At 41.1% G+C, this 124,956-nt stretch overlaps 6 protein-coding genes across 14 annotated transcripts; 1 reads left to right on the forward strand and 5 right to left on the reverse strand.

The window, feature by feature from the left end:
• Nucleotides 1-4,583: 4,583 nt before the first annotated feature.
• radil (Ras association and DIL domains) lies at nt 4,584-50,479 on the reverse strand. 4 transcript variants are annotated; one of them, XM_035407394.1, is made up of 17 exons: nt 49,855-50,479; nt 48,474-48,590; nt 46,781-47,361; nt 37,180-37,296; nt 36,357-36,649; nt 34,279-34,986; nt 32,092-32,129; nt 31,522-31,679; nt 27,630-27,742; nt 24,400-24,640; nt 20,584-20,756; nt 11,718-11,868; nt 9,879-10,069; nt 8,249-8,603; nt 7,034-7,086; nt 6,205-6,344; nt 4,584-5,929 (listed from the first exon to the last, which is right to left on the reverse strand). In XM_035407394.1, exons 2-17 carry the CDS (start codon nt 48,500-48,502, stop codon nt 5,830-5,832), a joined length of 3,441 nt encoding a protein of 1,146 aa, XP_035263285.1. In that variant the 5' UTR covers nt 48,503-48,590; nt 49,855-50,479; the 3' UTR covers nt 4,584-5,829. The 4 variants fall into 4 exon arrangements, with proteins under 4 accessions (XP_035263285.1, XP_035263283.1, XP_035263286.1 ...); XM_035407392.1 differs by having other exon boundaries at nt 7,034-7,170; nt 49,855-50,478; XM_035407395.1 differs by lacking the exon at nt 37,180-37,296 and having other exon boundaries at nt 7,034-7,170; nt 49,855-50,477.
• Nucleotides 50,480-50,868: 389 nt separating this feature from the next.
• On the reverse strand, nt 50,869-73,115 carry LOC118221247 (monocyte to macrophage differentiation factor 2-like). 6 transcript variants are annotated; one of them, XM_035406127.1, is made up of 8 exons: nt 61,856-63,386; nt 61,566-61,629; nt 61,414-61,495; nt 60,224-60,384; nt 58,263-58,337; nt 57,078-57,179; nt 56,393-56,462; nt 55,469-55,672 (listed from the first exon to the last, which is right to left on the reverse strand). In XM_035406127.1, exons 1-8 carry the CDS (start codon nt 61,872-61,874, stop codon nt 55,469-55,471), a joined length of 777 nt encoding a protein of 258 aa, XP_035262018.1. In that variant the 5' UTR covers nt 61,875-63,386. The 6 variants fall into 6 exon arrangements, with proteins under 6 accessions (XP_035262017.1, XP_035262018.1, XP_035262021.1 ...); XM_035406126.1 differs by lacking the exon at nt 61,856-63,386 and having other exon boundaries at nt 50,869-55,672; nt 61,566-61,615; XM_035406130.1 differs by lacking the exons at nt 61,566-61,629; nt 61,856-63,386 and adding an exon at nt 72,769-73,115.
• Nucleotides 73,116-75,385: 2,270 nt separating this feature from the next.
• LOC118221243 (WD repeat domain phosphoinositide-interacting protein 2-like) lies at nt 75,386-86,691 on the forward strand. Its single transcript, XM_035406123.1, has 12 exons — nt 75,386-75,632; nt 76,989-77,071; nt 77,477-77,646; nt 79,101-79,197; nt 79,573-79,670; nt 79,782-79,874; nt 79,966-80,036; nt 80,307-80,414; nt 80,977-81,141; nt 82,494-82,601; nt 83,336-83,436; nt 84,870-86,691. The coding sequence occupies exons 1-12, from the start codon at nt 75,559-75,561 to the stop codon at nt 84,980-84,982; spliced, it is 1,281 nt and encodes a 426-aa protein (XP_035262014.1). The 5' UTR covers nt 75,386-75,558; the 3' UTR covers nt 84,983-86,691.
• Nucleotides 86,692-87,259: 568 nt separating this feature from the next.
• LOC118221246 (actin-related protein 2/3 complex subunit 1B-B) lies at nt 87,260-94,338 on the reverse strand. The gene is made up of 10 exons (XM_035406125.1): nt 94,046-94,338; nt 92,868-92,942; nt 90,805-90,909; nt 90,236-90,458; nt 89,679-89,786; nt 89,190-89,396; nt 88,591-88,666; nt 88,299-88,495; nt 87,615-87,705; nt 87,260-87,422 (listed from the first exon to the last, which is right to left on the reverse strand). The coding sequence occupies exons 2-10, from the start codon at nt 92,929-92,931 to the stop codon at nt 87,384-87,386; spliced, it is 1,110 nt and encodes a 369-aa protein (XP_035262016.1). The 5' UTR covers nt 92,932-92,942; nt 94,046-94,338; the 3' UTR covers nt 87,260-87,383.
• Nucleotides 94,339-96,444: 2,106 nt separating this feature from the next.
• On the reverse strand, nt 96,445-102,328 carry LOC118221245 (actin-related protein 2/3 complex subunit 1A). The gene is made up of 10 exons (XM_035406124.1): nt 102,159-102,328; nt 101,164-101,255; nt 100,969-101,073; nt 100,317-100,539; nt 100,026-100,133; nt 99,469-99,681; nt 99,050-99,125; nt 97,868-98,061; nt 97,171-97,261; nt 96,445-96,906 (listed from the first exon to the last, which is right to left on the reverse strand). The coding sequence occupies exons 2-10, from the start codon at nt 101,225-101,227 to the stop codon at nt 96,868-96,870; spliced, it is 1,113 nt and encodes a 370-aa protein (XP_035262015.1). The 5' UTR covers nt 101,228-101,255; nt 102,159-102,328; the 3' UTR covers nt 96,445-96,867.
• A 1,425-nt stretch (nt 102,329-103,753) lies between these two features.
• On the reverse strand, nt 103,754-120,667 carry LOC118220600 (myosin-16-like). Its single transcript, XM_035404549.1, has 43 exons — nt 120,593-120,667; nt 120,102-120,367; nt 119,312-119,455; nt 118,759-118,915; nt 118,297-118,324; nt 118,092-118,191; nt 117,883-117,975; nt 117,647-117,710; nt 116,977-117,075; nt 116,501-116,604; nt 116,216-116,354; nt 115,187-115,455; nt 114,459-114,629; nt 113,986-114,162; nt 113,714-113,899; nt 113,495-113,582; nt 113,271-113,388; nt 112,695-112,815; nt 112,435-112,571; nt 112,237-112,318; nt 111,970-112,143; nt 111,629-111,856; nt 110,754-110,858; nt 110,497-110,583; nt 110,247-110,392; nt 109,975-110,065; nt 109,825-109,881; nt 109,641-109,727; nt 109,306-109,551; nt 108,949-109,066; nt 108,534-108,661; nt 108,189-108,385; nt 107,930-108,062; nt 107,587-107,803; nt 107,290-107,426; nt 106,925-107,028; nt 106,505-106,697; nt 106,021-106,224; nt 105,518-105,643; nt 105,244-105,414; nt 104,927-105,127; nt 104,453-104,673; nt 103,754-103,995 (listed from the first exon to the last, which is right to left on the reverse strand). The coding sequence occupies exons 2-42, from the start codon at nt 120,309-120,311 to the stop codon at nt 104,470-104,472; spliced, it is 5,841 nt and encodes a 1,946-aa protein (XP_035260440.1). The 5' UTR covers nt 120,312-120,367; nt 120,593-120,667; the 3' UTR covers nt 103,754-103,995; nt 104,453-104,469.
• Between the last annotated feature and the right edge of the window lie 4,289 nt (nt 120,668-124,956).

Raw genomic sequence — 124,956 nt, forward strand, 5'->3', positions numbered from 1 at the left:
ATTGCTGCAGTCCTCCTAAGTGACTACAAAGATAATAAGCGTAATGACAAGGCCATTCCGCCTACATAGGAGAACCACAGAGGCAGCTGGAGTCCGGTGTGTGGTCCAGGTCAGCGGCCTGTCTCTCCAGGAGGTTTCTGTTTGGTATGTGTGAGAGCTGCCTGGGTGTTTTCTCTGACCCCTGTGACAGAGACCTCTTCCTGCACAGTGCACACGGATTTGTGGCAGGAAAGGAGGGGGTGGCAAGCAGCATTGACCCGAAAGCCCCTTTTTGTGGAGGGATTTTTTAAAAATTTGACAATTCGATGGACACGGCCGAATGCGATTCTTCTTCAGTATAGTGACTCATTTTTCATTGTGTATTTTTCAAAAGTGTATAGAATGTGGGCTGCCAAAGAGAGACCAGGCGTATGTGGAATGCTCATGCTTTAGCAAGAGAAAAGACTGGTCCGAGCTATGACTGCAAGCCCTGTTTACACTGAGCTAGGAGCCAACATTGCACCCCGTCTTCTGAGGCGTTGCATAACATACTACAAGCGCACAAAACTTGTTACATCACATAACACTCCCGTAACTCTTCGCAACGTTGCCCAGGCAACCACCCTTTCAGTGAATATAACTCATGTACACATTGACATCAAATCAAAATAAGTCAACAAAAAGTAATGGCTGTAAGAAACTGAGAAACTACAGTATATAACAACCATATTGCTACAGTCATGATAGTAGAAAAAATAACTTGTGGATGGTGTCTTAGCTACTCAGTCCCACAGGCATTCTGTCACACACCAGGTAGCTTATCTGCAATCATAGAATGTATTCTGTATCCAATGTCAAAGAATCAATAACTCATCTCAATAATAATTAATTTTGGTGCAACAGGATATTGCACTATTGCAATATTCCGAATGATTTATTGATTTGCCTTTATTGCCATTTTACAAAGTTTGCAAACCTATCCTGATGAAAACAAATTCTCCAATATTGACCACAGTGACCGAGGTTGACACAATGTCAGTCAGGCAGACATCCACACCATGGACAGGGATTTATTGACGAAACACAGCAGATTCAGAAAAGGATTTGGCACGAGCCCCACCTTTGGAGGTTGGGCAGCCCACAGGAGGGCACTGCAGGCAGCTGGGACAGCTTTGTAAGCAGTTATGAACAACATTTCAAGCAGGTGTGAACAGTACTGTGAGCAGCCTTGGGTGGCACTGAGAGCAGCGCTGGGTTGAACTGAGAGCAGCCTTGGGTGGCACAGTGAGCAGCACTGGGTGGCACAGTGAGCAGCACAGGGTGGCACTGAGTAGGGCTGGGTGGCACTGAGAGCAGCGCTGGGTGGCACTGAGAGCAGCACAGGATGGCACTGAGTAGGGCTGGGTGGCACTGAGAGCAGCGCTGGGTGGCACTGAGAGCAGCACAGGATGGCACTGAGTAGGGCTGGGTGGCACTGAGAGCAGCACAGGATGGCACTGAGTAGGGCTGGGTGGCACTGAGAGCAGCGCTGGGTGGCACTGAGAGCAGCATTTTGTGGCGCTGAGAGCAGCACTGGGTTGAACTGAGAGCAGTGTCGCAGATAGGCCTTAGGTTTTGTGGGACTTTTGAGGGCGCATTGTTTGAGGCCATCATGCAAAGGTGTCAAAATGCAAAACATTTTGAACTCAGGATAGCACCGTCACCAAAAGAAAATGCTTTACATGAGACCAGAATGCTGCCAGCGAGCTGGGACAACAAAACCTAATATTACATTTACAAAATTGGCACTAACTTTAGAACACCTGTTTTCCAATGGGAACCAATGGTCCTTTGGGGAAAAATGTGGAATTACACCCTGACTCCAGAAAGGTGGTCCAGAAGGTCTTGATAAATTGGCATTCACACACACACACACACACACGCACACAGGTGCAGTCAAACAAACGCCAGCCAGCAATTCAGAGCCAAAAAAGCTGTGGCAGGGATCCAATCACAAGTGTATGAGATCAAAACTGCCATAATGCTTTATTCCAGGGGAGAATAACCGAAGCCAAATAGTGATGGAATATCTTCTATCATGCTGTGTATGTTTGAAAGGCATAAGGCAGTTTGAAGGTAATCTGATTACGCATTATGAGTCAGGAATAAGGATGCATTGTAAACAGTGGGTGTTATTTTTGGGAATACTGGTTTAAAATAGACATGGAATCAGTAGTATTCAGGACTACTGGGGGATATTTTATTCAGAGCCCACGCAGCTGAAATCTGATACTGTAAACTGAGGAGCCTTTTTGGTTAATATGATTAGTTGGGCTCCACAGTACAAAAATAATGTCTGTTTAAAAAAGGAGACTTTGGGTTCAGGGAGTCATCAGTCCTGTACTGTGGTTTTCTCAGTTGTATTTGTAAATTAAAGCTTCAGTGTTACTGAATGTGATAAACAAAAAAGCAAGCAATCTTAGAATTCCAACAAAATTAAAGATATTCTTATTTTACCATTCTCTGAATTTTGAGCTCTGGATTTTACCAGAGTAGGTTACCTTAAATAGTGGAGGGAAGCACTTGTGACACCTTTCCTCTCAAAGAAAGCTGCATGGTATTTTGGAGGATTGCTTATTTGGAAAAGCCGTGCCTGAACTTTTAAACCAAGCGCTAGCATGACGCATGAGCTGGAGTGCAAGGCCCCCCAGAAGCAGACAAAGACTGCAAGTCCGGCAGGGAAAGCCCAGGAAAGGGAGCCACACGCACAAAGAGCCAGAACCAGCCAGCCGTGCACAGTAGGCCGGTCAGATGAACAGGAAACAGTGAATCAAAACACCTGAATGCAGCCAGGACAATGCAGTGGGGCACAGCTGAGAGAGAGGGACACCAACACCACTAGGAGCGGAATAGCCTAGTATTGGCTGTGGGCAGATTATGCTGGCCGCATAAGTCTTCCCGGCAGAAGTTTTGCTAAAGCCGTTGTAAACATCAATAGGGTAAGACAGATAAGCAGGCTTCAGGCTGATTTAAAGAGACCTACCAGACAGTTCACCTCACGCAGGTTCACTGTCCATTGGCAAGAAGATGTTTAGGGAGTACCTTGCCATTTTATTTACTTGCCACAAATGATGTCCGTTGTCAAAAAATGTGCAACAATTCCATTTCATTGAGCTTTCTGAGATGTGTATTGGCACAAAGCTGCAACCCATTCATTCACAGTCAATTTAACTTAGAATACACACAACCCAGTCTATGACTGCTCTGAGAAACCCAATAACATCAATCCATCTATCCATTATCTATACTCGCTTATTCCTGGTCAGAGTCGCAGAGGGTGCTGGAGCTGATCCCAGCATGCATCGGGCAAGAAGCAGGAATACACCCTGGACAGGTCGCCAGTACATCACAGGGCAAAACCAATAACAATACATTCTCATACGGACACCAGCCCTGTTTTGCTTAATTGGCAGAACAATAATGTACCTTTGAGTAGTCTGGACTGTTGTATTAGTACACTAGTCTTAGAACACTTAGACAGGGAGTATGGTGAAACTAATATGTGGCTCCAGGCCACATTTTAAAAGACGCAAAGGCAGATGGCAAATGTTGTGGCAAGCACTGGTGCCCAGTCACACCTATTTGCTCAACAGTCTGTTCGATCTCTCCAGTAAAGATGACAGTTGGAGCATGCTTAATTTTACAATTTGAAAGGTCATATCTTAGAAAATCTGAAAGAGCAATACATTGTACATAGAAATGAGTTGCCAAATTAGAGGCTGTATTGTTCGGTCATCAATTGGAAAGGAAGACACTTCTATCCATGATGAATGTTCATGCTGTAAAGAGAGAAAATTAAATGGACAAAACCCCCAACAATACTGAGAATGCAGTGTGCAGTTTGACTTCAGTGTTTCACATGTCTAAATTTGCAATGTGAGTCGTGTTACTTCCCTCTAGTGGTCACAATGGTGACGTTCTGTAATCTGCTTTGACGGATACCCTAATTTTGCACAATGGTATTCAACGCTATGGTAAATCAAACAAAACCAACATCATTTGGCATGAAATTCTGCTTTTACAAAAATGATTATCTTTTCATTTAAGTTTTCGTAAATGTTTCAAAATAGAAGAGGGGGTAATGCCCTAAGCTGGCCCAGTCACAAGGGGACTTACTGCTTCCCCCCCCCCCCTCCCCCCCCCCCCCCCCCTCCCCCCCCCCCCCCCCCCCCCCCCCCCCCACAGTGCTGTGTGCCCCACAGACGCCTCACCTGCAGGCCATTTTATTCAGGCTTCAGAGATAAGGGACGGCGATAGTATTTATAGAAGTGAGCATTTATCCAACAGTGCTTCATTCGGTAGTGCTCAGGGGACACAGAAAGATCTCAAGGGCTTTAGAATAAGCTCTTTGCGAGGATCACAAGTCAGCTGCACACGTTAGCTTGTCGCCTGTTTGGTTGCGTCTGGAAAAGGCTTCCTTCCTCAGCTACTTACTCAGATAAAAATGAATGACATTTCTGCTCCATATTCATTTTAATTGTACAGACAACTGATATTTAAATGGCAAAAAATGTTCTCTGAACACAACAGAGGAGAAAAAAAACTTTTATTTTACAAACTGTTACATGCACAAAAAAAAAACAAAAAAAAAAAACATTTTATATGCAGGTTATATAACAATTGTTGCTTTATTATAAAGCTGAATCTCAACTTTAAATGATATTCTTCAATAGAAGAATTAAAAAAAGATCTACCTATCAGACTTTAGTTTCCTCAAATAAGCTTGTTTGGACTTAAGTCCATAACCCAACATATGCATTGATTATACATACACATATATTAGACGTCTATACATAATCAATGGTGAATAAATGTACAAACATCTCTTTTGTTCCTTTTTCGTCAAATCTCTGAATGGTTAATAAGGAATACATTCATTAAACCAAATGTAAACACACTAATAAGATGACTGTAAGAGTACTGAAGGAACAAGAACAGCTGCATCTGAAGATATAGAGGAGGACTGGGACTGATGTTCGGCCCTTTCAAAGAGACTGATGCACTTCAGTTCCCATGCAGCATATCTTATACCCGGAAGGTAGTATACAGTGTTACGCTGGTAAATCTACATCTCCATGTAACATCAGAAATGTGCTTGACACCATTAGGGGGGCGGGAGGTGTTACCTTTAATAAATTATTAAGTGTGTACTGCAGCATTTTCAACCACAACCACGTTTTCAGTTGTAACGGTGCATACGTATCTGCCAGCACACAGACACGTTGTGTACAGTGCGATCTGTAAGAGCCTGTAAGATTTCGTTTAGCTGGCTGTAGGCTAACCCGTCTGACTGAGATGACCACCGCATTTTCCCCAGCTTCAAGGTAAATCATGTTACATTCCTGAGTTGTTAATTGCTTGAATATTATGGGGCAAATATCAGAACACAAAATGTTTGATTTTTAAATAGTTTTACACAAATCTCATGCATCCAGGGTTTGACCGAGTTTGAAGCATGATATTAATATTTCTTTTTTTTTTAAATGCCTGGTGCTAATGTTATGGGATATTAACAGATAAAGTCGATAACGTGTGAGTTTTGTGCAGCACCTGTTTTAGTATAAATGTTGTTTAACCTTGGTGACCGGTCTAATGTGGAGGTTAGAGGAAAAGCCCAAGTGTGACCTTGAGGCGCGTTTCGTAGAGGTCACGTGCGCTCCACTCAAATGTGTGCGAGCGGGCGCTCCGTTTAAGGTAGTGAGGCGTGACTGCCTGTGCTGTGAAGGGGGGCGGGGTCCTCGCTGCCGCTCTCTCTCTCTCTCAGCTCCCCGGGCGAGCGGGGCGCCCCCGGAGACGCTCCCCCGCCGTCGCTCAGCACGACGAGGCGCTGATCTTCTCCGAGATTTCCAGGTCCGACTTGGCCACCAGGAAACGCAGCCGCCCGCCTCCGAGCCGGATGAGGTCCACCGCGCTGGGGAGAGAGGCCGCCGTCAGAGGAGTCTAATTTCTGCCCTATCAGCACGGACCCTATTGACTGGGGGAGGGATGAGGACGGGGGGCTGGGGAACACCCCCCCAGTGCTTTTACAACACAGGAAAAAGCCATCGATTCCACTGCTTCTCAGTAACCCAGTTTACTGATCTGTGACCGGTGTGTGAAACGGTCATATCCCGTTTCCTGGCGCTGATTGCTCAGAGCTGTCTGAGTGGGTGGGGCGTTCTGATTGGCCGATGACATTGCACTGACCTCTGGTAGTCGGCTCCGATGAGGCTGGTCCCGTTCACGGCCAGGATCCTGTCCCCGATGCGGAGCCGCCCGTCGGACGCTGCCGGCCCGTCGGGGATCAGGGTCCGGATGTAGATCCCGGGGGTGTTGAGCGGGGTGTGCTGGAGACGGGACGGAGGCGCGCTTAACTACCAAACACCTCAGCGCCAGGTGTCATGCACTCTACTGTACTGCCATTCCCAAACTCCCCACACTATCCTATCAGCCTGCAGGTATAGCATTAACAAGTGCACAGGCCTCATCATTTCATACACTGTATAGATTAACAAGAATATTCATGCAGTGCCACTTTATTGCTGTCTAGTAAAGGGGAATTTAAGCACTGCATTGTACCTGGTGTTCTCAGCTGTTAGACGTGGCAGAAATGAACATCCTGCTGGCTTTAGAAACTGAACAGCAGGTCTGAGTCTTCAGAGACAAAGTCAGCTGCTGTGACGTGCATACGTGTAATTTCACTTGTAAATGCGCATGTGACCTTTCCTGGATCCTGAGATTATGTAGCCTTGGATTTGTTTGATTTAGCTCCCATTCATTTTCTTTTTGTCTTACAGGGTTTTAGGGGTCAACCATCATTTTCTCAGTTAATTAAGCTGAATTTCTGACGACTGTCTTCCTTCAAAGAACGTATGGGCCCACGTATGTGGTCTCACACTAAAAAGGAGAGGGGCCACCCTCAATAAGAAGATGAGGCCTCAGGATGTGAGGCAGAATTCTCTCAGGAGTAACCTGGCCTACTAAATCCAGCTCTACAGGACCCCAGTATAGCCCCCCCCCCTTCTGTATGACTCACCAGTCCATCAATGAGGCCCATTCCCAGTCCGAAGGGCCCCTTGTCCAGCTCCACTACAAACACGGAACAGAAATGGTCAGCGGCTGAGCCGTTAGTGGAGGGGACTGGGAAGGGGAAGCCTGACCCACCCATGCTGCCTGCAGGGGGACACAGACACACAGAGGGCTGCGTTTGCCTCCCGCCCTACCGACCCGCCCCAACGTGTGCCCGCATGTTACCCTCAGGCAGGGGCTCTGCCGCGGGGTGAAGCACCCTTCTCTAATGCTCTTGGGATGCCCTTTTTGAAGCCCCCTTTTCAGCCAATGCTGTGGTCAGCTTGCATGCATTTTGCAGGAGCATTTCCTTAGTAAATCTCAGGGTAGGATGGGGACCGATGAAGGACAGAGGGGAGTGCATCAGAGTGGGCGGCAGACAGAAGCTAAGCTGCATGCATTCTGAAGGGAAGGTCAAGGGACCAGATGGAAAGCGACACATCGTCAAGGTCAGAGTGACATCACTAGTTTCTAATTCATCATTGTTCTACAGAAAAGCAGGCCATGCACAGAATGAAGGGACGCTGTCATTCGCTCAAAGGTAAGACATTAATTAATTTGGGAGCAGACGAGGGGTTTTAAGTAAGCTTGCGGGGCGGAGGGGGAGCAGGCATCCCCGGAGGTGAGCAGATTGAGAGAGCAGGCGAGGTTTCACCTCCGCGCTCCATTTCCGTCCAGCCTGCTGCTCCCAGAACAGCTCGTGTGAAATGGAGGGAGGAGGGAAAGGTCGGCCTGTCCGTCAAGCCTGCTTTCCTCGTCAGTCCCTCACGGCTCCGTCCTCGCAGCAGAAACGGGAAATATTTTCGGGAGAGGAACGTGCGGGGAATGAGCGCTGATAGTACGAGTCTGTGAAATTGCTGGCTCGTTGAAAAATAAAAAGCAAGCCGGTGTGATGTTGACAGATGGTTCTGCGATGCGCTCGAAAGAAGCAGCAGTTACTATTGGTAACCTAGCAGTTGAACTTGAGGATGATTGAACAGATGGCCCACAGCAGTGCGGTTTGTGTCAAGGCAAACATTTTCTGCACATTTCCTGCAGGAATAGATCTCAAATAACCAACAATGGGAGAGTACCAACTGCAGACTAGTATCGGCGTCACCATCAGCACTAATGCTTATGAACGACACTATGGGACCTCTTCATGAATATCAGTGATTTAATGTGCAGCTCTGAGCACACACACCTTCCATTCCGTTGGAAATGAAGCCGTTGATCTTCTTAAGGTCGGGCGGGGTCCTGCCGCAGCCGTTGAGCTGGTGGTGCTCCGCCGGGCCGGCGTCGGGGTAGAGCGGGGTGTTGGGCGGGGTGAGCAGGCAGGAGGAGTCCGGCGGCTGGGCTCCGGGGCGCAGGGAGCCGTTTCGGCGCAGGCTGTTGTGGGCGTGCGCCTGCTGCAGCTTCTCCCTCAGCCGCTCCTCGGCCCCGTGCGCGTCCCGGGACCCCGCGCTCAGGCTGGACACCACCGACACCCTGCCGTCCGCCTCGCCCTCCCACTGAGGGACCGCCGCCCTGGGGCTGCTGTGGGACGGGGGCTGCTCCCTCTGTAACGAGTGCACGCACACATACAAGCACACGCGCAAGCACGCACACACACACATCACACACATGCACAAACACACACGCACGCACAGGCACTGAGACATCTCATTCATGCCTGTACCCATAACTGGGGGGGTGGGGACTCATTAGGCTGGAGGGGGTGTTCAAGGACGGAAGTAATGCACTATATTAGATTAATGCACATATGGATGACCTTCTACGGAGGGGACACTGCGGTCACTACAGATAACATTTGTGGTCTGGGCCCATGTCAGTTGATTGGATCTTAATATGATAACTGACATGTTTTTGTTTATGTAGTCGGGGGATCCGGAGGGGGAAGGGAGGGTTGCTAAGGCAGCATAAATGGCCATTCCACAGAATCCCTTGTGGGCTCACTGCAAGCCTGCTAGTAGACAATGGGAGCCATGCTGAGGTGCATGTCTTTCTCAGCTTAATGACACAACACAGAGCTTAACACATCAGTGTCACGCCTGCCTTTGTTGAATGGCAACAGATGCTCAGTATTATCTATTCAAGATAAATAATTGCTTGTGCAAAATGTCTCTGAAAATATATCATAATCCAGACAGGCCAAATTGTCTAATTAGGCTACTTAAACCCTTAATACGATTAGGAATGATTTTCATGTCTAGCAATTTGCTTGGTCCGAGAGCTAAAGGTTTCTTTTATCTCCTGGATTATAAATACTGTTAAACCGCTACATCTGCTTGTAGCACATGGCCAGGATTACTGCTGATGAGCTGCGTTAAAATGACTGGCAATGCGGGGACTTGTGTGTCTATGTAACAAAAAGGCTTCCCAAGAAAGACTGCTAATAATTTATGAGCATTTAACTGATCGGTGGAAAGATTCTCATTTGTTCTCCACTTGGTCCATTATGACACTGTGTGCGGGCATTGATTCAGCTCTGGCCTTTGTCCTATTATCTCACACACACAATGTCAGCACGCACTACTCCTGTACAGCAGTGTCACAAGACACCCTGATCAGATATGAGTCTTACTTTAGTGTTTAAATGTCAAATGTAAAAGTGTCAGATTAAACACTGAGCTATGATGTTTCTGGAGGAGAATACCTATGACTTATGTGAACATATTAAATACATTCAATGGAGCAGTACTGCAGATTACAGGAAATGTCAGGGGTTTGTGAGACTCCATCCCACTTAGAGATTTAAACCCCTCCAGAGCAGTCCTGAGAAATGTAGGTTTAGTCCCATTACACAGCCCGGACAGACAGGAGGCTTGCGCTACCTGCAGCTCCTGCCAGTCTGCGCTGCCATTGGTGGCGGGCAACCTGGTTCTCAGGCCCCACAGGAAATGGCGCACGTAGAGCAGCTGCCTGTAGATGTTGTCGTCCACTGTGTCCGACTCCAAGTCCACCTTGAAGCCGTTGCTGGGCAGCACGATGGGCGGGTGGTTCTCGAAACTCTCCAGCAGGTCCACTAAAGAACAACAGAAGTGATGAACAGAGCAGAAACCGCAAAATCGCTCTCAACCTGAGCAAGTGGAATTTTATGTCATATCCCCCCAGCTCAACAGTCATTCCTCTTCAACTCTGTCCACCCATACAATATTAGCAGCACAAAGCCTTAGGCTGTGAATCTATAAAATCTAATTCATTTCCAGAAATGAAACTGGTTGCATGCCATACTTCTACACTGAAGAAAGAAGATACGCTTAACTACAGTATCACCAAGATGGCCAGGGTGAAAATGATTATGCATTCAAAAGAAAAATTTGGACCATTTCCAAAACAGCCGCATTGATGTATCCTACCTACCTTTCCAAAGATTAAATGATATAAATTATAGAATACCTTTCCTATAGATCATTGAGTGTGAGTGGTTGGTGAAAAGGGAAAAGAGAGAGAGAGAGAGAAGAGAGGGAGAGAGCCTGACCTGGTGAAAAGGGAAAAGAGAAGAGAGGGAGAGAGCCTGACCTGGTGAAAAGGGAAAAGAGAGGGTTTGGGTTAGGGTTAGGGCCTGACATGGTGAAAAGGCAAGAGAGAGAGAGGAGAGAGAGGGAGCGAGCCTGACCTGGTGAAAAGGCAGGAGAGAGAGAGAGCCTGACCTGTTGAAAAGGGAAAAGAGAGAGAGAGAGGAGAGGGAGAGAGCCTGACCTGGTGAAAAGGCTGGAGAGAGAGAGAGAGCCTGACCTGTTGAAAAGGGAAAATAGGGAGAGAGCAGAGGGAGAAAGCCCGACCTGGTGAAAAGGGAAAAGAGAGGGAGAGAGCCTGACCTGGTGAAAAGGGAAAAGAGAGAGAGAGAGGAGAGGGAGAGAGCCTGACCTGGTGAAAAGGGAAAAGAGAAAAAGAGAGGAGAGGGAGAGAGCCTGACCTGGTGAAAAGGGAAAAGAGAGAGAGAGAGGAGAGGGAGAGAGCCTGACCTGGTGAAAAGGGAAAAGAGGGAGAGAGGAGAGGGAGAAAGCCTGACCTGGTGAAAAGGGAAAAGAGAGGGAGAGAGCCTGACCTGGTGAAAAGGGAAAAGAGAAAGAGAGAGGAGAGGGAGAGAGCCTGACCTGGTGAAAAGGGAAAAGAGAGAGAGAGAGGAGAGGGAGAGAGCCTGACCTGGTGAAAAGGGAAAAGAGAAAGAGAGAGGAGAGGGAGAGAGCCTGACCTGGTGAAAAGGGAAAAGAGAGAGAGAGAGGAGAGGGAGAGAGCCTGACCTGGTGAAAAGGGAAAAGAGAAAAAGAGAGGAGAGGGAGAGAGCCTGACCTGGTGAAAAGGGAAAAGAGAGAGAGAGAGGAGAGGGAGAGAGCCTGACCTGGTGAAAAGGGAAAAGAGTGAGAGAGGAGAGGGAGAAAGCCTGACCTGGTGAAAAGGGAAAAGAGAGGGAGAGAGCCTGACCTGGTGAAAAGGGAAAAGAGAAAGAGAGAGGAGAGGGAGAGAGCCTGACCTGGTGAAAAGGGAAAAGAGAGAGAGAGAGGAGAGGGAGAGAGCCTGACCTGGTGAAAAGGGAAAAGAGAAAGAGAGAGGAGAGGGAGAGAGCCTGACCTGGTGAAAAGGGAAAAGAGAGAGAGAGAGGAGAGGGAGAGAGCCTGACCTGGTGAAAAGAGAAAAGAGAGAGAGAGAGGAGAGGGAGAGAGCCTGACCTGTCCTGTAGATCAGGGCCTCCTCCTCAGAGCTGGGCTGCCACAGGGCGACAGGGCCCAGCTCTGCAGCCAGCTGGTACTGTGTCAGAATTCGATGGAGCTGCACAGGTCTGAGGGTGGAGTGCTCAACAGACAGCGCCCTCCAGCTTATCTGCAAACACAGGGAGACAGGGAATATATACCCCGGCATGTACAGTGATTTATATACAATTTTGTTTTCACAGAGAGCTGTCTTGCTTGGCCTGCTTGCAGACAGATGTCCTGATTGGTACTTAAGATTCAGGCGTGATTAAATTTTGAGTGGCTGATTTCAGAGCCTGGGGCAATCAGAGAGACCAGATTGTTTTCTTAGAGCTTATAATTTATTGATATCTGTTGGAATGTAAAGGAAATTTAATCAAATATGAATACATGTTCTTAAAAAACCTACATACTGCAAAAACAGGATGGCCAGGTTACAGTTTGCTAAGAAGTACCTAAAAGAGCCTGCAGAGTTCTGGAAAAAGGTCTTGTGGACAGATGAGACCAAGATTAACTTGATCAAAGTGTTGGCAAAAGCAAAGTGTGGAGGCCATTAGGAACTGCCAAAGACCCACAGCACGCTATTTGCTATGCTTTGGGCATGTGTGGCTGCCACAGATACTGGCTCATTTCTGTTCATTAATGATGTAACTGCTATTAGCAGCGGCAGAATGAATTCAGAAGTGTACAGAAGCATCTTATCTGCTGAAGTTCAAGCAAATGTCTCCAAACTCATTGTACGGCTCTTCATCCTACAGTAAGACAATGATTCCAAACATGCTGCTAAAGCAGCAAAGATGTTTTTCAAAGCCAAAAACTGGAACATTCTTGACTGGCCGATTGAGTCACCTGATCTGAATCTAATAGAAAATGAGAATCATATGCTAAAGAGAAAACCAACCCAAAAAAAGTAGGATCTGAAGATGACTGCAGTACTGGCCTGGCAGAGCATCACATGAGAAGATACTCAACACCTAGTGATGTCTACGAGTCACAGACTTCAAGCAGTCATTGCATTCAATGTATATGCGACAAAATGCTAAACATGACTATGTTCATTTACATAACATTCACAAGTCCCTAATATTAACAAATAAATTTGAGAGGAGGGAGACCAGGGTGTATGTTCAAAGTACAGAAATACCTCTTTCTGAAATATCATGCTACAAATTACATCAAAATTTTTCTAAGCTCATAAAATATAAATGAGAAAATACTATAAAGTATTTGCAATACTACCCATCCTTGTATGTAAATGCATATATGCACACATATATTTTTATATGCTTGGTATTACAGTAGGTGGAAATCCAAATAAAAATCACAACAGCCTTTTTCCACCAGAATGTGTTTTAGGACCTCTGGCTTGTATGCAAAAATAGAAATTATGTAGTCTGGCTTGGGGTGACTTTGTGCATGTCTGCATGTCTCCTGCAGGAATATTCTATTATACTATAACAGCGAAGTTGAAACCCTAATCCTAACACTAACCCAAACCCTAGCTGTAACTCTAACCCTAACCCTACCTGTAACCCTAACCCTAACCCTAGCTGTTAGGGTTAGGGTTACAGCTAGGGTTAAAGATAGGGTTACAGCTAGGGTTAGTGTTAGCGTTGCAGCTAGGGTTAGAGTTAGGGGTAGGGTTAGGGTTACAGCTAGCGTTAGGGTTAGGGTTAGGGTTAGGGTTAGAGCTATGGTTAGGGTTAGGGTTAGGGTTAGGGTTAGGGTTAGGGTTAGGGTTAGGGTTAGGGTTAGGGTTAGGGATAGGGTTAGGGTTAGGGTTAGGGTTAGGGTTAGGGTTAGGGATAGGGATAGGGATAGGGATAGGGTTAGGGATAGGGTTAGGGTTAGGGTTAGGGTTAGGGTTAGGGTTAGGGTTAGGGTTAGGGTTAGGGTTAGGGTTAGGGTTAGGGTTAGGGTTAGGGTTAGGGTTAGGGTTAGGGTTAGGGTTAGGGTTAGGGTTAGGGTTAGGGTTAGGGTTAGGGTTAGGGTTAGGGTTAGGGTTAGGGTTAGGGTTAGGGTTAGGGTTAGGGTTAGGGTTAGGGTTAGGGTTAGGGTTAGGGTTAGGGTTAGGGTTAGGGTTAGGGTTAGGGTTAGGGTTAGGGTTAGGGTTAGGGGTTTCAGCTTGGGTTAGGTTTAGTGTTGAAGATAGGGATAGAGATAGGGGTAGGGATATAGGGATATAGGGATAGGGTTAGGGTTAGGGTTATTGCCAGGTATAGGGTTAGGATTAGGGTTAAGGCAAGGCTTAGGGTTAGGGTTATTGCTAGGTATAGGGTTAGGGTTAGGGTTAAGGCAAGGGTTAGGGTTAGGGTTAGGGTTAGGGTTAGGGTTAGGGTTAGGGTTAGGGTTTTAGGGTGTTAGGGTGTTAGGGTGTTAGGGTGTTAGGGGGTTAGGGTTAGGGTGTTAGGGTGTTAGGGGGTTAGGGTTAGGGTGTTAGGGTTAGGGTTAGGGTTAGGGTTTCAGCTTGGGTTAGGTTTAGTGTTGAAGATAGGGATAGAGATAGGGGTAGGGATATAGGGATAGGGATAGGGATATAGGGATATAGGGATAGGGTTAGGGTTAGGGTTAGGGTTATTGCCAGGTATAGGGTTAGGATTAGGGTTAAGGCAAGGCTTAGGGTTAGGGTTATTGCTAGGTATAGGGTTAGGGTTAGGGTTAAGGCAAGGGTTAGGGTTAGGGTTAGGGTTACAACTAGGGTTAGGGTTAGGGTTGGAGCTAAAGTTTGGAATAGGGTTAGGGTTACAGCTTGGGATAGGGTTAGGGTTAGGGTTAGGGTTAGGGTTAGGGATAGGGATGATAGGGATAGGGATAGGGATAGGGATAGGGATAGGGTTAGGGATAGGGTTAGGGTTAGGGATAGGGTTAGGGTTAGGGTTAGGGTTAGGGTTAGGGTTAGGGTTAGGGTTAGGGTTTCAGCTTGGGTTAGGTTTAGTGTTGAAGATAGGGATAGAGATAGGGGTAGGGATATAGGGATAGGGATAGGGATATAGGGATATAGGGATAGGGATAGGGATAGGGTTAGGGTTAGGGTTAGGGTTAGGGTTAGGGTTATTGCCAGGTATAGGGTTAGGATTAGGGTTAAGGCAAGGCTTAGGGTTAGGGTTATTGCTAGGTATAGGGTTAGGGTTAGGGTTAAGGCAAGGGTTAGGGTTAGGGTTAGGGTTACAACTAGGGTTAGGGTTAGGGTTAGGGTTGGAGCTAAGGTTTGGAATAGGGTTACAGCTTTGGTTAGGTTACGGTTAGGGTTACAGCTAGGGTTACGGCTAGAGTTACATCTAGGGTTCGAGCTAGGGTTAGGGTTACAGGTAGGGTTAGGGTTAGGGTTAGAGCTAGGGTTAGGGCTAGGGCTAGGGTTAGGGTTAGGGTTAGAGCTAGGGTTAGGGCTAGGGTTAGGGTTAGGGTTTCAGCTTGGGTTAGGTTTAGTGTTGAAGATAGGGATAGAGATAGGGGTAGGGATATAGGGATACGGATAGGGATAGGGATAGGGATAGGGATAGTTAGGATTAGGGTTAGGGTTAGAATTGCTAGGTATAGGGTTAGGGTTAGGGTTAAGGCAAAAGTTAGGGTTAGGGCTAGGGTTAGAGCTAGGGTTAGGGTTAGGGTTAGAGCTAGGGTTAGGGATAGGGTTAGGGTTAGGGTTAGGGTTTCAGCTTGGGTTAGGTTTAGTGTTGAAGATAGGGATAGAGATAGGGGTAGGGATATAGGGATAGTGATAGGGATATAGGGATATAGGGATATAGGGAGATAGGGATAGGGATAGGGATAGGGATAGGGATAGGGATAGGGTTAGGGTTAGGGTTAGGGTTGGAGCTAGGGTTAGGAATAGGGCTACAGCTTTGGTTAGGTTACGGTTAGGGTTACAGCTAGGGTTACGGCTAGGGTTACATCTAGGGTTAGAGCTAGGGTTAGGGTTAGGGCTACAAGTAGGGTTAGGGTTAGGGTTAAGGTTAGGGCTAGGGTTAGGGTAAGGGTTAGTGCTAGGGTTATATCTTGAGTTAGGCTTAGGGTTAGGGCTACTGCTACGGTTAGGGTTAGGCTTACAACTAGGATTATGGTTAGGGTTACAGCTAGGGTTAGTGTTAGGGTTTCAGCTTGGGTTAGGTTTAGTGTTAGGGATAGGGATAGGGATGATAGGGATGATAGAGATGATAGGGATAGGGATAGGGTTAGGGTTAGGGTTAGGGTTAGGGTTGGAGCTAGGGTTAGGAATAGGGCTACAGCTTTGGTTAGGTTACGGTTAGGGTTACAGCTAGGGTTACGGTTAGGGTTACATCTAGGGTTAGAGCTAGGGTTAGGGTTAGGGTTACAGGTAGGGTTAGGGTTAGGGTTAGAGCTATGGTTAGGGTTAGGGTTAGGGTTAGGGTTAGGGTTAGGGTTAGGGTTAGTTCAGCTTGGGTTAGGTTTAGTGTTGAAGATAGGGTTAGGGTTAGGGTTAGGGTTAGGGTTAGGGTTTCAGCTTGGGTTAGGTTTAGTGTTGAAGATAGGGATAGGGTTAGGGTTAGGGTTAGGGTTAGGGTTAGGGTTAGGGTTAGGGTTAGGGTTTCAGCTTGGGTTAGGTTTAGTGTTGAAGATAGGGATAGAGATAGGGGTAGGGATATAGGGATAGGGATAGGGATAGGGATGATAGGGATGATAGAGATGATAGGGATAGGGATAGGGTTAGGGTTAGGGTTAGGGTTAGGGTTGGAGCTAGGGTTAGGAATAGGGCTACAGCTTTGGTTAGGTTACGGTTAGGGTTACAGCTAGGGTTACGGTTAGGGTTACATCTAGGGTTAGAGCTAGGGTTAGTTTTACAGGTAGGGTTAGGGTTAGGGTTAGAGCTAGGGTTAGGGTTAGGGCTAGGGCTAGGGTTAGGGTTAGGGTTAGGGCAAGGGTTAGGGTTAGGGTTAGGGTTAGGGTTAGGGTTAGGGCTAGGGCTAGGGTTAGAGCTAGAGCTAGAGCTAGGGTTAGGGCTAGGGCTAGGGCTAGGGTTAGGGTTAGGGTTAAAGCTAGGGTTAGGATTAGGGTTAAAGCTAGGGTTAGGGTTAGGGTAATTGCTAGGTATAGGGTTAGAGCTAGGGTTAGGGTTAGGTTTACAGCTTGGCTTAGGGTTAGGGTTATATCTTGGGTTAGGGTTAGGGTTACAACTAGGGTTAGGGTTAGAGCTAGGGTTAGGGTTAGGGTTACAACTAGGGTTAGGGTTAGAGCTAGGGTTAGGGTTACAGCTTGGGTTAGGGTTAGGGTTAGGATTACAGCTAAGTTTAGGGTTAGGGTTACAACTATGGTTAGGGTTAGGGTAACAGGTAGGGTTAGGGTTAGGGTTAGGATTACAGCTAAGTTTAGCGTTAGGGTTAGGGTTAGGGTTACAGATAGGGTAAGGGTTAGGGTAAAAGCCAGGGATAGGTTTAGGGTTACAACTATGGTTAGGGTTAGTGTTACAACTAGGGTTAGGGTTAGGCTGACAGCTAGGGTTAGGGTTAGGGTAACAGCTAGGGTTAGGGTTAGGGTTACAGCTTGGGTTAGGGTTAGGGTTAGGGTTAGAACTAGGGTTAGGGTTAGGGTGACAGGTAGGGTTAGGGTTAGGGTTACAGCTTGGGTTAGGGTTAGGGTTACAGCTTGGGGTAGGGTTAGGGTTACAACTAGGGTTAGGGTTAGGGTTAGGGATAGGGTTAGGGTTACAACTAGGGTTAGGGTTAGGGTTAGGGTTGGAGCTAGGGTTAGGAATAGGGCTACAGCTTTGGTTAGGTTAGGGTTACAGCTAGGGTTACAGTTAGGGTTACATCTAGGGTTAGAGCTAGGGTTAGGATTAGGGTTACAGGTAGGGTTAGGGTTAGAGTTAGAGCTAGGGCTAGGGCTAGGGCTAGGGCTAGGGCTAGGGCTAGGGCTAGGGTTAGGGTTAGAGCTAGGGGAAGGGTTAGGGTTGGGGCTAGGGTTAGGGTTAGGGTTAGTGCTAGGATTAGGGTTAGGGTTAGGATTAGGTTAGGGTTAGGTTAGGGTTAGGGTTAGGGTTAGGGTTAGGGCAAGGGCTAGGGCTAGGGCTAGGGCTAGGGCTAGGGCTAGGGCTAGGGCTAGGGCTAGGGCTAGGGCTAGGGTTAGGGTTAGGGTTAGGGTTAGGGTTAGGGTTAGGGTTAGGGTTAGGGTTAGGGTTAGAGCTAGGGTTAGGGTTAGGTTTACAGCTTGGCTTAGGGTTAGGGTTATATCTTGGGTTAGGGTTAGGGCTAGGGTTAGGGTTAGGGTTACAACTAGGGTTAGGGTTAGGGTTAGAGCTAGGGTTAGGGTTACAGCTTGGGTTAGGGTTAGGGTTAGGATTACAGCTAAGGTTAGGGTTAGGGTTACAACTAGGGTTAGGGTTAGGGTAACAGGTAGGGTTAGGGTTAGGGTTACAGCTTGGGTTAGCATTAGGGTTACCGCTTGGGGTAGGGTTAAGGTTACAACTAGGGTTAGGGTTAGGGTTACAGCTAGCGTGAGGGTTAGGATTACAGCTTGGGATAGAGTTAGGACTAACATTACAGCCAGGGATAGGGTTAAGGATAGAGCTAGGGTTACGGTTAGGGTTACAACTAGGGTTAGGGTTAGGGTAGCAGCTAGGGTTAGGATTAGGGTTACAACTTGTGTTAGGGTTAGGGTTAGGGTTAAAGCTAGGGTTAGGATTAAGGTTAGAGCTAGGGTTAGGGTTAGGGTTAGGGTTAGGGCTAGGGTTAGGGTTAGGGTTAAAGCTAGGGTTAGGATTAGAGTTAGAGCGAGGGTTAGGGTTAGGGTTAGGGTCAGGGCCTGGGCCAGGGTTAGGGTTAAGGCAAGGGTTAGGTTTAGGGCTAGGGCTAGGGTTACGGTTAGGGTTAGAGCTAGGGTTAGGGTTAGGGTTAGAGCTAGGGTTAGGGTGATATCTTGTGTTAGGGTTAGGGTTCGGGCTACTGCTAGGGTTAGGGTTAGGCTTACAACTAGGGTTAGGGTTAGGGTTACAGCTAGGGTTAGGGTTACAGCTAGGGTTAGTGTTAGGGTTACAGCTTGGGTTAGGGTTAGTGTTAAAGCTTGGGATAGGGTTAGGGTTAGGGTTATAGCCAGGAATAGGTTTAGGGTTACAACTAGGGTTAGGGTTAGTGTTAGGGTTACAGCTTGGGTTAGGGTTAGGGAAACAACTAGGGTTACGGTTAGGGTAACAGCTAGGGTTAGGGTTAGCGTTACAGCTTGGGTTAGAGTGAGGGTTACAACTAGGTTTAGGGTTAGGATTAGAATTAGGGTTAGAGTTTCAGCTAGGGCTAGGGTTAGGGTTAAACCTAGGGTTAGGGTTAGGGTTACAGCTAGGGTTAGGGTTAGGGTAACTGCTAGGTATAGGGTTAGGGTTAGAGCTAGGGTTAGGGTTAGGGTTACAGTCAGGGATAGGGTTAGGGTTACAACTTGGGTTAGGGTTAGGGTTAGGGTTAAATGGTAAATGGTAAATGGACTGCATTTATATGGTGCTTTTATCCAAAGCGCTTTACAACTGATGCCTCTCATTCACCAGATCAGTTGGGGGTTAGGTGTCTTGCTCAAGGACACTTCGACACTCCCAGGTCGGGGTTTGAACCGGCAACCCTCCGACTGCCAGACAATCGGTCTTACCTCCTGAGCTATGTCGCCCCCAGGTGACATAGGGTTACAGCTTGGGTTAGGGTTAGGGTTAGGGTTACAACTAGGGTTAGGGTTAGGGTAACAGGTAGGGTTAGGGTTAGGGTAACAGCTAGGGTTAGGGTTACAGGTAGGGTTAGGGTTAGGTTGACAACTAGGGTTAGGGTTAGGGTTAGAGCTAGGGTTAGGGATAGGGCTACAGCTTTGGTTAGGTTAGGGTTAGGGTTACAGCTAGGGTTACGGTTAGGGTTACATCTAGGGTTAGGGTTAGGGTTACAGGTAGGGTTAGGGTTAGGGTTAGAGCTAGCCATAGCTGTTATCCAAGTTGTAATCCTATCCTTAACCCTAGCTGCAACCCTATCCTTAACCCTTAACCTTTACAACTTTGCTTGAATATAGTCTACATGGTTGGCATACTTTGATAGAAGAAGTATTGAAATAGTAGAAGTAGTAACTGTGGAGAAATTAAGCTTTGTGGATGTCCGTGAGTGAAATTTTCGTAGCCACACAAAGATGGAATCGCAAGGTCTATTTTATTAGGTCGAGCTGTAGCAAATATATAGAAAACTCATCACATTTCGGCGACACTCTCTGGATGGACAGACACTACTCCAGGTATTTGGAAACATACCTTAATTTTTTTTTTTTTTGAACTTCCCCTTTAAGGTTGGCTTTTGGAAATCATGACAGCCTGCATTTGATCTTAAAATCTTAAATTATATATTCTATCAACAGAATAATACATCTGTGCTTAATTTCAGTGCCAGGGTTAAAATGAGGTTTCCCCACTGCGTGATAAATGAGCAAAATGTCAGTGATGTAAAAGTCTGCTTCCAGCGGTCCCATGATGCCCTGCCCCGGTCAAACGACACCTTTCCCTGGTAAAGTTAGACCAGATGACTTCAAGGGCATAACTTCAATTAATCATAAAAATTGAAATTCTAGTACCCACAATGGACCAATACAAAATTTAACTGATAACACTTGCCTATGACAGGAGCAAAGCCTCAGGTAAGAAAATTAAGCATTTGTACGACTACGAGATAGCCGTGTTTTCAGTAAGAGGGGCAGAGTTAAATCTGCAACATAAAACCGATGGTGAAACAAAGGGATTACTTATTCCCTAGAGAAATCTGCTGCATCTGGATGTGGACTGCTGACTATTTGGTAGAATCCTCTTATAATATGGACCTGATTCAGTGTGGCAGTGTCCAGCCATTCAGTGCCCTTATTCTAAGAGAAGACAAGGGACTCATACCTGCATCAGCTGCTGGGTGGGTGTGGCCAGGATGCGAATGGTGCTGCAGAGTTTGGCGAAGAACTTGTCAGCCAGATGAGCCAGGCCCATCTTCCCCGCCCAGTCCAGCACCATCCTTAAGCACGTCTGTATCTGCACCACCCGAGAGCGCTGGAACCAGCCTCTAGCAGGGCCTGATGACACACACGCAAACACACACACATACACACCAAAATGTCACAAGTATGTCACATTATTTATTATATAGCCTAATTTGAGGTGTAGATTACATATTGCAGAGCCATTCAGACAGCAATCTGAATTAATATACTAAGCTCCCAAATATCAATTTAAACCAGGTACAATTTCTATGAACTCTGTAAAAACAAATTGCAACGTCAAGTTTTACTTTGTTTTAAGTCAATATGTTGGGCCCTGCATAGAGTATTAGTCCAGTATTATGAGTTATAATATCATTGTTTGGATTACTATTCCAAACGTCTTGCAGAAGGATTGACCTGGACTTCAAATAAAAGTTCAGGAATAAAGATGATTTCCTGAACATGCAACAAAGATTGCTTTTCTCATAAATTCCAGAGTATCAGGAAAGTTATGCTTTTTCTAGTCTTTCAGGGAATTATGGGATCAGAGGCAGGAGTACAAAATATTCAAGTCTCTCCCACTCTCCTGGGAAAAATTACACATTCTGAACATACAGTCAGAGAGAGCACAGCATCACTGTAAACACACTGCAGCACAGAGCAGTCAGAGAGCACAGCATCACTATAAACACACTGCAGCACAGCGCAGTCAGAGAACACAGCATCACTGTAAACACACTCCAGCACAAAGCACTCAGAGAGCACAGCATCACTGTAAACACACTGCAGCACAGAGCAGTCAGAGAGAGCACAGCATCACTGTAAACACACTCCAGCACAAAGCACTCAGAGAGCACAGCATCACTGTAAACACACTGAAGCACAGCGCAGTCAGAGAGAGCACAGCATCACTGTAAACACACTGAAGCACAGCGCAGTCAGAGAGAGCACAGCATCACTGTAAACACACTGAAACACAGAGCAGTCAGAGAGATCACAGCATCACTGTAAACACACTGCAGCACAGAGCAGTCAGAGAGAGCACAGCATCACTGTAAACACACTCCAGCACAGAGCAGTCAGAGAGCACAGCATCAATATAAACACACTGCAGCACAGAGCAGTCAGAGAGCACAGCATCACTGTAAACACACTGAAGCACAGCGCAGTCAGAGAGAGCACAGCATCACTGTAAACACACTCCAGCACAAAGCAGTCAGAGAACACAGCATCACTGTAAACACACTCCAGCACAAAGCAGTCAGAGAACACAGCATCACTGTAAACACACTGCAGCACAGAGCAGTCAGAGAGAGCACAGTATCACTATAAGCACTCTGCAGCACAGAGCAGAAACCATCCGTTTAAAAAATGTCCATATTAACCATGGCCAGGGTTTTCAGCATATTCAGATGGGCATATGTTTACATCAAGTGCTTACATAGATATGCATTTTATGAAGCTACAGCATGTAAGGCATCATAAAATATAGGACAGGAAAACAAAATCATAAGAAAAATATTATACATTTTGACAGATGATTAAAAAAAACAACAAAAAACAGCATCCATTCCTTGTATAGCATGTTTTGTGAATACACTAATGCGCTTTGTCTTGTTTTCGTGCCACTGCATGCCAGATCTGAGACATTAATAGGATTATCCCATGTCTGGAATAATAATCTCTACACCTGTTTTCTGTTATAAAAGGAAATTGATTTCTGCACTTAGAATATAACAGCAAATCTGACACAAACCACAAACAAAAACCCTCTGAGGCAATCGGCTAAAAATGATACTGATGATATTCTCCGTCAGGTATTCTATTATGTAACAATTCCCTCAGTTTGTTTCCCATGATTCTTTCTAATTAGCTGCAATGCACTATGGGAACTGTGGGTGTTTCCCCAGTGGCATGGGAAACCGGAATTCTGGAGTTGTGACAAACAAGTTGAAATGCCCCAGTGAAAAGAAAAAAACCCTGCAGTACATAACAGCCAATGAGAGGTAAGTATACCCAAGTGTGAAGAAGCCCTATGAGGGGAAAGATTCTGCTAACATCTACAGTTGTGTATGTCTGCAGGTGCTGAGGCTGATACAGGTGGTGGTGTCTGATGGTGGAAGGCAGGTCGGGGGCAAAAAAGAGGGATTCTATTTTCCATTTTATCTGCTGTAATGTATCATTAGCTGCCTTCCCTCCTGCTTTCATCCTGGCCTGGTTGCCATGGCTGCTGAAGTACAGTATGGCAGGAGGCTGACTTACTTTAATAATGAACAGCCTGCATAGTTCAAAACCCCAAATAACCCAGTAATACATCACTACACAGTCAAACCACACCGAGGGCTGCATCCCAAGTGACTATTCTTATGTGGAACAGAAAGGAGATTTTCCTAGTTTTAGGCTTGTGTCCCTATCAGACGGGTCCCAGCAGCACTGGAGCACACATCTGACTTTGATTTCTATGAAGTCAAAGGTAATACAGCAGAAACCTTACAATTATTTCACTATAATTAAAGTACATCATCATTGTTCCATCATTGATCTACTGTTTTAGCCTCTGCAGGTGCATTCGACGGCGTGCAAGGGCAGTATGGTGCTTATGAGGACAGGAGCAGGCCCGTGTGCAGAGTGGGAAGCAGAGGGGCCACGTCTGGCAGCTCATTAAGACAGAGAGCTATGGCCTCGCTGTGAGACCAGGGCAGCCCGCAACCCCGTCTGCGCAGGAGATTATTCCTGTCCCCGTAATGAAGACGCACGACAGCAGACACGGGCCGCTGTGGGGCAGCGCTAACCGCGCAGGACTGATCCGCCGGATATGTGCAGCGCTAAAGCTAGCCTTTTATACCTGCAGCCCACGCTAATCATTTAGCTTCAACGTGCAAAATCGCTCTGCATGAATATGACGAGGCTGTCATTTATCACCCAACAGCTGTTTACATCACCCTTTGGCGCCTGTACTGAATTGCAACGAATTTGAATTGCAATTAAGAGAGCTTGGTGCTCGTTGATTAAAAATAGCAATAAAAATGTTTACACAACCTCTTAATAATTAAAAAAGTTACAGACACACAATCTGATAGATTCTTTTCTTTTTTTTTACTTTTCGGTTCAGGGCCTTCTGTATTCTTTATAATCAATTAACACCAGAAATTTAACACCACTGTTTGATAATACAACTGTACTACAATTACTAATACCCATTCTAGGATGATTTAACTGACAACCAGAGCATTTTTATGGCTCTCTTGGGGATACTGAAAAGATGTTAAATCTGACATGTGGGAAGAACTCAATAGAACTTAACACTACCATTAAATCATTCAAACTTACTCTAACTATGTAGGCAGATATAGATTACATTGCTGCCTATTGATAGACTGTCTGAGAGGGCAGCAGCCCTTAAATAAAATGATTATGTTTAAGGTGACTGAGGGCTTAGACTGGGGTGACTGAGCTTAAAACTTGGGGATGCAAAGGCTAAACATACTGTAGGACAAGAGCCACAAAGACAATCTCCCAACCGCATGTGACCACACACCAACAGGCCTAGGAGTGTCACATAAACAGTCTGTTTCAGATGAAGGACAATCTTGCAAACCTCTACAGTAGAATCCATTGCTTAGAATTTGTATCCACATCTGTAAATATTATCAAATAAAGATATTAAAAGCGATATGAAAATTCATATCTTCCTTGAGAATTATAGATAGCTGCTGTGGAGTTTGTCAGCACGCACCTTTGTCCAGCAGCTGGTTGAAGAGCGAGACGTTGGAGAAGAAGAAGAGGTAAGCAAACATCTGGGACTGAATCTCCTGATGGACCTCGTACTGCTGCAGCAGATCCTGCGTGGTCTGGAACACTTGCAGAACCTTCCGAACTGGCTCTGGAAGCGGTCCCGTCCCCCTCCAGCAGGGGTCACTGTTCTCCCCCTGGAAAGGGTTGCAGTCCAGCAGCCCGGGGAGGACCACATACAGAGACTGGAGGACAGAGATGTCGCTGTGTTATATAAACTGTGGAATGATTTCACCGGCCCTGTTTACAACTGTCGTTAACATGTCTCCAGATTCAATGCAGTATTTTAGGTTGGACTAAACCACTTAAAAATACAGGTGTAAATGTACTCAACACAGATCTCGCATACCCCCTCAGGATGCGGTCAGAGACACGTTTGGTCACACTGATAATTATAAATGCAATCGCATTTCCAATCCACATACTTCCATCACATAGGTGGAAATGAAAATTCATCTACAAAAGGTTGACAATAGGTCCTCATTGCTGAATGTGCCAAGCACCATTTTCTCCCACCAATCTTGACGCATGCAAATAGTTCCCTGGACAGTGGCAGCACAGCGAACAGCTGCAGTGACAGCCGCTGCCGGAGCCAGCCTTCTCCTCTGCTGCCTTTCATGGCATGCCTGTTGCCTAAGACGGCTTCTCTCTCAGTTTTCAGTAGCAAAAAAAGTGCATACAAAACAAAACAACATAATTTCTTGGTAGTTTGCCATCTTTAGAAAGCTAGCTGTCAGAATTATGGGGAAGTGACATGCCCAACTATCTGGATTCTGTGAGGGAAAAATAAATCTGCAGATACATGAGATGCATGTTAATGCCTGGTGTAAACAGAACGCGGTTAAATCACAAACGGCCAAAATCTGAATATGAGACACAGGCAAACAGGGCCACAGTGTTGTGCACTGTATGGATGCACGTTGCTCTAAGACAATGCACTTCAAATATCTATTGCCTTTTTCCAGTCTGTAGAAGGTTCTCAAAATTCCAGAAGTCTTAAGAATGAATTATTTGTGTACGACTGCATTACTCATTTTCAATAAATACTCTAACTTATCATTTAGCAATATAAAAGCTATTCAGTTTATGAGGTGCATCAGTAAAAAAAAAAAAGCAGAGCTACTTAAAAGCTGGCATGTTATGTACTGTTTGCTGCAGCCCAAACGCTCTATGGTTGACCAGATGGCATGTGTCAAAGGTCAGACCCTGGCGGAGATGATGCTAGGATACCGGATAATTATCCACACACACCAAGCTGGACACTGCTGGCAAAACAAAATCCTTCCACATAAGATTGACGGGATATTGTTGTCTCGCCAGTGTCCTGCTTCGGGTGTGCGTGTAAATATTCAGTAGCCTTGCAGATAAAAAACAGCTCCATTTTACAGCCCTGCTACTCTAACCTAGTTTCTACTGGACCTGGACTTAAATGTCGGCAGATAGCACTACAGTCACTCCCCAGGGCAGCAGGAAACTATTATTTTATTACAGGTTAAATATGTAGCCTTAGCAACTGTATTTTACCCAGAGGGACAGTAACAGAGATGTCCTAGCTGAAAATGCACAGAGGACAACAGGAAGGAAAAGAAAGCAAAGCAAGCTTCTTTTCCAGTAAGCCACAGAAAGAGCCCCAGAGACCAGCGCACACGTGACTCAGGTAATTATCTTGACTTAATTGACGATAGTGCGGCTTAGCCCAGACAGGGAGAGCACACCACTAATGAAATTACAATGGCACCTCTCCACACCTGCAGGGGCCTCATTGATTGCGAGCCCTTGTCAAAGGCAGAATGAGTGTGCTGGCAGCCAGGCCTCCTGCTGCATTCTGCCCTCTGCAGGGGAGTGTCACCTTGGCTTCGGTCACTCCTCTGTCCCCGCAGCAGATGGGTGTCTTCCCCAAGGCTGCCCGTGTGCTGGTCAGGCCAAATTAGGGCAGGTGGCACAGGACCCGGGGGTTTTCTCTCAAACGCCCTTGTGTCCATGCACTAAAACCATGGACAGGCAGACAGGCAGGCCGGGCTCACTGGGACTCTGTCTGTCTGCACACGGTCAGACCTGAGATATAAACTCCTCTCCCAGCAGGTGGTCCTCTACACATAAGAGGGCTGATTAGGGAGGGCATTTGGTGTCAGAGTGAGCTGGAGTGCGACTCTGTGGACCGACAAGCCAACAGCCATCTGCTTTGCATTGGAACACTGGCTGCTACTGCTACTGCTACTGCTAAGTAGATTTTATTCTCTGAGGGGATTACATCATTTACAATGAGCACAGCCATCCCCACGCTCACAAGCATCTTTTTTTCCCCCCACCATTTTAACGAGTTTGTTTTAAGCTTATGTGAAAACCGCAATTACATGGGCAGAATGCTTCCTTTCAAGTTTACACTCAAATCTGAGTCATCACAAAAGAACAGAACAATGTTCACTGTACTGCCTCAGCAGGTCCCCGCAATGCCAGTGCCTGTCCCCAGAATATCCTGCCTTGACTGAATGCCACAGCCGTGATGTATTAAAGGACCATTGTCAATGCACTCTTTTCAAGGTAAGAGGTTAAACAAAAATCATTTTTGCCAGAGGGACAAAGGCCTGAGTGAGTCTACAGCAGCCTCTCCGCTGCTCCCACTCCTGTTAATAGAGCCGCTGTGCCGTGCTCCTTCTCCTGTCCCCCACGTGCTCTTAACAGCTCTGGCACATTCACAAAGCATGCTTTTATTAATAGAGCTGCGCTGATGCAGGCTTGGATGCTTCCCAGTGCTCTGACGGCTGCCACGCCTTACAGCACCGGCCTGGCCCAGGGATGTACAGTATGGTACAGTGCATAGTACACCACTGCTCGTTCCAAACAGCCCACCTCCATCGCTGCTCCAGGTCTTCAATCAACGTGCAGCAGTAAAAGCTGACCAATAATAACTCACCACTAGGCACATTAATTGCATCCCTACACCGTGACCCAGGATTGCCACAGTATACAGCAAATATAATTAGCTAAGGCAGGTAAATGGCTTAACGGAGCCACAGAACAGGAATGCAGAACAGTCAACAATGTTGTGCCATACAGACCATTCACCCCCCGCCACATTAATATTCTGATTAGAAGCTGATACATCAACATAAACATTGGCGGCTACCAGTTAACCAGATCACCAAAAAGAGTGTGAGCGGATACTTTCCTTACCTTCGTTATGTAGTAGACACACTGCTGAAATGTGTACATGATCACTTCCTCCAGGACCGTCATAGCTTCTTCATTGGCTGATATCGTAGCTGAGAGCAAGGACTCCTTTGAGCCTGAAAGAATATTCAGGCAATGAACTTATTAGTTTTATCTATTATCTAAACATGTAATCCAGCAAAATTAAACAAACTCAAAAAGAAATTACTACCACTAATATTACTACAAATATTAGCACCATCATATATTTTTTTCTGTCAATATGCCATGTATAAACATACTTCTATACATGGTATACATGCTTCCATCCTTCTAATGGAAAATATAACAGTATATTCACCTCTAGGGGTAAAAGGACATATTCATTATGTTCCTAGATGAGTTACTCTTTACCTATATATGCCACTCCATCACTCTCTCGTGTGGCAGTAACAAGCTGTCTTGGTATGTGGTATCATCACGTTTCTTATTTATTTATTTTGAAATCTGCCTGCTCCTATCTGGAATCCTCACTCTGTAACCACACACATTTATGATATGGTGAAGTCAGTCAACTGCATCTCTGACACTCAGCAAGCTGCCAGCTATGCTTTTGTGCAGCTACAATGTTCCTCTGATATCCCTTTGACTTTGATATAACTTCCATGTTTCAAGGCTCACATATTCATCCCTGTCTGATCGTTGGGGAAGATGAAAAAAGCACTACAACAAAACCACTACATTTTTACACATTCTTATGAATCATTCTTAACCTTAACCATCATATTCCAAAAATAAGAATTTAGGTTAATTCTTTAGGCTTAGCAATAGTCGCAAACACTTTTTTGAGCATTAATTTCATAAACAGTCATACAGAGACCCTATCTATGGAAACAGATCCTGTTGGTATTGCCTATGGTGGTTCAGTAAAGAAGCAGGCAGTGGGATTCTTTCCAGAGCAATAATCTCCGAGACCTCTGCATACTGTCCTCTGGCAAGCTCCAGCTGTGAGTTAGCATTCACACAGGGGATAAACTGGAGAGGGTTCCTTCAGCGGGCACTGCTCCCAGCCAAACACAGGCTTTTACCATAATGGCATTCTCACTCTAAAGGTTACTATTGCTGCAGACTGTTTTCTAGTGAGCGGAAAATATGCTGACAATAAGAAATTTCACATCATGCATATCAAAACGTTAAGAGGGAGTATACAGTACAGAGTGAAGCCAATTCAGGCAGGAAGATCACTGACTTGCATCCATTAGAGGACAGCATCTACTACCAAAATCAAGAATTGTGATCTTCAAATTGTTATATACTGAGGTCCCATTAATGGTGCTTTGTCTATATTTCCTTGATCCATCCTGGTAGTATCCCTGACAACTACTCTGTCTTCTGGCTACTACATTCAGATATTAATACCAATTTGTGTATCTTTTTTTATTACCTCAGATGAAATATCCAAACAGGATTTCTGGAATTTCCATAGTGATTAGTAAAATCTGAAGTTTTGTTGGTGACCACTTCTGAGAAAAATGTAGTGACATTACTGTACCATCATTTTCCAAGTATTCACATGCTGAAATTGTACAGTGCATATCTCTACTGTGTCTGAAACTAGACTTTCATTTCACTAGATGTTGAATATTCTTACAAGATTAACCAAAATATTCAAGAATAACCTAAATGTACTCAGATTCAACAATGGGTGTCAGAAACCAAAAAGAAAACCAATTCCCAGATCACCTAAATCTGGCAATGGCTGTGGTTCAGGGTTAATTCTGCTTTAAGAAAAATGGAGCATTACTTGACTTCCAGACTTGCATTAATCTAGGTCAGACAGAATTTTTCCACAGATCTATTTTTTATCAAAAATAAAAGCTGAATATATTATGAAGCTGCCTAGTATAGCATACAATTTATACATCATTTTTAAAGCACACCTCTCTTTTAGAACTTTAAATTATAAAGACCCTAACAGCATTTCTGACACTAATACCTACAAAGACATTTGCAGTGTTGTTGACCCCAGGGTAACAATGTCAGCGACCCATACATTAACATACAACAAAGATCCTATGCTGACAGTGTTGTTGGACACACAAAAACAAAGACTTTATGGTAAAAGTGTTGTTTGACATCCTCACTAACAAACACCCTACAGTAAGAGTGTTGGAAAAATCTTCCATGCTCACTTACAAACGCGCTATGACAAGAATGTTTTTGACATGCTCAATTGCCCTAGTGGTTTTGTAGACACGCATAAAGGCCTCCATGTTTTACCTTTGAGTGTTTCCAAAGTATCAAGACACTATCCTGTAAAAGGAACATTTGGTGTGTGTAAAACAAATGTAAGCAACAAGGCTTCCTATATCAAATATCTTAGAGCTGGCATAGAACATTCACCAGTGGTGTGCTGACAAACTCAAGGCCTCCTTTCATCTAAGGTGTTATGGAAGAACATTACAAGCCTCATTTCCCAGCAGCCAGTAATAACAGAAGAAAACAATAATAAAAACAACATTGAAACATCAAAGGGCACTATGGTACAAGGACACTGCCCATACACACCGCAGCTTAAAGTCACCTGAGAGTGCATGGTGATCACAAGAACTCCATTACTTGGAAAATGAAATGTAATGATTTAAATTTCAACACAATGGTTGCCAACATAGACTCATATACTTTTTTCTGAGTAATTTGACCAAATAAATGTAAAAGCAAAGTGATGTTTTAGGTCCTTATAGGGCAGCCTAATTTTAGCCCTGATATTTTTTTTTTTTCAAATTTGTGATGACTAGCTCTGTCTTATCATTGCCATCCTTTGTTAATGTTGGAGAGCCCAGTCAGGCATGTGCCCTCCTCCACAGAGTAGTGACGCCACCTGTAAGCCTTCTCACTCCTCAGCCTCAGGTGAGCTGCACAGCCACTGATCTGAAGGAGTACATATCATCCACAGCTGGAGCAGGCAGCCTGCAGGCACGCAATCAACTAGAAGAGCTGCTAGAGTGCACAGAGGCTAGGACAATCCTGCCCACTGAAACCCACGCAAAAAGTGAACTTTTAACAACTAGCAGGTTTTGTTGCTTCTTGGTGGAATTCACAGCTAGGAGTAGCTTCCTCGTCTATCAGCAAAGCCTCTACTTTTTAACAGTATAAGATTATACATAATTTAAGTGTGCTTCTGTATAACATCTAGCTGCAGCACACATGCCATTGAATAACAATGAAGAGAGTAATGTATATGCTACCCTTAGCCAAAATGAAGAGTGACCTGTACTGTCTTGGGCTGACTTTGTCTGGAACAGAGACCTAATGCAAGGACACAAGGAGGATGAAGCCCAGGTAATCTTGTGGGAGATAATAGCATTTCCCAGGCTGGGGGCTGTCACAGTTAATTACCTCCCAACCATCATGTGGCAGCAAAAGCACTAACAGGTCAGTGCTGCACCACTCGCCTGGTAAAGAGCATAAAGCTGATCTGGGGCTCTTCTGCTCAGACTACACACCTCCACTGTACAGCTATCTACTGTGCCTCTTAAAACTCATGCTGTCAAATGTAAGCTACGGTGGCATATAGTATTGTGGTGTCTCCCATGAACACCAAGCACAATGGATGAAGCTCTCAGAGAGACCTCTTAATATATAGCTCCAGATTTACAATGATATGCATAACAAATGGCTCCTGAGCCCAGTTCTCCCACAACTCTTAATTAGTGCTTTTTATATTACCAGCCCACATTCATCTTGAGAGGTTTCAAAGTGAAACGTATTCACTGAAGATTCACACACTGTATTTAAGTTAAGGCTTACTTTTGTCAAGTGGAGAATTCTCAGTGATTTCTATGAGAGAACTGGTCAATTATTTTCCTGCGGTGGGTATACTTGAGAGAGTGTAAGTGTAACAGACAGGACACACCTTTAGAATCCAGCTTTTCAATGCTCTGCATGTAGGTTGGGGACTTCTGCTGGATGAAGTAGAGAATCTCGATGGCGTTGGACATCCAGAAAAAGATGAGCTGCAGGTCAGGGACCAGGTCTGAGATACTGAGCAGAGAGAGGGACGCAGGGTCCTGGCTGGAGAGAGAAGGAACAGCGGAAGTTATGGCTCCTTCCCATTCTCAAAGAATTTTAACTGAACATTCATTGAGCCGAAATGAATTACAATGCTAACCTGCATTGGTTTTCAGCTAAAATGCCGTACATGTAATATGTTTTCAAACCATTTGCAATACAGTACTGTAAACACAGCCTTTAAGACAAGGGTTTGCTCTGCATGATTCACTGTAACTGGCTTTACTACTCTATATATCATTGAAGGCACATTCCGCTTCTAAATACTGCATATGAGATAACAGAACAATTATTGAGTATCGACTGAATCCAAATTTCAGGAGGACTTCAACTATGAGAGGCATGAGGATTCTGGTGAACAGAGCTGTTTGGGAGATGGAGAACACACTCCTGCAAGGCGGAACATGATACTCACTGCTGAGCTTGCTTCAGAGCCAATTCCTTTGTCTTCTCCTATGAAAGACATGTGGCACAATTAGGGATTCATTCATCTTTAAACACAGTGGGAAGATCTAACCTTTTGATTCCTTCCTATGAAATAAATTAGTCATTAAAGAAAGTACCTGGGAGATGCAGACCCCTTTGTTTATGGACTACCAATAGAAGAAATTTAGAACTAACCTATCATAATTGGGTCTGAATAATTTATTACAGTTAACAGTCTGAAACTGACCTCAATGTGCAATTAAAGCGTATGGCATCCTTGGGCTGGACAACCTTTGTGAAAATATTCAGATAGGGTTTCTCTGGCGGTAACATATCACTTGACCTGTGGAAACATCACTTGAAACTATTGTACTGGTTTCCATTTTCTCACATATCAATTCATCACCTCCTGCGTGTTTTTTGTTCATAGTGTCACCCACAATTAGCAAACTGAAGAGCAGAGGCACTCTGTGGTCAAACATTAATGCTGTGATCCAAGCTGACCTCTATGACAGAGACTAGCAATTAATCAAACTTTCTTTCATTCAAATACTGCACATTGTTTTTTGCACTGTAATGTTGGATGTGCTGATGCTCCCTTTATTGATTTACAGCAGTAAAACAATGGTGTATTTCTCAGGAGGTTAAATGTCTTTATGTACCTGTAACTGCCAAATTAAAGGAGGCATCAATCATTAAATAAATGAGTGATGCAAAGTATATTGATAGCAGGTGCCTCCACAAATGTGTGGTTAATTAAGAAATTCATTTTCCAGGATGTGTATAAATGCTAGGCAGGCCCAGTTGTCCATGATTCCAGCTACCGTAGCTAGGAGAAGTGATCTTAGTGACCTTAAAAGAGGGGTGGTTATTAAGGCACATTTGGCAGGAGCGTCAATGTCGAAGTCCGCCAAACTTGCTGATGTTTCACGAGGAACAGTTGCTAAGGTGATGTTGGCATGGAAGTCTAAGGGAAAGACATCATCAGCTGGGGCAGCTGTGTTTGAGAGTGCATGCGCTTTGATCGTGTTGTCCAAGCACCGGTTCAAGATACAGGGCAAAACAGACAAGCAACTCTGAACAGCTGTCCACATTCTGTATATCAATCTAGGGCATGAGCTGGCAGCTTCATCAAGAACAGCCCTTCAAAAACGTAACACAGAGCTACCATATACAATGCCTGGTGCTTCCTTTATTTTGGCAGTTAGCTGTGCATTATGACCCGTACATTAGCCACCATGTTTGATAGATGGATTTTATGGAAACTGGAACAAGTATTTTGTTTCAAAATGTTTACAGACCCTGAGCACAACATACTTCACAAATTACATAACACACCTCCCAAAGAACAGGTACCTTATTTAGATATCTGCATTACTTGTAATTACAACAGCACAAATGATCCATTATTGATGCTGCACCAATAGGAATACAGTAACTTTTGCTTTCAGTAAAGCAGATATCTCTTGGCCCAGACACAGATAACGATAAAGGAAAGTTGCCAGGTGCTTTGAGTAGAATTTTAGAAAAAGAGCTGCATCACATAGTGTTGAGCTGGTAAATAAAATGTAACACCTCAGCTCAAAATGTCCCTGGGACTTTTGGTCTTAGTCTGTCCTTTCAAAGAGTTCAAGAGTAAAAAATGACCACACTTATATTAACTTGCAAACCTCAGTGAGAGATCAATAAGCCCTGAGCAATTACCTTTAGATCTGACTGCATATAGGCGTATGGCCTGACTTTCATGCATGTACAATTTTGCCTCATAGACATTGTTTGATTTGAAATATAAATTTGATTAGTATATATATATATATATATATATATTCCCTCATAGTATCCATTTGATAAGTGATAAGGAGAAACTCATTAATTCATCAGAACGCCTTTGTAATTACAGTCATCATTCCCCACCCACTGCACTGTGCTGGCAATTAAATGTCAGATCACAAGAAAACTGCCACAGCTTGAGGAATGTAATTATAAATGTAGGGGAAGGGAGCTGTCTGTGCATAAACTGCAGCACCGGGGACTGCAGCTGCTTTCATGTCTGCACAGAAGCTGTATGAGAGGAAGGCATAGAAGAAGGAAGGAAGGAAGAAGCACCACAAAACACAACAGAAAGTTTCAGAGACAACGGCCCACTGCTTTTTTTTTAGGGAAAAGCAACACTAACCCAAGCTATAGACTGTATCCTTTTCACAATCTTTAGGAGAAGCTTCCCAAAGCTCCCTGGCTCAAAAGCTGAGGCTGAGTGCTTGATGCACAGGCAGAGGAGGAAGGCCGGGGTCAGCTTGTGGTCATCCCCACCTGGCTCGATGAGGGACATAATTCTGCTGATCAGCTCGTCCTCGTGGCCTTTCTCGAAGTCCAACTGCAGCTTCCTCTTCTGCAGGCTGCGGGTTTTCGCCAGGTGGGACTTGGCGCTCCGGACGTCCCGGCGTCCCGGGAGCTTGTCCCTGATCAGAGAGCCACACAGGCGGCAGGCGTGCCCCGCCGCCCCGCCGGCCGCCTCGCCCTCCGCCTCGCACAGCTGGTTGAGGGTCCGCAGGCGGGCCAGGGTCTGGGCGGGCAGGGGCTTGGAGCTGACGGGGTCCTTGTAGAGGAAGATGTAGTGCGCGCCGAAAGAGAGCAGGTCCCCATGGCGCAGGTGCGTGGTGCGCTCGGCGCGCGAGAAGTTGACCAGGACGCTGGCCTGCGGCACCGGCTCCACCGCCAGCCGCTCCTCCACCGCCGCGCTGAAGCGCCGCATCACCTGCACCTTCTTGATCTTGCAGTGCAGCGGCAGGATGTCCGGGGACGACAGGCAGATGTTGGGGCGCGCGGAGGCCGTCTCCTGCCCCACCGTGTGCTGATCCCGGTTCAGCAGGTACACCAAGCAGTCCTGCCCAAAAAATAAAGCCATACGGTCACAACCGGCCCTCTCCCAGGATTCTGTATGAAATAAAGAACAATTCCCAGACAAAGTAGTAAAGAAAATGCATCATGGTGAAACAACGGTGTGCCGCAGATGGATAAGTAGACAGGATTTTTATAGATGGGAATCTGAAACTGCTTTTGCATGACAAACACATTGACTCTGTATTACTGAACAGAAGTTTGGTGCAAGGTGAGACAAGGTGAGACTAAATACTACGGCTGACCCAGAGATGTTCCATACATCAGTTCAGTCTGAATGTTCAGGAGAAAAGCCTCCACAGTACAGTACGCACACACTTAAAGAACACATCTACTTCCTTTCTTTCATGGGTTTAGACACAATATACTGCAGACAATGGTCCCTGAGGGCCAATGTGGTCTCAGTCACGGTTATGCATTGATCTGAAAGTTTTGCTTGTGTAGAAACACTCTTAAGGACAGAGATATTCTTTCAGAACGACTCACTGGGGCGCTTCGTGATCAATTTCTACCTAATTGGTTGTGCTGGGAGAAAAGCAGCATCATGCTGTACAGAGAATGCAGTCGATTAGAATGCTTCGAGCCAAAAGAACAATGGGCCATCTGTACACAGAAGAGGCTTATAGCTTATGGGGCTGCAGCATGTGCTCTAGGGTGCACACAGAGATGGGAGTCTCAAGCTAGACAACCAGGAATTCAAAAGCAATTGACTGAGAGCTCGTAGTAATCCCTTCCTCTGACTTTGCAATATTCTGACTCTCAAAATTATCTGTAGAAGTACTGTAGAAGTGGTATTCCTGCTCAGAGAGCAAAATATTGGAGCTGAACAAATATGGTTCCTTCACTTGCAAAATTAGCAACAAAAGACAAGATCCATTTTGATGACCTTCAGGAATACAGCCTACTTCTTGAGGCACAGTGTTAGCCAGTGCTCAGTGGAGCAGGCAGCCTTGCAGGTTGACTGCAGTCTTACTCTGGGCTAAGCACATTATTCCTGAGCCCACAGATTTCTCACTCTCTCTGAGCAGCCCCTCTTTTTCACAGATAAGGAAGGGTGCTATCCCTGCTCCACATGGAACAATTAACAAACAGCAATTCGGTATAACACAATGCCACATCTGAGTGCTCTGTTTAAACTCAATAAAAACCGACAAACTGATAGCCGATTACTATTTATTTCAACCACATGAACATGAATTAAAGGTGAAATCTGGATTGTTCAATGACATAAATATAATTTGCTATGTTAAATGAGATGAATATTGACTGAATTGTGAAAAATAATTGTTTACGATTGACTGAACATTTTAGAAGACATAATAAAACGGTTCCACATTGGAGATTGTGTTGTGTTACCTGTCGATTGTATCCTTGCAGCAGCAGGAGGTGTGGGGACTGGTAGAGTGAGTGGCGCACTCCACCGCTCTCTCTCTCCTCCTTCCTGTGTCCCCCCTGCAGCCCATCCCTGCTGCTCCGCCCCCTCAGGGGCCCAGGCAGGGTAGAGTAGTACCTCTTGGGCTCGTCCCCGGGGCCGCCCACCAGGTTGAGGCTGGTCTCGCTCAGGCTGCGGCAGAAGCTGGACCCGTGGGTCAGGGTCATGGTCCCCTTCGCCCGGTTCCGCTGCAGCTTCCTGGCCTGGGCATTGATATCTGCGGAGAACAGCCATGATCAGCACGTGACCACCCTGTGCTAGTGTGGCATGACAGTAACGCCACAGAGCATGGGGCACACATAGGTACATAAACCACCATGAAAGATGTCTTATGGGGGAGTGTTGATGCTATTGTGAGATACAGAGGACTTTGGTGATAGATGTACAGTATGCACATGCAATGAGATCCTTATATACTGACAATTACTGAATATGTCTGGTCATCAAGGATTCAGACCCAAGTCTATATACTGCTACCATCCTTCTGGCATTGTCTTAGGCCTCTAGGTCTTTAGGAACATCACACCAAAGAAGCCAATATCCAGTAAATTGTTTTGACAGTTAAGGTAACATCTACATATAGATTACAAAGATAAATTGGGTAAAGTTCGGTAAATTGAAAATACCTGGCCCACAGAAACTGTTAATTTCAGTGACCACTGTGGTCTGAACCCTGAGGATACAGGAGGAGGTGATGGCATGGCAAATGCGTATGGATGATACACCATACCTGAGGACAGTCCCCACCTTTAACACTAGCAGTAGAGGGCTTTACCGAGCGCGGGCCGTGGGGCGAACTCCGCGCTTTAATATACCCAGCTCTACCCATAGGAGGCGCTAGGATGTGGGAGTTTTTGTGGACTCCTACAACAAGGAAGGGCACACTCAACCACTGCCAACAAAGATATTGATGGCATTGTAAATACATAAACAAACAGTAAATTGTACTTGCAAATATACTGTAATGGCACATCAGTGTATGAGTCATTACAGCTGAGGTATGATTTATTTTACAGCCAATATAAAACCAGAGTTTTACTTACTCTAAGTGAAGAGTAAGTTATTACTGAAGGCATTCTCTATTAAGGGGAGAAATTATTGCAAATTATTTGATTCTCCTCCCATTAAGAATTCAAGAATACAGAGAGAGCGGGGTTGTCAGTTACATGCAAATCTCCTGTCAGTATAGCAGGCCTGAAAGAGAACACTGTAAAGGTCAATGCAAATCTTTAAAAGGAGGAAACACACAATTGTTTCACTTGTCACAGTGCATTACCTAACGGCATGTTCCTGTGAAGTAGCAGCATTTGATTTCATTACAAGACTTACTGAAATCATCCATTAAATGCTCTCTTCCTCCATCTTAACTCTCTCTACACTGTATGTGTTATGCACTGTATTCTGCCACTAGGATAAAATGCACTGCATTCTGCCACTAGGATAAAATGCACTACATTCTCCTTCTAGGATAAAATGCACTGCATTCTCCTTCTAGGATAAAATGCACTGCATTCTCCTTCTAGGATAAAATGCACTGCATTCTGCCACTAAGTTAAAATGCACTGCATTCTCCTTCTAGGATAAAATGCACTGCATTCTCCTTCTAGGATAAAATGCACTGCATTCTGCCACTAGGATAAAATGCACTGCATTCTCCTTCTAGGATAAAATGCACTGCATTCTCCTTCTAGGATAAAATGCACTGCATTCTCCTTCTAGGATAAAATGCACTGCATTCTGCTACTAAGTTAAAATGCACTGCATTCTGCTACTAAATGACTGTCAAAGCTGCAGATGTTGGTAGCTCTGCCGTTAGGCAGCACCCATGTATCTACTTATTATCAATCCTAATCATGGCATGGCGCTTTGCATGTATATTTAATCACTCAGCTGTGGCTTTGCCCTTTCAGGTCTCTCCATAACATTGTAAACATCAATGTAATCATAATTAAAACAAGGACAGAAACATTGCTGCATTGCAGAGTCCCAGAGCAGACCACTGTACTACACAGCGGACAATGAAACATCTACTGCTAATTCACAGGTATACATCTTCAAAAGGAACTTGGATTCAGTGCCCTACAGTCAAAACCAATGGTGGATTTGTAGATTGTACATTATTGATGGTTTTACTGGTGTGCTGATTTTGTAGGGGCAAGCAAATGTGCACACACTATATGGATTCTGCATCCAAAGAACATATTCTCAATCCACTATAGTATTGGCTGGGTTTGAGGAAGGATACAAATTGCACAAGCAAGAGAGAATACTTTTTCAGAGGTAGCAGACACTGTGCAAAAGATGTAGTTCATTGGGAAAATAGGTAGCTTTCACAAAAGGTGATTAAGGAAACAATATATAGACTGCAGGCATTTTGAAAATCTGGCTGCTTATACAGAGAAGTGACTGCTATTTATCATTCTGATAATGCATAGGATCAGGTCCCTGTACATGTTTGTTGATGGCTAGCCAGGTGCAGCCATTAATTATGAATTTCATCCCTTTGGGCAGACTTATGGGGGTTTAATTAACCTTCGCTAATTCAAATGCTTCAATAACCCCACAGAGCAGCTGCCACTTAAATAGATTTGGTGGGAGATGCAGAACACCCTTTTTCATAATGCCAAACACATATTCTACTCATAAAGTATCAATGAATTCAAATGACGCCATTTCTCCTTTGACTTTACCCCAGAGAACAAAATACAAACCGGGGACTAAAGTGAAAGGGAATAAACTCTCATGGACTCTGTGACCTGGTCTCCCTCCCTCATTTTCAACAAATGGCCGCATGAATGGCGCATGCAATAGCCTACAGGAGCTGAAGTGGAAGAGTAATACCAGCATTCAGCAATCTCCCCTAACAGAGAGGTGCAGCTCACTTTCAGGTCTCCCATCTAGGGTGTCACTTGGAAACTGCTGCTCCTTCATGGAAATCGCTGAGCTCATTTCGCTAAAACATGGTATCCACATTCATGTCCACATTCAGCCTTGATTATCTAATAACACACCTTTTTTATAGCAATAATAATATAGCTAGGCCTTCCAAATTCACGGATAACAGAGGGCTCTGAGATGGCTGACTGATAAACCTGACTGTGTGGTGCATGAACAGGATGGTGCGCCCCTTTCAGTGGCTAAACCTGGTAAATAATAAAAGAATCCACGGTACTGGGTTTCGCTTTTAGGGCGTCTCAGATCAGTGCCGTCGAGCTCCTTGCCCCTCAGAACTGCTCAGCCCGGGTCTGACTCCGTGACATTTTGAAAGCAGACATTTCAGAGAACAAGCCAGAGCTTCAAATGTCAGCACTGACACCAAAGACACATGAGGAGAGATGACACGTTTCAGTGAAAGGTATTACCTCTCTTTGAGATTACTATGCACTTGAATAGGAATAGGGGCAGAGGACCTGAATAACCAGGGGTTGATGTAAGTGGTACGCAAGTGTGCGTGCACTGCAAAAAGATTAAAATGGCCAAAATTGAATCGTATCTATTTTTACGCGTGCGCTTTTTCTTGTGACATAAGATTGCACACTTTAGTCTTTTCGCCCTGTATGCCTGCCTGCGTACCACTTACGTCAACCACTGTGAATAACAAACCAGGGGGCCTCCCTCACATCCCACCAAACATGCACGTGGCCACACCCTTTGGAACTGAATCATTTTGTATACATGTGCAAAAGAATGCTGATAGTGACATTATGCCACTGGGAAAATTATACAAGAAAAAAAACCTGTCAGTTTAAATTTCATGGGTCTTAAACACAGGTTTGGCCCACCATTCTACCTCAGAACAATGTGGATTGGGACTAATTATTTGCCTCTAAAGGCACTGAGCCAATTACGATTACAAAGTACACATACAGTATATCTATCAAAATGATGTCCGTACATACAGTATGTGCATACGCAGTGCATCATCGGATAATTATATCTTGCAGCTATACATTTACAGTTAAATGCAAAAGTATTGGCACAGTTGTGTCAAATTGGTTGTTTTTCCTCTGTACAAATCTTTTCCTTTTTATTTCAAATCAAACGATGGCTATGAGGAACAATTCACAATGTTTTCAATTCATTTCATGTGTTTCTTTTCAACAGACATTGAACTATATTACACCAATCCCAGTCAACCACTCAAGTCTCCCTATTCCATGTCAGCATAAGTATTAGGACAAATGATCGTCAGTCATTTCACAGGTTTTCCATATTACTCTATTCATAAATGGAAAGCTGTGAGTGTCAGTGTATGGATTAGATCCTCTGGAAACATTTGTAGAGTCTACTTCATAAGATGAGACACAACACAAGAAAACTGCAGATGAGGGCCAGAGAACTGAATTCTCAAGAAAGCTATTGTGAGGATGAAAAAAAGAAAAAAGCTACTGCAGAATATCTGTGCATTCCAAAGTCAGCAGTATGGAAAGTCCTGAAGAAGAAACTAACAACTGGAGGATTTATGAACCACCAGCGATCAAGCCATCCGCAGAAGTCATCAGAAAGTGATGGCGGGATGATTAAAAGAACCGTGAAAAATATCTTAAATTGTCAGCTCGAGTAATTGCAAATGACCTCCGTACATTAGGGTTAAAAGCATGGCTTGACACTGAGCGCAGAAGACTGAGGAAGGCTAATTACAGAGGCTACACTTCCAGATGTAAACCTATCATCAGCTCCACAGAAATGCAAGATGGGAATTTGCAAAAAAATAGATTAGCCTGACGAATTTAGGAAATAAGTCTTATGGACAGATGTGGTGGAAAGGTGAAAATGTGGAGAAAGAGAAGTATTGCTCTGGACCCACAGAAGACTACTTCATCTGTCCAGCTAGATCCAATTCAATGGTTTTGTTGATGAAGTAACAAGTGAGGGCAGCATCAAAATGTCTGTTGAAGAGTACAGAAACATGTTGTCCACCAATATTCAGAGAAATTCCACCAAATATTTTGGACAGAAGTTTATCATGTAGCAAGACAACAACCGAAAACTTAACCAAGGAGCTTATCAGGAAGAAAAGGTGGAAGTGTTTGATGTGGCTCAGTCAGTCACCAGATTTAAAACCCACTGAACATGCTTTGCACTTCGCTCAAAAGGAAACTGAAAACCGAAGCCCCAGCAAAGACAGCTTGCCAGAGAATCTCAAAAGATCACATCATGAACCCAGTGATGTGCTCGATTTGCAGAATCAATGCCGTCATCCAATGTAAATAAAATATTGACCTTGCAAGTCATTCAATTTGTCAAAACATACTTTGTTCCAATACTTATACTGACTGGAAATAGGTAAACTTGATGAATAGAATGATATAATAGTTCAATATACACTACATGCCCAAAAATATGTGGACACCTGACATCCAAAATGTCATCTGAATTTATGGGTATTAATATGGAGTTGGGCCACCCTTTGTTGCTATAACAACCTCCACTCTTCTGGGAAGGCTTTATACTAGATGTTAGAGCATCGCTGCAGGGATTTGCTTCCATTCAGCCAGAAGAGCATTAGAGAGGTCATGCACTGATTGGGCAATTAGGCCTGGCTCACATTTGGCTTTCCAATTGATCCCAAACATGTTGGATGGGGTTGAAGTCAGGGCTCTGTGCAGGCCAGGCAAGTTCTTCCACAATGTTCTCAACAAAACCATTTCTATATGGACCTTGCTGTGTGCCTGGGGGCATTGTCATGCTGAAACAGGAAAGGGCCTTCCCCAAATTGTTGGTGAAGCACAGAATTGTCTAGCATGTATGCTGTGATTAAGATTTGCCTGTACTGGAACTAAAGGGCCTAGCCCAAACCATGAAAAACAGCCCCAGAGCAAGGGGAGTCCAGATACTTTTGGTCATATAGTGTATGCAAAACAAAAGTCAAAAACACATAGACATTCTGAATTTTGACTTGTCAAAGTCATTGTCTGATTTGAAATACAAATATAATTAGTATAGAAACCAATTTGCCACGGCTATCCAAATACTTTCGCATTTAACTGTACATGTGACTATATCAGTTCAGGAATATGTACAGTAATTGTTTATGTATACTACATTGTTGAACATTATTTTTGTGTAAATGCCTGAGCTTCAGAAACTACTGTTAAACATCAGAAAAAATGTGACCCACCTACAAAGACAAGACTGCACATACATGAATAGCATATAAATTCCATCATTCTTTCCACTGGAATATGTGGACTGGATGTTGCTCTAGATTGAGTATTGTGGTCACACACAAAGGCAGGAAGTTTTTATGATGGGCAGAGGGCTGTAATGATGCTTGGATAAGAGACCTATCAGTCTGTCACAGTAACAGATTGAGAGGGAATTGGTGTGTTACCTGTCTAATCCATCAACACTCTCTCTGCACTTATATGACAATGTGTGCCAGAGCTGCTAAGCAACGAAGGACTACCATTGATGGTGATTCTAAACATAGTCACAGTTCTTCTCGTGTTTATCCCTATGTAGCCTACATATGTATGTATGCATACAGTCAGAAATAGTTTAGAATACTAAAAATTACTAAATTACTAATATTTATAAATACTAAAAATTACATTTGTAAAATGCAATGACATACTAAAAAATAAAACAAATAGGCATACAAAGCATAATGAACATTATAAAACAAGCCAGGTTTTCCAAGAAAATGGCTACCAACCATTCAATCCTTTTCATAAAAACAACTCTAATTGACAAGTGATACCTTTCCTTAAAGGACACATTTATGAAAGTAAAAGTATTTTTCAAATACTAACACATTACAGTTAAAATTTGGCCACTACAAATCTGTCACGGCAGATGGGTTGATAGTAACAAGATTGAACAGCAAAATACAGTGAAAGAAAAACACTGCATTCATGGGGTTCACTTGGTTACTCTGAATTCTGAAATTATTTATTATGGATCATGTAGAAACAGAAAAAGAAAATTGTACATCGCAGATTTAAAAAAACTCTTGCAGTTAAATTTATTTAGCATATTTTATCTAGGATTGTCTTAGGAGAGCACTGAATTTAAGAGATAAGGAGTTTAAGAAACAATAAGGGTGATCTTTGATTAAGATCTTTGTTACTGAGACCAATTCTGTCCTATGTCATTTTTAAATACTCAGACCATGGCCAACTTTCAACTGCAGAGAAAGCGGCAGCATGGACCGTGCCAGAGAGAAACACTGATGCACAAGAAACCAAAATGTGTGACAGGTCAAAAAAATAATAGTAATAATACGCTACTGCATTATTACTATTATTGTATAGTAGTAGTAATACTCTACTGAATAATTTACTGAATAAAACTGCAATTCATAGTTCCAGACTGACATACTGTACAAAGAAATTGAGGAAAACAGATCTTAGTTAACTGTTAGGGAAAATTGGTGTTTATAAAGCAACTGACGTGGTTTATATGTGGATACCACAAAGTAATAGTGTGCTATGCAAAATGGTTGTGCTTTTGATGTCATGGCTTTAATGCCATAGGCAGATGTACTTCGGTGTGCTTTTTTATAAACTTTCAGACACTTATCTCACTGATTTAAGTTAGAAGAAATTTGAAGCAGAGTTGCATACAGAGTTGAATTTGATTGCACATAGATTCATTATTGCGCACCGATTCATTATTGTAACACAGATGAGAGGGACATCTAGAAAGAGAGGAAGAGATCCTGCAATTACTGAGGCCACTTCAAAATGCAAATATCATTGTGATTAGATACTAAAACCATGGATCAGGTAGAGAATAAATGATTCAATAAAGTTGTTAGCTGTATTGATTATTTTCCTCCGGGGCGTTCTGGCTCAGGCTACAGCCTTGTTGGAACAGTAATTTAGCACTAGAGGAAGACACACTTTTGTGGACTACACAAAAATGCTCACAAATCCATCATCCAGCTCTCATCTTCTGTCCCACATAAAAAATGATAAAGACCCTGGTTTGAATCCTGTTATTAGGTCATACAGCCAGAAATGTCGACCCTGCATCCTGATCTGACTTAATAAGATTTTCACTGTGTCTAGAAATATTGCGCAAACATACGGTAATCCATAACAATATCAATAAATACATTTTGCACCATGTGCAATATCATTTTAGACTATGATAAAACAAAACGGTTGCCTATTGCTACAGGGACAGAGCCAAAAGACTGAATTATTTCTGTGACATGAAAAGATTCCACTGCAGATAAGAATAGATGTTTTAAATGAATCAAAATTTCTCAATACATATAAGACATATATGTTACATGTAATATAGGCCTACATATTATAGGCAGGGCTGCCAAAAAAAAAAAAAAAAATACACCATACCAATATTACAGCCAATCCAGTGACAGAGCCCCTGAAAGCGCCCCCACCCCCCAACAATATTCTGAAAACCTGCCCAGAAGACATGCTATAGCGTGTGATATTCTTTGACTTGCATTGTCTCCATAGAAACTAATGACCGATGGCTTTGTGCTGAGGCATGGCATTTGCCAAAGGGGGCTGTGGGGGAGACTGGGGGAGACAGAATGCATCATAAAGCACACTGATTATGATGGGGAAAATGCACATTGTTTCCATTCCTGGGATAAACCGGCTCCCACAGAGTACTGTTTTTACTGCCCCACTTCAAGCCCTGGATCAAGTCCGACAATACAAATTCCAGTGAGAACCCTTTCAGGTCTCCTCTAAAAAACGAAAAAATCAACAGAATCTGGACATAACTCAACTGCATTGTCAAACAAAACTTCATTATCAAGACTGGACTACTCTGATCTGCATCAGGGTCACACGGAGATGATATAGATGTATGATGTCGCTGATATTACAAACATAGTCTTTTAAATGTGTGACATTCCATATGATTAAGATCATATAAAGTGAAACTCAAGTTCCACATTTAGCTAAATCAAAAGCAACACCAGATACCATTTGTCTTCGTATGGCGTCCTTTCAAAAAATATGAAAGCAAAGTGAACTATCCCTCACAGTCAGCACTCACACAGTACCCATTGGCTAGCGAACCAGTTAACATTTTTAATTCAGTAGTGAAGTTAACATTCTATAACCTCCCGATAAATGCATCAATAGTTGATGATTTATATAAATGAAAAACTCTTGCCATTTGATTCTTCAAAAGTCAAATGCATAATATGTGGAACAATAATCATGATAATTACACAAATCTCTACTTTTATTACTGAGAGTGCAACACCAATCCTAACGCTGAATAACAAAGTTAATAAAGCGTTCCACATCACGTGCTGACTAACATTATTTATTAGTTCACAGATCAGTAAGCCATTTGGCAGCCATGTCAGTCCATCCGTAATGTCTTTGGGATGGGAGGAAAATCCATTTACAGACTTAGGCAAAACGGAGGAGTAGGCGTCTGCTTAAAGACTGACTTACCCACCCAGCTGATGCTGCTGAATGCTCTGCCGCCATTGATTGGGTAAAGCTTCCCAAGAGGGTCAAGTTCCGTCATTCTAGTGGACACTTCCGATGGCGACTGAGACATTTAACGGCACATCTGAAATCTTATATTACCTGTCTTAATATGACAGTTGCTTAAATGATCTAAAGGTTACACTTCAGAGATGGTGGCAGAGGGTTGTGCTGACAACGCTGTCACTGTGGGCACAATAGCTGGACAATGACAATTAAGGCCAAAGTGGTTCTCAAGCATTTTGGATAGAGAAGGATTTTTGTCCAAAATATTTAACCCTCTGAAATTTGCATGTGAGTTCACATGCCCTATCTAGCCCTTGTACTGCACTGTGTCTGGACCCGTTTTAATATGCACCTCACACCCAAGGCTGATATAGGGGTAGCTGAGGTAGCAGTTCTTGCAGAAAAGTGGCACTAACACTTCTGGTATAATGATAATGCAAAATTTATGTGTGAGCCTTCAAAAACCTTGGAGGCAGCATGGCAAAGTAAAGTGTGAACTGTTCAGGAGGCACCTGAACCCAACTCACACATTTACTTTGTCATGAAGGTTTGCCCTTCTCAAGAAGTCCTGATTGACAGAGCATCAATCCATGCCCTAATTTAAGAAGCACCCTCATGTACTGTTATACAGCCATGAAAGCATAACATGCTGTAGTTACAGATTGTGTCTGAATTTAAATTTTAAATTTGTCTAAATTTCTTAAAATTGACTGTCTTTCCTTGAGCTGGACAAAGGTTGCTGACAGAAGTAACACTGAACAAGAACGGAAACATGCCTTTGTGTACAGTACACCACAAAATGGAGTGAAGAGTATACTGAGAACAGGGCGTTATCTTGAGCCCAGAGCTGGTTAAACTCCTCAGACAGAATGAGAGCCGGGGAGAGTAATAGTGGCAGCGTGGCAGGTGCTTACCCGCAGTGACCGTGTCCTTCTCCTTGGCAGCCAGCTCCTCCACTTCCACCCGTCTCCGTAGCTCAAAGCGCCGGGCAAAGCCCTCCTTGGGCTTCCACAGGTCCTGCAGCAGCAGAGGCTTCTCGTTGTCCCCCAGGGCCCTCAGGCATTCTGTCCGCCAGTGCTTCTCCGGCCCCTCGAACTTACCGATGACGTCACAGAGCACGTAGCAGCTGGCGGCCGTCTTGTTCAGGGAGTAGCGCTCCAGGGCCTCCTTGATGAGCTCCTGCGCGCTGGAGCGCGGCGTGGCCAGCACGCTCTTGTAGTTGGCCCCCGCGCAGATCTCATCCCCGAAGATCTTCAGCACCCCGGGGGCGGAGGTCTGGGTGGAGAGCTCGGCCGGGTCGTCCGTCACCTGCTCCGGGAGGTTGGTGACAGAGCGGCGGTCCCGGTAGCTCAGGGTGCGATACAACACTTGGGTGAAGGTGCGGCTTTGCCTCTTCAGCTTGCTCTTGGAGGGCAGAGACATGCTGCTGGCGGAGGATCCATAAAACATCGCGCTCGGGCTAGGGCTCGCACTCGCGCCACAGCGCAACCTAGAACTGCAGGAGACAGAGGCCACACTCAGGGGAGAAGTTCACACCAAAAAAGCAATAAAGCTCACTAAAAGCAGTCCAGTCCAGCAGTATCACTGAAGTGTACAACTAAGAAGGCAAACTCGGTAAGGTAACTACATTAGACATGCTTCATTAACATAAATGGTATGGAATATGATCATATGTAACATTCAAAATAAACTGCTAATTTTTCTCTTCCAGCTACTCTTTGTAACAAACCATCATCGTCATCGGATGGCTGTCATTGACAGCTGTGAAAAAAGCCTGTCCCGTTTCCTGTTAGCATCACACAGACCCTACTGTGGGCAGGATGGGCCTGGACCACTTATCTCAGTAAAGCAAACACAGGCGTGCCCAAATATAACATTGTGGACATTAAAAAAAAGTTATGGAAAAACAGCATCAGCCCTGAAGAGAAGAGATAAGGATAGAAAATGTGAAATAATTTCTGACATATTCCCAGCAAGTTATGGATGTTCTGGCACCTGACTGAGACCACTATCCAGAGCTACAGAGGGGGAAATGGGTGCCTTTAACTCCAATACAATCCAATACAACATTCTGAAGGTTGACGCAATATGCCTGTACTGCAGTTGGTAAGTTAAAGAGACACAATTCATCTGGAATGATAAAAAAACACCCTAAAAGGGATTCTTTATCCTGAGCACATAATCAGGGTAGAGTGACTGGGGGGGCTGCTTGAGGATCTCGGTGACATTAAACTGAATAGTGAAAAGTGTTCTAATGAGACAGAAATCCCACTGCAGTCTGCACCGCATGAATTCATTTGGCATGGACTATGACGACTGAATTGCAATGACTAAATCAAAGGAACAAATCTGTCTGCAGAGAGTACAATCTGCTCGTCTTATCCCTCCTTGGAAAAGAATCACAACCAGCTCTAGGATGATCCACACCTGTGCTATTCACAAAGAGTGTGTGAGGTGGGGGGAGGAGAGGGAGTGGTGGTGGGGGGGGGGTAGATTTGTCTGCTTTCTGCAGCCATTGTATAACTGGCTCAGTGGTGGGTGCTGTCGTAGTGCAGGGGTACCTTTCAGCTGCAGACAGAGACTGTGGCTCAGTGTGTGCTTAGCTACCTTACTGCAGAGTGCCTTCTCCCCTGCATCCAGCCAGCGTGGGGTGTGCAGTGTACGACGGAGGTAACGCACTGTATCTCTGCAGCCCCACTTCATCCGACAAGCCCACCACCCTGGCTGCAAAAGGACAAAGGGGATAACCGCGTCAGCCGAACACACAGTAATGCATGCAAATTCTGAGAAGTGAATAGTGTGCATGCTCTAAGAATAATAATGTTAATGATCCACACCCATTTTTAGTGAAACATTTTGCTCTTTGTTGAAGCTTCAATGGTGGGGTGCAGGGGGAAGGGGCTAAGTGAGCACAGACACCAGCGGCCCTGGCTCTCTGAAGGGCTGCAATCTTCATCAGCCACAAGCCATCCTTTCAAGATAACCTCTTTTTTTAGGTACCCCAGGGTTAAATAATGTTTTAGGTAGAAATGCTTTTCATACCTGTGAATTATCTATCAATTCACAGAGCATCTGCCTGCAGAAAATACTTATAGACAAAGAGGAAGATGTCCAATAGGCAGTGTCCTCAAATGACTAAGCCAGGTGAACCAGCAGGAAACAATTAACCTTTAAAAGCTCTTAAAACGAATAACATACTGGTTATATAGCTGCTTAGACACATTCAGTAAGCACAATGCCAAATTACTCCTTTAATTCCAGCATTCAAAATAATCAAAAAATCACTTTGCATTGCTGTAGAATCTTATAATACCTTAGAATTTATTTATCACTTCAGCTAAAATGAGGTGAATGAAATTACAAATATTGACACAAATATTGATAATATTACCAACCTTCGTATTGAAAACACATAGTACAATTTGAACTAAAATCCGCGTGCTTTTATTGTAGGCTACTAAATATATTCGCTAAGCTGAATTATAAAGTCGACTTAAGTCGGTAGTTTCAATAAAATTAGTTTTTGGACAATGAATTAAATCTGCTCGCCGAAGTATACCAACAGCCAACATTGAATTAATGCAGTGTGCAGCCCTATGTGTAGTTCAGACAGTTAGGTCTCCAGTAGCAACCAACCGCCAACAGAGAGGCACCTGCCAAACATTTAATTAATCAAAACTACGCCTGTTGCAGGTAACTCGCTGATACAGTAAGTCTTAGGCTTATCGATAATTTCCTTTACCTCAAGTATTTTCGAAATCACATTTCGATCGCAATAGTTTTTTGATAATAGGCTATTAATAGTCTATTGACAGAGAATAAGAGACCACCATTCGCTGTAATAATGCAGATTATGTTACTGCTGTATCAATTGTTTGTTTCTTTAATTTTAGACTGCGCTAGTCTAAATAACCTGCATCGGTATTTGAGTTATTGTTAAAAATGATATTTAAACCATCTAGCGACAAAGACATCAGGTGCTACTCACGTTGTCTGCAGCGGCAGTACCCATACTGCTGCCATTCTCATGTTCTTCATATTTCCTCACGCTGAATTTGGAATGAATTGCAGTAAAATTGTCTCCGTCCAATATGCAGCGCTGCCGCTATATTATCTTTCCTCAAAACTTGCTCAGTCTCCGGTGTTCACGTTTTTCGTTATTGGTGCGTCTCTCAGGGCTACCCTTCCAGACCGCAGGCGTATCTTATCTGCATTCCCAGGGTCCGACTCCTGCCGGAGATATGCGAACTCCGTGAGCTTTCGGCTGGTGTTTGGACAGCATCTAGCCTATCTTTGAATGAGCACCTATCCACAGGTTTATTGTCTCCATCTACTGGGCATTATTGGAACTCTTTTCTTACTGTAATAGAACCAATCGGTTCTATTACATGACCATAGGCTTTCCAGATAGCTTTTTAGTAACCGATCAAAAATAACTGTTGTGTTATCACATAAACTAATAAAGTACCACACGAATGGAATGTGTAAATACTTCAGGCCATATAATTTAAATTTACATTCAACACTGACATGAACTTATCTCCAGTTTCCCAACAACAAAACTGAAGCCTATTTCAGGAATAAAATTCTGTGCAAACCACTTTCATTCTAGCATTCTCTGGAGGCTCTACTCTCTAATGTTATGCAATTTTTTCATGAATATATATATTTTTCTGCACCTTAATTGTCACTGCAGCCAAATTGTGACAGGCTTGCCAACATATGTCACAAGAGTATCTGGTATTAGCGGCATCTTGAAATTATTAGAATCCAATCTCAAAGACAAAACAATGAATGCACCAAGAGCCAGCTGCAACCCTTTACTGTAAGAGTGCCTCAACTCCTGCACTATGCCTGTCGGTTTAGAGACCACACTTATAACCACCACATAAATATCTGAATAGCAGCACATTTATCAGCTGATCAGTATTGATATGGAAGTTAAGTATATGCACTGTGTCCATGTTCAAATTTAAAAAAAAAAACACACAACACACAAAAATGTAGTAAATGTATGTTATTAAACACATTTAAAAATACAACCATCACCACAGATATTACAGGTCTTAATTTTGAAAATGACACTCAAGAGAACATTCGCAAGCCTCACAGTAAAGCCACCATTACAGATTTAAAACCATGGCCAGCTTCACAGAATAATACATAATTGTCACAGTATTAAAACTACACTGATATACAAAGTCACCACCCATATATGTACATTAGAAAACATCATTCTGAAAGTTATAGGCAGTGTGGCTATGATAGTAAACCTGCAGAGGGGATCATTGGGAGTGCAGCAGCTGTTGAAAGGGGTTTTCAGTGCAAGTGACATGCCATCCATTCTGACATCACATCCCAAACCCTTCAGATAGGTGTCCATTAGTGATTCTAATTTGGAAAAACAGAAGTTACCACCATTATGATGTTCACTGGTACTTTTGTGTGCGTCATCGTGAACAAACAAAAACTAATTTGGGAAGCACCATACACAGCATGCACTCTGTTGATATACACGACTACAGTCTTTCTCATCTAATTTGGCCATGTTTTTTGTTTATTTCAACTACAACAAATGAAGGCAATCTTGTGGTGTTTTTCAGCTATTCATTATATGTGATGTTTATTTGCTTGTTTATAAACAAACAATAAATTATGGAACAATAAATTGGAACAATAAATTATGAGTCCATAAACTAAAATAGGTGATAACATTAAATGAATGCATCAAAAGTGAGTCCAAACTGTCAGTATGATAATAGCTATCTTGTTATAAAGGTTTCTATAAGATCTGTGAGCAACACCAGGGGGGTAATGTTAATTTCTACTTCTACCTCTGGTAGAAGTCATCTGTTCTATTCCCCAGTAATTAAGGGCTATGGCAGCAAAGGCCTCAGTATTAATACACCCACTCTATAGTACATTCTCATTTCAGGTCTGTGTCTTTTTAAAACACTGGGAGAATATATTTGACTTTACTGTTATAACATCAGCGAACTACTGATCACCAGAAAGGACAGGACAAATCTATTTTCCACTTAAAAAAAAAAAAAAAAAAAAAAAAAGCCATAATGAAATAAGGTCAGATCCTAGAATGTTTGAAATATCTGTCCCAAGGATTGCACTGTAAAAATGCCATTGCAATATTACATTGCATGAATATTTGCTGAAATAATGGTTTTGCATGACTGCTCACCCCTTTTGCCTACAAATGTGGAACACCTTGAAAATGGCTTATATGCCATGTGCTGCTCTTGAGTATACAATATAAAACTTGTATTAAACAAAGAGGAAAGAAAATAAAAGATGGCTGCTTTCACCTGCACTCTAAATAATTTGTTGGGCTGTAGGACATGACAGACATAAGGTAGCCCAATATTATTGAACAAAATTTTAAATGTGAAAATATAATCAAGTATTATTACCTCAAAGTGTTTCATTTTCCAAAAAGGACACCCAGAACAACTTAAAATAATTACATATGAAAACATAAGGTAGAAAAGTAAGGGAATTGTCACTGCTTATTCATTGATGACATCAGTAGATCACCTATTGTAATAGTCTTTCATTGATATTTCATTACAAACAGTTACAGCAGTCGATGACATTGAACATAGTCACAAGGTGCCAGTCACAAGGCGACAACATCTACCTGTGACAACTTATTTGAATCACATTCTGTGTAAAACTGGTTTGTGTTCTCATACGAGGAGGCAGTTACTGCTTTCAGTGCAATCTTATTCAAACACAAACTTGAGGGTGCTTCAGTTCTGTGGTGTGAAGCATTCAAAAACACCTCACTTTAAGATTTGTTGAGAAAACTTTAGAAGATAAAAATAGCATCCTAAAACAAAGAACAATTATAGTTGTGTTTCTCAAATGCCCCAAAACCTCAAGAGTATATTTAGAAAAACAGTGCTCCCTCTTGTGGCTTTAAATATACACAGGAATTTTAAATGCAAGATCTGACAATATGTTACACATCCAATAAAGGAGGGAACTAATACAATGACTGTACAATAAATGATATCCTATATTAAGAAACAGTAGAAATACCTTGTAGAATATGTTCGATGTTCTTAATGAGGCAGTAACACTGTTATTTAATCATGTGAGGAAATAATGGAATGCAGACTAAATGTTGTGCTGTGAAACCTTTCATGTAAGATTACCAGGTCCAAAAGGAAAATATTTGAGAGGTCTTGCAGCATAACATTTTCTCTGTGAAATTTCTTTATCACATGAAGTGTATTGTGCAATGCCATTACTGTGGCTAAGGAGGTAAGGGACATTTTAACTGGAATGCTTGTTCATTAGTCTTTACAAAGCTGAATGAAAAACTGAAATTTTACATTCGTGCATGTACACAATACCATTTGTTTTGATTTTTGTGAATGTCCAATAGGCTCTGCCTCAAAGCTTGACAGTATAACTCATATGAGTCAGAAGATCTCATTTGTTCATGTACACTAGTGTTCTTTTGTGATACTTAAAAACAAGCTCACCGAAGACAGAAATGCATTAACACAATGGCAAAAAAGGTGATTCAGTGACTATGACACAGCAGTTGAATAAGAAAATGTCAAAAGTGAAAACACCATTTGAGAGAATTTAGAGAGAGCATAAGATATGGCACTTCAATTGACATATTGTATGGAACATAGCATGAACTCACAACAATCAAAGAGTCCCATTGTTTAGGCTACATAAATTGGAGTTGCATGTTGTTCTGGCAAACATGCAGGTATGTCTTGAGTTGAGACAGAGCACTTAGACCCACAGGAATGTATACAGTACTATTAGCGGCTGACAGGAGCTCCAGTGCCAGCAGGCTAAAGAGGGCCTTGGAATGGTTTCAAGTTTTCAAAGGATTTCTCATCATTGTCACAATCATCTTCCCTACAGCATATTGATATGGGGCTCTTGGTCAGTTTTTACCCAAAACCATTCAGCTCACTGTTCTCATTGATGAAAAACACACACATACACAAACAGCAGGTTGATTAATTTACCTCAGTGTGCTCCCGTCTCTTGGTTAGCCACTGAGAGTGTAGCATTATTTGTTACTCTTTGATCAAAAAGGTAAATGTCTCAATCTTTTTCTTTTGATGTGCTGATATGATTAACAAAATACTATCCTTGGCTGTCATCTCTAGCCTATTACACTGTTGAAGAGATACTGCAGTGGCTAGCTAAGCAATTTTTTGTTAAAATTCATCAGCTTCCCTTTTACTTCTCAAAAGAAAAAATTACAGGTTCTCTCATTCATGTATTCAATCTGTCATTTTTCATAGGAACAAAAGTGACAATGCAGAGCATGTTCTGGTGAAAAAAAAGCCACTAAACTGAATATTGCTATATTATTGACCTTTGACCTTTAACGCTGCAATATCATCTCTGACAAAGGAAAACAAGGTAAGAGATTAATGGCCTGATTTACAAAGACTTTCAGCATGTTCAAAACCTTTTATCACACGCAAAACCAATAACATAACTAATGATTGGTCATGTTATTTGTTTTGCATCAATCATTGGTTGTGTTATTAGTTTTAATGTGTGCTAAAGGACCTCATAAAAACAGGCCCTAGGACTTGACAAAAAACATATCCAATCCAAACAATCCAAGTAAACGGTAAAAAAGAGGTTCAGAATTTTAGAAGCAGATGTTTAGGATATTCAGTGCTTTAAATTTTGGAAAGGCCTTAGGCCATACTGCCAATCTGCACTGAACATAAATATCCTTCAGGGGGGACTGAGAGAGACAACTCCATAAGATTATGTGAGCTGCTACCACTAAAATGGGAAATTCTAGAGAACAACTATACTGCATTAAGATCCGCCCACACTTAATTGGCCTATAGTACATTTTTATGTTGATCTTTTGAGAATTTTAGACCCTACAACCAGTGAGGCAAGACAGTCAGCCAGACTACCATTTGTTATTCATTTTTCAGTTAAATTATGCAAGAAATATAGAAAAATTGCTTCAAGCGGAATATCATTGTAAAAATCAATGTAAATATAACGGATTTCGCATGTGGTTCCCTACATGACACTCAGAATGGAGCCTTGAATAATTCAATAAATTAATTGGGATTACTGAAGGCATCCATTTATATGGCAAGTCAAAGTCTGTCTAGCAACACTTTTTTTCTAACATTGTCAGCTATGGAGAGACATTCACAGGTAATGGCAAACACCATCATTGGTCTTAGAACAGCTTTAGTGATATCAAACCATGATTTTCAATGCGCCCTAGCAAACACTTTTCCCACCAAGGAAGGCTACAACCCTGGGCACCTGTTCACCTAAATAAATAGACTGTAACATAAATATCCAAGACAGTATATTTCTTTTCCTTTTTGAAATACTGGATAAATATGATGGGGCATAATTTTCATTGAATCTATTAATTCGAACACTGTTTTCAAAGTGATATTGAGCAAGAAGTCATGTAATCACTGTGAGAAGAAGAATAAAAAGAGTGAATAAACTAGCGCACTAAACCAGTTAGAATCACTACTCAGGAGGCTCTTGCTCCCCCGCAGCCTGGTGGTGGTGGGGCCCAGGGAGGTTTAGCACGGGCAAACAGCCCTTGTGTGTCATCTGGACGTCTTCATTTCACTAGTCCCCGGTGTGTACAGATACCTCCAGATAGCGTAGTAATGAATGCCAGCTCCGATGGCCACAAAGAGGTGCCAGATGGCATGGGCAAATGGGATGAGCCCATCACTCTTGAAGAAGACCATGCCCAGGCAGTAGAACATGCCGCCCACGATTAACTCGAAAAGGCCATCCCTGTCAGCCTATAAAAAAGAACAACCATCAACACTCATACTACATAACATCCACAGAACAACACCTGACATCAACGCCCACACCAACACTACAGCCACAGAACAACACTTGATGTCAACATTCACACCAACACCACAAAACAACTCCTGAAATCAACACCCACACCAACACTACTGCCACAGAACAACACCTGACATCAACACTCATACTACATAACATCCACAGAACAACACCTGACATCAACACCCACACCAACACTACAGCCACAGAACAACACCTGAAATCAACACCCACACTAACACAAATTCCTTATTTCCTGCAGTACAAGTACAAGAGAAAAACATTTAAGCACATATGTTCAACAATTCAATGATCGCTTATAAACTAAGGTGGAAATACTGTGGATGCAGACTTCATAATCCCCTACTTAGCCTTCCTTTTCAATTTAATCCCACATGACTACCACTTATACACTTATTTCTACACATTGGATCCTTTTCCAGATTTTAGATTCACAATTTATTGCTACAGTCCAGCACCTGCAGTGCCCCCTCCATTATCACTTCATCATCAACTGTAAAGGTGCCGCCGTTAACTAGATGTCTGCCTTTGATTTGCAGCAGTGATGACGACCATCTTGCTAAGCTTGCCGGCGGGAGCTTCAGTGGGCAGCAGCGGGCAGGGTTCTCCCACATAGCACTTACATACACTTACTGTCTGGTCCTTACCATTGAAAGGATCACTAACGCCGGAAAGACTCCCATGATTGTGTAGCATATTAGCTCCACAATCTTATACCTGGGGAAAAGCAAATAAATTATGTTTAGATACCTATTATGTTATGTGAAGAAGTTATGCTTAGACATCTACCAATACCAATACCAATCTAATAGATTGGTTATCTAGAAGTCTTAATAATTAAGTAATTGGTGACCATACAGATTTCACATGTACATGCTCTGCTAAATGAGGAACGCCTCATTTTCCTCTTTATCTCTCTCATCTCTCTCTCTCTCACAGCAGTGTTCCAAAAGTAAAGGGTGCTGGCAGTGCTGTAACGGTGTGGGGTGCATGTTCCTGCCACAATTTAGGTACACAGATTTTTTCAGGTTAATATCAATCCTTACTTAACACTACACATACATCCCATATTAAAATATTTATTCCCTGTAGAGGGGGCTCTTTCACCTTTGGGTGACTGTCAAATGCGCACTACACCGGCATCACCAAAATTTCAAGGCCTCCTTAGTCACATGATCTGACCCCTTTGACTATTTATGAGATATTCTAGAATAACCCCTGAGACAGTGTTTTCCAGCATGTCCCAGGTTGAAATGGGTCTAGACTCCCAGATGACCCCTTTCTACATGGCGACGGGTCTAAGCAGAGCCCACCATCCAGCACATACTGTACCTCTCATGGAAGAAGAAGACGTACGCAGTCCCCACAGAAGCCATGATCCAGATGAGCCAGCGCATGTGGGAGGCCCATGGCCCCAGCTCTCTCAGGTTCAGCCTGGGGGTGATGACAGATCACCAGGCATTTTAAGCACAATTTGAAAACACAGGATAAGACTGGAAAATGGGTAAAGGAATACCATGGAGAAAAGTGCATATTTACTGTTTTGTAACAAGTGTAGTCACATAACAGTATATTTCTCAAATTATATGCTGGTTGAAATAAAGATAAAACCAAAACTAACAAAAATTGTAGCTGGATGTAGTCAAAAAAAAGTTTTTATTTTGATTAAGACATGGATGTCTATCATGTTCGTGAATCATGAGCAAAACTTCCTAGCAGAGCAGTTTATTTCAGTTTCAGTCTCCTTTAGGGTAGCAACATTGAATAAATAATATGACTTCCTTTGTTAAATTGGAGAGTATGTTTGAATTTTAATTGTTGGAATGAGTGCAGTTGTTTAACACATCTACAAATGTTGACTGATATTATGTCTAAGTTTACATTAAAAAAATTAATTTAACCTTTATTTTATCAGCATAGTCCCATTGAGATTTCTTACAAGACAGACTTGGCTAAGAAGGGTAACACGTATGGTTTTAGACAATACAACATAAAAGCACGCAAAAAGAACAACGCAATCTTTCTGGTGTAACTGCACATAAATGCACTTTATACTAGAAATATTATATTCAGTGAATTATCCCCTAATCTTCTTCCCAATTTTTTGGGTTACATGCTCCATTTTGTTTTCATTGACTTAAAAATCATCTGAATTACAATATGCACAGAAATAATAGATAGCTCTCTAACCCCCTAACTCACTATGGTTTCCTCAAGCACACGCTTTGTAAAAACCTGAAAAAGCTCTTGTTTTGGTAACTGGCTATATGAATTCCCAGACTTTACAATGCCACATATGCTGTTAAGCTTTAATACAAAATGTAACGTCAAAATGTAACAATCATGTGCTCAGGACGCAGTTTTGCCAACTCTCCTCAGAGTGAGACGGAAGGAATTATCATGTAAAGAGAATTGAGCTCACGCTGTGAGGCCACACAGGCAAAAACAGGCTGTATTAGAAAACTGCTTGGATATTGCGTGAGTGAAAAATCGGGCGTGCGTATAGTCTACACTCACCAGGGGGCGTAGGAGGCTGCAATGAAAAAATAGATCACCATCCTGTCGCACATGTGGAAACAGTGTTCAACCATCCTGTCACGAGAGAGAGAGAGAAAAAAAAGCTGTAGCCAAGACTCACTCCACAGGAACACGGCTACCAGCTGTTCTATTTCTATACTGTCCTTGTTTAATCCCCCCCACTGAAATCCAACAACTAGGCTGGTCCTTCCATAGATCATAACCCTGCTCGAGCATGCTGCTCTTACTCCGTTACAGATTGCAACCTCCTACAACCGAAAGGAAAATCAGTCAAGCCACTGGCTTCATTTTCTGGCCAATTTTTGTGAAATTCATTCCGTTTCAGTGTCTGACAGCTTCAATAATTGTTCATTATAAGGACCTATTTGCTTCTCAGATGGCCCTAACCTTCAACCGTTAACATGCATTTCCTGAAATTATACAACCAGTCATTTGCTAACACAATCTCATTAAGCACAGTTCCTCAACAACAGCTGCTAATGCCTGTGACTACACTCCCACTTAGACCATTTACCATAAACATTACAGAGCATGGCAGTGCATTGTCTGGCCAAAATGGTTTGTGGAAACAACAACAAAGTAAGCAAAGCAATTTATGCTGACATGAAATATAACACTGCATTACCATGAATACTAAGGGACGCTCACTGATAGGATAAATAAGACAAATTATAAGGACACAGAGAACTAATCATTTACTGTTCCTGCAATTATGGTTAGAGAGAAACTGCTGGAAAATTATACCACAGCACTCATTCCACTTAGATGCCTGTGAAAGACAGTGGCCAGGATTCAATCAATATTTTCACTAACCGTTGACTTACAATTAAGTTTGTGTTAGATCATTGTTAGGTTAATTCTTCATAAAGTTTGGCGAGTTGCATTTAGTGATCACTGACCGATCGATCAAAAAAAAAAAAAAAAAAAAAAAAAGAATACTAGAACTTAAACATGAGTCAAAGTTAAGGACAATTATCCCTACATCCAGGTTATTTCTTCATCTGCTATGCTCACAAATGGGTTCCACTGTTTTAACAGAAAAAATGTTTCATTAATGTTTCAAAAAATAATCACAATTGCCACAGTTACATAAGCTTAATTAGTTATTCAATGTTAAAATAATATAAAAACTAAATGTGCAATTACCTTGGATCAAGTATGACACACTAAGCTCACCATTAGTTCTGAGATTTAAAAAAAAAAAAAAACTAATAAACAGACACAGTATTGTATAAATGCCTTTAATTTGATTAGGGTAGTTCTTGCAGTGCCTTAAAGGACAACTGCGATGTCACAAAGGACATGTCTTGAAAGGGGAGCAGCAGCCTATATCAGTTGCATAGAAGGCTACGGACTACCTTAGAGGTCTTCAAACACTTATGTCCAGTGCAGTCCACTCCAGTGCACGTTTTTTGTACACCAGAAATTGGCGTTAGTTTTGTTTCATCATGCTGCTCCCTCGGAATCTTACTCCTGTAAATTTAATCAGCCTCGGAGGCCACAATCTCCTCTCAACTGAGGTCGGTCACAGACCAGCTGATCTTGGTGTGGTTCTTCCGCAATTCTTTAGCATTGCTGTGTGTGTACAACAACAGCAGGCAAGCGGCTGCATAGGCCTATTCCAGTACCACGATTAGCTGTTCATTTTGTGTTTGATCTCTGCATTCAAGCTACGTAATGCTGTTGGAGGAAAACACACATAAAATAAGGAATAAGTCCAACATTTCTTATTAATATTGTGAAATTTATTGTGTTAATTACTGAGATCATTTTATCACCCAGCCCAAGGTTCAGGGTATGATAAGGTGTCAAGGGCATAGCTATATTTCAACTGGAAGCACTTACAATACACAGCAGCTAAACCCAGTAATCCTATAACACTGGCCTGTAAAAGGTGGGATATGAGCACTAAAACCAGTTGCCATCACTTCTATTCCTACCGGAGGTGACTCTTCTTCCAAGAGATGGTGTGAAAAACTGTGGACACGATGAAAAGTCCAGACAAGCCAAAGCCATAGATCCAGGCGGAGATGGTCTCCCATTGGTCATCAGACAGGAAGTGCAGGAGGGAGCTGCCAATGATGCTCGGAATTATCCAGAGCTGAGTAATAGCAGAAAAAGAAACTTCAAGTCATACTCAGAAGAACTTTCATTGAAAGTGGTACATATTAGCAGGAATGTTTTGCATTCAACCAGAAAAGCTTTGCTTCTTGGAAAACTGCTCTCAGTTTTTGACTGATATTGATGGACTCTCCATTATTACTGCAGTGGGAAAAGACCGACTTTGATCTGCAAATGTAAATCATCCCATCTGTCACTTCTGGGGTCCAATAAATTATTCATTAGTCAACAACACATCTTCTCACAGCTGTGCTCATTTTGGTTCTTCTCCAACTGTCAGCAGCCAAAACTCAAGACTGATCAAACCCTACCGAAACCAAATGTGGTATAAAATGTATTTCATATCTAGAAATTCAGTGCCTCTATAGCCACTGGTAGAATTCCCCTAAGATTAAAAGATGAGCCATAAGCACACTAACCCCATTTGTGCGACACAATAGAATGTCTTTTCAAACCATGTTTCTTCTTCCTTCCTTACATATTACATGATAGACATCTAAGATACATAGAAGATTAATCTTGACTACAGGATGCTGATCATGGTCCACTCTTTCCTGCAGTAAAAGAGCAGACCAGATGTGTTTTAGTAACATATAAGATTAGTCCATTCAGGATAACACCTGACCAACTGCCACACAGCAAAACAGCCACAGTCAGGGGTGCCAGTGAGACACACCAAAAACATACTAAGAATAAAACATAACTAAAAATAATGCTTTCAGGAGAAAAATAATTATAGAATGAAGTATGAAGTGCACAACAAAGAGAAGTCTAAGAGGAAGAACTATTCTTTCTGCAGAGTTGGAAGCAGCTCCTTTCATCTAAAGGAAGTTTCCTGCACGTCCCTTACCCAAAGACTATCCTAACCCCCGTTCTCCACTATTTCCTGCCGTTCTTTTGTGTCTGTGCTAAACCCACATCTTGTTTCCTCTTTTTTCAGTGCTTTTTTGGTCTACAGAGTCTGTGAGGGTGCAATCTAACAGAAAAACAGACAAGGGCACTCACTCACCGCATGTGTGGCGCAGTTGGCTGCATGTTCATACTCAGTTGGCTGATATCTTTTGTTGGATGGTGCTCTGTTATTCATGAATCTGAAAGAAATGAAATAAATGAGTAGATTCTTCTCGGTGTCTCAAATCACAATACTTTGTCTCAAGTTACCTTTGCTTTGTTCTCCCCTTGAGAAAATGTGGCATCATGAACTGCAGCAGCAAGCTTTTACACTCTGAATGAGTAGTCAGGCCAGAGACAATAGTCTGTTTCAAGCAGAGTATTTCTATTCATTTTTGTCATATGCAATTGAATGAAAATGCATTATGCTGTTCAAAATGAAAACATTTTATGGAAGTAATTACGGGCCACATTGCATGTTATGATGCCCCTAGTAATAGACTCAGTCTCAGATATGTCTCAGATATTGACAGAAACTGATGAATTTCTGTACATATTACCTTGACGTTTGGCACACATTTTTCTCCTCTTACATACAACATAGCTGTCACCTGTCTCTCACACATGCATTGCACAATTATATTTACATCGGTTTCAGCATCCTTGTTTCCTTCATGTTATCTGACTATTATTATTTGGAAAAACAAGATCTTCAATGGCACTCCCACAACAAGAACATAGCCTGCCTGCCAAAATAACTGTTATGCAAGACATCAATACAAACTGTAAACTACTCAACCTGCTTTAAAGCAGTTAAACACAATGCTAAATATTTTATGTAACATAAATACAGGACATTTTTCACGAATCAGAACAAATTAGCTGCCAAACTAAATCCTTTCAGCCGCTGTATTTCTAACCGATGGAAGACAGAGAGAGACATTCCCCAGCTGACCAGACATGTACACTACAGAAAGACTCCAGACTGGAACTGGAACCTGCTCCAAGTGGCCAAACTGACAAATTACATATACATAGAATTAACACCTCCCACCAAAAACGGAGCCTCAGCATAGCAACATAACTATGAATACAAATTTTCAAATGCACTCTAAATTTCTCCAGTGAAAGCAATGTGATCTCATTCTTCCAAAGCAGGTTTCTGCCTGGTGAACACTTGGCTTTGTCCTGCACCTCGAGAAAGTCATTCTAATCCATATCACGTTATTGGATGTAGCTGTACTTTATGGTTGCCTGGCAACAGCTGGTAACTATGGTTCAATCCAGCCTGGAATCTGAGGTTCTTTACACTGCATATATCCAGCAGCTGAAGCATGAGAGCTGGAGTAATGATGTCACCGTAGCCATGGCAACCTGAGGCTGGGGGATTGTTTTTTCCACTAAAATTCCTTTTTTCTGTGTGACAAGATTAACATTATGTCAGGAAGATGCTGATTATTGTACAATGAAAAAAACACATTAAAAAATGTACAGGGTAAAATTTTAAATGAATGTTGATTCTCTCTAACTGGCGATTTTTTACTATAAGGAACTTCAAAAAAAGAAAATCTGCTTTCATCCTATTATACAAATCTGAGGGCCATATGAAAAGGGACTATCTAGGGCTCTTACGAAATTATGTTTTATAAGACACCTCCCTCGTTCACATGGCAGCATTAATATTGCTGCCATTATGTGTCGGTGTCGAGCATTTTTCCTGACGGCAACAGGAAGAGAACTGAACTGCCAGAACAGTAATTAGAAAAATTTATATGAATATAAAACACCAGAAATGTCCTAATTTTCAATGTGTAACAAGAACAGGCTCTGCAAGTCTGAGAAGGATTTACGTTTTGCAAATGAAAAAAGAACGGGGTGGGGCCCCAGCAACAGAGCTCACCAGTGAATGATTGTGAAAACCTTTTACCCTTATACTGAAGACACGGAGAATAAATAAAGCCAAGCTTCTCTTATTAGGAAAATAGGGTACTGGAGGAAACAGTGCTTTTTAAATAGAATTCCTTGCCCTTGGCTTACAGATGGCAGGGACATACATTTTTTTACACAATTTATTGCTTTAAAGGCAGTGTCAAAAAGGACACATGAGAACATGGTCCACATTATGAGGCATTCAGTATTAAATTATAATAATTATATATATGTAAGTTGTAGCAAATGAAAAACAGATTAGGAAGGAACAACATGTTTTAATCATATAATTATCATTAAAAACAGAACTTTCAAAGAAAAAAGACAGAAACACAAGCAAAGTAAGTGGATCAAGGTATCTCACAGCAAGGACAAACTTGTGTGCCATCTTAAAACAAAGATAAACAAAGGTCAATCAGGAGGATCAAGCAAAATAGAAGCACTGGCAATGTAGCATGCATTTTTTCAATTGTTTCATGTGAACATACAAATCCTGATGTAATATTATTAACATTATTGTTTACTTTTACAACTATCATTAGTACTAACATCAGGAGTAGTAGCAGCTGCAAAAACAAAATCACCAATTATTATGCTGAACACAACATAAATCAAAAAATGTTCAGCATAACAGAATTTGAGTGTAAAATAGAGAGTTCAAACCTATGGTACAGACTGTACAGTCCTGAACCCTACAAAGGGAACATATTTGATTTGTGTGGCCTTTTTATTGCTCTATGAGGACTGAAGTTCAACATGAACTTACAACATGATAATTACACAGTTTTGCCTATCCTCTGTAGTTCTCTACTTCATTATAAACTAATTAAAAATAAATGGCTGAGCTCATTAGGATTGTTCAGGAAACTCCCCCATGATCAGAATCCCCCCGGACAATAGCAGTATTTCAAATGAAGAGGAAACATTCTGACCCACTTAAATCTCATGCCATATACTGACAGATATACAGCATAGCGAAGAGCTCAGAATGTTATCACTGTAGGTCAGTTACATACCACACAACTGATAAAGAAAGCGCTTGTTGGAGGTATACTCTAAGAGGTTCCTGTCAATGTGGCACTACTTTTAAAGTAGGCCTACTTTTCACCAATATATCATCAAATATTTTTATTATTCCATCAAGGCTCATGTTGGAACACTTGTTATCCCTCTGGGCTGTATAATGTGTACATATTTTAACTCAAAAAATAAAATCAATCAAATCAATCAATCTCCACCTGTAATTTAGATCAAAAACCTTGTGTGAGTGTGTTACACTGAAAGGACTGGCACAGCTGCGAATAAACTCACTCTCACCCTGGCTTGTCTTGTAATCAGATGTCCCCAATTGAACTGCTAATTCTGCTCTCTATTAATAGTGAAAGACCAGCCTGAACAGAAAGTGAGATGAAAAGTGAGATTTATTTTAGATGCAGCATAAAACTATCAGTCAGTACACACCAAGCCCGCACCTTTCAAATCTAAAAATGTATGCTCACAACTTTAGCTAAATGCTAAAAGTTTTTTTGCCACTGGCTACAGATTCACTCTTCACACAAGAGCATTGCAGATAATTATGGACACAATGCACTAATTGAGGTAGTTGACAAAATATGAATTCTGAGGTCATAAAATGTATTGTGCCACTGTTATTACCATGTACATCAGTGATAATTTTAGCATTTACAACAAAGGTATTGTAATGTTCAACATATAGTCTTAAATAATTTACAAATCTGAAATTAAATACTAACTTCAGGGCCAAGGTATTTCAAAAGCATTTAACAAATGGGGGCATTGGTGTTCCGGAGAGGTAAAAAGGTATCCTCCCACTAAGTTACTGGTCAATTGTAAACGGTTTTCCCAAGAAATGCCTGAATGAAGCTATTTGGACTGGCAGAATGTCAGGTTGAGTCATACCCTTTTAGCCTAAAAAAGAAAGAAACAGTGCTTCTGAACATTGGGTCCTCCAGCTATTGGCCAGTTTGGCAGAGCTCATTGATTAAGAATAATAACAAGTTTGTTAGTCGCAAGGCTTCCCTCTTCATGAAGAATTTGCAGCAGACCATTACGCAATGGGAATTCTAATTAGGCTGTCATTGATCAGGATTAACTAATAAATAACTGAATGGCTACATGTATGCCCCTGTCACACCACACTGTACTATCTGTTACCTGGTGTATTCTGTCTGTTTTTCCAGTGCTGACAGAGGAGGCTTGGTAGAAGCAAGATTGGGGAGATTTCATGTATCTGGTTTAACAGGCTGTATAGTCCTGGATGGCAGTCTCTCTCTTGCTACACACGTTTTGTTCAGTCGTGTTTTTTGGTTTTCTGCTTAACAACATCCGACAGCATATACAATGAGTTCCACGATGTTTGGGACAAAGACTTTTCCCCCTTGATTTCGCTCTGTACTCCACAATTTTATATTTGCAATCAAACAATTCACATGTGGTTAAAGTGCATGTTATCAGCTTTTATTACAGGGTATTTTTATACATTTTTATACTACCTCTCCCCATCTGCCATGTCTGTTACTGACATGACTTCACACTGACACTTGACTGAACTCCTCAATTCCTCCATCCTTGCATCCGTTCTATGCTTACTTTTCTTGCATCCTCCACTGGGAGAAGCTAAGGAGCTAGGAAAGACGCAAGGATGCAAGGAGTGAACATTAAAGATTGGAATGAGTCCTATGGGTCAGAGACCTCACTTAATGCAAAGGTAATAAACATGACTACTTTCATTTACATAATATTAATATGTTTCAAACATTACAACGCTCTGAAATGGGGGGTATGTATAAAAAAGTGGTGTAATTTCTACAGGTTAAAACCAAATTGTATGAAAATACCCTTAAATAAAAGATGAGAATGTGCACTTTAACAACATTCAAATCATTTCATTACAAATCTAAAATTGTATAGCCAAATAAAGGAAATATATGTCTTTGTCCCAAACATTATGGAGCTCCCTGTATAATCATCCAACACCAACATTTGCACAGACATTTACTGACTTCCACTCGTCATTCATTTTGTATAACTTTTTCATTTAAATAAATTCCTTTGTTATTTCATCGATTGGCATCCCCCTGAATCTTGTTTTGGCTATCAGCCCCGATTTTGTGATTGCAATGATTCCACCATGCACTCCGGACAATTATCATGTCAGACTTTTTTGGGTCTCAGTGTGTGACAGCGGACATTTGAATTCACAAGGACATGTTATCGTACACTGCTGTGACTGGTCACAATATTACAATTTCAAAATGCAGAATAGCAAGCTGGCTTATAGCTGGAGTTATGTAGATAGAATATTCCAGAAGGCATTAAGCCATGGTCTGAAAGGGAAAGCTGTGATCATTGTAATACAAAAATATGTCTACAGCTTTGTTTATTCTTCCTGGGTTAGAGTAATATTAAAGGGCCTGACAGTTACAGTGATAGTGACAGTGAAGGGTGAAGACCTCAATATCTTGGACACAAGTCACCACCTTAGATACCTGCCTCACCACCTTTCTTGCTCTTCTGATGAGTTCACATTTTATAGGACTTCAATGGGAGAGTGGTGTTATAATTAAGGCCATACTAGCCACGTGTTGTAGCCCTACCCTATTAATTGACATCACAGAGGTGATTTCTTTTGTAGCTTCAGCATTATAATAAACCATTGACATCCATCTGGAAAAAATGAGAAGGCTTCACATTTGCAGCTCCTCTTGACCCAAAATTATGACTTCATTTCTTTACTACAGAACCATAAAATGAGCACTCATCCATACACTCACAGATTTTATTCTAATGGAGTAAGCCATAAAAACTGAGTTCACCCCTAAAGAAGCATTTGCGTTTGTCAGAGTTATGGGTCCTCCATCTCACAGGCCACAACTTCCCATGGACAAACAATGGGAATATGTTTGTCCATGGGAAGTTGCGGCCTGTGAGATGGAGGACCCATAACCCTGACAAACACAAATGCCTTTGCATTGAGTGAGGTCTGTGACCCATAGGACTCATTCCACTCTTTTATTTTCACTCCTTGCATCCTTGTGTCTTTCCTTAGCTTCTATATATCGTCCATTTAAACAAATCGTCCATTTAGCCATCAACGATAGCATCAGTAGCACTGTGGCCCTGTTCACTGCCTGTTTTCCATTCCAGGGGCTTCTGGCCCAAAATGTTGGCTCAAACTCAGGTGGGATAAAAGCTTAAGTTGGAAAATCACTGTTTGCGGCTACTAAATTTCTTTCAAATGGTAATTATACTTAACATATACAACTGCATTAAAATCTGATTAAAATTACAGCGTGTATGTTTTTATTCCAAATACTGACCACTAAGATCATAATTCAATAAATAAATACAAGACTTCAATTATTGTAGCATAAATGTATTTAACTGTAAATGCTCAGAACACTTGCATTGCATTTCCAATTACCAGCATTGCTACCAATGCAGTTTTACTGTGATTACAGATTCCAAATATAATAATATAATCAATGCAATACAATGCAATATCACATTATTCATTGTCCAAGTGTGAATTGGTTTTTGCACCAGGAAAAAAGTATAAACACACACCATACAACATAAATATCAACATTTCTGCTTAATTTCATATTTTACTTTTCATTTAGCATGACCACTTCTACATTACAGTCAAAATATAACCATGTGAACACCATATAACACTAAATTTTCCACATTTTGACCAAAGCCAACCACAGCCCACACTTATGACCACATTTAAATAGAAAAGAAAGCTAGGCCTGGTATTATAATTACTGTCGGAGTTTAAAGCATCTCTGCAATGTATCGAGGGCAGGAGACAAAAAAAACATCTTGCCCTCTGCCAGCTGGTGATCCAAGTGCCCCAGGGTCACCAGCATCCCACTGGCCCTTGCCAACCTTGATATACATGCCTGTTCTGCCCTGGCACAATGGGCCTGTTTCCCTTGGAGCCTGCAATTACAGTTAATTACCTTATCAAGCTGTTTGCTAATCACACATGACAGTGACCAGGTTTCTCTGTCCAACCCAGCAGAGACTCTAATCAAAGGATGGATCCACACAGGAGCACTAGTGCACTCACAGTACAGCACATTGTATACACCTCCTAACAGCCTGCCACTCTGGGGTGGCTTCATGCATCTACACATGGTCTCGGACTCCCTTCCATACAACCTAGCCATGGCTGCCTGGCTTTATATGCCATTAAATCAGAATCATTTGAGCTGAAGTCATCAGTGACCATGCTGTCTGGAACACATTTCTTTTTCTGTCATACTAAAATAGCAGATTATTTATAGCTCCTGAACTAGGAGTAGAAATTCACACTACATTCACTCTCCTTCCCCACTATGGGTGGTTCTGACCCATTCATCCGTAGATCTGGTTATTATTAGAGCTGGCACAGGAACACTACTATGTCAACCATACCTGGTCTCTTTTCACATTAGAAAAACAGGTGCATGTAATATGAAGGTACCCACTGGTAGTACACCAGTGGCATATACAAACTGAGTTTATTATATTGTTTAAATCTAAATATAAAATCTTTGGTGCCATTTCATATGTGAGCAAGAAAACCGAAAGGAAATGACAGCAGCATGTTCCTGTCCTGACTGACTCTCTGGGGAAACCTGCTTGCAGTGGGTGACAGAAACGGCTGGCTGCTTACAGCAGAAGGGACAGCAGTAAAGCTCAATCTCCCTCTGCCCGCATCCCATCCTGCGCGGCCTGGGGACACTGCCAAAAATGGTCTCATTCACCCTCTCATAGCACTGACACACATCCAAAGAATGCCCACCATGACTATTCGCACAACCTTTTTCTCTGAAAATAAAAGGGGTTTCTTTTGGTTGTGTTCATGTTTGTCAAATTAGAAAGCTCTGAATCTACACTGCACTGTAGCCAGGGAGGCATATGTCAGATGTGAGAGGGGGAAATGTTTTAGTTATATGGACAGCATCACATACAATGGCTGAGATACTTTCCCAAAAATCAATAAAAAACCAAGTAAACATATAGAAAAAAACAGTATTGCAAGAATTTGAATTATAAAGCATAATATAGTACAACATTGCAATATATTTCTAAGCTGCTTCTGGATGGCAACCTAAAGGATAATTATTCACCAAGCAATTACTAGTATGAACCGAGATAACTCACTTGTTAAAAAAAAAATTTAATTTCACTGAGGTGTAAAGGAAATTAAATACCCAAAGGGAACAAATGTTTGCAGAGGGTATTAATGTGGCTGACTGCATCTGAGAAAGCTTCCAGAGCAGTTACATCAGAGGCCTTCTGCTTTAAATACTTTCACATGCTCACCCTATTGTCAAGCCCAGTGAGAACATCTCTTTGGTTACAAAAACAAAGCATTGCTTGTCTGAAGGAAAAATGGATGGCCAGTCCAACTACTCATTCCTATTCCCTGGATAAGTTCAAGGTTATACTGCCATACATTATTTTTCAATACACAGGCAAATATTAAATTCCAAATATAACACTATTAACTAGACAAAGATTTTCTCCCTTAACGAAAACACTATCACAACAGTTCAATTGTCAGCGTAATATCAAACCAATGTAGCTTTAAAACACAGACAATTGTTTTATGCAAATAGGTCTGCAGGAAAGAAGAGCAGTGGACCAGGCAGTATTTTTTCTAAAAGAAGCAAAAATGCTACACAGTTAACTGAGCTTTCCGGACACAGAAGTACGCAAAAGTACACACAGTTCTCATCAGCAAAAAAAGTGAGTGGCAAACAAAAGTGGGGCAAGAGTGACCAACTTTAGCTCTGAGACATGTCAACAGCTGTGCCAAAGTTCAGTAACTGCCCTGGTTTAAAAGTGAGCAGTCTCTGACCGCCCATCCAGTCTGATACCCCCTCTGTGAATATCTAACAGCCAGACCAATGCAGAATGCCACTGCCATTTATTCTGTCCTTCTGTCCACCCCCAAACCCTCAGAATACGCAGGAGAAAGGCATTCCACCTTCTGGCTGTGCTATTCAAAAGCCAACTAGAAAATGATTTAATTGTTTGAAAAGAAAATGTGTAATGGAGAACATTCTATAGGTTAACGTGTTTGTCCTCTGCTCCTGTTAAGTAACAGGAAAGGTGAAATGTAAAAGTGCATTCTCAACCAACAGTAAACACTGGGGGAGAGAGGTGAAGGCTGATTTCTGTGTTGCTTAATAATAGACCATTGCAAATTATCCAAATGTTTATACTCCTCATCTTTCCATTAAAAAATCAGTTTTAGTCAGCCAGAATTCTCAAATGTACTGGCACACAAGAAATACATCACATTAGTTAACATACTGGGCAATAAAAAAATATGCATGATGAAAGTAGATAAAAGACATTCACTGAGGTATACACATACAGGAAAGAATATCACCTGCTTCACCTTTAAGTTGTCCCTGTCCCAAAGAGGATTCCTTTACCCAATTTCATCCATTCATTTTTCAGCTAGCATGTACCCACACAGACAGACAGACAGACAGACAGAGGCATAATCTCCGCTCTATCTGTGGAGGTGAAGGTGATAAAGGTAAGGGAAATAAAGAGGTTTTATTTGACGTACAGCACTTCACGAGATAATGAAGATGCTAAGAGACTGTGCCGTCCTAAATGCGGAATTTCATGGCCCCCATTATTTAAAGAAGTAAATAATGTCAATTAGCACCAAAAGAGATGGAAGAAAACGATAAGGGGGAGCACAGACATAAATAACAGACAGTGAATCTGAATCTGATTAGCAACAGTGCACAAAGTGAAGTGAACAGAGCAAAGGAAGCAGACAGAAGGAGCAAGAGACAGAGATATGATGATGATGATGATGATGAGAGAAGACAGGCCAAATAGTGGACTTCTCAATTATATGAAGACAGGAAATATATGCAGGAGCACAGAGTAGAGAGATTTATAGCAACCAAGGTAAAAACTGACCAAAGCCTAGAAAATAAATTGCATAGAATATGTTCTTTATATTCAAGGGACTGACAGTAAGTCCAGAACAACCTTCAGATTTTAAGTAGCAGTGTAAAGAGCACTATATTTCCCATGATCTCACCATGTTTCCTTACCTGATGTCATTAATGCAAATTTAATATATATATATATATTAATAAGCAAGATTCATATCAATAACATATCATAAGTTCTGATATAGGTCTATGGCTAATAACATTAACAAACAGAAATTGTTTTTGTATGTGTAAATTATTTTAAGTATAGTCTTTATTTCTTCTTATAAGTCTTCAAAAACGAATACATTGAAAAGCATACCCTGTTGGGTTTTTACCAATAATATTTACAACTTACAAAATGCATGCCACATCATGCAATACTTTATATGGGCCAGTGCATTACATATACTATACTACAATAGCAGTATTTAAAGGAATAAGCTTAATGGAGAATCTAAGGCTTTGAAAAATAGTCCCATAAAGAATTTACCTTGTAACAGAAATAATAAATCAACACACACTTTGCAAACAAAGCTTGAAACAAATATCAACACATTGTACATTAACAATCATGAAAAACTAGCCCATGCTTTTCGGCATTAAAAAGAAAACTTGAAATAGGTGCAATTCAGTGAAAGCAGACGTAAGAGACGTTGGAATTAGGATATAGTTTAACGTCGAGGGGAAATAGCTTCCTAAATCACAGCTGTCCTCTTTGCTCACGCTCATATCAGAGCACAACACAACACACCAGGCTTTTCTTTCCAGGGGTCTGGAAGTGTCACTAACTTAAAATGTTATTTATTTTTATCTGTCTAATAAATTAATTGCCCATACCTTCCATACGTGGTCCTTTTGAAATCCATATTACACATTTATCGGCATTAAACATTGACAACATCCCAGAGGATTATGCGTTACATTTCCCATAACCAAACGATCCAATACGTCCAGACAGTTCGCATAAAACGTGACACTGAGACAGGAACTTCCATAACGTATGCCCCAGACTGCTTCGATTTCAAAGCGGGACTGTGGAATCCAAGCAAGACACGCAATTCTAATCGTTAACTCCTGAAAATGTGAGAAATCCAAAGTGCTGTTTTAAATCCCCAATCAGCATCAGTATCAAACAGAAAAATACTACCTCTTCAAATGAAAGCTTTTCGTAATGCTACAGATGGGCAGCACCTCATTATCGCTCCAATCGTGAAAAACATGTACAGCTTTACGCAATAAACAGGATGCATTCAGCGTGTACTATGTTCATGCAAATGAGAGAACAAAATACCCCTGTCAAACAAAGAGAAAAGAGAAGGAAACGGTTCTTCGGGGCATAGACCTATATTTTATTTGCTAGTGTCATCCTCTGAATTATTTGATTGCTTTTCTCCTGCACATTTCGTGTTTATATAGTTATATGTGCATCATTAAAATGTATTCAGCACGGTTACGAAAAGACACATTGTATCGATCAAACCGAAACTGCACAAAATCGTCAGAAAAGGGTACACTACTTTTTCTTGTTCGAAGACAGAAAGTGTAAGTAAAACACTTACCTTACAAGATTCATTTAAAAGTAGGCTACAATTATAATGCAACAGTTAATGGTGATGACGCCTAAGAGAACGCGGGAGGTGTGCTTGCAATCCTCGGCTCTCTCGATACTTGTGTGTGACTGCCCACAAACGCTGGCCACAATAGAAAAATCATTGATTTTAAATCGTAAGGAAATTCTGCAGCAACCCGGAAGTCTGAACGATACAGTCTCGCACGGGTGTCCTCTTCCTGCAACCGTTACATTGAAGAGAAATACGTCCTAAAAAAATTGCGCCGAAAACGAGGTCTAATTTATGGAGGGTCGGAGTGAGCAATACTCAATGTCGAGAGTCGACGGTTTGCACTGGTAGTATCTCAGTGTTTCAATTTCTTGGGTAACAACAAAAGGATGTAGCACACGATTAAAGAGCATCGAATTTGTAGTATATTCCAACTTCTTACATAAAACATAAGCATGCAGCCTTACTGAGTCTTATATGTATAATTACATGAGAATATAAATTTTAGATGATAAAGAAATTGTATAAACGAATCTCCATACTTTACCATGAATGTGTTAACATTTGTATCAGCTTGTGTAACAATTAATACTGTAAAATATATACAAAATATGTTATGGGCGTAGTGTCTGGCGTGTATTAAGCTCCTGTTGCAAGTATTCATGAATTCTAGACCCTTCAAAAAATCGTATTTGAATAGAAACCCAAATACAGCTAGAAGAACTATACCATAAGAATATTACATATTTCACAAATATATATTTTTGTTGCTGTGTGCAGACATGGAAAATATATAGACTGGGGCATACAGAAAAACCTACAGATATGCTGTGTACAAAGTTTTTACAAAACTGTGATGGAAAAGAAAATATTGTGTTCCATTAGTTATTTGACAGATGCTTTTATCCAGAGCTACGAACAATTGTTGAAATCATCAGTACTGCTACAGTGCGCATGTATTTGGACAGTGTGTGTGTTTTGGGCTCTATACTGCAGCACATTGGATTACGAATGAAACAGTGAATATGAGGATAAGTGCAGACTGTCAGCTTTAACTTAAGGGTATTTTAAATCATACCCAGTGGACATGTATGAATTACAGCCCATTTTATACACAGTCTCTCAATGTTAGGGACCCAAAAGTAATGGGAAAAATTAACATAATATTAAATAAAATCATCATATTTAGTACTTGGTTGAAAATCCTTTGCATTTGACACTGGGTATCTTCACTGGTGATCCTCTGCCAGGCCTGTACTGCAGGCATCTTTGGTTCCTGTTTGTTTTGAGATATTTTTGCTTTCAGTCTCATCTTTAACAAGTGAAAGGCATGTTCAGTTAGATTCAGGAAGGGTGATTGACTTGGTCAAGAACATTCAATTTTTGGCCCTAAAAACTGCTTGGCTGCTTTAGCAGTGTGTTTGGGCTCATTATCCTACTGCAAAGTGAAGTGCCGTCCAGTGACTTTTGAGGCATTTGCTTGGATCTGAGCAGATAAGATGTATCTGCACACTTGAGAATTCATCCTGCTGCTGCCATCAACAGTCACATTGTCAATAAATAAAAATGAGCCAGTTCCAGTGACAGCCATACATGCCCGAGCCATAACACTACCTCCATCAAGTTTTAGGGGGGTGCTTTGGATTATGAGCAGTTCATTTGTTTCTCCACATAACATGCAGCCTCCTACTATAGACACCTGCACTTTTCTCTTTCCCTCATTTTGGAACAGGTTCTCATCTGATCTGTCCACGAGAGTTTGTTCCACAACTCTTCAGTTTTTTAATATACTTTTTAGCTAATTTTATCCTGGTCATTCTGTTTTTGAGGCTTACTAATGGTTTGCATCTTGCAGTGAACCCTTGGAGAGTATGCTGGTGTGGTCTTCTCCTTGTTTTAGTCTTTAACAGCTATGCCTACATCTTAGAGAGTGTTCTTGAACTGTTCAACAGTTGAAAAGGTTGGTTTTCTTCACAAGTGAAAGTATTCTTCAATTATCTGCTACAGAGGTATTCCGTGGTCTGCCAGGTTGTTCACTATTGCTGAGCTCACCAGTGTACTCTTGCTTCTTAACAATGTGTCAGTTGATTTTGACACACCCAAGGTTATGTCTCTCATTGATTTATTTTTATTTTTCTGAACCATGATCGCCTGCTTTACTACATTACCATCTAGATGTTCGGTGAAAAACCGACTAGATTTGGTTGAAATGTTTATTTTATTTATCACATGCATGTTTCTTTTATTGAACAGGTAGTATCTTGCCTTACATGTCTACATCGTTTTGGAATAACCCTGGCATTATAATAAGCACATCAGTATTTTATGCGTATTTTACTTTATTTAGTTATTTATTTTTTTCTGTATTTTATGTGCCTGTCACCACAACGGAAGTTCCTTGACAGGGCAAACAATAAAAGCAAGCAATGTGATCAATTTAATTGATTGTTGTTAAGACAATTTATACCAACAGGTTTCAACGGATCTGAGAAACAAAAATGTAGCTGCATTAGGTGGCCTACGATAAATCCTATTGAACGGGGCGTACAAACATAGACTGTATTAATAAATATATTTCTGTGTCTACCTTTTGCTAGGAATATGTCGCGAAGACCACGTACCCCAACTGCGCAAGCGCAGAGCGTGGGCGCACACAACACTGCTTGATCAAAACAACAACACAACTGGACAGGGAGAAAGAGGAGGATGCGGCGGCGGTGGCAATGAGAGGTCTCGGAAAATTAGACGTAGCTGATTCTTACTGTTACAGTAGTAGCTGGTGCGGAGCTCATGAACCTGGCCAGTCAGAGTAGCGAGGCCGGCTGCTGCCAGCTCCTCTTCGCCAACTTCAACCAGGACAACACGTAAGGAAGAATCGCGGAGGGGGGTCACAGCGAAATCCGGGGCGGGTGGCCTATATCCCCAACCTTAAGTGAATTTCTCAAAGGACAAGTAAATTAATTGGTTTAGCTATGTTTACAGAGATTAAGGCTGCGTTTGTGCGAAGGTTTGCGACCCAATTCCATCTCGTTATCTTAACTAATGCTGCCTAAAATGCTTCACCACCAGTCGTTCACACTTGTTAGCTAGCTAGAATAATATCAGAGCTGCAGGTGTAGCCAGCTCAACAGAACTGACACCTGGTTTTGACCGCATACAGCACATGCTAGCTAGCTTGCGCTTCAGTAAATTTGCTGTATTCTGAAGATTAGCTAATATCAACCAGCTAGTCCATTGAACCATTGCTGCGATCTAAGATAAATTTATTGGCTATGTATTTGCGCCTGCAAAATGATAAAGGAAAGATGTGCGTTCAGCTATTTAGCTACATAACCAGGTAGACACCGATATGGCCTGTTCGGGAAATTAACGTTACACAATCCCAACAGAGATGACCTTGTCAGACAAAGTCAATGATTAATTTCAAATCGGCTAGCATGCTAAATTGGTCTCTAAAGTCGCTAGCATTGCTTCGCAGTAACGTAAACACTTAGTTTCATTAGCTTGCGACGTCAACCATTTGGACTGTGCAAAAAGTTATTGGCTTTGCTATTAGACAGGCAAAAAGTTTGCCCATAACTCATTTGGCAGTGATGCGTGTTGTGGTCAAGGTGGGTCGCTAGGTAGTCTATAGTTCCAAATTCCAAACTTGGCCCTAGGCCCCCTCATGTACAATCCAAGAATTGTAACATATTTAATTTTTCTTAATTAGGTGCTTTTCATGTTTAGAGGAATTATTTATCCTCTTAAGCCACATTATGCCAGAAATAGTAATGCAAGCAATGACGAATAAAATTCCCATGAATGCTTATTCTGCTATATTACAAATAATTACATTAAAAAGTGGTCAAGTATTTTTAATTGATCAAATTAAAGACTGGTGAGAATCAATAAGCTCCTAACCCCCCCCCCCCCCCCCCCCCCACAAAAAGATTGTGTCACATCATGAAGTAGGAACTTTAAATTCTTTCAAAAATTAGAAAACCACACACCGTCACAAGTTTAATGACACAAATGAAAAGAAACTAATTTATCATCACCATATTGGTGGTAATGTCACCTTTATAATAAAGAACAATGGCTTGTTGTAACAATTTATTTGTTTCATTGAAACTGCTAAATAGCGTTTTTGTATCCAGTAGGTGCATGTTATAACAGTCAGTTGTAATGTGATTATCAGTGTCAGCCTGTTTTTATTTATTTTTTGTTTTCCTTTACAGGTCCTTGGCTGTTGGCGGCAAATCTGGGTACAAGTTTTTCTCTTTGTCTTCAGTTGATAAATTAGAACAGATTTATGAATGCAGTAAGTATATATTTTTTCACTACATACATTTTAGACAATGTGAAGTCGATAAGCTTTGTACGAATATCTATAAAGAATGGGAGAGCAAAATAACACTCAGGTTGCTAAAAGATCAACACACCTTTGCCCATGTTGTGCTTTATCCTGTTACCACCTATAACATGTATACTTCAGTATGTTAGGCTGTAGTAGTAAATGTGTGGTGAATGTGATAACAGTTTTGTTCTCAGAATTAATGTTTTAATTCTAACTAATTGCATTTAAAATTTTCATTTTAAAATGTTGCGCTCCAGAAAATCAAAATCTGTACACTGAACAAAGAAGTAAATTAATAGTAATACAGTCATTCATGACTTACTGATGTTTTAAGCATGGTTAATACTTCTTTTGTAATTCTCTCTGCAGCTGACACTGAAGATGTGTGCATTGTGGAAAGACTGTTTTCCAGCAGTCTCGTGGCCATTGTTAGCCTTAAAGCTCCCAGGAAGCTGAAAGTTTGTCACTTCAAAAAAGGGACAGAGATCTGTAATTACAGTTACTCCAACACTATTTTGGCCGTGAAGCTCAACAGACAGGTAAATATGACTTTGCACATTTGGTTCTGTGTTTGTTCATTAGGGGTGGATCTGAACCTGAATACTCCATTCACTCCAAATGCACAGGTAATACATTGTATTGATAGTTTTTTCCTCTGGAAGTTAACCAGTGATTTCAGAAGATTCTTCTCTCTCTTTTCATTAATTGTTACTACAGGAAAAAAAGTTTGATTCCCACAAAACGGTCAACAGTGGCCTGCTATCTAGCTTGCAACAGCCCAATATTGTGCTTTTTTCCTGATTGCTCTAAATATACTCAGAAGATGAAATATTTGAGGTTGGTAGAGATTTGACAGGGCTCCCTGCTTCTTCTGCACCTGTAGTGTGTGGTGCCGCTAGTGCTACAGCACGAATACTGCTCAGACAGAGAATATTATAAAATATAGTTGTATATAATGGCTAATCATTTAGGTAATCTAGGTTAGTGTTTTTTGTAAAAAATGAGCTTTAAAGGGAATTTATTTGTTACAATTCTTTATAATTAGTGATGACAATGTTTAATTGCAAGTTTAGTGCTTTGAAAATACAAAAATTGCAATGTCATTATATATAGGTAGGAAAATTGCCATTTCTTTTTGTGTAAATAACTTCCGGTCTAAGCCATGGCCACCTCCAGTTTTCTGTGCAAATATAGATGCAGATAATTTTGTTTGTTAAATGGATACAGATCGCATTTGTGTCATCTCTACTCATTCCTATTAGTCATGCCAGTTGGTGTAGAGTTGATCTAATTCTGCATCCATAACAGAGGGGTGTATTGCACTATATGACCAAAAGTATCTGGACACCCCTTTGTGTGGGGCTGTTTTTCATGACTGTTTTTGGGCTAGGCCCCTTAGTTCCACTGAAGGCAAATCTTAATGCAATTACATTCTAGATGATTCTGTGCATCCAACTTTGTGGCAACAGTTTGGGAAAGGCCCTTCCCTGTTTCAGCATAGCAATGCTCCCAGCCACACAGCGAGGTTCATATAGAAATGGTTTTTATGAGATCGGTGTGGAAGAACTTGACTAGCTTGCACAAAGCCCTGCCCTCAACCCCATCCAACACATTTGAGATCACTTGCGAGCCAGGTTTAATCGCCCAAGTGCCCAACCTCATTAATGCTCTCCTGGCTGAATGGAAGCTAATCCATGCAGCAATGCTCCAACATCTAGCATAAAGCCTTCCCAGAAGACTGGAGGTTGTTATAGCAGCAATGGCTGGACAAACTCCGCATTAATGCTCATAATTTTGGATGAGATTTTTGATGTCAAGTGTCCACGTACTTTTGGCCCTGTAGGGTATTTCTACAAAAAATACCCTACAGGGCCAAAAGTACGTGGGCACCTGACATCCAACATCTCATCCAAAATTATGAGCATTAATGCGGAGTTTGTCCAGATGTGCACGTGAATATTGATCAATTTATTTTTTATTGTTGTGTCAACAGAGGTTAATAGTATGCCTGGAGGAATCACTTTATATCCACAATATTAGAGATATGAAGGTGCTCCACACAATTCGAGAGACTCCACCCAATCCTTCAGGTAGTTCTGATTTTTTAAAAATATGATCAATCTTCAAAGCAATTTAGCCCTTGAGGTTTTCTGTGACACAGCTGCCATAATTGTAATTGGAAGCTAATCAAGCACGAGTGTATTAATTTTAAGATAAGAATTGAAAATTCTTTCTCTAATGAGAGCAAACCATGAATCATTTCCACCATCTAGCAGTTGTTGTGAAAGATTTAATATTGTTTGGAAGTGACCAATATGAATATCTTTCTTTTTGCAATATTCGTAAAAGTTGTGAAAACTCTGCTGAATACCAGTCTGATATTGACAGTGACAGCTGATATTGTTCTATTTATAATCCTGTTTGTGGCAGTATCTGTCTCTAAAATATGTTTTATTTTCTTACAGGACTGTGTGCATTGTCAATTAGTAATGACAACTGCTATTTAGCATACCCTGGGAGTGCAACAATAGGAGAGATCCAAGTTTTCGACACAATAAATCTGGTACACTATCATTCATGGAACAGCTAGCATTCTTTTCCTTTTTTTTAAATGTATAAGTTACATATTAATCCTCATGGCTTCAAACTAATTATCTATAACTTTATCCTCTAGCGTGCTGCAAACATGATTCCAGCCCATGATAGCCCCTTAGCAGCTCTGGCATTCGATGCAAGTGGCACTAAACTTGCAACAGCCTCTGAGAAGGTATACAATTAGAGTTAATTCTGTGGTTTTGGCCAAGGACAGAGGATAGAATTTAAAAATAGTTACTGTCTCACTGTGCTGTGTCTATCAGGGGACTGTGATTCGGGTATTTATCATTCCAGAAGGACAGAAGATCTTTGAGTTCAGGAGGGGAGTGAAGAGGTAGGTAATAACCAACTGCACAATACATGTCTTGCCATCTGTAGTAAGACGTGTCACCTGTGCATGTTGATGAAAGTGCCACAGGAGTTATCCTGTGGCTTGTGGTCACATAGTGTAATGTCAGCATCCTCTGTTTGGGGATTCCAGACAGGGTGATATGAATGAAGCAAAGTATCTTTAAATGCACGCTGTGAAGTCAACAGGAAATTCCCAAGCAGTCATTTGGAAATTTAAAAAAAGCGGTGAGCTGTATGTGTTCTTGCTCCACAGGTGTGTCAGCATCTGTTCCCTTGCATTCAGCATGGAAGGGCTGTTCCTGTCTGCTTCCAGTAACACTGAGACAGTTCATATCTTTAAGCTGGAAACCCAAAAGGACAAGTAAGTCTGTTTTGAGATAAGCAGAGTATGATTTGAAAACTCTTCCGTATGTTGTCTTCACTGAAATCTCAGCAAATGTTTCTGGAATGCAACTTCAGGGACTGCATCACATATGGCTTTTTGATTAGATCCACCGGTGTGATTGGCGGCCTCATATTAAAATCATGGACCTCTGTCAGTATCTTGTCATTCTGTCTTAATGCAGCCAGAAACTCAAGATGTTCTGAATGCCAGTATTTGAATAGATTTTTGTGGATTCATGTCCTGCTACGGCACAGTACGTACTCTTATCCACAAAACGAATCTGTGATAAATATTAAGTGGTGAATGTGACTGATTTAACTTCCTGATATATAAATTGATTAAATACAAGTTCTTTTGTTTGTATAATAGGTCAGGGATTAGCAAGCATTTGTAAATTTGGAAGGAGCTTTGGTTTTAAATTTAGATGTTAATGAAGAAATGTAGACAAAACCAGAGGTAATAAATTAAACAAAAAACATAATTGTTAAGGCTATGGAATGTCTTGAAAACTTAATTGTGTATGCTGCTGTCTCCACAGGCCACAGGAGGACCCCGGTACATGGACTGGGTACTTTGTAAAGGGGCTGATGGCATCTACAAGTTACTTACCAGCCCAAGTCACAGAGATGTTCACCCAGGGCAGGGCCTTTGCCACAGCCAGACTGCCCTTTTCAGGCCACAGGAATATCTGTGCACTTGCCATGTAAGAAATTACCTGATTTATTTTTATTTTTAATTTTTTAAGTTGAGTAGAATGTATGCGGGCATGCTATCAAATGCGGGCTCGCATCAAATTCAAAACATTGGTCCTAGCATACCAGGCAGTCAAGGGATCAGCCCCAGCATACCTTCACAAGATATTCAAACCCTACATGCCAGCCAGATCCCTCCGTTCTGCTACCTCAGGACGCCTAGCACCTCCCCCTCTTCGTACCTGCACTTCCAGAACACGTCTCCTGTCTGTTCTGGCCCCACGATGGTGGAATGACCTCCCTGTGGAGGTCAGAACAGCTGAGACTGTGACCCATTTCAAACGACGACTGAAGACCCACCTCTTCAGGCTGCATCTCTCCCCATCCCTCCCTTCCCCCCTGTAAATGACTAAACTTAGGGTTGTAACTAGGCAGCTGTTTCATAGGTGACTTAGGCGCATCAACTGTCTTAACGACTACTTGTATTTTTATTTATTTTTATTTTTCCATAGATTGCGTTGTTGCCGTTCTCGTTGTTAGTGTTCATCAGTTTAACCATCAGGGTCCAAGTTGAACTATGCGGTTGTTCCCTGTACTTGGACCGGTACTTCTCTCTAGGGGTTTCGTCATACTTGTTCCTGGTTATGGTTATACACTTTGTTGTACGTCGCTCTGGATAAGAGCGTCTGCCAAATGCCTGTAATGTAATGTAATGCTATTTTTATTTAAAGGGAGCTATCTTACACAGCCTTATTTGCTCATCTTTTTGAAGGGAGTAATTTTGGAAGGCACTGTATATGCAGGGGAGTGATTACCACACAGGTGTGGCTCGTCAGTTATTTCAGCGAATCATCCACCCACGGACAGGGTCATGTGGATGCTGGGCAGGCCTGGCTGCCTGCATATATTTGGTCTGGGCAGATTATAAACAGCAGACGTGGTATAAAAACACAGTGTTTTCTTATGGGAAGATGCCTCTGCATTAAAAATGTCTGGCTCGGGGAGATGATGATAGTGGTATTATGAGGGGGGCATAGCACTATATATTGGTAATGCTTTTTTGCACAGTGTCCTTTTAGAAAAAGCAGCATATTGGTCCTCTGTATCAGCACTGATTCTTTTATATGGTGCTCAGTATCAGAATCGGCTAAGGAGAAATGGTATCATGTTTCTCTAGTAAATGGTTAAATAAACAAAAAAATATATTAAATTGTTTTTTTATGGAATAAGGAAAGAAATCAGTGCAATAGGCTCTCACACATGTGTTTATGTATATGCTTGCTTGTAAATCGTCCCTCACACAAGCTCACACACATAACTAGAGATTTTGTAAACAGTCTTTCTTTTTTTGTTTTTTGATCAGAATCCAGAAGATCCCTCGCCTTGTGGTGGCTGCAGCTGATGGGTATCTGTACATGTATAACCTGGATCCCCAGGAGGGGGGTGAGTGTAGACTAATGAAGCAGCACAAGTAAGTACTGAGACCAACTCATTGCCCATTATGCAATATATAGGCAATTTAGCTATTTTCCTGTCTGCGGGATGATATGACAGTTGTAAATGTAATTTTTTAAACAAACTCCCATTTTATTAACAATGTTTACATAACAGTCTACTTCAGGCTTTGATTCTATTATGAACTACCTATAAGAGATAAAACTTGGTAACTACCCTGCTTACTCAAAATGGCTGACTGTGGCAAAGGCCCTGTCAAAGTCTGTGGATCGTGGCTTTTTAAAGCGTTTCTTTTGGGAAAGTGTTTATTTGTTACAGGGTCAGTCCACCGTTCAGTGAGTCCAGTGTATCCTGGAATAAAGAAGGCATTGCTACATAATGTCATAACCAGCAGCATATCCAAGACTTTCCAATTAAATTAATGTAAAAGGTCTAACAAAATGTCACATAAAAATGGAGTGGAGGGAGTGATGGATTACTGAAAGACTGAGTAACTAGCAGAGAGAGAAGATGAAATGACAGTCAAATGTTAAAGTATTAAAATGGATGGAGCAAAATTTTAAAATGGATGGAACATAGAAGGTGTTTTTGAAGCATGACAGGGAATCTGTTACGCAGATGTCAAAATAGAGGGGAATAACTGTCCATCATCTGCATAGATGAGTGTAGGGTGAGCAAGGAGGACCCAGATGTAGGGAGGTTTTCAGTGTTGTTTTTCCATGCTTGACGTTATCTTCCCCGCTCTGTCAGATTGGATGGCAGCGTGGAGACGCCCAATGAAATCGTGGAGCCGGCAAACCATGACCGCCCACTGGTGGTAGCACAGAACTACAGCACCGGTGCAGCCAAAGGTAGCTGTCAGCCTGTTACAGTCTTTTACATGTTGTAGCTCCATGTGCAATTTAGGGGCCTGGTTTTTCATGGTCTCAATGCAAATTATAGCTGTTATGTATTGCTGTAGATTGCAAATGTTCCAAGCAGGACCATTCCAAAAAAAAAAAAAAAAAAAAAAAAAAAAATGTTTTCAGTATTAAAACATTTCAAGATGAAGATCAGCTCTATGAATAAGGGATGCAAACATCTAAACCGAGCTATTGCTGCCCCCCACTGGCCAATAAGGAATCACACACTATTCAGAGCTATACCAAAATGTTGACTGAAATCAGAACATGAAAATGATCAAACTAGCGGCTGTATGTAGTGTGCTACTTTTTATTTTCTTTAAACAGAAAGCATTGTCTTGATTGGTGTATATGCCACATTTGGCTTCTGATTTGATCACGATAAATTTGAAGTGAACTACCAGATTGTATAGTTACTATATCTACTAGATTGCTACCTCTTGCCTTTTGAGCATTTTGTCCTTTCAGCCTTCATCAGAGCTTTATCTGAGATGGAAGACCATGGGACGTGGGTAGAACAGTATTCCTGTTTAATGGAGAAAGAGTATACACATCAGAATTCACTTCTTTGGCTACTTTAAATCTTTACATTTTTTAAAATCAATTGTCTGTACATTTGCTTGTACTGTCAGTCCACCAATTTTGCATGCAGTGTTCCAATCTTTTAAAATTGTAAAAACTCCTTAAACTAACGTGAGCATACACAGCCATTTCTGCTTCCTTGCCTTAAGCTTCCATAGTTTATTGGAAAATTTTTGTCTGAGATTTTTGTGAAATGCATGATGAAAATTATATCACAGTGCCAAATCTGAAGACTAGAGGGTATGTTTCATAGCTTAAGAAAATTAATTAATTAAAATCAACATTAGTAACAATGACTGAGTTGTATATTGAAGTATGTTGAATTTTTCCTTTTAGGTAGACTATGCTATTGATAGGGACACAGGGACCAAGATTTGTGTGCAGCATCACTGCAAAAGTCTGTTACATTCAGATATGACCAAGCAAAGGAAATGGTTCTTTAAAATGTGATCATTCTAATTTTCTATGAGTGATAATGCCTTCGATAACAGGCTCAACACTGTAGATAAACAGGCCCAGACTAAATTGCAAAGAATGAAGACACTGATACATCTTCCATCCTCACATCCAGACTATACTAGATGCAGCGATACATGCATTTAAATCATGAGTTGGGCGCTGGTGGAGACTTGCAAACCAGAACATATTGCATGCTTCAGTGATGTAATGATAAAGGATTTTGTTGTTTTGCTCCTGGGTTAATTGATTGCTTTGGGTGGATGTTCAGACCTCTCTAGTTTGGCCTGGTGAGATGACTTGAAATGACGTATTGTTTTTTTTTTTTTTTTTTGACGCGCTAGGTTACTGTGAGGATCAGGGAGCTGCTGGAGGTCCTGGCGTAGAGGATGACCTGAGCTCTCTGCTTCTGGACGAGGACAATGAGCAGCCTCCCATGATCCTGCAGACAGACTGAGGGATACGCCGTTTATTTCTGTGGAGAAGAAATGGACAACTGTGTGACATACTGAAAGGGGGGTTTGACTATGATGCTGCTGTGAGCTCATAACGGACCAGAAGAGGGGACCTTTTAACAAGCCTACCTGTGACCTAATCCTGTCGGCATTTATTAATTATATGTACATGTTTGTGTGTATGTATATACATTTACAGACACATCCCAGTAGCTTTTAAATCTTGTAAAATGTTATTATATCTGCTTCTGAATAACATAATGGCAGTTATTTGTTGCAGCTAGTCTTAGCTTTGCCTGCATGTGTGCCAAGTACAGGATTTCAAGAAAAGGCTTTATTTGCACAACGGCAGTGTATGGTGAGCCTTTATTTTCCGTCACGTCAAGGCCTAAACATGGTGTATCTTTGACAGGAAGCAGACCCCAGGTAAAGGCCCAGTGTGTGTCCTGCTCTATGGCAGGTCCATAGGCCCGTATTATTTTAGGCGGGAGAATAAAATCTTGTGTAGATGTCAGAGAGAAGTGGAGGAAATGGTTGAGCTCTGAGATGCAGGAAGAATAGGCATGACGCTGCTGAGCCTTGGAAGGGCTCACACAGCCCTCTTGGGCCCGCCAAAATCCAGATCATTCTGTTCTTTTCCATAGAGGTACGTCACTGATTTGTCCTTCTTTTATGTGACTTGTTTATCTTGGAGGACTGGCTGCGGACTGCTCTGGAAAGAACATCTCCCCGCTGTCTGTTTTATTCCTTAGTTTTCTAATGTGTCTGGCATGCTAATATTACAGGTGCCATTCCCAGGTGTGAAATAACTTCTGCAAGAATTGTGACTACACTAGAACAGCAGAGACGCAGGGGCGATCCTGCTGTTTGGCAGAACTCATTATTCTATTTTTTTAATGTCCTTCTGCGAAGGGGAGCTGTGACTCAAGAACAGCAGGTCTGTGTTTTCTTTAATGAGAGCTGAGGAATGGGAGTGTTTCCTTCTTCAGTGTCCAAGCTTTTCTTTTACTGTTCTCAAATTTATCCTGTTCCCACCATTTCCTTTCCCCTGATGTGCTCTCCCTAGAACTCACTCTGAATGTGTATGTACACTTAATTTATAATTATGTAATGATTAAATGTAGTGTATGTTGGTGGTTCAATAAAAACAGTTCCAGTAACTTTATGGTAAACTGCCATTCGTTTTCACAGCTCTGAGACATTTGACAATGTTAATTATTGTTCCTGGTAGGGCTTGTGAAGTCCCCATGTTCCATCCATGTGCTATAACTATACAAGCTGTCTATAACTGACCAGAGGGAAAGTAATGGGCATGTATGTCCGCTTCTCTCCAAGGGAAAGTGTGACTGGTTTTTCCTCACACGTCCATGTCTTTGTTTGCTTTATAAAAGTCTAAAAGCTGTGAAAAGTGCTAATGTGTTGTTTTGGTTTCCAATATTGTAACATTTATTTAACATTAGATAGCATGGGGATGTTCCTTTGTTGATAAGTACAGCTGAGGTAATTAGTGTCTTTGTGGGAAAATTATACTGTGAGTGGGACACATCCCTGGGAATTAAATAAATATCAATGAGTCTCATCCAGAGGAGGCAGAGTTGTACCACATCATATGTTATTTTGAATCGCTCCCTGCATCAGCCAGAAGAGAAATTTGAGTGTTCTTCTGTACCAAAATCTTGAGGGTGAAAATAAAAGTTTTGAAATGGAAGAATTGGGAACATTCCTTTGCTGCATCTTTATGTTAGGCCTGTTATTATACACATGCTTGTCGGAGTCAATGTGTTACACTGTACAAATTGAACTTGGTAGGGAAAAGAAACATTCTTATTTGAAAAAGCAATATAAATCATGCTGTTTTTCATCAGTGGTATCTGTTTTAATGATTTCATTTTATTTCAGCTAAAAAGATTCCCTTTACATAAAAGACTTAAGCATAGGAAACACATGTGCAGTTTTGGCTTAAACTGCTGGCATATTTTTGTCTTGCATATTCTCTGGAACAGAAAGATTCTGAGAATGTACAAGACAAAACATTCCAGCAGTTTAAGCCAAAACTGCACATAATGTTTCATATGCTTACAGTGCCATAAAAAAAGTATTTGTCCCCTTCCAGTTTTTAAAACCACAGGTAGCCAAACATCTTAAGTCTGTAGTGCAAGTAAAATAGGCAACAAGAAATATGGCAAAGAAGAAGAGTTTAGAAGGGATTTGATGTGCATGGGCCAAGTAAACATGGTGGCAAGAAGGTTATTCCCTGCAAGAAATTTTCAGGTACAGTGTTCAGAACGCACTCCGATGGGTCTTTTGTTTATTGATGACATGACTGCTAGTACAATGTGAATGTAGTGTGGATATACAAAAAGGTTGATGTAGAAGTTACCATTTGAATTTGATTACAACATGTTAAACTATCTTCAGATCTTTCATTGCAGATTCTAGTGTCTGAAAAAAGAGGGAAAATTAAATTGACATATTTCCAGTGTATCAACACAATATATCTATACTCTATATATAGTATATCTATAATCAATGCATTATCTTGTATCTAAATATTTTAGCTTGTAATGTTTTTCCTCAACATGTATGTGCTGTCAAAGCATGTAAAATATGTTGAAAAGATTTACATGGTCTTACCTTGACATCCCAAATTGCCATCCCCCCATCCATTCCAGTGGTGCAGAATTTAGCACACTTGGCTTTTCCACCGTCCAGAACAGAGATTTGGCTAAAAGAAAAAATACCACAATACTAAGATTCCATGCTAAGACATTTCCATATGTCCGCTGAACTCTATGAATTTATGGTTCAAACCTTCTGAAAACTTTCCAACTTTCCACATACAAAATATATACATTATGGCTCAACCTTGTTTCAGATTCCCTCATCAAATTCCAACCTGTTTAAATATATTTTTTTCTTTCGGTTGACCTGTTCCAATACAACAGGCTAGGGTTAGGTCAAGGTGTAGGTTTTTAAGTATTCTGACAAAAAACATCAGTGAGTATTAGTATTAGTACTAATTAGTATTAGTAGTAAAGTATGTATTCTTAAAGGGATAGTTCACTTTCTGGAGTGTCATTTTATTATTTCAGTTTCACTATGTTTTTAATTGGCCCAGATGGTTTTTGCACGTAATGAAGAATATTAGATAAAGCATTTTCTGACTGCTGGCATTTGTAGAGGTATTGACAAGTTTCTGATTTAAAGCAAAAAAATGGACTCCAGTTTGTACAGCGATACACTTAAGTCAAAATAATATCAAGAGAACTCCTGAAAGTGAACTATCCCTTTAAGAGCAGTATTCCCATCGGCTCCTGCCTGATGCTGTTCTTGTGCAGGGAATCCAGCCCGGCTTCCTTGGTCTCGGAGGTGGCCTTCTTGTCCAGGTTCTGGAAGCGCTCCCTGGCGGTCATTCCTCGCTGGGAACTCTGCTTGGGCACATCCAGCTTTCCACCAAAGGTGAGAGTCGCCTTGTCGGCATCATAAACGAAGAGCACTGGGTAGCAGTCATGCCCCTGAGACAAATTGCAGACATGTTGAGATGACAGAGGGAGACACCATGGCTGGTCTAACAGAATAGCTGTGAAGGGATCAGTGGGTTCATGCTTACCGCTGCTACCAAGCTGTTCTCAGTGATGAACGTCACACACAGGAGGGGGAGGGTTTCCGAGCTCAGGCTGTTGATACTTATGGAACAGAAGCAAACTTAGCTAGGAACTTTTTTATCTGACAGAGAAAGCAAATTAATTGGTATTCTGTATAGAATCACTTTTAGATGGCTGCTTGATCCTCAAAACTTCTAGAACTACTCACATACTTTTCTTTATGTAAATGCAGTTTCATTCCAGAGTCACAGAAATTTATGCACAGTACCTTAACATCATAACCTTTAAAATTAAGGTGGCCTTTTAAAAAAAGCTTTAAATAGTAAAATCTGATTTAATTGTTTTCATTTAAGCTCTAGCTAATGTAAATTTTAGCACGCTGTCTCCACTACAGACAAGAATTAATTGTCTGGAAAATAAAATTCAAGCACAATATTGTCACTTAGCATAATATTTACATAAATAGTGTCATCCTTCCAAGAATGCATGCAAAATAGACACAAGAAAATTACACACATAATTGGAAGGCATTTTAAGATCCTACCATTAAAAAAATAATAATTTAAAAGGCCTGAGTAAGTGTCCTGTACATCCTGATACTCACACAGTGGTCTTCCCACCATCAGCCACAGCCACCATACTGTCATGGCTGGCCCAGGCCACCCGGTTCCCACTGCTGGAGAAGCACACACTGTGGACCCACCCAGCAGTGCCAGTTGACTCAAACATCACCTCCCCAAAAGGCATCTTGGAGCCCCAGGGTGTGGGTGCTGGCTTCTCCTCCACCTCTCTGATGTAGGCAGAGAAAATCCTGGAAGCAGAGGCATCGCTTTAGGTGACAGTTAAGGCATCTCAAACCTTATGAACTTTGGGTCTATGATGGTACAAAGGGTTTTATTTTGCCCAGAGAACCTTTAGATGGTGAAGAAATACAATGCAAGTACATCCAGAATTAGCAGTATGTCAAATGGGAAAAGGAAATGTATGATGGATGTTACGAAGAACAACACACAGATAGACCACCAGGGCCTTCATCAACATTCAAATTTTACTCAGTAACTTGTGACACTCAGTAGGTATGAATGGTCTTCACCTGCACTTGAAATCACAGGATCCGGCAGCCAGCAGCACATTGTTGGGATGCCAGTCTAAACTGAGGACTGTGGAGCGAATTGGCTTTTTGATGTGTTTGCAAACCCACCTGGATCCCAAAAGCAGAAGGGGAAAAAATGATGCAGTTAAGGTGTGTGATTCATTCTGTGAGTGCACTCCATTACTGCTAGCTGGGTGTGGAAATGTAGCAAACATTGCATTAGCTGGTAAAACATATTGATGGAGTGGGAGGATTATGACACTGACCACACATGCTGTATGTTGTGGGGAGAATCCTATTTTAATGAGACCCACAGGGAGTACATGATCAGCTGACCAGTGTTTTCACTCTCTCTCAGTTTAACAAATACCAGTTTAGCCCATTCTCACAGGAGAATGAGAGTGGCTGTGCTTGAAAAGCATGCAAACTGCTCTAAAGCCGATTAGCCGTGTTCATCCTTCCCTGTGAAAGCTCCACGAAACCAACAGCACGGTGCGCTGTCAACCCTACATGGTGGATGAATAATGTGAGAGTAAATTTGTGGATGTCATTCTCACCAGTCATTCTCCTGCTCAAAGTAGCAGACTGAGATGAGGCGGGAGCCACTCCCCACAGCAAACTTGTTCTCTCTGGGGGACCACTTGACACAGCGGGCAGCGCGGTTAATCCTGAGGATGACCAGGGTGGGCTTCCACGCGTCGCCCTTCAGGCTCCACACGTAGGCGTTGCGGTCGGTGCCGCAGGTGACGATACGGTTGCTCTCCGGGGCCCAGTCGATGCCTGGGTGGAGAAGAAATAACATTCATATCTGTTTCTGTGGTTTAAACAATTGTATGCCATATAATGCAGAGTAGATACAGCCAAGTGCCACAGAGTGCCAAGTGTGACATAAGAAGGAATAAAGCAAGAATAAAAAATTACATAAAGACTACAAATTAAGGCCACCAAACTACACATTACAAAATAAGGCTGACGAGGCAATGCACAGCACCTGACAAACTGTGTGAAAAAAGTGTCAAAACTGGGCCACTGTGCATCCTCACTGTAGATTTATTCCAAAAAAATAAAATATCAAGGAAGCACCTGTAGGTGTTCCCTCTTCTCTTTGAGCAGGACATGTCCTCACCTGTCACCTGGCCATTGTGCTCCTTCAGTTCATGGATCTTTGTCCACCTGACTCCATCCTTCTTGTAGATATGAACTTCATGATTGTTTGGACACAATGCAATTTCTTGTAGAAACAAACAGGACAACCAACTAAAAGATTAATACTTAAAGCGTAAAAGTTTTATTATTGAATTTTATTTGTATTACTTTATTATTACTCTATTATTTTTTAAGATTTTAATTCTTGGCTAAAGAATCTTATGTGAAACCAAATAAATGATTGTGATAAACTGTTGCAAAGCATAACCGGAAAACCCAGTTTTCTGGCTCAAGTCCAAACCAACTCTTTAAATCAAGGATGTTGATCTCATTTCAACTTTGGGGAGACAACAAACAGGTAATTTTCTTTATGATGTTTTTGTGTGTGTGTGTGGGGGGAGGTGGGGGGGTGGTGGACACTAACAGTATCACCCAATACAACCTGATAATATTGGGGGAGCGATTTGATGTTTTTCCAGAGTTGGGAAAAACTGCCCCCTCTCTGACCACCCCCCCCCCCCCCCTGGGATCTATGTCTGTTCTCTAAATAGCGCAAGGAAAATCTTGACCTTACTTCAAACACAGCTGCTTCAAAATCAAAGCAGAGATCCAGGCTAAAAGTCCTTTCATAAATTGCTTTTTGAGAAGAGGCTGACAAAAGCAATGCCACTTTAAATGGAAGAAAACAAAATTCTCTTAGATGTAGACTAAGATCACAGACACCCATGGTAAGGACACCCATTTGCATGTTCACAAAGGAATCATTTTTAAATGATACATGTTGGTCAGAATTCATAACCTGTTTGCTGTCTAATGTGGAGCAAAAACACAAATAAACGTGCATACATGCATAACATTAATTCTACAACACTTTCCTTTTTTGCAAACTAATAACAGCCCTTTTTTCCCGGTCTACACTCCAGGGATCTGGTATTCGCAGCAGTCCTCTTTCTTGCCCATGTTCCGTGGGCTGATGGAGTCCCATCCAATTAGCAACAGCAAACCATTCAGGATGAAACTGGAAGTATGTACAGAATTCATTCCTAGTGGTTCTCTCATAAGTATGAGCAGAAATGACATCTTGGCTTTCGTAACCATATGTATACCTGTGTATACAGGTACATACTCTGTGTGTGTTTGTGTGTGTATAATACTTGAATCAATTATGAATTTATGGCACAGAAACTGACTTTCCTTTAAAGACGTGTTTCTTGAAGGTCAGGAAAATATTTTGAAAGTTCTTTATGTGTTATTTGTTTTCTCCCCTTTGACCCACGCCCTGAGTGTACAATGGAGCTGAGCCAATAACTCAAGGGAAAGGCGTGGCTCTCTGGGTGGATTCCAGATATGTTGCAAACAGCTCGCTGATCCTTTAACACTGGCCAGGGTGGAAACACAGGCCCCCACCATCTGAAATCCAGTTAGCTGGGCATATGTGAGAAACTGTACACCAGATGGTAAAAATATGATGGAATACTTTCAACCAGCTTGTTTCACAGTCATTCAAATTTCTGACCAGACTCCAAATCTGACAGAAGAAAAGTAACTTCTCTGTATCCGGTGTAATTATGTACAGGAGAAGGTAAACAAGTAATGAATTTAACTGAAACACCTCTGATGCAATTTACCAGTTCCTGAATATTTGTGGCATTGCGAAGTGTTTTTCAGCTCCGACAAAGAGCTGTTCACCCCCACATCTGATCCAAGCTCTTTCAGGACTTAAGGGTGTGATAAAAACTAAATGCCTTTCACCTTAGAACCAAAGCAGAAGTATGAATGGAACTTTAAGTCCAGTAACAATTACTGTAAATCTAGGACTACACCACAAATGCTGGCAACTTCTGTGCATCAGTGTGCTGTTCCAGAGGAATTACCTTCCATTAGCTGGACATCCATCAGTTATTGCACTATACTGTATTTACTGTACCTGAAAGATGTGTATTCTGATACCTGCTTGTCCAAACAAAACTATTAAGGAAACGGTTTTAGTATTTTGGCGACATCCGCCACCCTTCAGATGTTTATAGTCACGAGTGTACTCACGGGTTCTGTCCTTGCTCCAGGCATGGCAGCTGATGGGTTCCAGTAGAAAACTGTGGTAAGCCATGGCTGATGACCCTGCAGATTGGAGAAAGCTTGTGACAACTCTGAAATGCAGCAACACATATTTGAAAGCCCCACACTGTTGGTGACTTCAGTTTGTTTGTGCTAATTACTGTATCTGACAATGTGCATAGCAAAGTCATTTAATAATTATCAGTTTAATTCCTATTCTTTCCAAAGCCTTGACGATTAGAGATATAAGCATAGTAATGTACTGCAGTCTTTTACCAATTGTCTTGTGCAATAATAGCATATCTCTACGCTGATGTTAAAAAGAGATGTTGTAAATGCGGAAAATCTAAACCAAACAGTCATGTCCAAAGTTATTTGCTTCAGTTGAAAAAAACATCCAGACTCCTCTTGCCATGGGTAATAAAAATATCAGGGTGTCCTGGTCTGTATTTTTCCTCTTGCCTAGTTAATTGAAGCCAGACTACACTGGAATGTCACATGTCGACAGCAAACAACTGATGTTCACAGCAGCATCAGCATGTAGGTCATAGCAAATGATTGGTTGTATACTTTTTATTTTCTGTGAGTGAGTCTGCCATTATTTAATTTTGACTCAATTATCTATGAATTATAATTATTCTAAAACACATTTACATTTATGGCAGTGCCTTGGGCATTTCTCAGTAATTAGTCATTACTGTGTGTGCCACAAAGTAGCAGTAGTTCAGTTTCATGTGCAAATAATGACTGTCAGCACACGTCCGAAGAATGACTGTTAGACAGCACACAGACACACACACACACGTGTGTGTTCGTGTTACCAGTGTTAAAGGATCAGCTAGCTGTTTGCATCATACCTGGATTCCACCCAGAGACTATAATAGACTATAATTCATATATTTATGACTATATTAGACTATAATTCATATATATATATATGAATTAGAGTCTAATTACAATAATGTAATTTCTTCTGAAAAAGAGGTTTTTTTCCATAGAAGTTTACTCAGTAACTGAAGTTTTCAAAAATCTTGAAGGATTTAGCCTGAAAACGGATCAGTTCACTATGAGTCAGACATGTTAAACTCTTGCATTGACATGTTCTGATCCTGTAAACACACCACCGTATCCTGCTACTTGCACCTAAAGGAGCGGATGATACTTACGGACTGCAGAAAGCTGAGGAGAGAACGGGCCGATGAGATGAGAGCTGGAGCCTCAGTTCATGGACTCTGAGCAGTCAACACGAACTCCGGCGGAACTCTGAATGAAGTAAAGAAAACTTTCTACTCACAAACTGCCCCACTTCCCTTTTCCTGCCTGAGACATATAAGCACTTCCTTGTGTGGGGGTGGCTTTCAGCCCACAAAGAGTGCCGGCAGTTTAACTCCTCATGCCTACATGTCAGAAAATATGGAATGCATGGCGTCTCTATGATTTATCCAGACTTTCCTGTCTGAATGGGGCAGCTTGATCTGGAAGCATTTAATGACACAGGGTGGGGCTTGGCATTCTAGACTATCAACTTTGCATTAAAGAAACAAAGTCTAAATGTGACCGAGATCTTGTGCATCAGATCTTTTACACTGTGAAATCCTACACATGCAATATTTTGCATTCTTGGCTTGATACATGTTGTCTTTTTAAATCTTTTATCTTGCCATAAAATTGTGCACAATGAAACAGACAGTACAAAACATACAGTAACATTTTTTTTCTTCAGATAAATTGTATCCTAACATACATACCAGCAAAGAGATCAGGCAGTTCTGAACAACAGATTCTGATGATGTGCTCTAGAAAATATTGTCTTAGATCACAGATCATAGTACAGGACATTACAGAACTGCCTTGGTGTGGTTTTGAAGTGAAAATTAATGCACTAAAATATTCACGTTTCATAAATACATATTCTGATTATGGAGAAATGGTTTGAATACTGTACTCATTTTGTCAACTGAAACTGGAGGGAATTTGCAGTGCAAACGCCCCCGTGCTGAGCAAATTAGTGGTGTAGAAATGCAAATTTAGTCACTGTAGCGACATGCTTGTTTGTGCAGACTCCTAGGGGTAGCTCCTGGACAGAACAGACCTTCCTTTGTCAGAGTTTTTAAACAAGCTGTGGCTATTTCCACAGCTTTCAACTCCCACACCTTCAATTACAACACTGACACAGCACTGCTCCCAAAGATGAATAATTCCCAAATTATTATATTATTATGAATACCCAGGATTGCAGACTGGGAGTGATGTTTGGAATATTTATGTTGGATTGGGTGGTACAACTGCTAACTTATGTTAGTCCACATGACCTATATACTTACTGAAAATTGCCAAATCATCAGAGAATATCTTGCATTATTAGCCATTTTAATTGCATATATTAACATTTGTCTTGTTCCAGTTCTACTACTCATTTGGACACTGGCTGATCCCATTTTCTAGCCAATACATATTTTTCTAAATGTTACAACCCATTATAGCAATGGCAATGACAAAAATAAATGATAGCTATATAGGATAAAGACTCTAATATATACAAGTCCTATGCAGGGTGATACTTCATACTTATTACACGGGGGTCAAATGAACACTAAGTTCTTGTATGTGATATAAATTCAGAATTTCTCAGTGAGTGCAGAATTTTTTTTTTCCTGATGAATCCCCGTTCTAATGAGAGGGACAGAAGACAGCTGGGCCCTTCCTCACAATTTTCAGTCAGCATGGAAGGTGTGCTGGTACATTTCTATTCAAGCCTGCAAGGCAGTGCTGCTGGAGCCAAGAAATCAGCCCTACTCCCTGTGTGGAATAGCAATGAACTGAACCAGTTAATACAAAATGCAATCCATTTTGTTTGATAATACAGTGCCCTCCAAAAGTATGGCAAAGGTAGAGTGAAATGAATCTCATTTTTGGCTATATACATCATACTTCAGACATTTGAATTTGAAATCAAGAGGAATATGAGACAAATGTAGAATAAGCTTATATTTAATGGTATTTACATGTGTATGCTTTGTGGTTTTTCAGTAACTTAATTTTGTGTTTGAGCTGTTTTTGGGGTTCTGTTCATTTATTTATTTTATTGGGGGGGGGGGGGGTCTCCTCTTCAGTGAGTGAAATGCATGCTCGAGTTGGATTTAAAGGGTAAGTACCAAAAAACACCATCCCCCAAAGATATTAGACCGATTCATTTTAGTCTAGAAGTTTTTTGTTAAATTAAGATGAAATTGTTGTTCGTATAGCTTAAAATTTGGCAAACTGATCACTCTGAAGTGACGCTGGAAAAATACTTATGTGATGCATGAAGTAATACATGGAAGACAAACAGCACTGCTATTATCCATTTGGCTGGTGGTAAAACATATACACATGCACACAGGATAAAATAAAAGCTGATTGTCTGTACATTTGTCTAATATTCATCTTTCGATCTCAAATCCAAATGCTTTAATTATAAAGCAAAAATAACAAATTTCACTCTACTGTTTCCAAACTTATGGAAGGCATGGTATACCATTCACAGAGCATTAGAAAAGACCCACAGATGAAAAAAACTGCTTCATTGTAGTGTACACATACTTCATTTATTTCTCTGAGACCATTTACATAAAATCTCCCATTTAATTTACTGATCTCCTGTGTCCAGAGGAACCCAGCAGCCACACCTGCTACCACACCACTGGAGTACCAGCTTTGGTATAGAGTTTTAAAAAATCACAGCTGAAGTAAAAAACAAACCAAACCCAAAACAAAACAAACAAAAAAAACCCCCCAGAACATAAACATTCCACACATTGTTTCGTCTGCCTCTTCTCTCCTTCTAGCTTTTTTTAAATATACAGTGATGCCACATGTCAGTTTTCCATCTCAGTGCGCATTTTTTTTCATTTTCATTTTAGTGGACACATCCCAAGGTGATGTGGGAAACGGTCTTGATGGTCCTGGAGCTGCTTCTGAGCCGTCAGGCTCGTTCACCGCCATATCCTCACATTATCCGCAGGCCTTGGAGAGAAGACTCTAATGCCTGAGAATAACATCAAATATCACCATTACAGTTACAGTTTTTTCTATATCGCAATGAATGGTCACTATCTATCCCCTATGGCTCATTTCCATTATTTTTAAAGTTTAAAATATATGCTGAAATGTTTCTACTATAAAAATGACAACTTTGGATTAAAGCACATAATAAAAATCATGTTTCTCACCCAAAGCTATGAAAATGAATAAACGATACTTTTGATTATGCGGTACATTTTATGTTAAATACAAAAACAAAAAAACTTACCTTGAAATCCCAGATGGTCATTGCTCCATCAATTCCTGTAGTGCAGAATTTACGACAATCTCTTTTGTCTCCTTCATATATAGACACTTGGCTGTGGATAAACAGAATAGTGAAAAAGGTCAATAGTTTTAAAGAAGACCTTTAATCAAGAAGCTTTATGTAATCACCTTATAAAACAGACCTACTCATTTTATTTTGGATTATTCTGCTAAGCATATGAAAAAAGACAGTAGCATTGTGGATACATACTAACTCTGGCCTAAACAGATGAGTTTAAATCTAGAGGGTCAAACACTGAATGGCTGTTCTTGTCAATATTCTTATGTTCTTATTGTTCTTATCTTAATGCGTTTGAAACTGAACTGCAGGCCCCTTTAACAGAAATACCCTACATGATTGAGCATTTTGAAAGGTAACCAACATACTTTCAAAGTTAAACAAATCGACTGATGTGGGGACCAGTACCACAATCACAAAAACATTTCTCAGTGGAAAAGGTAGCACCATAAATTTCTATTAGAACCTAAAGAAAAAAGTTTCTATTTTGCATACTCGTATTTACATATGTATTCAGAAAGATTTCATGGTCATCTCCAGATTTTGCAGGATCCGAGAACTCAATGAAAAAATCAGCACTGGTACAGGCTGGTAGTTCACGGTTAAGAGCCACACAAAGGAGCTGCAGTCAGGCTCTTACGTGATGCTGTTCTGGTGCAGTGTCTCCAGGGCAGTGTTGCGGTCCTCGGTGGTGGCCCTCTTGTCCATGTTTCGGAAGCGCTCCATGGCAGAAATGTTGCGCTGGATACTCTGCTTTGGAATATCTAACTTTGAGATGAAGGTCAGTGTCCCGTGGTCATCACAACTGAACAGCATTGGGCAGCAGTCGTGGCCCTGAGTGGGGGAAAAACATGGTGGAGCATTACTTGACTGGGTCAAGAGAAAGCTGCACACCATCAAAGCGCCTAGGTCACTGTGATCGCCTGAAACACACAAACCACAAATGGCCACACAGCTACTTGCTTTGTTGTCACTACACTCCCCATAACCATAAATACGGGGAAAGCTGTATCTTCGTGTCTTATTTTGTATTCAATAACTGCAGTGGTGAATTAAAGCACACTGACAAACCAGATTGAACAACATTTGTTTTCATATTCATGCAAATGAGTCAAAATTAGCTTCTGAGCTCATTTTCATCCACAGTCTCTAGACAGGTTAAAACAGAAACTACTAGTTAATGTTAATCCATACCACCAAGCTTGCTCACTAAATTATGTTACTGTTTAGCAGAGCGGCTGAATAACACTATAGTTATTAACCTTAGCTCAGTTAATGGAGTGAGCCTGTAACTTGCCTCATCCTTAAAAGTTTATGAGGTGTCATATGAACAAAGGCAAGGCACTGCTGTTTTTGGGCTGTTGTCGCTAGTCCGTTGTTGCTTTTCATGTGACATCAAAGACGCCGTGCTCAAATGGCATGCTCAAGAGTCTGCTGCACTAACATTCCAGTTCTTTGACTGGTCAGTGGAGTCAGTAGCCAAAGTGCCCCCAGCCACGTATTCGTTTTTCTTCTCACACACAGCTCAGCTTCTGAGTCAACTCAGGAATACCTGAATCGTCACTTGCCCAGTGTGAATGTTTTTAAGCAGGGAAAGATAAGAGTATCTGCAATGTAATGTAATTCTGAGAATTCTGCTTAATACATACCATAATAACCCCATACTAGGTAGTCTGATGCTATTCATAGATTTACCTTTACAATCACTTTAATCATTTTTAGTCTTTAAATTAGTTGAAAAGGCAATTTAGTATAAACACAGTGATCACAATACGCTAATTATTTAACAAATTGGGCTTAAGCTTGTTTAAAAGTTTCTTACCGCTGCCACAAAATTGTTTTCTGAGACAAACATCACACTAAGAAGAGGAAGGAATTCCGTCTTTAGCTGGGATAGCCTGAAATAACAAACAGTGAAACAATGAACTTTCTAAAGCATACTGCAGAACACATGAACTGCACCATTACTACTACCAAAATTTAATAGAGCTATGAGCTAATAATTTGTTTCTCTCAAAACAGTTACACTTGTTCAATTGATACAAATGTACGATGACAGGCAGATGCCAAACTCACAGGTAATGTGGCTCAAAATGTAGCATATATTCTGCAATCTTGTTTTTTGAAATTACATTTCAATCAATTCAAAGTTTCTTATCATCACCTCTTTCGGCTATGCTAATCTGAGTCCATTACCATACAGGCCTACTTCACCAAATGGCTGGTCTCATGTACACTCACGCAGAGCCTTTGGTGGAGTCCACCACCGTCACCGTGCTGTCATGGCTGACCCAGGCCAGGCGGTTCCCACTGGCAGAGAAGCTGACGCTGTGCACCCATCCACCGCTGCCTGCACCACCAAACTCTGCCATCACCTGCCCAAATGGCATCTTGGAACCCCATGGAGTTGCAGCAGGCTTCTCATCCACTTCCTTGATGTATGCAGAGAACACCCTGTGAAAAAATGACGAAACCTGTAACACTGTACATACAAATGACATTTCGTAAAAATATGGGTTACATAGTTCACACTGTTGTTTTTTATTTATTTTTCAATAAGGGGTACTGTGATTTCGTTAAAAAATGTGACATTTAGCCAGCAACTAATGCACAACAATACAATACCAGCATACCATGTAATGTATATCAACACTAACTTAAAACACAGTATGACTGCGTGAATAAATACTTTTCATTACCCCATAATTTTAGTGAAGACCCTTAATACATCAATGCAGCATGTGAAACTACTACATGTCCCTCAAAAATATTTGCCTGCCACTCTCAGCTTCTCTCACCTGCATTTGAAATCACATGACCCTGCCGCCAGGAGGACATTGTTCGGATGCCAGTCTAAACTAAGGACTGTAGAACGAATTGGTTTCTTGATATGTTTGCTAACCCACCTAAGGAAATATAAGCAGTATCATAACAAATCATTAACTCACATGCATTAATTTACATGTCACATATTTTGACATGCTAGAATCATCTGTACTCTCTAAACAGCCACTAAAGGGTTTTTGTCATCTGTACAGCTAACAACAACCTCCTGAAAAATTTAAATCTGCATATTCACTGAGACTTACCAATCATTTTCAGACTCAAAATAACACACAGATATGAGGCGAGCCCCACTGCCCACTGCAAACTTGTTCTCCAGAGGCGACCACTTTACAAAGGTTGCAGCACGATTGATCCTCAGAATCACCAAGGTGGGTTTCCAGACACCATCCTTCTGGCTCCACACGTAGGCATTGCGGTCAGCACCACAGGTCACAATGCGGTCGCTCTTAGGGGCCCAGTCAATGCCTGTCCGAACAAAGGAGTCCCACAGCTCAGTTACAAGTCTTACAACTCCTGATTACAGTATGACTATAGTATGTATAGAAGAAGTGTTAACATATGCACATAAACACATGCAGATTAATATATTGGGCAATATATAAACACCAATTTTTCCACCGAATATTTTAAAATAAACCACAGGAATTTATATTGTAAATCCACAATAACTAGACTCAATGGTGCAAGACAAATAAAACCATTACTAAAACAACACCGTGCCTTTTGAAATGGCACCACTGCAGTCAAAGAAACTTTCAAGTCAAAATGTGTCATCTTTTCTTATATTGAGGCAGAATAATGGAACAGTTGTCTATAATTTTAATTTATAAAATGAGCTGTCTCGGATCAGCGTTCAACATGAAAACGGTTTTTTCTCCGTTAGGCTTGCCATACCTGTAATGTGTCCATTGTGCTCTTTCAATTCATGAGTTTTCATCCACTGGTTCCCACTCTTCTTATAAATATGGACTTCGTGATTGTTTGGGCTGATGGCAATTTCTGTATAATTTTAAAACAGGGTATTGTGAAATTCAACCACAAGTAACACTGAAACGATTATTAATCACAGCACTACAGCAGTTTACTTACGAGTTCTGTCCCGATTCCAAGCGTGACAAGTGATAGGCTCCAAGAGAAACTGGTGCAGAGACATTGTGTTCACAGGGTTTCCTCGGGTGAAACTGTCACGAAGTACCAACAAAGATCCATTAGGCGACACATTTCTAGCAACCTGCATAATATTACAACTTGCGCACACACGCCTTGGCAGCGCTTAACCACCGGCTGAAGTGAGCTCAGCACCGAGATTATACATTTAAGAATGGAATTCTGGCCAGACTCTTATGGAATCATGTCGACAAGCAAGGATTATAAACGCAAACTGCACTCCAACGATGCATGAAAACATCGTTGACTAGACTAGTTAAAGTAGCTAAATTTTATTTTTGTCAAATTAACATACACGTGTCTCGTTTTCTGCCACTCGGGTAAAGCTAGCTACACATCAAGGTGAACTTTAGCTAAACTCATGGACTAGATACATTTCCAAATTCGATACAGCAAACACAGCCAATTTAGCTAGCTAGCTAATTTAGCTCGGCAGCGAAACAGCTAGACTTAGCGCTAGCTAGTTCAGTTTGTGGGCAAAGTGGTGATATTGTCAAGATAGCCAGAAAGTAATTGCAAAATATATGCTTAACATACAGTCATATCGGTGAAAAGAAAACCCCACACGTTATTTCATTTGTAACACCGGTCTTTGTTGGGGTTAGCAAGAAAGCTAGCCGGTAAACTAACTACAGCTAGTCAACATTGACTAGCTATTTCAGTTAAACCAAACTATTAGTGACTATAGACTGGCTTGCTAGCTAGCAGGCTACTTAGCTAATTATGCCGGAAGGAAACAAAATGAGATATTTTTAAGAAACTGATACGAATTCAGGAAAATCTAACTGCCCGAGCCGGGCCTCCAACCTTCGTTTTCAGCGTCTTTTCCCAAAGCGACTGGCCGCTCCCTGTTAACTGAAGCTGCCATAAAACGGAGCAAGACGGCCATATTGACCTGTTTTATATTCGATATTTACCTTTCCCTTGTATTACTGTGTCCTTTATGTTGTAGATTTTGGATGCCTTTTGTGTTTTTGGGACGGATCTGAATTCGTGGACTCTGGGCAGTCGACACGAATTCACTCCAGTGTGTAGGACTATCAAGGAATCCAGAAAACGAATGAGTACATCGGTAACTTTGGTATGGGAGGGTGCCTGGAATTGCGCACGCGTGGATTAGTTCATTTATTTTTTTTGTCAGTTTGATGCTTATAAACGCATTCTTGTGAGAGGTCCACCTGACTCCGCCAGAGCGAAGACACTGTCAACAAAAACTCTTTTTCACCGTACAAAAATGGCAAGTTACTCACGCATACAACGTGCTGTCTATAAGTAATTAATTAAAACTGGCAAAATCTAAGCCTGCCGTTACAAAAGTTACAACGAACAATATTGGCTATGTTAACTTACACAAATCAAACAAGCTCTATTCCAAAGCAATGATACCTCAATGTTTCCTAAATAATTTGATGTAACTTGGCCCTGCTTGTTTTTAAAAATCTCTTAACGGCAGGCCTAGATTTTGCAAGTTTTGATTAATGTCTTATAGACAGTGCTTTGTATGCATGAGAACTTGGCATTTTTGTATGTTGAAAACGTGTTTTCGTTGATATATCATTTCTTTTTGTACTGATATAAGAAACTGATAATAATCATATAGATGTATGAACCCTAAGCTAATTAAATCTGGAGTGAGACATGTATATTCATACATAACAGCACTTACAGTTGACTGGGTCAACTCTAGCAGGGCAGAAATTTGACTTGTTGGAAAGGTGGCATGCTATGATAGTGCCATGTTGAAATCACTCTTTAGTACAACCCATTCTACTGCCAATGAGTGCTAATGGAGATTGCTTGGCTGTATGCTTGATTATATGCACCTGTTAACAATGGGTGTGGCTGAAATAGTTGAAACCAACAAATTAGAAATGTATACACTACATTTCCAAAAGTACATGGACACCTGACATCCAAAATCTCATCCAAAATTATGGGCATTCATATGGAGTTAATCCACCCTTTGCTGCTATAACAACCACCACTCTTCTGGGAAGGCTTTATACTAGATGTTGAAGCATTGCTGCAGGGATTTGCTTCCATTCAGCCAGAAGAGCATTACTGAGGTCAGGCACAGACTGGGCGATTAGGCCGGGCTCGCAGTTGGCTTTCCAGTTGGATGGGGTTGAGGTCAGGGCTCTGTGCAGGCCAGTCAAGTTCTTCCACACCGTTCTCCACAAAACCGTTTATATATGGACCTCACTGTGTGCCCAGGGGTATTGTTATGCTGAAACAGGAAAAGGCCTTTCTCAAACTGTTGGGGAAGCACAGAGTCATCTAGAATATCACTATGCTGTAAGATGCGAAAGTGCCTTTATTGGAACTAAAGGGCCTAGCCCAAACCATGAAAAACAGCCCCAGACCAAGGGGTGTCCAGATACTTTTGATCATATAGTGTGTACACATTTTAAATTACAAATTGTTACTTTGATCTTGTGCACTGGATGGCAATGGGAAACTTTGATGGTAGTAGCATACTGTCCATTGTCTAAATGAAGGAAACAAACAAGGAGACATTGCATTGGGTTTTATTAATACTTTGCAGCATTACAAAGCAGAGTGATATACTGTGTTCCATTCTCTATCTTTGACATGAGAGTGAAGCCCCCCAATTACTTCCCATTTGTACATCAATGATACTTTGTATTATTGCACACTTGTATTTCTGCACACATGGTGATCTCCAAATGGGCCTCTCAGCTTCTTGATGTACCTTTCCAGATGGAAAATGATTGGAGTGGAGTGTATGTCACCCTACAATAACAACAATAAAAAAGAAGCCATTACTTCTTGCTAGTTGTAATCTTGCAGCTGTTTATAGACCATCCTTGTCATTGATAAAAATGTAAAAAAGATGTTCAGCAGTTAAAATTCACAATTGAGTTTAGCAAATAAGTCAGTGAGTAGGTGTTGCATGACATTATTTTAAAAAATAACAGCTTGGAACATGTTTCAGGATACGTCAGATGTATACTTCAGCTGTATAGAAGTGTTTTGCTCAAGTTCTCATATATTTCAAGCAGAACACCTGAACGTGAAAAACTGGGCTAAGTAACTGTAGTATGTAGTTTATGGCTGGCTATCCTATTTAAAAACAGTACTTTTATAAAATAAAATCTCGTATCAGTGACATTCATAAAATTTTAGGAGACGCTGGACATTTCCAAGCATGGTGGTCTGTACAGGAGGTATATCATTTTGAACCACTCACCAGCAGTGTGTAGTTATTTATTCTTCAGAAGCAGTCTTAGAGGAGGAGGACTTGGACACCTGAATGATCTCCACAGAGGTGAAGCCCTTCCCCACAGAGGCACGGTTCCGGGTACGCAGCTTGGTCAGAGCAGACTCAGCCATACCTGCCCTCTCTTCAGCATCGTCCAGTTCATTCATTGTTTTCCTGTACTTGGACAGGCTCACATTTGCCTGCTCCTCCTAAAAAAGGAAGAAAAAAAACAGGGCTTGATCTGGATAGCCTGCACTAGTCTGCTAGTCTGCAAGATGTAGCTGCTCAATGTTCCTTCTCTAAAAATCTTTGGAAACTAAACAGAAGCTGTCCCTGCAATTGATCTTTCTTTCTTTGCTTCTAGTGGGATGGAATATTCTCTATTTTAGCAAATCACTTCACTTCCTTTTCCAATATGGGAATTTAGTTGAGAATCTGATGGCTACTAATATAGATACTTACAGCTTCTTCAAGCTGCCTCTTGTAGGACTTCAGTTTATTCTGCAGTTTCTCCACCAGCTCTTGCATGCGCTGGTTGGTCTTGTGATCCTCCTCAGTCTGGAAGACCAGCTCCTTGAGGCGACGCTCATTCTTGTGCAGGGACTTCATGGTCTCAACATGACGCTTCTGCTCTGAGTCAAGGTCAGTCTCCAGCTCCTTTATCTGTTTGCAACAGAAAGGGTTACTGCCTGGCATGGGCCCATGTTGTTTTGTGTGTGACAGCCATTTTAAAGAGGTGCATGCTTGCTCATTGCTTAGAGTGAAGTGTCATGACATACCTTGGTTTCCAGTTTCTGGATTGTGCGTTTCCCAGCCTTAAGGGCCAGTAGTTCTGCTTCCTCCACCTTGAGCTGCAGATCTTTGATGGCGATCTCGTTGTTCTTCTTAATCTTTTCCAGGTGCATGCAGTGGTCTTGCTCCTGTCGCAGCTCTTCTGCCATGCGTGTGGCCTGGGATTGGTGAAAGAAAAGTCCATCATCTCGTCAATCAATGGCAAATTTACCTTGAAACCATTGATGATCTATAAGAACGAGCACAGAAGTAAATACTTACATCGGCAACAGCTTTCTTAGCTCTCTCATCTGCAGCGCGGAATTCACTGATCAATTCCTCATTTTCATTAACGATGCGTGTCATGTCTGTCTCCATTTTACGTTTGATGATAATTAGGCTTTGGTTCTGGTGGAGAAAGGGTTATGTCAGTCTCAGATCTATGCTTAAATCATATACATGGATGGAAATATTGTTAATCTACCCAGCCAGAAACACCCAGATAACTGCTTATAATGTTTTAGAAATCTTTCAGTTTTTGATGATCAGTAACTACTTTTAATCATTCAAGCAACCCAGGCATATGAACTAGATAGCTTCTTGTCTTCTGTCTTCAGAATGAAATTAGTCAGAGACTAGATGGTTTATCAGATCAGGTTTATCATTTTCTTCCATAACACAGCATATACATTTACATGAAGCACTTTTTACAAATACTCCGTTAATTGCATTCTGCTTGTTCCTGACATCTGCTGCCTTATATGAATGTTATGTTTGATGTATACCTGTGTTTTGAGCTCATTGTGTCTCTCAGAGACCTCCACCAGCTCCTGCTCGATGAGTTTGCGGGAGCGCTCTGAGGCCTCCAGCCCGCTGCGCACCTCCTCAATCTCAGTCTGCAGCAGGCTGAAGCGCCGCTCCTGCAGGCTGTACTGCTCCCTCAGCTCCTCGTGCCTGCGGGCATCCTCATCCATCTGTATCTGCATGTCCTGGAGGAAGAAAAGAGGGCCAGTTCAGTAAATGCAAACAGTAAATACTTTCCTGGTGTCCACTGTGGAACTCTCAAGCCTATATTGGTTATTTAATTTTGTAACAACGTATTTGTTTTGACTGGACTGTCAAAAGTTGTGTACATATTTTACTGATGAATCTCACTATAATTCTGCCTGATGAAGGCCAGTTCTGGTCAAAAAGCATTGCTGTGTATAGCACAGTGCTTCAACAATGTATAATTGTATTACAGTAACATTCCCAGAGATTGATCTTTACCTTGATCTGCTGCTGCATCTTCTTGAGAGTCTTGACTAGTTCACTATTGTTCTTGTTGGCATGTTCCAGTTGGATCTCCATTTCATTCAGGTCAGCTTCCATCTTCTTCTTCAGCCTCAGTGCCTCAGCACGGCCCTTAGCCTCTGCCTCCAGGCTGGCCTGCAGGGACTCCACAGCACGCTGGTGGTTCTTCCTGGTGATGTTACAGGGTAACTCGCTCAAAGTAATGTCAGTAATGTAACCTGGGAGCCCCTTAAAAATATTCCCCACAGTATGCTCACAGTATGAATAAAATCATAATTTGTTCATTATTTTCCTCGCCAGTTAAAGTAGAAAGTAGTAGTTAAAGTAGTAATCCTTTGAATAAACACTCAAGCAAATTAGAAGAATTTTGTGAGAAATGCTGGAAGGATTTCTGACCTTGTAACTTCAAATTCTTCCTCCTTTTCGTGAATTCTGCGATCAATGTCAGCCTTGACTTGAGCTAGCTCCAGCTGTATGCGAATCACTTTACTCTCTGAAACCTAAGTACAGACAAATCATAAATTGTATGAATTGCATATATCATCATTAACATCAGTCAAATGTGTCTGGACATGCATATAGCCAATAGCACCCCATAAAATTTTAACCCACCTGCCAATTTGCTGAACTGCATATATTGGAAAGAATGTATCTATGTGTAAAACTTGTGGAAGTTTACAAAATTCAGTAGTAATTATAAACCACTGCATAAATAACTAATAGGTTTTTGCAGTTGGCTATTGGATTGCTTGTCATCTAACCTCCACAGTAGCTTCAGCTTCCTCCAAGGCCATTTGCAGTTCATCCTTTTCAATCTCCAACTTCTTCTTTGCTTTTTGCAGCTCGTGGACACTCTTTCCACCCTCACCCAGCTGATCCACAAGGTCTTTGATCTCCTCTGCAAAGAAAATACTATTTAATTTCTAAATATTGAAGTTAATAGGCTATATTAGGCCAAGAATAGTGCAACTGGTGTGTAGATTAAGGTACTGTATATGCACATTCAGTACGTATAAAAATGGCTTATTTTGAATGTTATCTGCGTTTAATGTGCTTGCCTGAGAGGGTCTTGTTTTCCTTCTTCACACTCTCAAAGTGGTCTTGTGCCTCTTCATAGGCGGTCTTGAGTTTGTAGACCTCTGTCATGTGGAGACGACATTCCTTCTGGGAGCTGTCAAGCTCCAGCTGCAGTTCTTCACACTTCTGACTCCACTCAGCGATCATCTTGTCAAAAGTGCGCTGCTTCTTGTCCAGAGCTGCAGCAGCAGCATTGGCCTACAGAACGGGACAAAATCTTTGATTTCTTGTGGCAAATCACTTCAAAAACATGTCAATGGATGAGTACTAATGCAATACAGTATAGCTCAAGTATAGCCCAGTATAGAAAGTATAACTCGATACCTTCTCCAATTCAATGGTGAGATCTTCCACCTCTCCCTGCAGCCTGAGCTTCGTCTTCTCTAAACTGGCAGCTCGAGCCTGGGCTGCTTCTGCAGCCTCCTCTGCCTCTTGGAGCCTGGCAGCCAGCTTTCGCCTGTGTGGAAACCAAGCCTGTTAGTGCTTTATGGCTATCACCTGTAGTTGTACACTGTATGATGTCTGAAAAATGTTGTGAGGTCCTGTTAACTGTACTGGGTAAAGCAGTGCAAGGATGACTTACTTGGTCTCCTCCAGCTCTTCTGTTTTCTGGATGGCATCAGTCTCATACTTGGTCCTCCAGGTGGTGACCTCAGAGTTAAGCTTGGAGATCAGGCGCTGCATCTCAGCCTTGCCCTCCTGCTCCTCCTCTAGCTGCTCCTTCATCAGGTCTAGGTCATGCCGAGCATTGGCCAGGCCTACCACAGCCATGCTACGAGACTACCAGAAAGAGAGGTAAGGTTTATTGTTAATTTAAGAATGATTATTTTGACCCTTTTAATTTGGTGGGGGTGTAGGGAGGGTAGTGATGGATCCTATTATGCCTCAGTAGAGAAAAATAAATTATCTGTGCTTTTTGGTTGAGCACCTTTGTCTCCTCATCTAACTGCCTCTTGAGCTCGTCGGTCTGGGAAGTCAGTGTGGACTTCACACGGGCCAGCTGGCTGAGCTTGCTCTGCGCCTCCTCCAGATCACGGCCCAGATCACTGGTTTCAGCTGCAAAATGGCAATGAAGAGGGAGTCTGATGAAAAAACACGCAGCTTTCTTCAACTTGTTTGGATTCTTATAGAGGCAGTCTCACAACATTATGGTATAATGAGCTTAACTACGTGCCATCTTGATGTGATGTCCAAATTCCCTGGATTCTTTTGTAAAAAAAAAACCTATGATAAATCATTTTCACTTTCACTTGCAATTCAGGACCTCAGGTATGTGGGAGTCCAAATAGAGGTAGCTGATGCTCCTGGAGGTGAGCATCTGGGGTTCTCAGGTAATATCTTACCAGAGAGACGGATCTTGAAGGCATTTAGCTCTGTGTTGTTTCTCTCCATCTCTGCAAGTCTGGCATTGGCTTCAGACACAACGTCCTCCAATTTGCGAACATGAGCCTCAGAGTTCAGCTGCATGCAAGGGAGCATTTGGTTTAGAAAGCCTCAGTGTTTTGTATGGCATTTTTAAGGTACGATTAAGAAGAGCACACGTCCACTGAATATTGTATGTTTAAAAGTACACTTTGTTAAAGTTAAGGGAATTTTACAAAACTTAAAGTAGACCAATTTACATAATTAAATGTAGCGTTTAATTTTTTTAAAAACCTAGTAACCACAATACGGTATTGCTCTTGATGACACTTCCATACCTTTGCCTTCTGGACTGATTCAATGCTGGCATTGAGATCATCGATCTCAGCCTTCATGACTTGCTTGTCCTTCTCCAGTTTGACCTTCACGCGCTGCAGATTGTCTACGTGCTCAGCCATCTCGGCCATGGCGTCAGAGTGCTTCTTGCGCAGGGCAGAGGCAGTGGCCTCAGACTGCAAGGCGGCCTCCTCCAGCTCCCGGCGCAGCTTCAGCAGCTCCCCTTCCCGCTTCTTGTTTTGCTCAATCTGAAAACACGAACACGGGTTTAAGAAGCGCAAACTACAAGGTCATCTTTAATGTTTTAGGCCTGGAAAAGGTGAGTTGGGGGGGTTACCTGAGAAACTGTAGCCCCCCCTGCTTCCTCCAGTCTGTCGCTAAGGTCTTCCAGGTCACGAGATATTTCAGCTCGCTGTTTCTCCACCTAATCATAGCAAGGGTAGTAAAGGTCATAGGAGACTTTATCTCAGAAAGCTCAATGGGGAGGTAGAATGAAGGAAGAATGCTGAAGATGTTGTTACCTTGGCTCGTACAGCCCTCTCAGCTTCCAACTCTTCTTCCAACTCTTCAATGCGAGCCTAAAAGCAGCAAGTTAAGTTTTTAAAAGTTTAAACAGACACTATGTTGATGTAAATTAATAGCATGCACTCACTATCTTTGTTTCCCATCACCTGGTGCTCTTTGAGCTTCCTCTGCAGTGTAGAGTTCAGCGACTGCTCATCCTCCCATTTGCTGTTCATATGGTTGATCTCAATGTCCCTCCTATAATGACAAAAAAGTAGAGGCACCATGGCGATGTAACTTATTTACTTTGAATTTTCCCCGACTTGTTTAATGCCACTAGATCTCTGGTCCTGTAAGTGTCCTTGTACACCTGCCTTGATTAGGGAAGTTATTGGAAAATTATTAAGGTAATTTATGTTTGATTTAAAAGCATTCATACTTTTTCACAACTTCTTCCAGATCAATCTTGGATCTCTCCATTTCGTTTAGGTTTTCAATTGTCATTTTTAGGTCACCCTCTGCTTTGCGACGAGCTTTCTCCACCTCAGCACGTATTTTCTTTTCTTGTTCCCAGTTGTCTTCAAGCTGCATGATCACAAAAACACCATTGTTAGAAGCAATTCCCAAAATAAAATTGTATATGGTAATAACCCTATTTTTGGCAGACATTTTCCTTGTTTCATACTCACCTCATGTATCTGAGTGGTGAGCTTGCCGTTGGCCTTAGTGAGGTGGTTCACCTTGTCCTCCTCTGCTTGAAGGTCATCAAGAGTTTTCTATCAATGGAAATCAAACCAATTTTACTCTGAGAATTTGAAAATGGCTGAATCTCTCATAGTTATTTGTAAGTTGCTGTTCTGAACAAATTAATTGCAGATTATTATAAACTTTGATGTGGGTATCCTGCCACTTGATTATTTTTCAGTTGAATTTTGCTGGACCCCACCTGATGCAGCTCTTCTAAAGCTCTTTTCTCCTTTTGGAGCTTTGAAATGGTGTCGTCCCTCTGTTCCAGGTCAGCTGTTAGACTTCGCACTTTCTGGTCCAGGCTCTAGAAAAAGAAAAAAAAAGTTTTTAAACAGTGACTTCAAGAGTCTTCTTGCAGTGTCACTGTATGCTTTCATGTAGTAGTACTTTTACCACAATGATTGATATGTTTAAAATTAAAGTAGATGTGAGAACAATTATGTCACAGACAGTTAGACAGTAGCAAATATTGAGTTCTTAAATGTTTCTTTTTCAATTTCCTTGACTCTTCCCTGGAGTCTGAAATCATAGGGATAGATCCACTAAGATTTTTTCAGTGGAGTACAGGCTTGTTTTGCTTATTTGCAGCTGTGAATGCTATCTGTATCATATTAATGACTGATTCACTGTAAAGTAAAATGTGCAGTGTTAATGCAACTCTAACACAGTACATATGAGCCCAATAGGGAGCACATGTACACTAATATTTGATTTAACACTGAAAATTTTCTGAGTTAAGTAACCTATTGATGCTAATCAAGAAATTGCACCACCACACCCAAATAGTTATTTTCAGTGCATCTTCAGAGGTTGCAGATGCCTGATTTACATTGCCGTTTAGAAAGACATGGCATACTGGCATAAATGCATGGCTTCACTATACATTTATTCCATTCACTTAAGTCAATGCAGACAGAGTAATAGATTTCTAACATTCTAACATGTTAATGGCATTTATCATGCCCTTCACATGCACTGATGTAACTCTTTATGGATTCACAGGAACAGTTTAAGATTCACAGAAATAAACTGTCATAAATCACTTCTTGTCATCAATAAAAATGATATATTCACCTGTTTTTCCTTCTCAGTCTTAGCCAATGTGGATTCCAGTCCCTCCAAGTCCCTCTTGAGGTCATTAAGCTCTGCATCTAGCTTACGCTTGTTTGCACTCAGGCTGCTGGCTGTATTCTCCTCCTCCTCCAGGCGCTCTTTCATTTCCTGGATCTGACCCTCCATGTTAACCTTCTGCTTCATCAGCTGAGTACAGCGCTCTTCTGCGTCTGCCAAGGTTTCTTGTTCCTATGGACCATGTAAGAGAACAAACATGAGTGGAAAAGGCCAAATGAAGAGCAGGTGCCAATAACTATGTATATATGATTTTAAATCCCTATTAACAACATCTAAAGACTCACGCCTGTCAGAGCCAACGCAAGGTCATTCCTCTCTTGGGAGACAGCAGCCAACTTCTCCTCCAGTTCTTTGACCCTGCTGACCATCTCATGGGCCTTCTCAGCTTGCTGACGCAGCTCTTCTTCTTTGGCCTTCATTTCATCTTCCTGACGAGCCACATTCAGCAGTGGCTTGACCTGGGGAGTGCAGTTAACAGATGTCTCAAAGTCAGGGACTCTCTATATGCTGACAACCTTGATTTATACTTATTTCAGCACATCTGGACATACCTTGGTGTAAAGCTTCCACCATCCCCAGTAGCGAAGCTGCAGGAATTTACGCACATTGCGCTGGATAGCAATGAGACCAATTCTGAAAAAAAGAAGTCAATTCCACTATCAACATACATTGCAGATGTCACAGTTAAGAGTGCAACACAATATGCAGGAGACAAAGAGAGTGCTGTCTTCATCCCTGTTTTTACAGACCTTCTCTCAAGCATTTTCTTGAACTCAATCCTCATCAGGAATCCTCGTGCACGGGACTGGAGCATGGTCATAATCTTTGCCAGGCGGTCATCTCGCATGTCCTCCAGCTTGGCCAACACTCCCGCACGGAAGAACACCTGCAGTGTTACAGAAAGCTCTGAATGTGTTTTCAGATTAAAGTGGTATGAAATTACCATGCAAGACCATACAGCCTGTCTAATGTGAAGGGAATATCCTCCCATTATCATTGTTTGTCTTACCTTAGTGTGCCCAATTCTGTACTCAAGATCGTCTAAGCCAGTAGTACCAAGAATCAACTCTGAGGCTTTTTTGTTGTCCACAAATCCTTTGGGCACAACGTTGGGGTTCAGGATGTAGTATCTGAAAGAGTGAATGTATTCTTATGCAAAATGTATGCAAAACATTGATATGTGTTTGTTTTGTATAAATAATTCCTTTCAATAGTTTACTACCAGTACAAACCAGTCACTGTACACTTCAATTTTAAAGCCTGTTCATGCCACAATTAAGATAATTAAAAGTTATGTGTCAAATTATTTATGTGTGGAATCCAAGAACAGCTATAGTTTCCTGATACTACTGTAAAATCTCAGTGTACATTTGACCACCACTGAGTTATGTGATGAATAATTAGCTTATGACTAAGTAACTGCCAAAATGTTGTTTTTGTGTGTGTTATTATTTTTATGGAACACAATTACAGACAATAATAACAACAATTTTTAATGTTTACAACAAAAATGAAAAATGTAGATAATACAGCAAAGTGAGCAGTATCTGCTATTAAGAGCTAAGAATGAAAGGGCGTATATAACCTTTGCTTGAATTCTGGGTACTGCAGCCTGTTGGGGAAACCTTTTCTGCAGATACGGATCCCCTCCAGTACACCATTACAGGCCAGTTGATGTAGAATGAGGTGTGCATCACAAACAGCTATAGAATGAGTGGGTCAATTCAGGGTAAACTTCTTAAATGTATGGTGATGCAATATTAAATCCACAGCACAAAAGATGAATGTTTTACAAATCTCTTTGCATACCTGATTGTTTGAACTCATTAGGTACAATGCAACGCACAAAGTGGGGGGCAGTACTGCGCAGAGTAGCCATCAGCTTGTTCAGCTGCTCCTGTTAGAGAAAGGAGTCAGAGTTCGCAAAATGTTTATCAACATGATAGTTTGGCAGCATCTCATTTATTTTGCTGAATGTTTGTGAGGCAGATGGGATGAATAAACAAAAGACTCAGAGAAGTTTGGCACCCTGTAGAAAGCAGACACAGTCTGGAAAGATGACCCCTTCTTTTGCTTCTTGGCCCCAGCGGCAGCTTCCTCCTCTTTGAAAAGGGTGGCCAGGAGAGGCATGGAGGACTTCTGGAACAGTCCAACCACGGTTTCATTCAAGGGGTCCTTGTTCTTCTCCAGCCAGCCTGAGATATTGTATCCAACCTAGGTGTGAAAAGAAGCCGATGTATCATATTCTGAGTTGATATCACTCAGTTTAATAATTTTCGCTTTTGTATTAGATGACTCACTGTGCCAGCATAATGGACCAGTTCAAAATGAGCCTCAGGGCCTTTCTTCCCTCCTTTGGGCTTGAGGAAGTTGTTGGATTTGCCCAGATGATTATCATACAGGGCAGCCTTGAAGGTTTGCTCACTGGCTTTGGGGAACACACACTGCTCTTCAAGGATGGAGAAGATACCCATTGGCTGTAGCATGCAGAGACAAAGAGGAGGATTAAGATTGCTGTGTTTCATTTTTAAAACATAAAATATAATCTTTTTTCATTTAAGGAAAATCTTGTTCATACTAATTGGCCAAAAATCTTATAATCCTACTAGAATGCATCATGCTTCTTAACCAGCTATACAGAACATTCATGTTTAGAACGATGGACATGGGATATGGTTATTTTGAAAAGTAACCCAAAGAACTATCCTTGAAATTACCAAGCATTTCCATTTTTAGAGTTCAATTTTCTAATTTGTATAGTTTTTGCCCTCACCTTCTCCAGAAGTTCAATGCAGGCTTGCAGGTCCAGACCAAAATCAATGAAGACCCAATCAATGCCCTCCTTCTTGTACTCCTCTTGTTCCAGCACAAACATGTGGTGGTTGAAAAATTGTTGCAGTTTCTCATTCGTAAAGTTGATGCACAACTGTTCAAAACTGTTGTACTGTTGAAAATATAGCACAGTATTTGAGATTAGTAAGATCAGTCAGGAATGTACCAGGAGTTAATTCTTTCCCCTCGGATGCCCCTGGATTATTAAAATATCTCAACTGAAAGAACGCACTATATAATATTCTGAAAGCATGTCAGTTGCAAAAATAAAAAGAGGAAGTTAAATTAAAAAATGTAATTTCTATCCCACTCCGGTTTCTACAGAGAATACTATCTTATAAGCATGTGCTTTGCCAGCTGCTAGCCATTTAGGTCATCTAAATGACAATAAACACATAATAAAATAAATGAATGATCTGAATAACAATAAATGAAAGAAAAAATAACTTGAACTGTGCCAAAAAAAAACTCTGACTGCACATAAACTATAAAAATTGATATTATTAATATTAGCCATTTCCACCATCTATTTCAGACACTGCTTTGCAGCAATCCCGTTAAAGACAAATCCGTTATGTATGAACCCGAAACCCCCCCTTGGGTATGTCACTGAGATCAATGAATGCAAATGTGCATTATAGCATTCCTACTTTAGGCTGATAACTTTACCTCAAAGATCTCGAAGCCAGCAATATCCAGTACACCAATGAAATACTGGCGCTGCATCTTGGTGTCCAGGGTCTTGTTGATTCTGACGACCATCCATTTGAACATTCTGTCATAGATGGCTTTGCCCAGGGCACCGATGGAGTAGACGCACTGGTCCTGGTTCTGACCTTTGGTCACAAACTCATTTCCCACTTTCACACGAGGCCTGGTGATGCCCTTCTGCAGCTCACCAGAGTTGATTGACATCAGATGGGCAACTTTGTCAGCCACTACAGGGGGTGAACGAGTAAGATGAAAATGGTAAGAATGGAAAATAATAATATAATATACAATGCTTTATATTAATATTACATCTTACAATGCACATGAAACTGATTATCCAAATAATACAACGATACTTTAAAATAACGAGCAAATATAGCTACAAGCAGTGGTGCTGGGGACCAGACATCATAGCAACTTTGCAACTTTTCAGGTGGCGCTAGAGTATCAGTTGCATGGGACACATGCCTAATAAATTAAAAGCCATAATGGACATGTCTGCCAAATTTTCTCAGTTTTTGAGTATGGGAAGGAGGGGTGGGGGGGGATTTAGCTTGTTCCCCTATTAACTCAGAAGCAAACCAGTATCACAATGGTCAATTTAAAGATTGCTGGAAAGTGACAAATGTCCATGACTGCAAGATTCTTGAAAGATTCTGTATAGAGGAATGTTATTCAAACTCATTTAACAATAAAGATGAGTCTTTTTTGTATTAGTATTTTTATCCTTGCAAAGGGAGTAAAGCACACAAAGTACTGTAAATGGGTTTGAATATTTTTGACATTTTTTTTGGGGGGGGGGGGTATATGAATAATTTCACAAAAAGGTATAATTTTAGTTGATTCCACTGATTCATTATTAAAAGTAGAACATTTTATATTTGTTTGAGAATTGAAATATAGCTTAGTAGCTGCTTGTATTGTTTTATACATTTTTTTCGTTAATCTTTATCAATAATGTGAGACATTTTGTATGTTCATCCGTACCCTCAGTCGTGTCAACCTCAGCCTGCTCCTCTCTTGGCTTCTGCTTAAATTTCATGTTGCCAAAGTGCATGATCCCACCAGTCAGATTATAGATGCTCCTTTTCTCCTCTGGAGTGAAACCCAGCACATCAAAGGCCACCTTTAAAATAACAAGGCAATAGATTACTGGTAAAACCATGTTGTTTCATTCAGGACTACAGAATCAGTGAACCATTGAACTAACGTTGCTCTCAACATAGAAATGCACTTGGTACGTGATTTTCACGTTGCTACTTTTAGACTCACATCAGTGAGCATCAACTCTTCACCATCATCCATGTTGTCCACCACTGTCACACCCTGGGCGATCCACGTATAATGAGAAGGGTCTTTAATCAGTAGCAGTGCCTCTGTAAATGGAAATATGTGAGTGAGGGACAGTACTGAAACGTACACTCTTATGATTAGATAATGATGTTATGCATGACTGAAAAGCCTGAGAAAATTGGGGTTTATAAGACTTCATTTAAAAATTAACCACACAGACCAAAACTACTTCAGAACGGATGCAAAGTTATCTTTCTCCACTAACACTCTTTGAATTGGTTCAAACAATGGCAGTGGCTAGTTTTTGATGTTGTACCCAGCAGGACCAAAAACATTCTGAAACTAGGGCTGTGTGGTATAGAAAATTGAGCTGACTCAAACCATAATCAGCAGTAATGATCAATATGATTTTTTTTTTTCAACATACCAGAACCCTCTGTTGTTTTTAAACTTACCAATCAGTTCTGGTATCTTTCCTGAAAGCAGCTGGTAGAAGATGTGGTACCCACGTTCTGCAGCTTGTTGAGAGATGACACGAGATTTTTCCAGTAGATCTGCCGGAGAAAAGTACTTGTATTAAGCGGGTCCTCGTCTAAGAATACTCACAAATGCAACTTCTTCATTTAGTCCTTCGGGCAAGCAACATTTTTAGTGGCACATACATTTTTATTTTCAATGGTGAATGTGACTGGGTTGAGTCAGGATTCAGAATGATAATTTTAGACACTTATATCCATTTTATTCTCATTTAGTTCTCCTTGCATGGTAATTCAGAAATAACTTACATAAATACCAGTATTCTATTTGCTAAGATGAACAGTGGTGCCTGGTGAGTTTCAAATAAGGGAGGCACAGTTACCATTGCAATGATTTTGGTCCTGTATATTGGTCATGAACAAAGTTGCTACTTTGAGTAAATTTCTCAGTAGCTTATTTTGCTTTTATGAGACTAATATAAGTGACATTTGAATACTTCTCATAAATATCTGCCTCGCAAATTTGTTTCTCACTAGCAACGACTAGAGGCAAAGCATTGCATTGAAAACAATGCCTTCTGAAACCTTTCTTACATATACACCATATAGAGCATATAAAGCATATTTCACACAAAATAAAACTACTTACAGCTCTCAATATCAGCTCCAGCCAGCTTAGCTGTTGGTCCAAAATGGATTCGTATAAATTTACCCTGGAATGAATATGCTTTATTAATTATATTATATAATTATAATTACAAATAAAAGGATGAAAATGAATGAAATGGAAAAAGTGTTCTCATTTTTATTGTGACGTGCATGCAAATATCATTTTAAACATATTCAGAAACATTGCAAGTCATGCTGATTCTCATGAACACTTACAAATCTGGAGGAATTGTTGTTCCTGGTGGTTTTGGCATTACCAAATGCTTCAAGTACAGGGTTAGCCTGGATGATTTGATCTTCCAGGGAGCCCTACAGAAAGCAGATTTCTTCATTTAATGATGCAATCACACACACTCATGACATATTTCATTTTGTTCAGTGCATGATGATTTGGTATCAATCAAGGAATCTAATGATTACTGTACCTTGGAATCTGGGACTTGTTTTCCAGTAACTGCACCCACATTGGCAAAGTACTGAATGACCTTCTTGGTGTTCTCAGTCTTGCCAGCACCAGATTCTCCACTAAGAATCAGAGAGAAATAGTATGGCCCAATCAATCCTTCACTGTACTTTTTAATCAACAGTATTTACTCTGTGTAGAAAATTAATTCCACAAAATATACTCACGTGATAAGCATAGACTGATTTTCATGCTCTAAAATGGAGGGAAACAATGAAAAGTGAATGAGTATAAAGCCATTTCGTTTATTAACTATACAACTAATCTTTCTTTCTCTCTGTAATATACATAATACCAGATGTATATTCAAGGCAATCTAAATGCAATCCTCACCACATGACTAAGAAAATGTTTGTGTGACTCAGTAATAAAATAACCAGTATTTCCATTTTATGTATACAGAAATAAATAATATTTTTGCAGATTATTTAATTAGAATTAAAACGATCTGCATCTTGTATTTTTCCCCCATAAATTCTAATGCAAGAGGAAAACCATTAAAACAATGCACTGAGAAAAATCTTTTTCTGTAATATTTTTGGCCTATCAGGGGAATATCAACAAGATAAAGGTTGTATTTTTTCTTTAAACATTTTCTGTTACCTGCACACTATTATAATTAGACTTACCCATCAGCATGTCATGATAGGCATTGTCTGAGATGGAGAAGAGATGGGGGGGCACTTCATTGCGCTTCCTCCCCTTGAACAATTGGGCAACTTTGCCACCGTAGATGGGGAGCCACTTGTAAGGATTGACAGTTACACAGAACAGGCCAGAATATGTCTGGAGAAAATCAAGGTAAACAGACAACCATTAATGTGATTCTCACTCATGGCTATGGGCTTTTACTGGCTACAGCAAATGTGCACAATTCATGAATATTGAATCATGAATATGTCCTGGTAGCATTATTCATAGCATACTGAATAAATCCTTAAGAAAATATTTATCTTGTTATGATTGTGGGAAACAAATGTGCAAATTCCTAAACTACAGTTAGCTGTAAGATGTAGAGGTAAATTAGAGATTTTCTGCTTCAGAGTTTTAGGCAATTCACCAACAATTTTGTGACAGAGTCAAGAGTAATGAACATAGCAAGTTAGCAGCAGTGGGCTTTTATATTTTCTGGACATGAGCTATTGCAATAAACTGGACATTTTATCAATTTGTAGTACTTACATAGATTCTCATATGGATATAGCGCTGGCGAAGGTTGTCCATCACACTGGCTTCATTCAGAAAGGTCAAGTTAGCCATGTCACTCGCCTGATAGAACTTGGGTGGGTTCATTTGTTGAATGTCATCCTTCTTCATGGTGACAGTCTGGATAGGGAAACACACATATATAGACATTTGTCATCTGTCAAGAAAACTAAGTACAATCCTGTTACATGACATGAACACAGCATGTCTCCTTGTGTAATTATATGTCTGTAGATATGTTTATTTTGTGAAGGGAATAAATTCTCTTGAGTCTTTCTAAATTAGAAGTAGCATTAAATCATAGTCTCTTACTGTTCTGTTGGCCACACAAAATCTTACAGGACAGAAGTAAGCTGCCATCTCATTCTCATGGGCCTCAAAGCCATGCCATGTGAGCTCACTGAAATGCTAGAATTTATTATAAGCCATGTATAGTATGTTTAGGGCTTCAAGTGATAGAACTGTAGTGGTAGTTATTATGATTCCAAAATGACTATAACTTTATATCTGATCTGCTAGAATAGTTCTGCTTTTGACACATTTCCCTACCGAGATTCAAGATGTTCTCATCATGTAAACCAGCTTTCAAAGAGTACAAAGTAGTGATTCTCTTATTCCTCTATTGCTTTAATTTCTAAATGGTGAAACCAAAGTGCACAAAATTCCCTTAAATAAAATCTGATAATGTGCACTTCAACCACATGTGAATTGTTTGATTACAAATCAAAATTGTGGAGTACAAAGACAAATCCAGAAAATGTCTTACAGTGTTTTTGACAGTCTTGATAGTGACTTTATCACCCTCTTCAGACTGGATCTCGCCAGCAATATAGCCTTCTTTGTCATCCTTCACCCAGCAGGACTTCTTGATGTCGTAGGGCTTGGCCATGGCCTCCAGTTTCTCCTTCTCAGGGGGAGCCAGGAAGGGCATGGGATCCACTTCATCCCCACACTCTCCTTTATATCCACCCGGCATTGTGACTGGCTTTTACAAACCCACACAATACAAACTGTGCAACGGTGGTCGTGAGGCTGAATAAAAAATGTAAAAAACAAAACAAAAAAACAATATGCATCTGTATTTGTAGAATTTGGTACTAAATTAATGGCATTGTTTAATAATGACTATTTAACAAAATAACAAATAAACCAGGGTTTGGTTCCAATAACATTATATTCAAAGTATGGGGTGATACATTTTACAAGAACATTTGTCATAACGAAAAAGACAGATGCTGACTGGGGATATGTACTCACCAGAGCAGGACAGTGAAAGTGTTGGCGATGATGGTGTGGTATACCAGGGGAGGCTGTTATATATCACCATTCTGGAACTCCTGACAAAGCAGTATCTATTAAAATATCCTTACCACAAGGATGGAATAGCAACACTTATCCATCTGGGAAATATCAGTTAATGTTTTGGGGCTTGGGGAGTCCTGCACTCTCCTCATGCCCTTTTTGAGAATCTTGAATGCCAAGCATTCATTGGATAAGAACCAGTGTGTGGTTCCCTTGTGGAAAAACTGACTGCTGATTTAATAAAAGTGGATAGTGGGCACTACTATTGTATATTGGTTCGATCTGAATTGCTTCAAACAATTTCAAATTCTGTCAGTAAAGTTGGGCTTCAAATAATCTTACATTATAAGATTATAAGTTGGACTTTCCAACTGTCAGTCACCTTCCTTGGGGAGGGGTTCCAATGGTGGCCCTCAAGAACTCATTCCAGCTTGCCATCAGACCTTCTTGTGAGCAATGGGCCTACCAGGACATCGTATTCAGGACCCAGCTCAGCAATAGTCCTTTTCTCTGATGGAGTTCAATTTCTTTGAATTTATTTTTACACATACAAATAATATGTCCTCCAACATGGAAACTTTTTCATCTCAAATGAACGCAGAGTAGAGTGTAAGGAAAAACAAAACTACTTAGCCTGAATAAAGGCAAACAACCAAAACGTTGTTGTCATCTCATCATGAAAATGCCAATATAGACAACAAAATGACTTTTAAGTGCTATTATGCCTTGATGTATGCATAGTGATGAGAGTTATGGAATTGCCACTCTTCTGCTGCTCTTACAGTTGAGCGGTTAATTAACAGTTAAAAACCCAAAGGCGAAATAAATTATGAACGCACTGGATTTTTCTGACAAACATGGCAGACACTTTTGTGGGCTGCACCCACCTGTTTGAGTATCCCAACTTGGCGCTGGTCTACGGAAAAGCTAAAAGGGAAGGCTTGCTATGTGCACAAGTGTGGAGTTTCCTCACCCCAGGGACAATGCTTACTCAAGATAATGTTACTGCAGAAATGTCTCAGGCGCTGAGTGAAGCAAATGAACACACAGCAAACACTTGCGTTCGTATAAATATAATACATCAAGGCGCATGGATGCTTACATATAAATTAAGTTTTATGCTTAATGTAACCATCTGTTCATCATTTAACCAATGGCCCATTATACATTTCTGCTTTGGAATACCTATTCAAGCAATGAGCAGTGTCCGGAGTCCACACGCGAAATTATGCTGAATGGGTTCAAGAGGATAAAATTCTCAAAGCCGGATAAGGTAGAGGGTTGCATGCTATAAATCTTAAATGTTTTGAAAACTAGTGTGTTATGACACCTTTACCACATATAATTGAATTCATTTTCAGCAAGTAATTTGTCTGGTTTTGCTCCGCAATCAATGAGGATACATAATATCTTAGGGCTTATGGCTTATGATGCAGTGCTAATTTTAATTTAGCTCTTCATGTACAACACTAATTACAGCTATCACATAAATGACAATAAGACCATTTGCTGAATACTGTAAAAATAATAACTAAGAAATAATAATGCATTTTATTTGTATAACACTTTTTATACAAAGATTTGGAACACAAAGAGCTTTACACAACATAAAAACAGTAATAAAATTATAACAGTAGAGGTAGAAATAATGCAATTTGAACAAAAACAGTAAAAAAAATTGATATTGTTCATTAGTACTGTATATTAAATAATTAAAATGATAAAATAAATAAATTGTGATAAAATAAAATAAAATAAAATAGTCCAGGTAAAAGCCAGAGAGAGTGAGTTTTAACCTGTCTTTTAAAACTGTCCACAGAGCCTGTCTGTTTGATATGTGGAGGCAATGAGTTCCATAGCCTGGGAGCGTATAAACTAAAAACGGCCTCCACAATTTTTTTGTATCTGACGCTTGGTACATTGAGCAAACAGGCACTAGAAGATTTAAGAGCTTGACTAGGAGACTATATGGAGAGACACTCAGAAACGTAAGAAGGACCACTGAGGGCTTCAAAAACCAGTAAAATGACCTTAAAATCTATTCTAAAATGAACATGCAACTAATGCAAGGACTGAAGTATGGAGGCAATGTGTGCATTTTTGTTTTTTGTTAAACCACGTGCAACTGCATTTTCAATACGTTGCTGCTAGTTAGCAGTTATTAGTGGTAATCCAGAAAAGAGAGCATTGTAGTAGTCAAGTCTACTGGTTATAAAAGCATGTATAATTGAGTGAACATGGGTCATACGTTACAAACATTTCTAAGATGATGAAAGGTATTCTTTGGTATATTCTTAATGTGGGTCTGAAAGCGTAATTTAGGATCAAGTATAGCATCTAGGTTTTTACCTCAGTTTTTGTATTTGCTGCCAGTGGATTCTTAACCATTTTTTTTGCTGTGCTTTTCTCCCAATCACATTAATCTCTGTTTTCTCTTAAGGTGGAGAAAAGTTTGCGACATCAATGATTTTGTATCAGGCGCACAACTAATTCATGGATTGAGTGAGTTTTGGTCTTCAAATGAAACAGATATATACAATTGAGTAACATCAGTATAACTGTGAAATTCAATGCCATGTCTTCTAATGACTGCACCAAGGGGAAGCCTGAAGAGAGAGAAGAGTGAAGGCCCCAGAATTGAACCTTGTGGTACCCTACATGTAATATTGGTGGTGAATAACTTAAGACTCAGAAGTTACACTAACAATGTCTCTATTCTTATTTTGCTTGACCTGAATGCAGCATTTGACACTGTAGATCATAATGTTCGTTTACATCTCCTTCATTTCTCGGTTGGTCTTTCTGGTGGTGTTTTACATTGTAAATCAGTTTCAGACTTACCTAACAGGTAGATGGCACAAACTGCCTGTATTTCCTTATTTAATCGAAGAAGAAAACACAAATGTCAATAGTAATTACCCGTTTCAATTACATTTATAACTTAATCAAGACGGATAAATTATGCTGGATTTTTACAACCATTAGCCTACCATAAATTACTACATCACAAACTGTAAGACAATGTATTGACCTGTGAATGAAGATGTTTTACAGCATTGCAAAAGAATGAATTCATCTAATTGAAAACAGACCATTTAATTTGGAACAAGATCTTACATGAAATAAATGAAAAGTTTAATTTGGCCATAGCCTATTTATGCATTAAATATGAACACGTAGCAAACCAAATAGCTGACTACAGAGACCAATCCGGTGTGTGCTTATAATAATTTCTGTGACCGGGTGGCTGTTTCTTTTCCATTAATCATTTGGTATAAGACTGATTTGCACGTAGGCTATACAATCCTCAAATGGCAACATGTAACATTTATGTTGAGGTGTTACCCACCGTTGAGGTGTTACAGTAACTGTCAGATATGGTTGCTCAAATGAGTGCTCATTTTTGCCACCTGGTGGTGGTTGTACAAACAACAAGTTGTTCCTGTGGAAAAACAAAAAAAGAATTATGCAAATTTGCGTCTGTGTCAAAAGAAACTCTAAACCACTGTACCAAGTCTGGCAAGTAGTTTCACCTAGTTGCTTGTGCTTTCTGTGTCAATAGCGCAAATATATTTTTTAAAGATGTACCATTGCTTGACACTGATGGAACGATCGGAAGGTGAACAACACACTCGCAGCTGCAAGCTACAATCGACTGCTGCAGCTGCCGCCGCTACCGCAGATATAGACTGTATCTCTCTTTTGCAAAGCTTCTAACGGACTCTGTGGAAATGTGAGTAACGTTTGCAGCAGTAATGTTAGCAGCAGCAATGCGAGTTCAACCTGAACTAATACTCGTTTTTCTATAGTAATTCTTGCCAGCTGACATATGTATGTCAGCATTAAACATAATGCTTCAATAGAATTATTCTTTTAAGATATTGAAACTCAAAAACATGTCAGAATTGATATTCCTCTATTATCTACTAACTGAATTCTTAAAAACTGTATTTGAGGCATTGGAAAAATGGAACCTGAATTTTTCTGAGCCTGTTTTTTTTTAAAGATTATAATTTTGGGAAACTAAGTTTTTGAGACATGATTTCAACTATAAAATTCTACATTAATACATTCAAATGTGTTCTTAAATTTAAATCTTTTTGAATCTTATTTTTTCCATACTACTGTCAGTGCCCATACCAAGTTTCCCAACTTTGAGACAGTTGTGGGATTGTTAGCAGTCTTATGATAATCTGTGCCTACTTCATATCCAATGAATAACTGAATCATCAGTCAGCCATATTTTGTCATAACCACAAGAAAAATAATACCTATATAAGGGTATGTGAGTTGAGGCAAAATACCAAATTTAATGCAAA

This window comes from Anguilla anguilla, chromosome 2 (assembly GCF_013347855.1).
Source record: "Anguilla anguilla isolate fAngAng1 chromosome 2, fAngAng1.pri, whole genome shotgun sequence".
Classification (NCBI taxonomy): Eukaryota; Metazoa; Chordata; class Actinopteri; order Anguilliformes; family Anguillidae; genus Anguilla; species Anguilla anguilla.

What these genes read in the sequence shown, in the direction of transcription:
- radil (XM_035407392.1), bottom strand. Translation starts at nt 48,502, where the DNA reads ATGCAGGGGAGAAGGCACTCTGCAGTAAG. An exon ending in GTGTCTACTACATAACGAAG is followed by an intron (nt 24,641 to 27,629) that starts GTAAGGAAAGTA and finishes TCTGTCCTCCAG; the next exon opens with TCTCTGTATGTGGTCCTCCC. An exon ending in TGGGCCTCATTGATGGACTG is followed by an intron (nt 6,345 to 7,033) that starts GTGAGTCATACA and finishes TCCCGTCTCCAG; the next exon opens with CACACCCCGCTCAACACCCC.
- LOC118221247 (XM_035406127.1), bottom strand. An exon ending in TGGAAGAAGAGTCACCTCCG is followed by an intron (nt 58,338 to 60,223) that starts GTAGGAATAGAA and finishes CTCTCGTGACAG; the next exon opens with GATGGTTGAACACTGTTTCC. An exon ending in CGTTAGTGATCCTTTCAATG is followed by an intron (nt 55,673 to 56,392) that starts GTAAGGACCAGA and finishes TCTTTTTTATAG; the next exon opens with GCTGACAGGGATGGCCTTTT.
- LOC118221243 (XM_035406123.1), top strand. Translation starts at nt 75,559, where the DNA reads ATGAACCTGGCCAGTCAGAGTAGCGAGGCCGGCTGCTGCCAGCTCCTC. An exon ending in CTGGAAACCCAAAAGGACAA is followed by an intron (nt 80,415 to 80,976) that starts GTAAGTCTGTTT and finishes CTGTCTCCACAG; the next exon opens with GCCACAGGAGGACCCCGGTA. An exon ending in AGACTAATGAAGCAGCACAA is followed by an intron (nt 82,602 to 83,335) that starts GTAAGTACTGAG and finishes CCGCTCTGTCAG; the next exon opens with ATTGGATGGCAGCGTGGAGA.
- LOC118221246 (XM_035406125.1), bottom strand. Translation starts at nt 92,931, where the DNA reads ATGGCTTACCACAGTTTTCTACTGGAACCCATCAGCTGCCATGCCTGG. An exon ending in CTGGAGCAAGGACAGAACCC is followed by an intron (nt 90,910 to 92,867) that starts GTGAGTACACTC and finishes TGTTTCTACAAG; the next exon opens with AAATTGCATTGTGTCCAAAC. An exon ending in AGAACAGCTTGGTAGCAGCG is followed by an intron (nt 88,496 to 88,590) that starts GTAAGCATGAAC and finishes AATTTGTCTCAG; the next exon opens with GGGCATGACTGCTACCCAGT.
- LOC118221245 (XM_035406124.1), bottom strand. Translation starts at nt 101,227, where the DNA reads ATGTCTCTGCACCAGTTTCTCTTGGAGCCTATCACTTGTCACGCTTGG. An exon ending in GACTCCACCAAAGGCTCTGC is followed by an intron (nt 99,126 to 99,468) that starts GTGAGTGTACAT and finishes TTGTTATTTCAG; the next exon opens with GCTATCCCAGCTAAAGACGG. An exon ending in CTGCACCAGAACAGCATCAC is followed by an intron (nt 97,262 to 97,867) that starts GTAAGAGCCTGA and finishes GTTTATCCACAG; the next exon opens with CCAAGTGTCTATATATGAAG.
- LOC118220600 (XM_035404549.1), bottom strand. Translation starts at nt 120,311, where the DNA reads ATGCCGGGTGGATATAAAGGAGAGTGTGGGGATGAAGTGGATCCCATG. An exon ending in TCAAGACTGTCAAAAACACT is followed by an intron (nt 119,456 to 120,101) that starts GTAAGACATTTT and finishes TTCCCTATCCAG; the next exon opens with ACTGTCACCATGAAGAAGGA. An exon ending in AATCAGTCTATGCTTATCAC is followed by an intron (nt 118,192 to 118,296) that starts GTGAGTATATTT and finishes TCTGATTCTTAG; the next exon opens with TGGAGAATCTGGTGCTGGCA.